This window comes from Eptatretus burgeri, chromosome 4 (genome assembly GCF_056783735.1).
Source record: "Eptatretus burgeri isolate ZD-2024b chromosome 4, Ebu_testis_v1, whole genome shotgun sequence".
Lineage (NCBI taxonomy): Eukaryota > Metazoa > Chordata > Myxini > Myxiniformes > Myxinidae > Eptatretus > Eptatretus burgeri.
In genome coordinates this window covers 43,176,431-43,320,609 of record NC_140964.1, presented here as the reverse complement: position 1 = coordinate 43,320,609, position 144,179 = coordinate 43,176,431, and the positions used below count along the sequence as shown (strand labels likewise).

The window sequence follows — 144,179 nt, the reverse complement described above, 5'->3', positions numbered from 1 at the left end:
GTGCAGCAAGGAGTACAAATGTAGCAATGTATACATGTGCAGTAGATCACCGCAAAATAAATCAGCAATTAGCACGGAGTCCGGTATACTCTCAATTCTTACCATTCAACGAGCACCAAGTGGACCGCCGCCGTAAATGACAATGCCCCAGGGACAATCCCCCCCCCGACCGCGCGGAATCTCGGCTTTATCTATCCCGTGCGTGAGCCGCGCGACATGTGATCACGCGTCACGTCCTTCAATTCATCACATTCTCCCCGTCTTTAATATGTAATTAGAGGCTCAAATAACGCACCATGATTACTTCAGCGCTATAGGAGTATACATTTCAAGCAGCGCGAACTATTTAAACTACAGAAGCATACATTCCAAGCAGTGAGGATTATTTTGAGTTGTAGGAGCATGGTAATGAGCATCGATATATGATATAATGAGCATATAGGAGCATGAGCATCGAGGATGCCGATAATCCCCTTTACAGATCGAGTCGGCGAGGGGGTTTTATCCGTCGACCTCTCCAGGAGTAAATGGCCGTTTCACTTGAGGGAGGCTTCCGATCCTCTTGGGGAGCCTCGACTCGTGCCGGGGATGACTCCTCGATCGCTCTCGGGTGGAACGCGGCAGCTCCGTCGCCACCATTCCTGGGTGGAGTTCCTGGGGGGGGAAACACCTGGGGAGGGAATGTCAGAGGGAGGAGTGCCAGATGGTGGTGTACCTGCAGGAGGAGTACCTGAGGGAGCCAAATGGCGAACCGACACAGTGGTCTCCCTGCCATCAGGAAGTCTGACATGAGCATACTCTGGATTAGCATCGATGAGTTCGACCTCCTCCACCATTGGTTCATACTTGCTTTGTCGTACCGGGCGTTTCATGAACACTGTTCCGGGATAGGTTAGCCAGTTGGGCGCCGTTTGGCCGTCAACATAACGTCGTTGGTGAGTAAACATTCATTCGTGAGGAGTAGCATTGGTGGACGTACAGAGCAAAGAGCGTATGGAATTCAGAGCGTCGAGAAGGGTAACCTCCCACCGCTCGGGCCCCAGCCCTCTCGATTTCAGCGCCAGAGTTACGGCTTTCCAAATGACTCCATTATATCGTTCCACCTGCCCATCACCCTGTGGGTTGTAACCCGTCGTTCGACTAGTTGCTATGCCGTGCTCAAATAGGAACTGTTTTAGCCCGGCCGACATGAAACACAGCCCTCTGTCTGAATGTATGTACGAAGGTTTCCCAAACAGAGCGAAGAGGTCAGACAGACATTTCACGACAGTGCCCGAGGTCATATCCGAGCAAGGAAATGCGAATGGGAACCTTGAGTATTCATCAACAACAGTGAATATGTATCTGTTGTCTGTCTCGGTCGGCAGGGGCCCTTTGAAGTCGATATTTAGTCTCTCGAAGGGTGAAGTGGCCTTGATCAACCTGCCAGATGCCGCGCCATAGAATCTGGGTTTTAGTTCAGCACAAACAGGGCATGAAGCATTCATTTGTTTAATATCTTCGATAGAATAGGGAAGGTTTTGTCTGCGCACGAAATGTGCCATTATGGTTACTCCTGGGTGGCACAGAGACTCATGGAGGTCTTGCAAAGCCCGACTGATTGTCGTCGAAAAGTAGACCCGAGAGAAGGTGTCTGCAGCAGGGTTTTCCCTCCCGGGCCGGTAAACAATGTCGTAACTATAGCAAGCTAGGTCTATCCGCCATCTCATTATTTTCTCATTCTTAATTTTCCCGTTATTTTTCCCATCAAGCATGAATGCAACGGATCGCTGGTCCATGACGAGTGTGAAGTGGTTTCCCAGTAAATAATGTCTCCATTTACACAGGGCTTTGACAATAGCGTACGCTTCCTTCTCTATTGCTGAGTGTCTCTGCTCGCTTCCAGAGAGAGTTCTCGAGAAGAACGCGACGGGTCGGCCGAACTGATTGAGCGTCGCAGCGATCGCGTGATCGGAAGCACCCGTTTCCACCACGAAGGGCACCGAGCTGTTGATCGATAATACCACGGAATTACTGATATCATCTTTGAGGCTGTGGAAAGCTTTTACAACAGCGGCATCAGGTGGGAAGTTTTTGCAATGCACTAGGGGATGTATTTTTTCAGAGTATTGGGGGATCCATCTCGCGTAGTAAGCGAACATTCCGATCACCCGCCGCATTGTCTGCAGGTCCTGAGGTGGGGGTAGCTCACAAAGTGGGCGCAATCGTTCAGGATCGGGCTTAATCGTGCCGTCGGCTATTGTGTAGCCGAGAAGATTAACTGACCTTGCCGAGAATACGCATTTCTCGTAGTTGAGAGTCAGATTATATTTTCTAGCAATGCTCAAGAATCTGTCCAGATTCATATCATGTTCCCCCCGATCTTTACCGCACACCGTGACATTGTCCACGTAAACAAAAGTGTCTTTGAGGTTTTCATCCGAGATGATGTCGTCCATAACTCGTTGGAAGCAAGCTACTCCATTGGTGACACCGAACGGAATCCTCCTGAATTGATAGAGGCGTCTACCTGCCTGGAACGCGGTGTAATGTTTGTAGTCCTCTCGGATGGGAATTTGATGATAGGCGCTTCGCAAATCGATGGTGCTGAATATTTTATAATTGGCCACGCGTTCGACCATCTCGTCTATGCGCGGCAAAGGGTAGGCATCGAGTTGGGTGAAGCGATTGACCGTTTGAGAGTAATCGACAACCATTCGTTTCTTGTGGTTCTGGCTGGAGGTCACCAACATCTGCGCGCGCCATGGCGAATCGCCTGGTTATATAATACCTTCTTCCAGTAATCGCTTGGTCTCAGAAGTGATGAAGTTCATATCGGCAGTGGTATATCGTCGCGATTTGATCGCTATCGGTTTACAGTCCGGCGACAAGTTAGCAAACAGCTGGGGGGACGATACCTCTGTGGTGGTCAGAGCATTTAGAATTAGACGAGGTTTGCTTCCTCCAAAGGGTATTTCGACGCTCGCGTGCTGCTTGAGGACATTATGACCCAGAATTACGTCTGCGCATAAATCATGAAGCACCAGTACCCTTACATCCCGATGCATGTCACCTTTTACGTCCAATTCAACATTGCAGTACCCTCGTATGCGGGACTGTAGTGATGTGGAGGCCGTGCATACCGTATTGTCTGTCGGGTGGATCTTCCATTTCCTGCCCTTCACTAGCGAGCTGTTGATGAAACTTTCAGAGCTACCGGTATCAATCAGAGCCTCAGCCATATGCCCGTTAATTCGTACGTTGATGATAACCTTGGATAGATTCCCCGGTGAAGCTGCTGTGAGTTTCTTTTGTGAGTAGAGAGCCGCAGAAGTGGGTTTATTTCTTCTAAGAGTAGATTTGCATACCCTGGCATAATGCCCTTTCTTGTCACAATTCATGCATGTGGCATCCCTGGCGGGGCATTTGTTGTGGGGGTGTCTTTTGTACCCACAAAAGAAGCATTTACCAACCGAAGTAGTGGCTGAGGAGTTTGACGAGGTCTGGGTATCCGATTCCTCGGGTTTATCTCCATCCTCAGTGTCGGAGGTGCCCTGGGGGGTTCCTTGAGTTTCCGCCATAGCAGCGTTCATTAGCAGCATCGGTGTCCCATATGACTCGGATCGCTGCTGAGCCGTATCCATTGCTCGAGCCTGGTCAGCTACCATTTCAAGAGTGTTTCGAGCCTCTTGAAATTTCATTTCAAGAGCTACCATATACTCATACATACATACACACACACACACACACACACACACACACACACACACACACACAGACACACAGACACACACACACACACACACACACACACACACACACACACACACACATACATACATACATACATACATACATACATACATACATACATACATACATATATATATATATATATATATATATATATATATATATATATATATATATATATATATATATTTATATATATCGATACCATATTTTCTGGTGTTTTCACTGCACCCCTGTTAAAAAATTTTTTTTAATCTCTTCTCTCTCGTTGCTTTGCTTGTTCTCCAGTGCCAGATGATGGACTTGTCCATGCCGAATCGCCTCCCCACTTGCCATTTCCCAAACTCTTCTGCAGTGTGGCAGATGGAGAGTTTGAAGGCTACATAAATGAATGCCTTGACATCTTGATGGGGAGAGTGGATGATATTGAAGATCGGTGGACTTGCTCTTGCTTTGAAGAGGCCCTGCACTGGTACTTACAAGAGTTGTACATTCAAAATAATGTCGTTCATCAAGTGTCGTAAAAGGGTGTTTTCCGACCTCTTTTGAAAAACGGTCGTAAAATGTCTTTCATCACGATCAAAATGGACACGCCTGTGAAGCGTCTATCACACACCCATTCAAAGAAGATTGAGAGTATCACGTTTTACAACTCTTGTAAGAACCAGTATCAGATGTGTCAGAAATTCGGACTCAACACGAGGACTTTGAGGTGAATGGTGAAGAATGAGAAAATAGTTTTCAGAGTGAGAAACGTTCGAAGAAGATAGGGAACGGAAGATGGGTCTTTTACCCGGACATGGAAAACAAACTTGTTGCAGAGTTTAAACAGATATGTACTTGAGGACTGGAAATGTATTTCGTATTTTTGTCCGAGTTACGGACCATTAAAATTGCAATGACGTAATAAAAACTGACATCGATGCAACTATTCTGAAGAACATTTACCATTATAAGCGCAAGTCATGGCTTTTTGAATACATACATAAAGTCTTATTATTTTCTACACTTGTGTATGAACCGCACCCCCGACTTTTAACTTTTTCCTGCTGATAAGAAAGCGCAATTTATACACCGGAAAATACGCCACATATTTCATATATATATATATATATATATATATATATATATATATATATATATATATATATATATATATATATATATATATATATATATAATTATATTATAATGTATATATATAATTATATTATAATGTGTATATATATATATATATATATATATATATATATATATATATATATATATATAGCCTGGTACCTTTGCGTAGTGACGTGCGCCTGTAATCCGGCTACTCGGAGGCTTGGGTTTGAGGATCGCTTGAGGACGGGGGCTCTGTGCTGGGCCGCGCTATGAGAGGGTGTAGGGCAGCCCAGAATCATGGCGAAACCCAATCCTTATCCCTGTGTCGTAAGAGGCGACCAGGGTTGCGTCAGGAAGGGCATCCGGCGTAAAACCTATGCCAAATCTGTATGCGGATCATAATGGATGATCCGCTGTGGCGACCCCTAACGGAAGCAGCCGAAAGACGAACAACAACAACATATATATAGCCTGGTATTGGCGCAGTGGTTAGGGCAGCGGCTTGGGATCCAAAAGGTCCTGAGTTCAAGCCCCGTTGAGCCACTGAATTAATACACCAGGGGTTGACTCAGCCTGTCATCCTTCCGAGGTCAGCGAAATGAGTACCAGTATACTGGGCCGGTGTATACCCCGGTTAAAATAGGTGTACCATATCCCTGTGTCGTAAGAGGCGACCAGGGTTGCGTCAGGAAGGGCTTCCGGCGTAAAACATGTGCCAAATCATGATGCGGATCATACGGATGATCCGCTGTGGCGACCTCGAACGGGAGCAGCCGAAAGAAGAAGAAGAAGAAGAAGATATATATATATATATATATATATATATATATATATATATATATATATATATATATATATATATATATATATATATATATATATATATACACACACATACTGAAACGCAAAAGAAACTTACCACTTGTTTGAAATGTAATAAAATTGTAACAGTTCAAAATAAAACAAACCAAAAATTGCTAATTGAAACATTGGCATTTTATTGATGACATGTCAAGTTTTTGACCAAGATACACCATCTCATAAGTTTGTTCTACAGTACAGAACAGCACAGGGTGCAATGTCAGTCCCCTTTCAATAGCGTGTGTGGCCACCATCGTTTTGGATACAGGTAGTGCATCGTCGGTGCATACTGCCTACCAGTCTTTGGATGGATTGCTGCTGGATTCTGTCCCACTCAGTCCTCAATGTCTGAAGCCATCTGACTTAGGACCATCTGCCTGTCCTGCCTTGCAGTGGTGACTCTTGGCCTCCCTGATCGAGGTCTGCCATCTGCAGAGTTGTGGAGGGTGTCTCTGTCCACCAGGGCCGATATCGTCTGGTGTGAACAGCCAAGGCGACGTGCCACCTCAAGGTAGCTCAATCCGACTTGCAGTATGCCCAAGGCACACTGCCGTTGATCCCTTGACAATCGTGGCATGTTGATTGAAATGCCCATTTTGCACTGGCCTTTTTAGAGCCAATATCAAGACATCACGTGCAGCTAATTAAAATCATCCCATACCCCTTGGCTAATCACTGACAGTCAAAACGGCTGTTCAACAGCTGTGCTATGAAGTGACCATTGAAGGTTCAAGTGATCATCCGTGACCGTTTTGTCTGCCAGTGAGGACACTATTGTCCACAAAAAAGTTCACACATTTACTACACGCAGTGCTATTGTTGATATTTGAAGGTTTAAAAGGTGGTAAGTTTCTTTTGCGTTTCAGTATATGTATATATATATATATATATATATATATATATATATATATATATATATATATATATATATATATATATAGATAGATATACTGTATATACATGTAATTATATTATATTTTCGAGATATATCCCTGAAAAAAAAATTCCCTAAAAATATCTGCTGTTCTTCCTTTGCTCAAATCGGTTCATCTGACCACATGCTTGTCAAAGTAGACATCTCTTTGGCTGTTATGAGAGAACCACCTCAGCACCGTCGAGTCTGGCACTTCACTCAGGCTGACTCGTGGGGACTTCAAGCAGCTATCAAACTTCTAGACTGGTCTCCCATCTCTACTTTCTCTGACATCAACTCATCCTGAGAATTGTTTCAAAGAAATTTGCTCTCTCTCATGCACAGATTTATCCCATCTCATCTTCAGTTGTCATACCCTTCCTCCTGCCCATTGTACACTGAAGCTTGAAGTGAGGCAGTTGTCCTAAAACAACTTGCCTTTGCCTCATGGACAGGAAATCCAACTTAAGGCAATCTTGGTTCCTTCCACAAAGCTCGGAACAAGTGTGTGTCTCCCATCAGGAGAGCCAGGAAACACCATCTTTCTAATCTCAAGTCTGAACTCTCAAACCTGTCTCCCTCTTCCAAATCCTGGTGGCATCAACTTAAGTCTGTTTCTGGTGTATATTCCTCCTCCATCCCCTCCCTTACCTCAAATGGCTGCACAGGTGACACGGCACGCAAAAAGGCTAAATGCCTATTTCCGTGTTTGCTTCTAAATCTTGTGTCCCAAACCCATCGCTTTCTGTACCCACCTTACACTGTTGCACACAACTGTTCCTGGACCCTGTGTCCTTTTCTCCTGATAAGGTGGAGATTTTGCTGTCAAACCTCAACTCTGATTCTGCAACCGGTCCAGATGGCATCAGCCCACGTGTCCTAAGAACCTACTCTGCTGCTCTTGCTCATCCTCTCTCGGTTGTACTCACCCTCTCTCTGTTCTATTCACCCTCTCCTTTGCTCTAGGTCATCTTCCATCTGCTTGGGAATCAGCAAACATTACCGCTCTGCTTAAAAAAGGTGCAAAAACAGATCCCTGCAACTACAGACCAATCAGTCTTCTCCCAATCATCAGAGATGTTATGGAATGCATCATTGCTTCCGACATTTAATCCTTCCTCTTCTCTAATGGCCTGATTTCCGATCGTCAATTTGGATTCAGACCAGGTCACTCTTCCCTGGACTTGCTACTGCTGCTTTCTCAACAATGGATGGAGTTCCTCAACACCAGACATGAGATCAGTCATCTTCCTAGATACGGTCACGTGCTTTCGATATGGTCTGGCACCCTGCCATGCTCACCAAACTCTCTTCCCATGGTATCCAAGGCAATCTCCACTCATGACTCGCAAACTTCTCCTGTTGCAGCGAACATGTGGCCCTTAATAAAATTCTCTCATCCCCTCTTCCTATCCAGGCTGGAGTTCTTCAAAGCAATGTTCTGGGCCCTGTGCTTTTTCTGATTTTCATCAATGATCTCTCCAACTCTTTGGAAAATCCTCTTTATCTCTTTGCTGATGACTCCACCCTCTGCTGTGCCATCTGTCATCCCTCAGATCGACAAGTCGCAGCCTTTTCAGATCTGGATAAAATCACAAGCTGGTCAAACACTTGGAACATGTCTTTCAATCCTGACAAATCTCACACTGTCACTATGTCTCTCCGAAAGGACCGTTTGGCAACCCAAAGCAGTGGTGTTGGAGCAGCTGGTGCAGGTAGTGAGTGGTGTGTGTGCAGTGGGAGCAGGCAGTGAGTGGTGTGTGTGTAGCGGGAGCAGGCAGTGAGTGTTGTGTGTGTAGCGGGAGCAGGCAGTGAGTGTTGTGTGTGTAGCGGGAGCAGGCAGTGAGTGGTGCGTGTGCAATGGGAGCAGGCAGTGAGTGGTGTGTGCAGTGGGAGCAGGTAGTGTGTGGTGTGTGCAGTGGAAGCAGACAGTGAGTGGTGTGTGTGTGCAGCAGGAGCAGGCAGTGAGTGGTGTGTGTGCAGCGGGATCAGGCAGTGAGTGGTGTGTGTGCAGCATGAGCAGGCAGTGAGTGGTGTTCAGTGGGAGCAGGCAATGGTGTGGGTGCAGTGGGAGCAGGCAATGGTGTGGGTGCAGTGGGAGCAGGCAATGGTGTGGGTGAAGCGGGAGCAGGCAGTGGTGATAGTGCATGCAGCGGTGAGGGTGCAGTGGGGGCAGGCAGTGGTGTGGGTGCAGCAGGAGTAGGAAGTTGTGGTAGTGCATGCAGTGGTGGGGGTAAAGCATGAGCAGGCAGTGGTGAGGGTGCAGCATGAGCCTGCAGTGGTGAGGGTGTAGCATGAGTAAGCAGTTGAGGGTGCAGCGCGAGCAAGCAGTTGTGAAGGTGTAGTGTGAGCAGCCATTTGTGAGGCAGTAATTTCACGCAGTGTTGAGGCAGCAGTTGCAAGTAGTGGAGAGGGTGCTAAACCGATATAGAGCATGATATCTCAAAAAGTTATGGACCGATTCAGATGAAACTTGGTGGACACGTTGGGTGTGTGACCACGACAAATTGATTTTATTTCGGTGAAGATCTGAATCCGGATCCGACTACTAGAATTTTAAAGTGCTTCTTCACCATTGAGTGATCGGGCTCATAAACGATACAGAGCATATTTCAAAAATGTATTGGGCCCGATTTGTTCTTGTGGATCAGGCATTACAGGGCAGATGTATGCACTCTACCGAGTGGCCTTCTCGTTTCGGGAAAGTTTACTTAGAGGTTTTGAAAAATATATACAGGATATTGGGTAAGCAAACTGTGGTCAGATATTACACCACCACAAGTGAATGAAAGCAAAGGGTTGTGAGGTATTTTTTTCTGGGATTCTCCCAAGATTAGGAAATGATAAAGAAATTATGAGCAGAGTGATAGATGTCAACCAATGGCTGGAAGAATGGTGTATGGAGGAAGGTTTTGCATTTAAGAAGCAGTGGGAATCATTTTGGGGGCAAAGGGAGTGTTTCCAGAATGATGGCCATATGCTAAATAGAAAGGGGGAAGCAAGATTTGCAATGGGAATTGAAGAAGGTATTTTGGCTTTTTAGGTCAGCAGAGAGTGGGGAAGCTATTAAGGAAGTGATAATGTCATTGTGAATAGTAAGGCCAGGTAAGAAAATATAATTTCAGGAAGGGAAAAGTTAAACATATTATATACCAATGCCAAGAGTTTAAATAACAAGTTTGAAGAGTTGAGGCCAAATTAAAAAGCGAGGAGTGAGACGTGGTTTAATGAAGAGAGTAACTGGAGGACAGGATTAGAAGACTACAAGGTGTATTGGTGTGATAGGAAAGTGAAAATAGGAGGACTCGCAATCTGGGTAAAGGACAGCATTGCATCAAGAGAATGGGGTGACATGAAGGAGGGAATTAATGTCGAGGATTGTGTATGTGTGGAGATTAGAGATTGCAAAAACAATAAGATACTGGTAGGCTGCTTTTATTGGGCTCTGGGTGTGAAGGAAGAGGGGAATGATAAAAAGGAATGTTAAAAAAGGACTTCACAGAGACCTCAAAAACCATCCCTGGGAATATTAATGCAAAGGAACTACAGTTTGAGGCTGTCTGAGGCTCAGTGCAACTCCTGAAAAGAGCCCTCGGAATGAAACTTTGAGAACAAGAAATCTTCACAACTTGGACCATGAATCGTGACGAAAAGGATGTAATGGATCCCTTCCTGAAACGGAGATAGATACTTTGAGAGCTGGGAGAACTCCATTCCACCTTCTGAAATCCGCATGTGGAGATAATAACCAATGACACACACACACACACACACACACACACACACACACACACACACACACACACACACACACACACACACACACACACACACACACACACACACACACACACACACACACACACACACACACGTACGGATGCTGCTCCTTTTAGTAAATATGAACCTGTATGCAGCTTGCCAAATATTCTGTTTGGAGCTCGCTGTGTCGTGAGTATCATTTGTCTTATGGCTATCAGCACTATTTGAAACCCTTCAGTCAAATCTGGACAAGATAAGCCACTGTTCAGCTCCGTGCAACATGACGTTCCACACCGGCAAGTCACACTCTCACACTGTCTCTCCACAAGGATCATAAATCAACCTTAACAATCCATTTATCTGGACAACCACTGGAAAGGGTGCAGTCTTTGGAATTCCTTGACCTCACAATCTGCCATATCCTTTTATGTGAGGATCATATCTCAAAAGTGGCATCAAAGGCTATTTGCCACTTGGGTATTTTTCTTCGAGCCAAGGCATTCATGAGCCACACCAAGCCCATCAGAATGTACAAGGCTTTCATATGGAGCTCCTGGGAGTATGCCTCCCCACTCTGGGCTGGTGTTCCTGCTTTCCACTGTGCTCCTCTTGAGGTGTTCGAAAAAAAAAAAACCCGCCGCCTGCAATATTGGTATCGAGCCAGGAGGCGGATTACCTGGGACTGTCACTTTCCTACTACCAGCATGTTGGTGGGCTCGATGTTTTATACAAGTTTACATTATGGCTTTTTCTCCCCCCCCCCTCCTGTGCACTCCTACATGTAATACCCTCCCCAAGTAACCCTAAGTCACACATGTTTTTCCAAAGTCTTCACCTTCTTTCCCATTCCAGGTCTAAACTTGCCCACCTGCATTCATTGGCCACCTTATTCTTCCATTTGTGGAATTGTCTCTTTATTCTTTTAAGGAAAATAAAAATGTGCAAGTACTGGAATGGGGTAATTGCACAGATTAAATAAACCTGGTGTTGGCTTAACGGTTAAGGTGGCTGGCTTAAGATCTGAGGGTCTTGAGTTTGAGCCTTTGTCGTGACGTTAAATAACACCAGGTGGGTTGACTCAGCCTGTCATCCTTCCGAGGTTGTGAAAATGAGTACCGTCTTACTGGAAACGGGGCACTACATCAGCGGTCAGCTACGCTTCCAGCAATGATGCAACCGGCAGTTACAGGCTGCATACGAAATAATAATAAACAGACGAGATGAGCCAAACGATCTTTACCTCTGCAGTAAGTCTGGTGTAATTAACTCTCAGGACTGAATAAATATCCATTTCGATTTGACCAATTTCTGTTTTGCAGCAATGTCAACCTCATGTCCCTGTAAACATATGACAATGTGTTGTATGCAGGTGATATCTCTCTTGTAAAAGTGGAACACATGCAAGACGAAGACGATAATGATTCATCAGCCCTACAAGCTTTCGGTTGTGTTTCTGTGAAGAACGATCCAGATGATCATGCAACAAACTGCAGTGGTCCTTGTTCAGCAACCGGTGAGCACAAACATACAAAGTATTTAATCCTTCTTGTTCAGGATAAATTGATTTTTTGAAATTTTACTATAATGGAGCAAACGTCGATGTCACCAAAACTCCAAAATTGCCATTTAACAGTTCTGGGGCCTATGTTGAGTTTCAAAACTTGATTCTACAAACTCGATTACTGCGCTTAAGTGGCCACCCAAGGCCAGCAGCCGACCATGCACTTCAGCCTTACTCCAGTGCACATACTTCAGCACATTTTCCGGCCCAAGCTCCGATAAACTTATCTGGGCATTCCCTCCTACAGGGCGGGGGGTACACACTAGATGTCCTCAATATTTTGATGTTGATGAAAATTGATTTTGATTTCATGTTCTTTATTTTTTACAGAACATTCAGGAATGAATATTTTGGTGGCGAACAAAATTGGTGCTTTGAAGAAACATTCACTCGGTCAACACTCATTACCTTTAAGTCACAAGTCCAGCTCTCGTCAACACAGCAGAAAGGTTAAGATGAAACTTTCAAAACACAAAAGGTTCTCAAAAGGCAAAAGTGTAATGTTTGCAATAAGGCTTTTCCTTCACTGAGCAGCATGAAAAGTCATATGATGACCCATACGGGAGAGCGCCCACACAAGTGTTTTGAATGTGGGAAGAGTTTTCTTTATAAATGCATCTTAGATGGACATAAGATATCCCATATGGGTGAACGTCCATACAAGTGCTCCGTTTGTGGTAAAGGTTTGTCTCGAAAAGTTAATTTAAAATTACATATGAGGGCCCACACTGGAGAGCGTCCTTACAAGTGCTCCATTTGCGATAAGAATCTTGGGTATAAAAGGACCTTGAAAACACACATGATGACCCACACTGGAAAGTATCCTTACAAGTGCTCTATCTGTGACAAGGGTTGTTCTCAAAAACGTAATTTGAAATTGCATATGATGGTCCATACAGGAGAGCGCCCACACAAGTGCTCTCTTTGTGAGAAAGATTTCCCTCGAAAGCGTAATTTAGATTTGCATATGAGGGTCCATACAGGAGAACGCCCATACAAGTGCTCTGTCTGTAGTAAAACATTCTCTCAAAAGGGAAGTCTGCAATTGCATATGAGAATACACACAGGAGAGCGCCCGTTCACTTGCATTGACTGTGGGAAGGGTTTTATTTATAAACGTATGTTCGAGACACATAAATTAACCCATACGGGAGAGCGCCCGTACGAGTGCTTTGACTGTGGGAAGGGTTTTCGTGATAAAAATGCCTTAGACACACATAAATTTACCCACACTGGAGAACGCCCGCACAAGTGCTCTGTTTGTGGTAAAGGTTTCTCTCGAAAAGTTAATTTGAATTTGCATATGAGGGTCCACACAGGCGAGCGTCCTTATGCGTGCTCTGTCTGTGATAAAAATTTCTCTGAAAAGGGAAAACTGAAATTGCATATGGCTATCCATACAGGAGAGCGTCCTTACAAGTGCTCGGTTTGTGATAAATGTTTTGCTCGAAAAACCAATTTGAAAATGCACGTGAGGATCCACACAGGAGAGCGCCCGTACAAATGCGCCGTCTGTGAAAAGAAATTCTCCGAAAAGAGAAGTCTGAAAATGCATATAACTACTCATACAGGAGAGCACCCATACAAGTGCACTCTTTGCGATAAGAGTTTCATTTATAAAAAGAGCTTGGATGCCCACCAGACCACCCACACCAGAGAGCACCTGCAAATCTGCTCTGTCTGTGGTAAAGGTTTCTCTCACATAGGTTACTTGAAATTGCATATGAGGGCCCACACAGGAGAGCGCCCATACAAGTGCTCTGTCTGTGACAAAATATTATCGAAAAAGAAAAGTCTGAAATTGCATATGACGACCCATACAGGAGAGTACCCATACAAGTGCACGCTTTGCGATAAGAACTTCATTTATAAAAAGAGCTTGAATGTCCACCAGATCACCCACACCAGAGAGCACCTGCAAATCTGCTCTGTCTGTGGTAAAGGTTTCTCTCGTATAGGTTACTTGAAATTGCATATGAGGGCCCACACAGTAGAGCACCCGTACAAGTGCTCTGTCTGTGATAAAGAATTATCTGAAAAGAGAAGTCTGCAATTGCATATGACTACCCACACAGGAGAGCACCCACACAAGTGTGCTCTTTGTGATAAGAGTTTTATTTATAAAAAGAGCTTGAATGTCCACCAGACCACCCACACCAGAGAGCGCCTGCAAATCTGCTCTGTCTGTGGTAAAGGATTCTCTCACATAGGTTACTTGAAATTGCATATGAGGGCCCACACAAAGAAGAATGTCCCAACAAATGCACTGTCCCCCTCTCCTCCCCCATCCCCTTCAAAAAAACCCAATTCTTCTGTGACCGATTCGTGTGATGTTAAAGAGCAGGTTTTGGGTCGCTGATGACTTCGCGTGATTCGAAGGTTGTAAGCACATTAATAATCGTTGGGCAATTATTTTCTTACATTTGAAACTCAAAATATGCTAAAATTAACTTTTAAGTCAAAACTTTTGCCAGTGATCGAAAAACAGATCGGAATTTACCGAAGATGCTATGACGTCACGTTCTCCGAAAACTTCATGAACATTCGGAAACTGCGTCTGAACAATGGCGAGATGCGAATCAGAGAGTGATTTCAGCGGCGATGAAATTGAGTGTTTTTTTTCCGATATTGCCGAGGACGAGTCGGAGGATGATGGGAATTTATACTATGGAGTTTCTGGCCCTGAGCCATATAAATTTGAGCCACTTGCAAGTGCTAGAAAACGGCCTATTTTGTGTACAAGTGACAGGACTGACTGCCCGGAAGTTCACACCGACATTCTCCACCAGACAGATTGGTTTGTATATTTTCATTTTCTTGTTCGATGCATAAAATAATGTAAAGTTTGATTCGTCTGTGACTTGATATAATAATTTTTAAACCTCTAGTCACTCAAGAATCAGAAATAGAATGAATCAATAATGGACCCAAATATATTATACACCGTAGCCTTGGCATTGAAGTCTTTCTGACAGCTGAGCTTGATCCCAGCGAAAGTGAACAGTTAGAACAAACCCCAACTTTCAAGAGACTGTTGTGGCATATCAATACCAAAACATGTTTAGCCTCATTGGGAAATATTCTACCAAATTAAGAAAAAAAGTGGAAAATTGATCAATTTTTTTACAATTGAAATGAAATAGCCCAATTTGCTGATGCTGTTAAAAAAGTAATTTAATCAACAATAAGTTGATTTGTTGAGAAATTTTTTCATGCTTGTGTTTTTCAGAAAGTTTATTTATGTGTTTTTCCATGTACTCTTTAAGAATACATTTCAAGGCTTTTCTCATTTAAACTCAACAATTGATTCTGTGACTGAGCAGTATCTGGAGAACTTGTCAACAAACAACTCATATTCACAGAGTGGTGATCGGATGTGTTTATGCCTTCGTAATCCTCAGCTGTAAAATGGTCACCACACATGACCAGTCTATCCAAAGGATCCTCTTTACCCGTTTTCTTTGGGGGAAAATTCGCCCGTTTTGTTTGTACAAATCTTATCCACTGCCAGCGAATGTTTGATTCCTTCGGGAATCGGTGGGAGCGATTACCCGTTTTCCAGCCATTTTCGCAAAACATGACGACACACGTACGAGGCATGATGTACAAATATCCAAATAACTTTGTTCTACAATAATTCAAAATAAAAAAGGATAATATAGACAGTTGCAAGCTCAAATAAAGCGAAAGAACGGCCCGCTGAGCTGGACACTTCTTCAATGATCGAGTGAGCGTCCGCTCTGTTTTGGAGAACGTGACGTCACCATCCATATATGGCAGGCGACTGTTTTTTTCAACAGCCTCGAGAAATAACAACTTCGGATTTAAATTTCATTAATTTTCCCAATAGTTAGGCAACCACAATAGTTTGCATCGAACTATTTAATGCACATATCATATTGATAAATTTTCAGAACATGTTTGGTGACCCACAACCTGCTCTTTAACTTCTAATAAAGAAGAGACTTGTATTTCTTGCACAAACATTGTCCATGTTTGCTGTATCTAAATTCAAAGCAGTAATTTCAGATATATGAGGATATGGGGCTATTGAGTTTGTATGATTGAGATCAGTAACAATGTCACCATAATTGTGGGACAAAATGAACATCAATAATCTTTCAAATGAGGATTGGCTGTATAAAGAAAGTATTGTTATAAAAATGAGAATTTTTGTATTTTGTTTTGATGTTTTGCTTTTATTGATTGGAATGGTTGATGTCATGATTGCTGTGATGGGGACTATATATTTTTTGTATACACGATTTTTGTTGCTTTGTCATATAATGGTTTAATATTTGTATTGTTAAGCAAAGAGTAGAGACATTTGGACGAGGTTGATAATCGCAGTAAAAAAAAAATGCCTTGTAATGAGCAACTCACCAAGTGGCATAAGCAGTCTTCAATGTCAGACATTAGCCTTACTGAGTGTCATGGCAAGCGTTTGCCCAGGCAGGTGTAGCCATACCCAAACAAGCCAAAGCTTTGGACACCAGGGCAGTCATGTCATTGGCCCTTGCTAGATTATGCATGCAGCAATCGGCCTAAAGGTTTGTGACCTGATGTGGAGATATAAAGAGGAGAGAGCGAGAGAAAGTGGTGCTGAGAAGAGGTCGACAGATGGAGGGCAGATATTGGTGGTCACTGTTTGATCTTTATCATCCACCAACTAATGCCGCAGATCGGACACCTAGTTTAACGCCATCCGAGGGATGGCACACACATTGATGAAACAACCTGTCTTGAAACACCGGCATGACAGATTGTGGCTGGGCAGAGATTTGAACTCAGGTGAGGCAGCTTCAAGCCGAGTGTGGGTACAGTATTACCCTGATTTATGGCTCCCCTTTATGCGTTGTCATGTGACTTAATACGTCGTCATCACTTCGTCACGTTATTTATACCACTATGTCGTCATTCGTCTTCACGTTAATATGTCGTTACCTGCAAAATGCAAATATTAACACGTCACATTATTAATACCGCCACTCTACTTGCGCCACCTCAACTCGCACTTCGCCTTAAAAGCCATACCTTTTCTTCTCGAGCATTTTCAGATAAAGACGCCAGAATACATCGCGAAAGTACGAAATGAAGAGATTGCAAAAGAACTACTTTACTTTGCGTCACACGTAAAGAAATGTACTGTCCTGCAGAGGCATTCTAAAAGTGCTACCTTAGAAATGAAATTAAATGTTATTCGGCGAATGTATGGGGTGAACGTGCTGTTGATGTTGCCGGTTTGTTACCTTATCTGGAATTTGAATTCCAGAGAAGGTGTTGTCATCATATCATGCAACCTCCATCCGTCTACTATTTTGACTTCTCCGGCCAAACCGCTGGGCCAATCCAGCTGAAATTTGGGAGCAACATTCCGCTCCTGACTAGTAATAGGGATTGCAAAGCTCGTTCCAGTCACGTGTCTTTACGTCGGTCAAAATGGCAGACTTACTAAATTCCTTCAAAAATCTTCTTCTCCAGACCCACCAGTCAGAATGCTGCCAAATTTGGGTTACAACATTAAGACAGGGTCGTGATGTTAAATTATGGAGGTCATGCCAATCATGTGACCGGAAGTGTGTCAAAGTGGCGGATTTAGTCATTTTTGGGGGGAAAATCGTGTAAATTCCTTCAAAAATCTTCTTCTCCAGACCCACCAGTCAGAATGCTGCCAAATTTGGGTAACAACATTAAGACAGGGTCGTGATGTTAAATTATGGAGGTCATGCCAATCACTTGACCGGAAGTGTGCCAAATGGCGGATTTAGTAATTTTGGGGGGAAAAATCGTGTAAATTCCTTCAAAAATCCTCTTTTCCAGACCCACCAGTCAGAATGCTACGAAATTTCAGTTACAACATTAAGTTAGGTACCAGGTCCAGTGGTCCTATTTTTAAGTTTGCATCTGACTGGTGCTTACAATCTCCATAAAATCTGCTGTTCATTAGAGGAAGAAGAAAAGGTTCCGCCAAGTACAACCACTTCCGGAAAAGGTTTATTTTTATTTATGATCTATCGAGTAATTGTTTTTTAATTTGTATGTGTATTTGAATATAACTGTCCTTAATCAAAAAAAGGGTAATATACTTCGATTAATTTGCAATTGGTCACTGGCTTTGACACCAATACAAATTTTTATTACGGATCCTCGATATCAGAAAGATAATATGTTGAAAAAACACTTTCAAACGGAGCACCGTGCTGCCATTAGAGCATTTAAATTGCATCTGATGTTGCAACAAATGCAAATTGTTGCTCCCAGCTTGCCAGCTCGGTGACAGAAAACGCCATTTGCATTTCTGCCGCCTCCATCCCTACTCCATTTAGAATCCGGTGCAGGCACGGGCAACTTGCGAGTAGATAAAAAGTGAAATATAATATGTGAAGTGGCAATGTTAGGAACGCATCCCCCGCTTATTCCATTACCTCTTTCGAGAAAAATTTCTTTGATTTACATCGTTTCGATCTTTGGCACACTTTTCCAATGTAAACCGGGGTCTGATAGCAAGTACCTCTAGGCCATCCTGCTACCACAACCAGCAGCCACATTCTTTATACAAAATGAATTTGAAAGGAGGCTCGGCTTCAGTGGGAACTAACGCAGATATTTGGAGCACTCTTGGGATGTACTGCCCTTACAAAGCTGGTGACCTGCTGTTGGGCCATTCAATGATGTGACCCACCAATGACCCACCACAGTAGGCAGGAGTGATTCTCCATGGTGAGATTGACATCATGAATCCAAACGGATACGCTTGCACGAATACCCGCGGTGAGTGATGCGAGATATAAACTGATACACTTTGTAAGAAAACACTAATTGAAGCACTCTTTCATAGCATCAGTGTGCTGCACAACTTTCACGTCGATAACTTTGTCGTCAACATCGCAGTTACCTTCGTGGAAAAATAATTGTGGTTACATCTACTGCTCACTGTACCATCGAGTTGGTGACTTATTCGCTCCAACATCTTCATCCATTTCATATTGCGAACCCTGGTGTCCATCCATCTGTGCGTTCGTCTGTCTCCCGTTTATAATGGCCTCTTCCTGCGCTGCATTGCATATAACCATTGAGCACTCTGCCCCACCCAGAAAGCTATCACCAGAGCATGAGCTGGCTCACTCATCCCTCATTTACCATGGAAACGCATGCCAAACGAAAATGTAAATTAGTGATCGAGCATTCTTTGTGGAAAATGTGTGCTAGTGATAGTTTAAGGAAGTTGGAATTGAGAGACATTTCTATTGACTATGTTGTCTCTCAATTCTTCTTTTGTTGGTTCCTTTCAGTTACAGAGAGCATTTATGTTTGACCTTTTCAAGATAGTGCCCTCACTCACATCTATCTTTCACTTTCACATTTCCTTATACTTTTGCATCAAATTCCTTTTTCTATTTTTCCTATCTTTATACCAATTTCCCCTTCTTACTTCTCCATCCCACTATGCCACTGAAGCAGAAAAAAAGTGCAGAAGAAAAAAGAGACCAAAAACGGCTGCAGAAGCAAGCTCAGCGTGCTAACCCTGCAAAGAGGGCAGCAGAGCAAGAACGAGAGCGAGCTCGAAAAAGGACCCGCCGCGAGGATTATGACTACAGGTCGAAAGAAAATTCTGCCTCCAGAGAAAGAATGCGACTATATCGTCAAGACCCCAATTATAGATTACAAGAGAATGCAGCCTTGAGAGAGCGTATGAAGGCACGCAGAAAGGATTCAGAATTCGTGGCACTTGAACGACTGGCAAAAACTGCGGCAAGACTTAAAAAATGTTCAAGCACAGTAACACGTGAACTTGAACAAGCACTGGACACACAATGAGTGAAACCAAGAGTGCAACGCAATTAACCTTTTTAAAGTCCATGAAATAATTTAAATTGATAGATGACCATAACAAACTTTTCCCCTCACTGGGAATGGGTACTTTTGCCTGTGCTCTCATACTTTAGACTGCTGCCATGTGTGCTCACACATTTTGGTAAACCATTATTTCTGTTTATTTGCTTAATTTAGGATAGAGTTAAAATAATCTTGGTAAATTGCTTGTTGATGAGCTCACGCTTGTAAGGGGGAAAAAAAATAATGTAAATAAAGATTTTAATTTTCCATTACCAACATGGTGGCATGAGTCCTGTTTATCTAGTATTTGGTTAAATTGCCTCTTTACTCCAACCTCTTGGAATCTGGATCACAACAGACTCCGTGATGGGTAGAGGAGTGTTTATGGGTGTGGTTGCCACCTTGGGAGTGGTCATCTGACCATGATCTGTGGCTTGGGATACTAAAGCTTGTGGCAGTATTTGAGCAAAGGGTCTTGTTGCTTTCGAAATACTTTTTCATTATCCAATATTTGTGCTGTGAAACAAAGCATCGGCAAGTACCTGAAAATGAACGATTGTTTAATTGGAATATAAAACTTCACGACATGCTTCCCAGTCATTCCAACCCTTCTCTAAAGATTCAGAAAACACACAAAGTAGCCGACATAGAAAGCAAAGGATGTTATCGCATGACCAATTTTTCTAAAACTACGATTGCAAAGCTTCGTTTCTAATTCGTAAGCATAGATAACACCATTTTCAATACTTTTTTTAATGTTTTGGAAAACAAAATCAACACCGAGGACATGTCTTACAAAAATTCAGTTTTGCAAGGAGAAGAGGAGATAAGGACCATACTCTGTGCAGAGCGTTGGTGCTGCCTAAGCAGTCTTCTTGGTGATTGGGCGTAATCCTGGACGGGTCGCTACTCCGACACAGTATACCAGCATGCTGGCACTCATTTTGCCAACCCCGGAAGGATGACAGGCCGAGTTAACCCCACCTGGTATTAATTCAACAGGTGAGTAGGATTTGAACTCAGGATCCTAGGATCCAAAGCCCACCACCCTAACCATTAAGCCACCATCAACGCTGCATATGGGAAGACAATATAATGACCATATTAGGAGGTGGGAAGGATGTACCTATCCACTATATCAGAGGGAAAGAACAGGTGAGGACCAGTGTGGGCCCATTGAGGAATAGCACCGAGAGAGTGGTTAGTGAGGAAAGTGAGATGGCAGGCTTTTAAACAGGTATTTTGCTTCAACTTTTACACAACAACAGTGAGAATTGCTAATAGCTGAGAGTATCTCTCAAGGAGGTGAGAAAGGACTTTTACAGAAGATCCTAGTTGGAGTGGAGGAAGTAAAGGAACAGCTCAGAAATCTAAGAGTAGGTAAGGCTCTGTTGCCAGATAATATTGTTATGTTTGTGGGGTAGATGGAGGAATTTCATAACAAAAGTAGGATTGTATAGGGTAGCATGGTCCGGAGACATCCTGATGTAATTTAATTAGGGAAACAGTCAGCATAAGATTGATATGTGTCACCACATGGGGAGCAGTGCTGTGTTAATTAGGTAGGGATTAAGGCTAATTTATCCCAGTATGTGATTGCCCCTATGACCTGTTCCTCTGTTTTTGCATTTACAAATCTGGAAAAAAAGAACCACGCTTTCAACAACAGGGCCGAACATTTCCCAGCAGGCAAGAAACCCCGCCTTCTCGGCTTCATGCCAACAAGCCACACCCAAGGCTTATGATTGGTCAGTGTGACGTGAGAGGAAGGGGACATGATCAGGGAGAAGATAGTTGGGTGAAGTACACGGTTGAGACGAAAGGGCCTCGCTCGCTGTCTTCTGCTCAACACGCCGAAGAAGGATGCCCGATTCTCATGTCCGTGCTGTGTGAATTTTGTGCTTGCTGGAGCAAGGCGCAAGCCATTACTGTTTGACTGAGTCACGAAGTTGTACGTTTATGAGAGAATGAGAGAGGAAGAAGAGAGCACCTCAGCCATAATTTGGCGTTATCTCGTGTGTTCGAGGAGGAAGTTGGGCCGTCATTGTGAGCAGACCTGGTGTAAGGAGCGGGGACGGCACATTCGTTTGTGAGAAGAAACTGTCCGAAGGTTTGTGGGCCATTAACGAAGGAGGACCACCCCCGTGAAAAACCACGTACGTTTCCCGCCCAGAGTGTAGCTCGGAGCCATTTTGGGTGCGGTTTCCCATGCAGGACGACACGGTTCGATCCCCAAGCCCCTCAAAGATCATCTCTGGACACCCAGCTAAGTGCCAGAATAAAGGAAGGGATTTTCTTTCATTTTTATCTTTCCCCTTGGCTGTTTTTATAACTGTGTGTGGAGGCGTCTCAACATAAGTCTTTAATTTACTTCACGCTTTACGGCATCACTCTCATTTATTTACATTATAAACATTTGATTCATATTCATTACACCTTATTTATTAAGATTGCTTGTGTGTCGATTCGTGATGGGTTCTAGTAAAACCCGTGTGCCTCTGTCTGCTACGCGTCCTTGCCGCCCTCCATCCCACGTGCGTTATAATCTCCAAGGATAAAGTGTTCCCCTCCAAGGAAAATCGTCAGCAATCCGTCCAGGTCTGTCTTAAACGGCGTAGACACGACAATATGCACCCGAGAGTATTGATGGAGGTGGCTGAGCAGCGAAGCGAGATGTTAACGGATATTGTCAACAGCTCACTGGAGTCAGGACAGGTACTGGAGGATTGGAGAGAAGCAAATGGAACACCGTGATTTAATATAGAATCGACAGAAGAAATGGGAAACTATAGACCTGTAAGTTTGACTTCAGTTGTGGGGAAGGTGTTGGAGACATTAATTTGGGAACAGATGAGGAACCATTTAAACAAATACAAACTAATTAAAGTAGTCAGCATGGGTTTACCAAAGGTAGTTCCTGTCTAACAAATCTTTTAGAGTTCTATGAAGCAGTGTCTAATTGGGTGGATGAGGGAAAGGCAGTGGACATAGTATATCTCGACTTTAAGAAGGCATTTGATAAGGTACCACATCGGAGGTTGTGAGCCAAGTGAGGGCTTGTGGAGTGGCTGGTCAGGTAGCTAATTGGATTGCAAACTGGCTTCGTGATAGGAAGCAAAGAGTGGCTGTGAGTGGGAGGATGTCTTGCTCAGAGGATGTAAGTAGTGAGGTATCTCAGGGATCAGTACTCAGACCATTACCATTTATTATTAGGTCATCTCTACCGAGATGACCTATTAAAGCCAGACAAAATGTCCGTCCCTCAACTATTTTTCTTTCCGATCTTGATGAAACTTAGTATGTGGGTAGAGGTCGATGAGTGTTGCACAACGATATAACTTTTGTCTGGGTTCAATGTCAGGGTCAAGGTCACGAGGTCACGTAAGTTATAAAAATCGCCATTTTCAAAACCTATCTAGTCTGCCATTCTACAAGATAATCGGCAACTGTTTATTGATTATGATAGTAAAAAATATTATCTTCTATCTAACCGGACAGATTTTTGAATTTCCGTCCCGTTTGGCTGCCACGTAACCTGGAAGATGGTCAAAAACACCTCCCGGTACAAAGAAAAGTTTTTACTTCCGATCTTGATGAAATTTGGTATGTGGGTAGAGGTCGATGGGTGATACCCAACGACATATATTTTCCCGGATTCGAGGTCAGGGTCAAGGTCACGAAAGTTGTGAAAGTCGCCATTTTCAAAACATATCTCGTCTGTCATTTTAGGAGATATCTGACAACGAACGTTTCATCGATTATGATAGTAAAAAAACATTATAGATATGACCGTCACCCCCACATGGGGGTAATTTTTTACATCAATGATTTGGATAGTGGGGTGAAGAGTAGGCTTTCCAAATTTGCAGATGACACAAAGCTTGGAGGTGAGGTGGACAGCAGAGGGGATGGTGATCAGATTAAGGAAACTATTGATACTTGCATAGTTTGGGAAAAAGATTGGCAGATTGAATTTAACCTGATCAAGTGGAAGGTGTTCGGGATGGGAAAGAACAATAAAAATAGAGATTACATGATGCAAGGGGTAATTTTTGAACGTGTCACACAAGAGAAGGATCTGGGGGTGGCAATAGATATGGGAGGTAAGCATGCAGCACAGTGCCAGGCAGCTATTGTTATAGCAAATCGGGTTTTAGGTTGTATTCACAGGGGGGTCATTTATAAATCAAAAGAGGTGGTGTTAACATCGTACAGGAATTTAGTGAGGCCACATCTAGAATATTGTGTGCAGAATAATGTGTGCACATCCAGAATATTGTGGTCACTGCAACTCAGGAAGGACAGACATGCCATAGAGAGGGTTCAACCCCAGCAGCACTGTAGGAAATGGGCTGCTGCATCCCGTGGCCCAGCTCGACTGTAGAGAAAAGTGCGTTGCTCTGGCTGGTTGGGGTGTGTCTGGTACGGTGGCTTGAGCGAATAATGCAGCCTCAGACGGCACGGTCCTTGGGAATCTCTTTGGTATCCGCCTGACGCACCCGCCTTCATAGCGACAAGCCCGCCACATCACCCATGACGTGCCACGCCTCTGTTATCTCACCCACAAATGGGCCGTGGACCTATGTGATGGATGGAGGACTGCCTCCTGCATCTTGTCACACAGGTGCTCCAGAGGGATGGTGTGGGTTTACGATATTCCCACCCAAACTCGTGCCGATGGCCTAGTCTTTCCCCAAAAATCACATAACTGACAGGTTACAAAGGGTAGAACATAAAATAAAGACTCACAGGGTTGGCGGTTTTTGGAGACACGTTAGGAAGTGTTGATCTCTGTCTATTACATAAAACCACGCATATCTAATATCACGACTAATTACTTTGCGCTTCTTCTATGACATTCACTGTGGAGATAAATAAACTATACTTAGCAATGTTATCCCCTCAGAGTCATTTCCACAACAGTACCTTTTTATTTCCTTCACAAGATGCCTTGCCATTCGCTGTGGGTCACTGCAGTTATTTTGTCATCGACAGCAAATATTTTGCCACTACTTTCTGAACAACCTTCATATTATTGATGTACAACAGCAACAACTACTGAATTTACAAGCGAAGTGTGGAAAAATTAAACCTTCAGAAGAGTACAAGGTCTTGTTTTCTTCATATCAGGAACCTGAAGGGCCATTAAGTAACTTCAGCTGCGAAATCCTAATAAACAATGGTTGCCATGGAAACAGCAATTTGGTAATTACAAAAATTTGACCTACGAAGTGTTTTACATGATTGAATGTTGTGAGTCACAAATTTGGTTGACACATTTTCTAATTGCGGCCCGATAGGTGTTTTACACGTTTTCGCTGGCATTGACCTTGACCTTTGACTAATTTTGCCCAGATTTTATTCACATATACTACACATGCACACAAATAATGTTTGTTTAAATTTGTATTTTGAAAAAGTCCTGAGGTTTGGCAATAATAAAATCACAAAAATCCCATTTCATTATAATGGAGTGAAATTGTTGGCGTGGACACTTTTCTCCTTGCCACGTGGGGCTTTTTCTATACCATTGGACTTTTTCTTTGCCACATGGAGAATTTAATTAAGCAATTATATTTTGCACCCTCTTAGCTTGGTCCTGAGGTGGTTGATCAATGTGGGGCCTTTTGATTATGGCTGGTAACCCTCAAGTGTTACTGCAGAAGCCCCTCAGACAGAAGGTCTTAGGGGGGGGGGTGTAAGGGTTCTAATTGGGCCTATAGGATCTACAAGGTCTTTGGATCCTAAGGGGTCTTAAAGGGTCTTTGGTTTCGAAAGGGTCTTCGTGGTCTAAAGGGTTTCAAGATCTTACATAAAGAAAGTTTAAACAAGTTTTTTTTTTTTAACTTTCTTTCTGAAAGAAGAGGATTATTTGTAATTCCATATACCACCAGATGGAGCGATTTACGATACACATTTACATTTGTAGTCAAAAGTATTGACACCCTTGCACTTTTTTCAAATAGTGCACCATTTCTTCCAGAAAATTGTTGAAATTAAAAAATATTTTGGTATCCACGTATGTATTTGTTTGGTTTGCAGTGGAACAAATCAAAAAAGCTGAAAAATTATGAAATCATAGCTTATTCCACACAGAAATCCTAAAATGGCCTCGACAATATTATTAGCACCTTTTAGAAGTTGTTATAAATATCTAGATTTAAAGCAGGTGATTCTCCTTTACTTTGGAATTGAATTCACCTATGGTGAGTTACAGGTGCCTGCAATGTAAAAATCACTCATTCAATCAGTTTGAATAGAGAAAAGGAGTCATTCTGCTGTTTTGTGTCAATGTGAAAAGGACCCCACTGCTGACATTTCCAAGCTGGCCTCCAAAGCCAGTCACTGACTGGGCATCCTCCGTCGTGCAAAGTCCTTCCTTGGCACACCTGACCTCCTGACCACATACAAAGCATTTGTCCACAGCCTGATGGAGTACTGCTCTCCCCTCGGCTGGTGCTCCCGCCTCTCACCTTTCTCGGCTTCATGCTGTGGAAACCAAAATCATGTAGGATCATTAGTATCTCCTGCGATGAGGTTGAGTCTGAGTGTCTCACTCTCTCACCGCAGACAGGTCGGTGGTCTTTCTGTCTACTATCATCTCCACCTGCCCCCCTTGCTCTGAGATATGTCCCCTCCATATTTCCACAAGGTGCTCAAGGAACCCTCTTCTGGTAAAACTACCAAAATCAAGAATCGCTGCTCACCTTAACTCTTTCATTCCTCTTTTTCCCACCTTTGGAACAAACTCCTACACTCTCTTCAATTCCACTCTTCCCTCCAGGTCTTTAAAATAGCTGTTCACCACCATCTCTTATTTTCCCCCTTCCAAAACCACAATCTTTTCTACCCCTGCTAATCCATCCCCAACCCACCTCTTTCAAATTCTCTGCTTTCATTCCTGAAAGTTCCTGGAGTGTCCATCTTGTTTTTACCCTGTGTACCGTGCCCCACCCCTCTCCCTTCCACAGATCTCCTCATGTCTCTGTTCCACACTGTGTTTTCCTTCCCACTCCCACCTCTCTTGTCTCCTGCTCCCCTTGTTATACGTTCTGTTTGTTAACTCCCATACGAGCCTCGACAGTACATACAAAAAAAAAGTGTGTACTGCAATGAGCATGGAGAAAAGAAAGAAAACCATAGAATTGTCTGAGTTGGTCAGATACAAGATTGTAGCCAAGCATGGACAATTTCAAGGCTTCAAGTCCATCTCGAGAGACCTTGATGTTCCTGTGACCACCGTACGCAATGTTATCAGGAAGTTTAAAGCCTATGACACTGTAGCGAACCTCCTTGGACGTGGCCGCAAGAGAAAACTTGATCAAAGATTGCAGCGAAGGATTGTTTGAATGGTGGAGAAAGCACCTCGGTGAAGTGCCAAACAGATTCAAGTTGACCTTCAGACACAAGGTACGACAGTTTCAACTTGCACCATCCGTCGCCAACTCAATGAAAGGGGGTTCTATGGTAGGAGACCCAGGAGGACCCCACTGCAGAGAGAGAGAGAGAGAGAGAGAGAGAGAGAGAGAGAGAGAGAGAGAGAGAGAGAGAGAGAGAGAGAGAGAGAGAGAGAGAGAGAGAGAGAGAGAGAGACAGACAGAGAGACAGACAGACAGACAGACAGACAGACAGACAGACAGACAGACAGACAGACAGACAGACAGACGGACAAAAGAAAGCCTGAGCACACAAGGCTCTCCCCAGTATCTCTCTTGGGCATCTCCTGCCTTTCCCCCACCGCATGCCTTTATAATTTTACCCCCTCACTTGGCGCCGTGAATGGCCCGATCCGAGAGTGGGGCTCGCATTGCATGACCCTGACCCTGCTGAGCCAGTGACGTCAGAATCGGTGCTCGTTGCGGCATTTTCAATCCTCATTTCCCGCCTAAACTTGTGGATGATGGCTTGCGAACCCTTTTCTATTCACAGTTAACAGCCAAATGAAGAGTAAGAACATGAAATGTAGATCAAATGGGATGTAATTTAATTTTCGACACACACTGGGTTGGGATTCATGTGTCTTGCTATCCGAAATAGCGACGCATCTACACTATAACATTTAATGACTTTCACACTTACTATAAACACTCAATATGGGAATAACTGCACTTTAATTTTTGATTGACGCATTGGAGCCATAACCACAACAGTAGGGAAAGAATACTGGTTCTGGCTCACTTTTCCCCATGTAAATGAATGGGGGATTTTCAGCCATGAAATTTTTCTTTTTTTTCCCCTGAAAAATAAATCCCCTTTTTAGCCCAAGGTATATTTATTTGTCTCCCCTTTTAACCTGGAGCCTGGTGTTGGCTTAGTGGTTAGGGTGGCGGCTTGGGATCCCAGGGTCCTGAGTTCAAATCCCGTTGGCTGCTGAATTAACACCAGGGGGTTGACTCAGCCTGCCATCCTTCCGAGGTCGGCGAAATGAGTGCCAGTGTACTGGTCCCGGTGTATGCCCCGGTTAGAATAGGTGTACCATATCCCTGTGTGTCGTAAGAGGCGACCAGGGTTGGTGTCAGGAAGGGCATCCGGCCATAAAACATTGCCTCAAGAAAAGCCAAACCCCTGCACAGCAGGGAAAAATGGCTGTAAAAACGGTCATTTTTTATTTCCCCTTTTAACCTAGGGGCTCTCTATTCAAATAACCCATACAACAAGATAAAGATTTGTTAAAGGTGATTCGAAAGAAATATCTGAAACGCCTAAGCCCCGGGACACTCTTTATCAAATAACCAATGCATATTGTTTAGCTCACTCATTGAACCTATAAACATTTGTTCATTCTCAAATTCCTTCAATAGTTTAATTTTCTTTGCACAATAATCCCCATCTAAAATATTGAAAAACAAAACATTTGAATCTTTATATTTTTAAGTCATTTTGTGTCATTACGAAATGATAAACTTCTCTTAATGATCTCATCTGACCACCTCCTGAGTTGCAAATCATTTTTGTACATAAACCATGCCAGAAAAAAGTTTTGTTTCAAATGTTTTCAGTTCATGCCGTGAAAATGAGGAAGTGTTTTTTTTGACACGGCCGTGCTGTGTGAATGAGGAAGTGGTTTTGGACTGTCATGCTGTGAAAAAATAGGAACTATTCTGTGAGACAAGGTCTCGTGTTTATATTTTATCTCAGAACACGAACTGAAAACATTTGAATCAAAACTTTTATGGCGTGGTTTATGTCCAAAAACGATTTGCAACTCGGGCGGTGGCCAGATGAGATCATTAAGAGAAGCTTGTCATTTCCTGTGCCCACACCCAATGATTAAGCAATTTCCTCATCGTTGCTTTATAAGCGGTTCGCCAGACAAAGTTTCTGCCAGACGGGATTTCATTTTTACAACTGAGGCATGGACGATATTTCTTCCGATGAAGCCAACAGCCCACTACAGAGTTGGTAAGTTTGTGTATGCTTTTCTCTTTGAACGATGAAGCAAATGATTATTAATTAAATCATGATAATTCTGATATATATATATTTTTCCCTGACAGGGCATTGGAAGAAATTGAGTTCACATATCACGACGTGGTTCATGAAATTAATACTCTTATTGAAGAGATCAATGATTTTAGAAGAGAATTGAAAGACATTTTCAATGAGTGGCATGAAGTCTTATCACGTCCTCTCATCTCGAAGGAATTAAACCAATGGTGAGACACGTGTGTGTGCCTCTCTCTCTGTCTGTCTTTCTACCTACCTCTCTCTGCTCTTATTGAAGAGGCCAATGATTTATAATGACTGGTCTCTGATCTCGAATGAATTAAACCAATGGTGAGGCACGTGTGTGTGTGTCTATGTGTGTGTCTATGTGTGTGTGTATGTGTGTGTGTGTGCGTGTGTGTGTGTGTGTTGCTTTCCCTGTCTGTCTCTTCATCTATACCCTTGACTTATTTTTTTTTTTTTTTCAGCACTATCGCACAACATCAGCTGTTGAAGCAATCTTGTACAACACATGATTTTCTGGAGGTAAATATTTCTGAATTATTATTAATATCACTCGTACAACACATGATTTTCTGGAGGTAAATATTTCTGAATTATTATTAATATCACTCTCTCTTTAGAATGTCGCCTTATGTTGGTTGCATCATTAGTTTGGACGTGGTTTTGTCAGTACACTGGAATTCATTTTATTGACCTTGAAAGGATGACAGGCTCCTGGTGTGTTAATTCAGTGGTCAACGAGGCTTATTCATATTACCATGTAATTATCTTTATAGAACCTAATTATTATCCACTTTTTGTTTCAAAACAGAATATGGTGTCTGAGTTTCGAAATCACAAGGCATCTGAAGAAGATTGCTGGGAAAGATTGTACATTCTCGCAAATGAATATTTAATATTTTCAATATTAATAAATTATATTTGTTTTGTTTACAATTACTTGATTCTGAATTACAAGAAAAGAATAAAAGAGATGTAAAGGGGGGGGGTTGGGGGGGGGGAGGGGGGTAGGTGCGCTCCCCAATGACCCATCACCCCCTCATCCCATCCCTCCCCTCCCCATGTGTGTGTGTGGGGAAGGGTGGGGGTGGGATGAGGGAGGTGGTGGGTCAAAGGTGGGGGCGCACAGGGGGATGAGGGGGGTGGGGCTTGTGTGGGCGGGGCTTCGGTGGGGGCTTGTGTGGGTGGGGTGTGTGTGGGAGGGGCTAGTGTGGGCGGGGTGAGTGTGTGTGGGTGGGGCTTGTGTGGGTGGGGCTTGTGTGGGCGGGGGCTTATGTGGGTGGAGCTTGTGTGGGAGGGGTTTATGTGTGTGGAGTTTTTGTGTGGAGCTTGTGTAGGCAGGGCTTATGTGGGAGGGGTTTATGTGGGCAGGGTTTATATGGGCAGGGGTTTATGTGGGTGGAGCTTGTGTGGGAGGGGTGAATGTGGATGAGGCTTATGTGGATGAGGCTTATGTGGATAAATGGATGGGTGGAGAGATGGGGGGATGGGTGGATGAGTGGAGCTTGTGTGGATGGGTGGATAATTTTTTAATTAAATAAACATGTTGTGTGTGTGGGGAACTAATTAACTAATCACTAATTATGTGAATATGATGAATATGGGTGGAGCTTGTGTGGGGTTTGTGTGTGTGGAGCTTGTGTGGAGTTTTTGTGTGGAGGTTGTGTGGAGCTTGTGTGGGGTTTGTGTGGGCGGGGCTTCGGTGGGAGGGGCGTGTGTGGGCGGAGTCAAAAGGGGCGGAGTCAAAAATTTCAATTTATTGGAGCTTGTGGGGGGTGTGTGGTGGGGTTTGTGTGGGATTTGTGTGGGCGGGGCTTGTGTGGGCGGGGGCTTGTGTGGGTGGAGCCAAAAAGGGGCGGAGTCAAAAAATTTCAATTTATCTTTGTCTTTTGTAATTCCTGTGAATAAAATGAACCTAAAATCTCTTCCCCTTCCAAATCATATATCTTATAAGTCCAAGGAACCGTATCTATTACATCAACAATTTTAAAAAGCTCGTTGGTCCATCTTTTCGTATAACCTTTTTCAAAATGAGATTTCCACCTATATATTCTTACGATATCACCAACTTTGAACTTAGGTTTTCTGACATTAATCTCTTTTTCATATTTTAATTTTGTAAATGTTTCTGATGGCTTCATATTTGTTGACGTGTGAATCGTGTCATTGTACTTATCCACAATATCTTGAATAAAAGATGACCATTGTTGTGAACCGAGTTGTGTGAATTTTTTATATAGTCTCTCTTTTAAGGTACGATTAAAACGTTCAACAACAACTGCCTTCCCTTCATTAAAGGTACTGTATAATGTAATACTGTTATTTTTTAGAAAATTCATAAATGTCTTGTTATAAAACTCCCTACCCTCATCAGTCCACAATTTTTTAGGTTTTCTCTTACTTTTATTAAATATCTGTTGGAAGGCTAACATAAGAGTATTACCTGTTTTGTTTTTAATGGTACAACCCACGCATATCTACTCCTCAAATCAATAACGGTTAAAGCATACTTGTACCCCTTATCATTATTGAGTTCAATCAAATCAGCAGACCAGATATAATCTACTTCCTTGGAATAAACTTTCCTTCTCTGAAACTTTGTGAATATTGGTTTATGTAATTCATCAGCTAATTGCTCTTCAGTCTTAATGGCATCATTAGAGCCTATAAGTTTTTTGAATTTCCAAGTCCAAGTTTCAATTTAGCACTGATCATCTTCGTCACAATGAACCGATCAACTTTTTCTCTCAAGGTTGGATTTTGTATCAGAGACAAATTATACAACATTTCTCTATCGGCTTCATGCTTTTCTTCCAACGTTGTGGTATTCCCATAATCAATATCGTGTCTCATGCACACTTCATCAACTCTATTGATAGGCTTACTCCAGGATTTAGGATTGTCTGCCTCATCTAATCTTTTATCCAAGTTTGTGCCTGGGCCACAGAAAGAATACCCTGGAAGATGTAATTCCCCTGGTATTCCAGTAGTTGTAAATTTACTTCCTGATAAAAACTTTTGGATATCTCCTCCTAGTTTGTGTTGGGAGATAAATTGATTTTTTTTTGAACCACACACTGAACATATACCTTTTTGTATAACCCTGTTATTTTTACTTTTAATATATGAAATATTTTTAGTATTAGTTTTCTTTTTACATTTGAGACAATAACTCATTTATTTATGAGAAAAATTCCTGCAGAGTGCAAAAACCTTTTTAGTTTCCAACATGCACATTTGAATCTTGATTTTTAAAACATAAAGAATCCTTAGAAATGCCTTCACTCTCTCCTCCATTTATTTAAGAAAAAAAAATGAAAAACTTGAATTAAAATCCATATCTTGTCGATGCCAATAGTCTTGCCGAAAGTATTGCAAATAGACTTGTCAATTCTTTCTTTTCCTCCTCGGTGGGTTGAGTTATTTTCTGTAATACCCTTAATCTTTTTTAATCTCACTGGTTTCCATATTTTGATATTTATTTTGTCTCGCTCTTTCCTCCCTCTCCTCCTTCTCTCTCTTCTCTTTTTCCTCCTTCTCTTTCTTCTCCCTCTCCTCCCTCTCCTTCTCTTTCTTCTCCCTCTCCTCCCTCTCTCTCTTCTCTCTCTCCTCCCTCTCTCTCTTCTCTCTTTCCTCCCTCTCTCTCTTCTCCCTCTCCTCCTTCTCTCTCTTCTCTTTTTCCTCCTTCTCTTTCTTCTCCCTCTTCTCCTTTTCCTCCTCTTCCCTCTCTTCTTCAACTCCTTCCTCATCCCTTACTATCCTTGAATCGCTTACACCCCATAGAATATTATACATATATTCATCAGGATTTCTTGTTATTCCTGTATCCAAAATAATTTTTTTTACAACAGGAAACCAATAAAATTTCTTTTGAATTTCTAAAAGAGCCTTACCTTTTCTTAACTTTATAATTTTTTCATTATTTAACATTCTAATTAAATCTAAAGTTGTCGGTTTATCAACATCAGCATAATGCCAATCTTTTATTGAAAATACCTCATTCTTATGTTGTAGAACATATTTATTAAAATACCGAATACCCTTTTCTTGAAGGTATGCTTGGACACAGAAATGATAATTTTCTTGAAGCCTTCTTGCTGTCATTTATGTATTAGAAATATATGTTAGAATAATATTATGGCACGAAACACCTCCCCATCTTCCCATAGTTAAATCATTTTGTATTTCCTTACTTATTATATATAATCCTGTTTTTTCTGTTTTCATGAGATAAACAAGGGCAAAACCATTATTATATTTACCCTTATTAAATTCTTTTTATTTGTTGTTTACTAATCGTAGCCCCACAAAACTCATTCTCGATACCAAGTGGATAATATTCTTCCTTACGAGACTGATTTAATTGTTCCAGGTCTTCGAGGTTAATTTTAAATGACCAATTATACCCTAAGTCATTCATATCATATCCCCATTGTTCTATTCTCATACAAACGATACGCCCTTCTTTATAAAAATTTATTTTAATTCGAACTGTGAATTCTGTATGACCTGGAGATAATATCAACACTTCTGTATCTTTGGAATACACAGCCGTTTTATTTAAGGATATATATTGTGATAAATCGCTTAATCTCACCAAGTCATTCGCGTCAGTCGGGCTTGGATAATTTTTTAATTTATAAGCATTTTTCATGTTAATATTTTTGGTTATATTATATTTATGTCGTTCAGCCTGTGCCTTTGTGTAATAATTTGATAAATCAATATCCAGTTCTTGAGATAAACCAAAGATAGAACCATCTTTACCAACATAAGTCATTTATATTAGATTAAAAATAATATCATAAAATTTTTTATTTTTGTTGAGTTGAAATAACACATATAGGCATAATTGGCCACAACACTTGGAATTTAATTCTTGGACTTGAAATGTTTGATAAACACCATTCTGTAAGAATTTTATGACTTCAACAGGTGGTGGAAGACCAAAACTATCAAAATAATATTTGTCTTGACTATTAAAAATACAAACCCAATGAGAACCGTTCCCATTATTATCTTCTAAGTTCATAATAATATTCTTTGTATGTTTCGGCACATTTGTTAATTCATCTCTCATACAAATAACCACATTATGAATTTTTAATTTCTTACAATATTTGACAAGTTGTAAATTTGATGTTGTATTCTTTCCAAATTTTTTCAACCACTCATCAATGCTCATTTATTTATTAGAAAGATATAATCCATTACCTCTTTTCGTTAATTTTACACCTGCTTGTGCTATAGAAGAAAGCATATCTCCAACTAACAATCTCGCTTTATCAGGCAGACCTTCAAGTTTTTCAGCAAAATCTACAATTACACCACTTCCACTAATTTGTTTCTCCAACTCTTTGTTATGTCTTTCCAATTCTTTTTGAGCCTGGAGTTGAGCCTTCCTTTCGTTGGCAGTTTTCACCGCTGTTGAAATACCACCCGTCAATGCTCCAACCGCACTTAAACCAGCAAATAAAGGAATTAGAAATGGGAGAAATCCTCCACTCGTCTCTCTTATTGAATATTTTTTCAACATTGGTTTTGTCATTTTAATTTTAAGTGAGCCAGTGTCATTCAAGATTTTAACCTGTTCTCTTGTGAGAAAAACATCAATTCTTACTGCTCCTTTTCTCTGAATTGTATTAACGTTAATCGTACAAGGCTTTTGATTTTGAACACAAGATGATAGTTTATGAAGATTGATTTGATTAACAAATACCCCAGTTGGTACTTTGCCACTCATTTATTTAACAAAAAATTATGTGAGACTAATCATCACACCATTATCTGTATTAATCTGCAATTCTGTTTCTTCCAAAAGCAAACAATATGTATCAACTTCTTCACTCTCTCCTCTTTCAATGTATAGGGAAGTATCCACTCGATTAGACTTTATAGTTTCCTTTTGAGCGCTCAGGTCAAACGCATAGATTGTATACAAACTTTTAAATGCTGTCATATCCAAAATAGGTTCTTTATTTCCATTACTTTCACACACCTTTTGGTAAGACTTGTATGCTTCAGCAAAATCATTTTTTTCCCAATTAATTTCCAATCTATCTCGTGGGTAAAATGTTCCATCTAGAGAAACGCGAAGTTGTTTCACCTTAGCATTATCACTCAATGCATTATTCTTATCAGTCGCAGTATCACCATCTGGCTTTTTAAAAATGATCCACAGATATCGTGGCTTTCCTTCCAGAACACCCAAATTCCACGTGTAAGTTGTTTGATTGAGTTTAACGTGTTGACATCTTCTTTTGAGGTATGATACACTGAGTGGTTTCTTTGAGTTAAGTCTTCGATTCAACATCTCTTCTGTTTTAAGATTAGGAGTATATTCACTGATATACCAACTCATTTCCTCAATTACAAATTTATTCTGATCACCAAAAGCACTACCAACACCAAAAAGCAATCGATTTTCATTATCATTCCTTTGTAGTTGAAATCTAATTTTAAGGCCATACAGAACTTTATCATGATCACAAAATCCAAATATACCTTTAAGAGGAACTGCCACAGTAAAACTATTTTCTGCTTTTGTATCATCATTATACATTCCTTTCCTTTGAGTATACCCAGGGTCTGTGTTTGTTCCCGTTGACATATCAGGAATAAAACCTTCGACAGACCCCTTTCCCATTCTATCACTGAATGTATAGAGTGTAAATTTTATCATTTCAGATACAGCAGAGACATAATCAACCGCTTCAACTTCTTGTGTTCCAATATACAAACGCACACTATCAAACATTTTCCAGAAGAAATCATTTACAAGTGTAGCGTTTGTGTTATTCCCAGCCTTAGTGAATTTAAATTTACACAACAAGAAACTTTCGGAGAGATTCAAATAGGTTTGTTGATTATTTATTTCAAAACTTTTTGTACCATTCGTATTCCAGTCTGTTCCAGTTATTGCATTTACCTTGAAGTAATCTTCTTTTTTAGTGGAGTTTGAGATAATAATAGTATCATCCAAATCATAGATACTATCAATTGCTTCCATACTTGTATTTATTTAGGAAAAAAAGATGTTAAAACTTTTGAAACCCTGATCCAAGTATTTGAATTATTTTCTGTCGTTCTTGGGGGACAACTGAGTTTTGCCTTTCTTAATTTCTTTTATTGCTTGTAATTTATGAGATTCCTTCTGAGCATCTTTTATACTCTTTACGGCACCTGCTACATTTCCCACAGCAGAAGCAGTTGAACCAATTAGATCTTTATGTTTAAGAATAGTTGAACCAATACCCATGAGAGTATCAATTATCCCATCTCCTCTAAATTGATGTCCAACACCCCTTTGTCTCTTAGGTTTATAGTATCCTCTACCAAGATACATACCTTCACCCTTGTAGTATGGGGAAAGGAACATCCCATCCCCTGTAATTATTTTATATTTTCCCAACTCGTGTTTCCTCAAAATAACCATCGTATTTATTTATTGGAAAACTTCACGTAGGTGAATTCTGATGGATATAACTTCTCCATTAAAAGAAATCACACGATTATCTTGGTCGGTTATCCTAAAATTTACTCTGTGTATGGTTTTTCCTGACACAGGTAGATAAACCAAATTTTTGGGTTCCATATTGAATTTATAACCAATTGGGGTTGAGTATGCGCTGAATGAAAATATTGTATTTGTTTTTTTCCCATCATTATAAGCACCATCAATCAAATCACAGTGAATTAACACCGAATTTATTCCTGAGGATATTTGAATGACATTATCACTGTAAAACGTCCCATTAGTTTCAATCTTTTTGAGGAGAAACCCAATAACTCTCTAAATGAATTATCAATTGTGAAATCAACCTTGTAGTTATTTTTAACTTTAATCGTTGATTTTGAAGTATGTTTTTGAATGTTTATAACAATATTTTTTGGTTCATCACCCTGTTCTTTCATAAGACGAGCAATTTCGGAAGATATTTGAGAAATCTCATATGCTCCGGGTGAGACTGTTATCGTTTTGTATCCACTTCCTGGATTATAACTAAACTTGTCATTTTTCTTGGTTATATTAAATAAGGTATTATAAGTTTCCATGGACAATAAAGATGCCTCATATTCTTTTGTTGTGTCAAGTTGTAGTGGGTATGGGAATGAAGATGTGTGGTCGCTTGTTGTGAAATTGAAACTAAGGATTGTGCTTCTCATCTTATTTAATATGAGATAAAATGTCTTTATATTGATATTTATTAATTATTTTCATGTTCATCAACTGGTCTAAAATGGCTGATGCTTCATTAAAACAATTGTTGTTTCCAGCCTTCTTACTGCCTAACAACAATAACAGTCTATTAACTAATTGCGATGGGTCATTTGGAAGAAAACTAACACCTGAACCAAGGATACTTAAAGCCTGAATAATGTGTTTCTCCTTCTCATTCTTCCTACTTTTACCAGAAAGAATAACCTTATAATTTAGAGTGTTCAGCAGATCAATATATACTCTATCATCATTATTTTCCATATCCAATGGTTTATCAATATACTTTGATTCATCCCTCACAGTTGAACCTTGTCTTCCATCTTTTGTGAGAAGAAACATTAATCTTGGAGTTAGTTTAACAGGGGGTTGAGCAGAACCCAAGAACCTTAATTCATCATTAAATATCAATACCTTTTCTTGAACAAGATGAAATATTGCTGATTGTTCTGTTGGAATGAGTCCTGCTTTGGTTTTTGAATCCGCTGAATATTCATTGTTTTGAAGAGCATTCACAATATAATCAGGGGGTCGATTAATCTCTTCCAGTTGTTGAAATAAACCTTCATCATCATATTCTAATTCTCCTAAATGCTCTAATTCTTCCTCCGTCATTTGACTGAAATCTTTTAACATTTGAAGTTTTTTAGGAGTATATTCTACCGTGGGAAATGTGGAAACATCTTTCATTTTTCCTTGGGAAGTTTTTAAAAGTGGTTTAAAAAATTTCTCTTGTTTTCTTTCAAATGCTTCTTCGCCCGTTAGTTTCTGTCTGCGTTTCTTCTTTATGTCTTCCTGCTGTTTTACAACTTTTGAAACCAACTCTTGATGTTCCCTAAATCTTCTTGCTCTTTCTTTCGCATCCATTTATTTATTGAAAAATATCATTTAATATCTCATCTTGTTTCACAACAATATATTTATATTTTTCAGTCGTGTGTTTCATGTAATCCCCAAATTCCTTTTTACTACATAATGTAGAACAATTGTCTCTCCAAAAATTGTTTATATCTATTGAATTTAACTTGAATAAAATAAAAGTATTAGCATTGTTTCTGATGGAACGACGAGGAAGCTGAAAGTACGATTGACTAAGATAAATACAATTACAAGAAGAATGTCTCCCTCTTGTGTAGTAGCTGTCCATTACCGTTTGGTTTCTCTCATTAACACAATCATCAAAGATAACGAGGTTCTTTTTGGATTTATCCAAATCTTGGGGAGACGGTATATCATCCGTATTATCACTCAGAATACAAGTTATCGGTTTTGATTTCTTTTTACATCTCTGTGTATCACAAAATAGTTGTATTATATCTTCAATGTTAAAATCATTTAGGTTTTTTTGAAGTTTAAATAAACCGATTATATCTTCTTTTTGAAGACCAGCATTAAAACCTTGTGAGAGTAGTTGATACTCTGGTTGAAAACTCGACTTTGTGAAAATTATTAAATTATCATAATCTAAAAAGTTGGGAGTGAGGAGCATCTTTAAAAGTAAGCAGGTTTTTCCACATCCACTTGAACCAACTATGAGGCATCTTAATGAATTTGGGAGATTTTTATGGTTGTCAAATTTTATCTTATTTTCCCAAATAGGTAAAAAATCATTCATTTATATATTTGGAAAACAGGTTATTTAATTTATTCTTGGCTTTTTTCGAAATTCTATATTTTATCCTAAGTTCAGGTTTAATTTCAAGATAATCCATTATTTTATTTATGCAATATCTTGTGTTGATATTTCCCTGAAAATCACATCCATGAATAAGATATAACAACAATCCTTTGAACATTTCTCTAATACGTTCAGTTTCTTCCCTTGTAAGGAAAGGTGTGTTCTCACCCTCGTTCTTTACATTCATTTCTCGAATCAATCTTGTAAAGTAATTCATTTTTGGTGTAAATCTAAAAATTATTTTCCTTTTTATATTTTTGATTATCATTAATTAGAAGATAATCACAGAATATACATTGTTTATAGGCTTTTGACTCTGTGTTTAATCCCCGTCTTTCACACGCAGGACAATTCTCAAATTTGTCATATGGAGAATCATGGAATTCAAGAGGCTCAAAATCGAGTAAACTATTCATATTTATAAAGTAAAACTTTACTTAAACTGAAATTCATCTTCGATATCATCTTCGATACTTTCAGAATCATCTATACTTTCATAACTATCATTTGAACACAAACTCTCGGTGTCATAACTATCGTTTGAATGCAAACTCTCGGTATCATAATCACTCTCATAATCTTCAAAATCTTCAGTTGAATATTGGCTCATTTAATTAGTAGAAAAAACATTACCATCGATATCGATATACATTTTTTCACTAACAGATTCAACTGCTACATTTTTTATATTAAAGGTAATTTTAAAATGATCCTTAACTACAATTGAACGAAATGTCATTTCACCTGATATATTAACATCCTTTATTTCATCAGGATTTATATCTTTAGGGTTGTTGAAAAAAATACAAATTTCTCCTTGCATATTACAGATGGTCTTATCTTTTCTTTCTAAAGCTTCATCCATAAGGTTTTTATTTTTTGATACCTTTTCTTGTTTCATTGCTTTTTCTAGTTTTGAATATATTGCCAGAAGGAGAGGAGAAACTTTTGTTAGAGATACCTTAATTGATGTTCTTCCAGGTATACTAAAAGCCCTTCCACTGAAGTAAATTGAAGAACTCATCATATCCACCATAATTGTTTTTATCCAATAGTTGTTATATTTATCTTTGTTCAATTTTACATCCTTGACATATTTCTCAGCATCTTTAACAAATGAAGAGATTGATTGAAACTTGTCTTTTGTGTCTTGAAACATTGTATTTATTAAGTGAAAAAGTTGGAGGATAAAATGGTTTTAAGCACAGATTCACCTGTAAAATAAACGAAATTTTCATCAAGAAAATTTTAGTTTAAGCACAGATTCACCTGTAAAATAAACGAAATTTTCATCAAGAAAATTTTAGTTTAAGCACAGATTCACCTGTAAAATAAACGAAATTTTCACCAAGAAAATTTTAGTTTAAGCACAGATTCACCTGTAAAATAAACGAAATTTTCATCAAGAAAATTTTAGTTTAAGCACAGATTCACCTGTAAAATAAACGAAATTTTCATCAAGAAATTTTTAGTTTAAGCAAAGTTTTATTATATAAATATGGTGAATACAACATACTGCGATGTTTGTAATCACGAATATAAACATTATAGAAAACACCTCCGAACCAACAAACACACATTTAATCTATTTCACAAAATATCCCCTCTTGAGTTGGAAAGAAAACATTGTGATACCTGCTCAAAGGATGTTTTGAAGAGTAGTTATAATAGGCATCTTCAATCACAAAAACACAAGAAAAATGAGTTTAAAGTAAAGGGAGACTATTATATTGAAAACACTGATGGGGCATTTAAAGGGCATATAAAAATAAGGATTTTTCAATTTGGAGAACCCGGTCCATCATCAATAATTGAATCAATTGAAATAGTGAAACCTGATGTTGAAAAATTTATTAAAAAACATTAAAAGAAATGAAAACTTTAAAGTTTTATATGGGAGTGAAAATGAATATGAAAAGACAAGATGAAGAACAAACTCCTTATATGAGGACAGATCTTCATTTTATAACATCATTTCAAGATTTTTTGAATAGTGGGGTTTATGAAGAACTATCAAGACAAGAGGAGGATGTTGATAATACAGTGGTAGGAAGTGGATTCAATATTAAAAAAATCATCTTTTTAGATGTACACATTCTAAAAATCAAACCCTCTTAAAGCTTCTTCTTATATTGAATTACCAAAAGAAATAAAACGAAAGAAGGCAGTTGTTAATATTAAGAATAATGATAATAAATGTTTTCTCTGGTCTGTTCTTGCTCACTTACATCCACCAAAATGTAATTCAGAAAGAGTAAAACAATATATGAAATATGAGAATACCTTGGACATTAAAGATTTTAATTTCCCAATGCCACTAACAGATATTCCTAAATTTGAGAAAAAGAATAATCTTTCTATTAATGTATATGGATTAACGGATACAAACAAAGTTCAAATATTAAAAATTTCAAACAACTATAAAAATGAAGAAACACACATTGATCTTTTATATTTTAGTGTTGGAAATAATTCACATTACACATACATCAATAATTTATCAAGATTAATCTCTTCTCAGGTATTCAGAACAGCAAACAAAATATATCCTTGTAAGCGATGTCTTAATTCATTTCATACAAAAGAACGATTAGAACAACATTCAAAATATTGTAGTAATCATAAATCAGCTGTAATTACAATGCCTAAACCTGGTGAAAAGATTTCTTTTGAAGATTATAATAAATCTATCATGCACCCATTTGTGATATACGCTGATTTTGAATGTATCCTTAAAAAGATAAATACTGCTTCTCCTAATCCAAAAGAACCATATACAAATAAATATCAAAAACATATTCCTTGTGGTTTCTGTTATTATATCAAATCATCTGTTGGAGAAAAGTATAATAAACTTGAACAGTATAGTGGAAAAAATGCTTCACAAGAGTTTGTAAAACGATTAGAAAAGGATTGTATAAGACTAAGTAAATTAATGAAAGAAACAAATGAACCGATGAAATTAACCATAGAAGAAAAATTAGAATTTAGAAAGAACAATATCTGTCATATTTGTGAGGAGGAAATTGAGGAGTCTAAAGTTAGGGATCATTGTCATCTTACTGGTAAATATAGAGGTCCCGCTCATTCCTGTTGTAATCTTAATTATAAATTACCTTCTTTTATTCCAGTCTTTCTTCACAACAGCGCCAACTATGACACACATCTATTTATAAATGAACTTTCAAAAACACCAGGGAATATTTCTGCCATAACAAACACAAGTCAAAAGTATATTTCATTTACAAAAATGATATTCACAAAACCTATAACTCGTATAAGGTTTCTTGATTCTTACAAGTTTATGGGAACGCCACTAGCCAACCTCGCATCAAATCTAAGCTCCACGGGCTCTTTTCCAAATCTTAATTCATTCTTTCCAAAAGAGGAAATTCTAACTAAAGAGGAAATTCAGATTAAAGAGATAATTCAAAGTAAAGAGGAAATTCTAATTAATGGGGAAATGAATGAAGAAATTCTTACTGAAGATGAAATTCTAATTATACACAAAATTCGAACAAAGAATGAAATTCTAACTAAAGAGGAAATTCTGATTATAGATGAAATTCTGATTAAAGAGGGAATTCTAACTAGAGAGGAAATTGAAACAAGGAATGAAATTCAAAGTAAAGAGAAAATTCTTACAAGTAAGGGAATTTATCCTTATGGTTATATGGATTCATTTATGAGATTTAAAGAAACACAACTTCCTTCAAAAGAAAGTTTCTATAATAACCTTTATGAAGAAGAGATAAGTGATAAGGAATATAAACACGCACAAGAAATTTGGAAAATATTTAAGATAAAGAACCTTGGAGAATATCATGATTTGTATCTAAAAACAGATGTTTTATTGTTAGCTGATGTGTTTGAAGCTTTTAGATCACTCTGTCATAATAAAAATTGTTATGGATTAGATCCTGCCCACTATTTCACAGCTCCTGGTTTAGCTTGGAGTGCAATGTTGAAAATGACAAAACAAGATATAGATTTAGTCAGTGATGTAGATATGCTTTTGATGATTGAGAAGTCTAAGAGAGGTGGAATATCACAAGTATGTTCAAAAAGATATGCTAAAGCAAATAATAAATATCTTCCAAATTATGAGAGTGAAAAAGATAGTAATTATTTGATGTACTTTGATGCTAATAATTTGTATGGATGGGCAATGTCTCAATCTCTGCCTTATGGTAAATTAGAGTGGGTGGAAGAAAAGGATTATGAAAAGGCTTTGATGAATATTGTTATTTCTTCTCAAGAGAAATTGAATGACAAAGAAGAAGGTTATTATTTTGAAGTTGATTTGAAGTACCCGAGTGATCTTCATAATAAGCATAAAGACCTTCCTTTTGCATGTGAGAAAGAAACCCCAAAGAAAGAATGGTTCAGTGATTATCATAAAAGTTTTAATATTAAAGGCAAATCAACAGAAAAGTTATTAACAACATTCTATGATAAAGAGGGATATGTTTTGCATCAAAGGAACTTGAGACAATATTTATCTGCTGGGTTGAGAGTAGCTAAAATTCATAGAGTTTTAAAATTTAAACAAAGTCCTTGGATGAAAAAGTATATTAAATTCAATACAGATATGAGAACAAATACAAAAGTAAAATTTGAAGGGGAATTCTATAAATTGATGAATAATGCTGTCTTTGGAAAGACAATGGAGAATGTTAGAAACAGGCAAAACATTAGATTTGCAACATCTTGGAAAGAAGCTTCTAGATTGATAAATAAACCAAGTTTTGAGAGAGAAGAGGTTTTTTCAGAGAACTTTTCTGCTATTCATATGAAAAAGGAAAGTATTGTCATGGATAAACCAATTTATATTGGAACAGCAGTTCTTGATTTATCAAAGATATTGATGTATGATTATTTGTATAATGATTTAAAGAAAGAGTATGGTGAAAATGCTTCATTGTTGTATATGGACACCGATAGTTTTATTCTAGATATAAAAACTGATGATGTTTATAAGGATATGAAGAAAAACATTGGAGTATATGATACAAGTAATTTTAGTAAGAAGAGTGAGTTATTTTCAAAAAAGAATGAAAAGGTTATTGGTAAGTTTAAGGATGAGTTGGGTGGAAAAGTAATGAGTGAGTTTATTGGATTGAGAGCAAAGGCATATGCTTATAAGTATGGTGATCAGATTGATAAAAGGTTAAAGGGAATAAAGAAATATGTAATAAAGAAATCAATAACTTTTAGAAATTATTATAATTGTTTGATGAATAACAAAGAAGAATATAGGAAAATGAATACAATAAGAAGTTATAAACATAAGATATATAGTGAAGAAGTAAATAAAAAAGGCATTAGGAGCCTTTGATGATAAGAGATTTATTTTAGATAATGGAATAGATTGTGTTCCATATGGATATTGTATGATAGAGTGTATAAAATAGATTGTGTTCCATATGGGTATTGTATGATAGAGTGAATAGAATATTGTGTTCCATATGGACACAAGTTTTAACGATGGGAAGATGGGTTAGGGTTTTTAAGGGCTTCCGCCGCGTTTTTCACAATATATAAATGGTCGAACCAAGTATTAGTCAAACTAAAGAGTGGAGAAAATCTCAGTCTTGGTATATAAATGGAAAACATAATGAATGTGAAAAATATCAAATAAGTCTTATTGAAAAAATATCTAAAACAAAGGTAAATAAAACAAATATGCGAATCAATTTAAAAACCAATAAGTTAGAGGATGTAAAGAAAATAATAAATATGTTTGAATGGACTGAAAAATTTGATGGTTATCAATTGAACAATGGAAAAATAATTTACTACAATATCAAAATGATATGCAACTCAGGAGGTGGTCAGATGAGATCATTAAGAGAAGTTTATCATTTCGTAATGGCACAAAAGGGGTATCTTAAAAAATATAAAGATTCAAATGTTTTGTTTTTCAATATTTTAGATGGGGATTATTGTGCAAAGAAAATTAAACTATTGAAGGAATTTGAGAATGAACAAATGTTTATAGGTTCAATGAGTGAGCTAAACAATATGCATTGGTTATTTGATAAAGAGTGTCCCGGGGCTTAGGCGTTTCAGATATTTCTTTCGAATCACCTTTAACAAATCTTTATCTTGTTGTATGGGTTATTTGAATAGAGAGCCCCTAGGTTAAAAGGGAAATAAAAAATGACCGTTTTTACAGCCATTTTTCCCTGCTGTGCAGGGGTTTGGCTTTTTCTTGAGGCAATGTTTTATGGCCGGATGCCCTTCCTGACACCAACCCTGGTCGCCTCTTACGACACACAGGGATATGGTACACCTATTCTAACCGGGGCATACACCGGGACCAGTACACTGGCACTCATTTCGCCGACCTCGGAAGGATGGCAGGCTGAGTCAACCCCCTGGTGTTAATTCAGCAGCCAACGGGATTTGAACTCAGGACCCTGGGATCCCAAGCCGCCACCCTAACCACTAAGCCAACACCAGGCTCCAGGTTAAAAGGGGAGACAAATAAATATACCTTGGGCTAAAAAGGGGATTTATTTTTCAGGGGAAAAAAAAGAAAAATTTCATGGCTGAAAATCCCCCATTCATTTACATGGGGAAAAGTGAGCCAGAACCAGTATTCTTTCCCTACTCACAACACTACCCCCACATTCCTCCTTCAGCCTCTCCCAAGGCAGCGTTCAAAAGGGACAAAATGCCGGGCATGACTCCATTTATCCAACAACACAACTCCCCACCCTCTTATAAAAATCCTGCATGAACATCAAAGCATTCAACAAATAAAATCAAACAGTTGAATTATTGTGCGAATGCGTCACTCCACTATGGCTACTGTAATACACGTAACTTATCTACTATACTAAAAAGATAGAATATGTTTGTGTGTGTGTGTGTTTGTTTGTGTGTTTGTTTGTTTGTTCGTCCTTTATAGGCGGCCGAACCGTTGGATGGAATGGGATGAAACTTGGCATGAGTGATCCTTGGGACATGAGAACGGACATAGGGGGGTCAAGTTCAAGGTCAAAGGTCAAGGGGTCAAGGTCACCGGGTAACTTCAATTTCTCAATTTCATCCGATCGAGACGGGACCAACGCCATTCGACAGATAATCAAAATTAAATGACACAGTTGATTGACGACATTCACTTCCGACTTCCGGTTTTCGAGTTATGACGTCATAAATTGACTTAAACGTCAATTTTTCATGTTTGTTTGTCCTTTATAGATGGCCAAACCGTTGGATAGAATGAGATGCAACTTGGCATATGTGATCCTTGGGAATGGACATAAGGGGATCAAGGTCAAGGTCAAAGGTCATGGGGTCAAGGTCACCGGATAACGTCAATTTCTCAATTTCATCCGATCGGGATGGGACCAATGCCATTCAACAGATAACTGTACCCACTCATGGGTGGGTACTTTGCTAGTGGTTACTATATCCAGATGCAATTTAATTAAAGTGTGGGTGGGAAAGGGAATAACTCAACCAAGAGGGCCTCTTCTTTCTCTTCTGAGTTGAGGAAGTCTTTTGAGTTTCTGGCCACTTTCTGCCTGGTATTAGACCCTCTTCCCCACCACTGTCTATCAGAGCCCTGGGTCCCAGCACCACAAGTGCTTCGGTGACCTCCTTTCTCCTCGAGATCCATACGAAGGTGCTCACACACGAGCGCAACACTCACTCCGTTGCTCACCTCACATGTGCACGCACTCACACCCACGCGCTCGCCTTCTCCCACACCCGTGCTGGACATGAGCTAGGCAGCTTTGGTTCAGTGGCACGGCAACGAACTGTGTGCCGAAGCACACGGCTCACAAGCCAGTTACATAAACTCCACTGCACTGGCCCACACCATGGTCTTGGGTGCGGATTTGGAAGGCACGCTCACAAAACCCGCACACACACACAGGCATGCACACCTCTCTGTGGAGAGTCCCTGACCAGCTTTTCGTTACCTGGTCCCCAATCTCCCCATTTGCTATTGCTCGCCCATTGAACAGTGCCAATTTTTCCCCCCCAGCCTGTCCACCAGCTCAGCCCAACCAGTCTCCACCTCAGCCTGTCCAGCTTTCAAGTCATGACCTAGCTTGCCCATCATAGCCATGATGGCATCTAATTGCCGACTCATGTTGAGGTGTGCTGGTGAAGCCGACCTGTTGTCTCGTGCTGGTTCAATTGGCGGCACCAAGTCAGCTGGTGGGGAACCAGAGGTCCCCACCAGTTATGGATGGTTTCGGACAAAACTTGGTGGACAGGTTGGGTGTGTGACCAGGACGAATTGATTAGATTTTGGTGAGGATCTAGATCCAGATCCTCTAATTTTTAAAGTGATTCTTCACCATTATGAGATGGGGCCAAAAATGACACCATATATCGCCGGATATCTCAAAAAGTTTTGGACGGATTTGGACGAAACTTGGTGGATGAGTTGGGTATGTGACAAGAACAAGCCCATGAGATTCTGATGGTCTGGAACCAGATCCGGCGGGCCTACCAGTGGAATATAAAACGTAAACCGTTCAGCCTGGCGGAGGGATGCACTCGTTGTTGCTTGTTTTCTGATTTGTTTATTACCCTTACCAGAGGAGAGGGTATTCCATCTGGGGCCCTCTTGTTTCTTTGTCTGTCTGTCTGTATGTACTTAGTCCGGGAGCCAACCTGTGTACGAGGCTGTTTTAGGGTTGGACCTTACAGCCTCTGCTATAAAATTTTACACCCCCAGGATGTTTAGATATATGTTTGCAGTTCATGAAAACCAATGTTGGCAATTCATAAGCTCTTGCGAAAAATTTTGGCGGCCGTTTTTGTTTGAGGAAGATTTGAAAAATTTGATAAAACAGCAATTGTCAATAAAATTTCTAAAAAAATTAAAAAATCACATTCATGAAAAATAAATGTGAACTAAATGTAAGAATTCAATCAGTGCATTGTAAAATGACAAAAAAAAATTGCCTTTGTGGAAGTAAACCTCGTAAAAGTACATAATTGTGTGAAAAATGCCTTAAAAATAACGTTTTTTGAAGATGGCCTTTAGAACTTTTCTTATCATAGGCAGATGCTGCATTAGAATACTAATTTCTCTTAATGTGATATGAACATGGTATCCATGGCTAATTAAAACAGCAAATTTGATTGAGTTCTATCAATTTTTAAAGAGAAAATTAACATTTTTGTCAACCAAAGTTACCCCTACCCCCAAAATCCTCTTACTCTATTGAACACAGTTCGGTTAAGGTTTGCTGGATCCAGGTTGGGTACTTCACAGTTCACTCTTCCAAAGGAAAATTCAATGGTGTTTGGAGTGACATGGCCCTGGAGCAGACATACAACAATGAAGGGAAGACATCTCTGTTCAAAGGCATATCTCAGGCACCAGCTGCTCGAGATAAATATGTGAAGACAGCACCATTTCTCACAGCTGTATCAGAGAACATAAAGTCTATGGCTAATCTAGGCCAAAAGGAATCTACTCATCATGGAGAAACACAGAAGCAGGCAACAGAAGAACATATGCATGTTGAGGAGATCAAGAAAGTGATATGCCAGCAGATGATAAACCCATTCCAGTGTAACAACCAAGTGGATCTGCTCAATAGAGCAACTGGTGAGAAGGATGCTTCAAAAGACTTGGTCCATGCTCAAGCTAAGGGCATGGAAGCCATTATGAAAGCAGAAGAGGTGGTCTCTATTAAGATTGAACCACTGAAGCTGGTAACTTTCTCCTCACAGAAGAAATCAAACCCATCAAGGAAACAGAGTTTAATCAGGATCTATCAAGATGAGACTGCAGCTACACGTGTGTTGTGTTTCTATCGAGATGCCGACCCAGTCACAAGACAGATTGCATTTTCCCATGAGTGGACAGACTACCCATCATCCCTGTTTGAGGTTGATCCACGCTTAGCACAGGGGGTTGTAATGCGCAAAGGCAACAAGTCTGATTTCGTGGCAGTGCTAATTGCTGAAGCTGAGCAGGATGTTGTTTTACAGCTGCCATCATTACCACAGAGTGACCTATACACAGTTTATCTGGTAGACACAATGGCATTTGTAAATAAACACCAAAAAATGGGTGTGAAAACATTTGGTGAACTTCCCCAGCTGTATCTTCGCAAGCTCCTGCAGTTGAAACCTGAAATGTGCAACTGTGTCAACATCATTGGTGATCAGTATGATTTTGATGATACCCATACTTTGAAGGGTGATGAGCAGCAGAGGAGAAACCAGACAGACCAGGCAAGACAATTCTCACCATCCAAGAGTCTAGAAATTTCGGACTGGAATTTACTCATGAAGAATCCAAGAAATAAAGGAAATCTTCAGAACTTCATTGGCACTTCCCTTTGTGAGAGTCCTGAAGCTATTCCGGATGGAGTGACCATCATTCTTGGTGGTATGATGGAAAACAAAGGTCACACTCTTTCCATCACATCAGCATCAAGTTCAGTTCTGGACTTACCTTGTGAAGAACATGAAGAGGCAGACACAAGGATTATTGCTCATCTTGCATATTGTGTGGAATATCTTGATCACCATCGAGCTGTTGTGCATGCAACAGATACAGACATAATTATGCTGTGTATATATCACTTCTGCTGCTTGAACACATTGCAAGAACTCTGGATACAACGGCAGAATCAATACCTACCTATTCATGAGCTGGTGGAAGTGTTGAGCAAGAAGTACCAGAAAATCCTCTTGATGTCGCACTACACTTCTGTGCACATATGTGTTGTGTGGATGTGACACAGTGAGCTACCCATTCAGAAGGGGAAAAGAAGAGGTCAGGTCAGGTATGGGAGCATGTGCCAGAACAGCGCGTCGCTGCGTCCACTTTCCGCCGGTACTCCAGGGGCCTCCGTCTGGCCATCCCCCAGGCAGATGCCAGGCCCATCCCCATCTCCTTGAGATGATGGTCAACCTGCTGCAACCATGAGGCACGTGGTCGGCCCACTGGCCTCCTCCACTCATGAGACTCCCTCGCTGAGAGAATCTGGTGAGCAGGATCAGCGTCAGGAAAACGAGCCACATGTCCATACAGCCGCAACTGACGCTCACGGACTATGCAGGTAACAAATCTCATCCGAGTCTCTCTCAGCAACCGCTCGTTGGACACAAAATCCGACCAGCGATAGCCAAGGATTCTTCGAAGAGACCTGGTACCAAAGGAATTAAGTCTCTGTCTCAGATCCTTGGTCAAAGTCCAAGTCTCGCACCCATAGAGCAAGACTGGAAGTACCAAGGACCTGAAGACTCGGACTTTCGTCCTCCCGCACAGGTACCGGCAGCGCCACACCCCATGATCCAGTGAATCCATGACTCCCCAGGCCCGACCCAGACGTCTATTGACCTCCGGCTCACAACCTGCGGAGACATGAATATCACTGCCAAGGTAAGTGAATCTATCCACGACCTCAACACCCTCACCACAAACAGACACAGACAGGACAGCAGCATCCAAGATGTCACCGAAAGCCTGGATCTTAGTTTTGACCCAAGAAACCCATAATCCCAACGGCTCCGACTCCTCATTCAGCACCTCGAGGGCCCCCAAGAGGATGTCTAAAGTCTCCGCAAAGATGACTGCATCATCTGCAAAATCAAGGTCCGAGATCTTGACATTGCCAAACGATGCACCACAACTTGATCTCTCCGACATCCTCCCTAAAATCCAGTCCATACAAGTGCTGAAAAGTGTGGGGGCAAGTACACATCCCTGACGAACTCCAGTAACAACTGGAAATAAGTCAGAGATGGTACCACCACACTTCACAGCACTCTCAGTACCAGAGTAGAGTTCAGACATCAGATCGATCAGTTTCGGTGGCACCCAACGAAGACCAAGAATCCTCCAGAGGACATCCCGATTCACTGAATCGAACGCTTTACAGAGATCAACATAGGCTGCAAGCAGCCCCTGCCGAAACTCTCATCTGCGTTCGGTGAGGACACGAAGGGCAAGGATACGGTCAATCGTTGACCTCTTTGGTGTAAAGCCTGACTGCTCTGGACGCTGGTGCTCAAGCAGATGGTGGCGAACCCTATCAAGAATTATCCGAGCAAAGACCTTGCCCGGCACCGAGAGCAGCGTCACCCCTCGGTAGTTGTTGCAGTCTTGGCGATCACCCTTCCCTTTCCAGAGAGGGACAACAAGGCCCCTCTTCCAGTCAGTTGGGATGATGCCTGTGTTCCTGTGAAAAGAAGAGCGGCACAGGTTTCTCTGGGACTGATAGGAAACCTTCCCCACCTTGTTGATTTTGGAAGAGATAGTGAAATGGCAGCAACAGAATGTGTCATTGATGAGGCCAGAGTATACTGGACTGCTCTGTATGGCCAAAAAGGGTTCAGCTGTTTGGATACCCTCAGGCAGCATATGTTTGTCTCTTCAAAATTAGACCTTAGGTCACTGCCAGCAACAGAAGATGCGTTTTACTTCCTTGTTTTAAGAGCATTGTATCAATTGCTTCTGTATAGACGTGCACATCTCAGTGACCGAGCACTTCCCCCAGCCACAACATTTGGCAGAACCCTTATCAATGGAAAACTGGTCCCAATTCTCATGTCTAAGCCAGCCAAGCCAAACATAGACAAAACGGTGTCTTGCATGTGCAAATTATCCAAATGTCTGAAACGATGTTCATGCAAAAAGGCTGCTGTGCCTTGCTGAGTGACATGCATATGCCTTGGTCAGAGAGGTTCATGTGGTGGAGTTGTTTCAGAGAGTGACTCTTCCTCTGAAGAGGATGTTTCATGTCACAATATTGTGTTAATCCATTTCTAATTTTATCTTCCTTAAAACCATGGCATGTAAAAGTATGTTCTTGTTCCTGACCCCATTGATAGTCAAGCATTTCTGAGTTACATAAATCTTTTGTTGTTTGACATATAACCTTGTCAATTGTAGGTAGGTTAAATCACCAATTGTGATATAGGAAATGAACTCCTCTTTAATATGAGGGGTCATTTGTGTATATAGGTTTAGTGGTTATGATTTTAGGACAATATGAATTACCCCTACCCCCATCCTACATCTTCGCTTTTGCCAACATTTTGTTATCAGAGGGGGCTCGCATAAGTGTTGACTGTGTTGTTGCGCAAGAGTTTCACCATTGCCAACATTGGTTTTCATATACTCAAAGGGTGTCTCTTTATGAAAATCAACACAAAAATTTTATAGCAGACCGGGCAATTTTTTTTTAATTTTGATCGGTTGGCTCCCGGACTAACTGTATGTCCACACAGAATGTGAGTACTTGTATGAATTACTTGAGAACCCTAAAACCCTGAAGACCCTTTACAACCCTCACACCCCTTAGACCCTTCACAACCCTAAGACCCCTTAGACCCTTTATAACCCTGAGACAATTTAAGACCCCGAATACGCTTTAGAATCCTAAGACCCTTAAGACCCCCAACACCCTTTAAGACACTTTAAACTCTTAAGACCACTCACACCTTTTTTAGAGCCCCGAAGACCCATAGACTCCTTACTACCCTTTAGACCTTCACACCTTTCAGACCTTTTAATACTCCGTAGAGCCCTTTGACCTTTAGATCCTTTTTAGACGTTTTAAAACTCTTTCCACCCTTTCAGACAATTCTGACCCTTCAGATCTTTTGTTTTTTTTACACATTTTGGACCCCTTCGACCTTTTAAAACACTAAAGAGTACAGACCATTTCGACCCAATTTAGACCTTTGGGCTTAGACCATAACCCATTTACATCTTTTCAGACCTTTTGACCTTTAGACGTTCAGACCATATTACCTTTCCAACTTTCAGAACTTTGACCTTCACACATTTACAACTACACCATTTAGACCTTTCATTTGCAATTAACGACCGTTAATTTCGTACATCCACCATTTATTTGCCACACACAACAATATTGTCCTGGCGATTAGGGTCTGTAATCTCTGATTGTTCTTTCTTCTTTTTGATTTCTGGTTTATAGTCGATTGATTTGGTTTGGCGAATGTTTTGAGTGTATTTCTGGTTTTATTCATTCCGTATTGTTGTGGCTTTTTATATTTTTTTCTGGCTTTTATTGGTGTGGATTCCATATGTTACAGCTCATGTCAAAAAATAAAAATAAATAAATAAATGAATGAATGAAGGAATAAATGAAGGAATGAGTAAATAAATATATATATATATATATATATGTATTAAAAATAAATATATATATCTATAATTCCAGCTGTGTGTCTGTGTCTGTGTCTGTTTCTGTGTCTGTGTCTGTCTGTGTCTGTGTCTGTCTGCCTCTGTGACCACTGTTTCTCGATAACCGCTGGTCCGATCTAATTGAAACTTGCCAGATATATTGCTGGGGACATGAGGATGTGCCTTTTCAAGATTTGATATTAATCGGACAAGTGGTTCCCAAGTTATGGCCATTTATTTACCAACCAATGACAGGACACGTTGCTGCGTAGGCGTGGCCAATGGAGAAGAGAATCTCAGCCGCGTTCCCCATTACGGTTACAACGTACGGACTTCCAGATAGTGATGACTTACTGTATTCTAATAATTTCTCGATTTCTTATGCGCATTTATAGATAAACACAATTTATAGATAAACACAATTATGATCGTTTTCATATTAGACGGTGCATACATTTCGGTAACATCAGAGTGAGCTGGTATGCTCTGAACCAGGAAGTAAATTTTAAGCACTTGATAACTTGTGATCGAAAATAAGCAACTAGGAGAGAAAATTTAAACAACAGGTGTTTTTTTTTGGTACCTTTTAGATGTATTTTGTTGCTGTTTTGGTACTTCCCCCCCCCCCCCCCCCCCAGAAAATGGCATCACTGCAGAGAAAGTCGTTAATTGTACATCTATCTATAATTCCAGCAGTGTGTGTGTGTGTGTGTGTGTGTGTGTGTGTGTGTGTGTGTGTGTGTGTGTGTGTGTGTGTGTGTGTCCAGTCGTCGTTTACGAAAGCGAAGGAACGGCCTGTGAGATTGTTTGAAAGTTATTTTTTTTGTGTTTTTTATTTTTATTTTTTGTGGTTTTTTTCCCCCTGTTTATTTTTTTTTCTTTGGAGGTACGTTTTTTCCCCCTCTTCTCTTCTCTTTGTGTTTTTCCTTACAATGACATTGCAAAAAGGCAAAATACGTTGGCGCTAATTGAATAACTGGCCATTAAAACTAAATTGCAAATAATCGTAACTGCGATATGCAAACTTCCAGGGCCACGCACGTACGGGCATGCGAGAGGGAAGGAACGGCCTGTGTGGTTGTTTCTGGCCCGCGGTTTGAAAGTTTTTTTTTTGCACGTTGGGCCACGCACATACGGGCACGTACTAGTCTATCTATAATTCCAGCAGTGTGTATGTGTGTGTGTGTGTGTGTGTGTGTGTGTGTGTGTGTGTGTGTGTGTCCAGTCGTCGTTTACGAAAGCGAAGGAACAGCCTGTGAGGTTGTTTGAAAGTTATTTTTTTTGTGTTTTTTATTTTTATTTTTTGTGGTTTTTTTCCCCCTGTTTATTTTTTTTTCTTTGGAGGTACGTTTTTTCCCCCTCTTCTCTTCTCTTTGTGTTTTTCCTTACAATGACATTGCAAAAAGGCAAAATACGTTGGCGCTAATTGAATAACTGGCCATTAAAACTAAATTGCAAATAATCGTAACTGCGATATGCAAACTTCCAGGGCCACGCACGTACGGGCATGCGAGAGGGAAGGAACGGCCTGTGTGTTTGTTTCTGGCCCGCGGTTTGAAAGTTTTTTTTTGCACGTTGGGCCACGCACATACGGGCACGTACTAGTCTATCTATAATTCCAGCAGTGTGTGTGTGTGTGTGTGTGTGTGTGTGTGTGTGTGTGTGTGTGTGTGTGTGTGTGTCTATTAATCGGACAGTGCTTCCCAAGTTATGGCCATTTATTTGCCAACCAATGACATGACACGTTGCTGCGTAGGCATGGCTGCGTAGGCCGGTGCGCGGCCGGCCGACGATGACGTCACGGGCCGTGCCGGTTTCATGGCAGCGAATGTCATGGCAAGCAAAGACAGGGAGGTAAACTTGATTTTAATTTGGATTTTAATTAACTCTGTGTGTGGAAGTGTGGTTGTCGCGAGAACGCTAGAGCGAAGGAACGGCCTGTGTGGTTGTTGGTTCTGGCGCACGGTTTAAATTTTTTTGGTTTTTTGTTCGCACCTCCGGGCACGCACGAGTTAGTATATATAAATTCCAAAACAAAAAACAAACAGAAAGAAACAATTCCTGATCCCGGAAGCTATAATGCGTTCCTTTAAGTTTTCTCTTTTTTTTTTCCATTTCGTTGGACAATATTGTGCTTGATTCGATTGAGCGAATGAGACTTGAGAAGCCGTGCGGAAGTTTCTTTTTTCATCGCAGATCGGAACCGGAAGTAGTTTTACCGGAGGGAAACATCCGGCCGAGGTTCTTCTTCTTCTTCGAAAAGCACGAATGAACTGGACGCGCAGTCGGCCGTTCTTTCACAGAAACCTCAGAAGGAAATCGTATGTTCGCATGTGCATTTCACACTCTCCTTTGCTTATTTAATACTGATGGGCAATGAAGATGAGTTGTATATTTGGGTGGAGTTTTGCTTTCATGAGGCGTTTTTCACTCGTTCAGCTGCTTTTAGTAACTAAATTATTTAATATATCGTCATTCGTCTCATCAATAAACTTAATTGACCGATGGTGAACCGAACTCTTCCTTTTCACCTCAATAACACCCATATATATATTATATAATTAACTCGTGGGTCACATTTGAGCCGTCACCTGTGAGGGAATCGAGTAAGAGTACCGACCCACAATGGCCTGCTTTTTTTTTTTTTCATTGTACATACGCGTCGTATTTAACTTGTTCATTTGTCATCCATTTCCAGAAGACTGTGTGTGCTCTGAAATGCACCAAGAGACCATTGGTGGTCGAATTTAACTCCAAAATGGAAATGTTTGAGCGATCCGAGACCTCAGAGGTGATTTGCTGTTCCGATTTATTTTATTTCTCCATCAGAACGAGGCTCATGGAAGAACAAGGCAGAAGTGACAGGATGATACAGCGAGGCAACATTTATTGGAACAACCAGCGACGGAATAATGTCCCGAAGCCTTCAATGGCCAGCATTTTGTGCACGTCTCCCATCGAAGTACTAACCTCGCTTTGATGTGACAGGATTGTGTGAAATGAAGTCAAATAATTGGTGTGGAAAAGGTGGAGTGGGGGAAGAAGTGGAAAGGTTGGTTCGAAGAGAAAGAGAGGTGGGAAGTGAGAGGTTTGAATCGTGTGCAAGGGTTTGTTAAATATTTGATCGCAAACCTAATTGGGGTGACTCCAAGGAGACATCTTTAATTCTGTAGCTTGGTCTTGAACTTGGCCTAACCAGGCTCTGGAATAATGGTCAGAGCGTCTGCTCAGAATCGAAGAGGTTAGCGGTTACATTCCGACTCTGGCCGAGTCATTCCAAAGACTTTATGGTATTTGCTGATTCCTTGCTTGACGCTCAGCATTTTTAGGAAAGAGCATGGAAAAACACCAGAGGGAGCAGAAAATTACTCTTTACTTGCCCTTCTGGGTGTGGAGAGAAAAGTGATGTCATTGCTCTGTTCGAGAGTACTCCTCAAACTTGCATCACTTGCTCTCATTTGAGCGACTGTGTTTCTCTGAAGTCAAGTCTGGTGTTGTTTCTTGTATTTGTATGCATGCTCCTTGTTCTAGCTCCTCCCAGAGCCTTCAACACTGTCAAAAGAAGTGCTCTGAGTAAGGCTTTGAACTTCCGCACCAATCTCTTAATGTTTTCCATGTACATGGTTGTCTCTCCCCAGGGGCTGCAACCAGCCATAGTTGAATGTCCACAGGATTTTTCCCACTCAGATGGAAATATTGAATAACTCGTTAGTCATGCAAGTTGGTAACTTATTTTATTCCCCCAGTCCCCCCCCACCCCCTTGCATGTTTTAACCCTTTTCCCCCTTCTGTGTGTCCAACTACCTCTTGAGAGAGTCTGTGTCGACAAAGATAGACTAAGTTAGACGAGACCGAGATCGTTTTATAATTTATAAGCATGCTTTATTTTCTGAATGGGACTTCTTTTTCATCACATTCATTCCTATAGTTGTTATCCCCCACGACGACGACAAGATCAGAGACGGGGGACACTAAAATGAGTTCTGTCCATCCGACTGACCGACCAACCGATCATCTGTCCATGTATTTTTGTGTACTTGATATTTCAAAAACCGTTGAACATTTGGCCTTCATATTGCAGATATTTATTCCTCTTTTGACATTATCTCAACCTGATTAGATCACAGCTGTGATTGGCTGAATCATGTTACCATGGCAACCATCTTGGTACCTTGGCTTGTGTACTCGATATTTCAAAAAAACATTCAAGATTTAGCTTTCATACAACACAGATCTATTCCTTAAACCACCCAAAAGGCGGGGGACCGAGAGTATTGGCTCCTTGTTATTGGTTCACGAAAAAAATATTTTCACGAAAAAAATAAGTGATTCGTTATTGGTGTGTGTCTGTCTGTCTGTCTGTCAGGGCGTCAGGGGTGTAAGTTCTGTCTGTTTGTCCCGAGCATAGCTCCGTGGGTTTTGATCCAATCCTGATAAAATTTTGGTGGGAGGTTTATATCATGATCTAGTTGTGTTTTCCTGAGAATGGGCATGGTGTGCCCATTATGGGCAGATCCACGCCCAAAAAACGTGTTTTTAGGGGGTAGCCGATTTCAATTTGCATCTTGTCCTCGGGGGTTTGTCGAATCTGACAGGGGTTTCGGTATTTGGTTAGCCCAATGGCACCTGCATAGCCGCACAGAGCTCAATTTTTCATTTTCATCACAATATTACGAACTTAGAAAATTGCGAATTTTGACATAAAAATCCATCTTCTCCGAGGGGATTTGTCGAATCTGGCAGGGGTTTGGGTATTTGGTTAGCCCAATGGCACCTGCATAGCCCCACGGAGCTCGATTTTTCATTTTTGTCCCAAGGTCAAGGTCACAAGGTCACAAACTTAGAAAATTGGAAATTTTGACATAAAAATCATACGACCGCCCAAACTTTGAGAGCTAGGATGACAATATTTTTTATACATAATCTTGAGGTCATTCCCTACCTAAAGTCTTAAAACCATTTTGCTCTATCTCGAACACCTTGCCCGTGGCGCCCCCTTCAAGTTTGTTTTTACGCTGATTTCATCAATGTCTGGATAATCCGAGGAGTGCGAAATGCCATATAGTCTATATGATGTTATATTGTTCTTGGAATGTTCCAGAGGAAGTTTTGCACCAAAGGTCATAATCCTTGACCTTTGACCTTTAAAGTTCACAAAGGTCAAATTTTCAAAGTTGTGGGGATCGAACCGGGTTTTCGACCTTCTTTGACGAACTAACTCCAATAAGCTATAGCACGTATCCTGTTTCCTTATTTTAATGTCCACAACATTGTTTTGTGACCTTTAAAGGTTATGCAAAGGTCAAATTTTGAAAGTTGTTGAATGAAACTGGGTTTTTGACATTTTGCAGCTAATAACCTGTCACTCGTACCACATCATGTTGATCACTTTAATAACTTAGTCAAACATTATCACATTGTTTCAGAAGTCAAGGATGAGACAATCTACATCATCAAATACCGCTCGTGAACCATCGTCGTCTTCAGACTTATTATTTTACTTGCTTCCTGACCTGGTTTATTTTATATATTTTATTAATCTTTATTATTTTCCTGTTCCTGTGTTATTGGGGATCAACCCGTAACCATTCATTCCAACTCTTTTCATCAGCTGTGACGACTTCACCTGCCATCATGCCAGCTGGCTGCTGTCAGCTTTACAACAACCCACCATGGCATTGTAGCTGAGGCCTTCTGCAGCTATGTGGGTCTGATCCAATCTGTCAACTTCCCGACCCGGATTTCTGCAGTTGGTACGTCCTCCCTCCTGGAGCTATTAATGATTGTTTCCATTGAACCTTTGCCCCATTTGCCCCCTCTGCCCATTTCCTGGTCTTAACTCGTATTTTCTGTGGCTCTAGTTAGAGATCGGGCTTTGAGGATGGCCTAGAGGTACGCGCACACGCCTCTATTCTGTCTAGTCTAGGTTCAAATCTTGACACCGCTATAAATTGTCATCCTAGTGTTTCACAGGCAGGTTGATTCGTCATTGTGTTTTCCGTGCCTCGAATTGACGTTAAACTGGGCGTCCCGTCTGCCGCCACTTGGTGGATGTTGAAGATTCATGGTGTCCTTTGTGAAGAGTCGGTGAGTTGTTGCCGGCACCATGGCCAAATTCCAAATTCCTGCCCTAACTACTTCTGGGAAGTTGATTGCACTCCCTTCCACTAGATGACGAGAAGAATGCAAAAACAGACCAAACCCACGATTGGCTATTGAGCTTGCTTCCATTTATATGGATGGGACTCTGTCATTGCTTCAGATATCAAATCTTTCCTGTTTTCAAACAGTCTGATCTTTGACCATCAGTTTGGATTGTGATGCAATCACTCAACTCTGGACATGCTTCTGCTCCGATCTCAGCAATAATTGAAGGTCCTCAATATCACACAAGAGGTTAAGCTCATCTCCGTGGACATATCTTGGGCATTTGACAGAATGGCATCCTGCTTTCCTTGCCAAGCAATCTGTCTGTGCCATGGAAGGCCGCCTTAATTCCTGGATTTTATGTAGTTAACGTGTAACCATCAATGGAACCCTCTCCCAAAGAGGCTCGAGTTCCCCAAGGCTTCGTCTTTTTCTATATCGATCTTAACACCACCTCTTGGATGCTCTAGAAAACCCCTGTTTTTCCCTTTTTGCAGATGAATCCACATTGTGCCTTGCAGTACCACCATCCCTTTTTCTCCACATCTCTCACTTTCACTTTCGCTGAATACCTTGTTGAGGCTCGTATGAGAGCTAACACACAATGCACATCAAGGGGGGCATGAGACAAGAGGGGCAGGAGTGGGAAGGACAAAACAGTGGGGAACAACAACATTAGATCTGTGGAAGGGAGAGGGATGGGGCGGGGAATGGGGAACATGGGGTATACAAGATGGACATCACAGGGACTTTCAGGAAGGAAAGCAGGGAATTTGAAGGAGGTGGGTTTGGGGTGGATTAACGGGGGTGGGGGGGGGAGAAAAGATCGAGGATTTGGATGGGGGACGATAAGAGGTGGTGGAGAACAGGTGTTATGAAGGCCTGGAGTGAAGAATGGGATTGAACAGAGTGAGGGAGTTTGTTCCAAAGGTCAGAAAAAAGAGGAATGAAAGAGTGAAGGTGAGCAGTGATTCATGATTTTGGTAGTTTTACCAGAAGGGGGTTGTTGGCGGACATTGAGCGCCCTGTGGAAATATGGTGGGAACAAATCTCAGACAGAGCAGGGTGAGGGGGGGGGGTGGGGGCGAGACTGGAGAGGAGACGGTAGAAGACAGAAAGACCACCGACCTGCCTGTGGTGAGAGAGTGAGAGGCTCAAAGACTCAGGCTCATAGCAGGAGACACAAACGATCCGAAATGCCATGGTTTCCACAGCGTTAAGCCGAGAAAGGTGAGATGCAGGAGCACCAGCCCAAAGGGGAGAACACCAGCCCAAGGAAGGACTTTGTACGACAGAGGATTCCCAGTCAGCGACTGGCTTCCGAGGCCAGGTTGGAAATGTGGCTTTCCCAGGAAAGATCATGACAAAAAGTGAGATCCAGAAGCTTTAAAGAAGGGACTTCTTCCAGAGGATTGTTGAGAAAGTGGATTGGGGGGGGGGGTGGTCCAAACAGTCCTTTCGGAGAGACATAGTGAGAGTGTGGGATTTGTCAGGATTGAAATACATGTTCCACGTGTTGGACCAGTTTGTGATTTTACCCAGATCTGCAGAGAGCGAAGAAGCTGCTGCTTGCCAGTCTGAGGGATGACAGATGGTGTGGCAGAGGGTGGAGTAATCAGCAAAGAGATAAAGAGGATTTTCCAGAGATTCGGAGAGATCATTGATGAAAACCAGAAAAAGAACAGGGCACAGAACGCTGCTTGAGGAACTCCAGCCTGGACAGTAAGATGGGATGAAAGAACTCAATTTAGGGCCACACGTTGACTGTGACAGGAGAGGAAGTCTGTGAGCCATGATTCGAGATGGCCTTGGATACCATAGAAAGAGAGTTTGGTGAGCAGGGCAGGGTGCCAGACCGTGACAAAAGCGGCAATATGTCTAGGGATATGGCTCTGATTTCATGTCCAGCATTGAGGACCTCCATCCATTGTTGGGAGAGCGGAAGCAGCATATCCAGGGTAGAGTGACCTGGATCCAAATTGATGATCGGAAATCAGGCCATTGATGAAGAGGAAGGAATTAATGTCAGAAGCGATTATGGATTCCATAACCTTGCTGATGATTGGGAGAAGGCTGATTGGTCTGTAGTTGCAGGGATCTGTTTTTGCACCTTTTTTGTGCATGGCAGTAATGTTTGCTGATTTCCAAGTGGATGGTCGGTGACCTTGATCAAATGAGAGGGTGAATAGGACAGAGAGAAGGTGAGCAAGAGCAGAGGAGCAGGTTTTTAGGACATGTGGGCTGATGCCGTCTGGACCGGTTGCAGAATCTGAGTTGAGGTTTGACAGCAAACTCTCCAATTTGTCAGAGGAAAAGGACACAGAGTCCAGGGACAGCTGGATGCGACTGGTTAAGGTTTGTACAGAAAGCGATGAGTTTCGGACACAAGATTTCCATGCAAACACCGAGTTTAGGCATTCAGCCTTTTCACGTGCGGTATCAGCAGTGCGGCCATTTGAGGTAATGGGAGGGGATGGAGGGGGAACATACACCAGAAACAGATTTGATTAAATGCCACCAGGATTTGGAGGAGGGAGAGAGGTTTGAGAGTTCAGACTTGAGCTGAGAAAGATGTTGTTTTCTGGCTCTCCTGAGGGTAGATACACACTTGTTCCGAGCTTTATGGAAGAAACTGAGATTACCTTCATTTGGGTTTGCTTTCCATGAGGCAAAGGCAAGTTGTTTCAGGACAACTGCCTCGCCACAAGCTTCAGTGAACCATGGGCGGGAGGAAGGGAAGGACAACTGAAGACGAGAGGGATAAATCTGTGCATGAGGGTGAGCAAGTTTCTTTGAAAGAATTCCCAAGATGAGTTGATGTTGGAGAAAGTAGCGATGGGAGACCAGTCTAGAAGTTTGATGGCTGCTTGGAGACCTTGCCAGCCAGCCTGAGTGAAGTGCCAGACTCGACGGCGCTGACGTGGTTCTCTGATAACAGCCAGAGAGATGTCCACTTTGATAAGCACGTGGTCAGAAGAACCGATTGGAGCAGAGGAAGAACAGCAGATATTTCCAGGGAAATTTGTCAAAATCAGATCCATAAGAGATAGAGTACCATTGGTTGAGATCCGGGTCGGGATATTGACCAATTGAGTCAGTCCCAATGAGTCTCAGCTTTTGCTGAAGTGCCATGACAGGTGAGAGAGGTACCCACACTTAGCCAACTGGCATGATGACAATTGAAGTCACCACATATGAGGAAGAGAGAGTTTGGATGAGAAGATAGAAGTTGGTCCATGTGTTCGGATAGTGAGGTGTAAATGGAGTCATCACTGTTTGGTGGACGGTACAGTACACATATAAACATGAGGTGGGAGTGGAAGCCGTAGCCTGAGGTATTCCTGGGGGTGTGGGGAAGTGAGGGCAGTGCATGGAGAGTGAGGAATAGAGTCTTTCATGAAGAGAGCAACTCCTCCACGAGGACGAGGCTCAGGTCTGTCATACCGGAGGAGGGAGTAACCAGGGAGAGATACTTGGGAGTCAGACACATCTTGGGGAGGAAAGTTTCTGTTTGGCAGATTATGTCTGGTTTGTCAGTGGTAACCTGTATGGAAGGATCTGTAAGGTTTGAGCGAAGGCCCTGGATATTTGAGGTCCACACTGTTAAAGAAGAGGGAGGGAGGAGGCTTTGGGTGCAGGGGATGGGAGGGGAGTGGGAGGGTAAGAGGAGGGGGAGAGGTAAGGAGAGTTGTTGAAGGAGTGTGGGGGAATGAAGAATAGCTTGGGGAGGGGGCCGGATGAGGAGGATTAAAGGCACTATTGTGCTGGGGGATAGGCGGGGGGCAAGAGAGGGGTAGAAGGAAGTTGAGGATTTGAGGATGTGGAACGATGAGATGGAGGTGAGAGGCTAGGGGAAGGAAGCAGCTTTGTGGATGTGGGGGGGGACTTTTAGAAGGGTGAGTGAGAGGGGAGGGTTGAGGGAGAAAGGTGAGGGTGAGTTTTTGAAAAAGGTGAGAGGGAAGCTTGGAGGAAGAAGAGTGTGATGGTTGCTTTGAGGGGGGCATGGGGGTGAGAGGGGTGAGTTGGCACTGTAGTTGGAAAAAAAGAATGGTTGATGGAAAGCGAACACTCTTAGCAAACTGGTGTTTTTATTTTTCGGTCAGCAATGTGATTTAGGACATTTATTGATGGATGCAATAAAGGTGAATTAAGAGAATGGAGAGAAGAAACATGAACCATTGGATTTTTTTAGGCAAGGTATGAGGGAAAGGTTGAATTGAGAGCCTGTTGAGATAGAAAAAGAGTAGTGCATTATGATACAGTAATGAGAACCACACCTGTGAAAGAGGAAGATGAAGCATGACAAGAGACCTTTTTTATCCCCCGCCGCGTGGCGGAAAGGGGATATTGTTGTCACCCAGGTCGTCCGGCTGTCCGTCCGTCCGTCCGAGCGTCAACATTTATAGCTGTGAGTGCGATAACTCATAAACTGTTCGCCATGTGGGGGTCATGAGGTGGGGGTAGCTCACGGAGTGGGCGCAATCGTTCAGGATCGGGCTTAATCGTGCCGTCGGCTATTGTGTAGCCGAGAAGATCAATTGACTTTGCCGAGAATACGCATTTGTCGTAGTTGAGAGTGAGATTATATTTTCTAGCAATGCTCAAGAATCTGTCCAGATTCGTATCATGTCCCCCCCGATCCTTACCGCACACCGTGACATTGTCCACGTAAACAAAAGTGTCTTTGAGGTTTTCATCCGAGATGATGTCGTCCATAACTCGTTGGAAGCAAGCTACTCCATTAGTGATACCGAACGGGATCTTCTTAAATTGATAGAGGCGTCTACCTGCCTCGAACGCGGTATAATATTTGTCTTCCTCTCGAATGGGAATTTGATGATAGGCGCTTCGCAAATCGATGGTGCTGAATATTTTGTAGTTGGCCACGCGTTCGACCATCTCTTCTATGCGCGGCAAAGGGTAGGCATCGAGGTGGGTGAAGCGATTGACCGTTTGAGAGTAATCGACAACCATTCATTTCTTATGGTTCTGGTTGGTGGTCACCAATACCTGCGTGCGCCATGGCAAATCGCTCGGTTCTATAATACCTTCTTCCAGTTATCGCTTGGTCTCAGAAGTGATGAAGTTCATATCGGCGGTGGTATATCGTTGCGATTTGATCGCTATCGGTTTACAGTCCGGCGACAAGTTAGCAAACAGCAGGGGGGACGATACCTCTGCGGTGGTCAGAGCATTTAGAATTAGACGAGGTTTGTTTCCTCCAAAGGGTATTTCGACGCTCGTGTGCTGCTTGAGGACATTATGACCCAAAATTACATCTGCGCATAAATCACGAAGCACCAGTACCCTTACATCCCGATACGTGTAGCCTTTTACGTCCAGCTCAACATTGCACTACCCTCGTACGCTGGACTGTAGTGATGTGGAGGCCATGCATACCGTATTGTCTGTCGGGTGGATCTTCCATTTCCTGCCTTTCGCTAGTGAGCTGTTGACGAAACTTTCAGAGATACCGGTATCGATCAGCGCCTCGGCCATATGCCCGTTAATTCGTACGTTGATGATAACTTTGGATAGATTCCCCGGTGAAGCTGCTGTTACTTTCTTTTGTGAGTGGAGAGCCGCAGAAGTGGGTTTATTTCTTCTTAGAGTAGATTTGCATACCCTGGCATAATGCCCTTTCTTGTCACAGTTCATGCATGTGGCATCCCTGGCGGGGCATTTGTTACGGAGGTGTCTTTTATACCCACAAAAGAAACATTTACCAACCGAAGTAGTTGCCGAGGAGTTTGACGAGGTCTGGGTATCCGATTCCTCGGGTTTATCTCCATCCTCAGTGTCGGAGGTATCCCGGGGAGTTCTTTGAGTTTCCGCCATAGCTGCGTTCATTAGCAACACCGGTGTCCCATATGATTCAGATTGCTGCTGTGCCGCGTCCATAGCTCGGGTCTGGTCAGCTACCATTTCAAGATTGGGTTGTGCTTTTTCCAGTAAGCGTTGCCGAATGGGGGCTGACCTGAGCCCCTGGATGAAAGCCTCTCGGGTCGCTTCATCTCGATGTTCCTCGGCGGTTACAGCCCGGAAATTGCAGTCTTTGCCCAACTGCCTCAGAGCTTGCAGGAACTGATCGATTGTCTCACCGGCTTCTTGCCTGCATGTGTTGAGAAGATGTCTTGTGTATACCTCGTTATTGTGCTTCAAGTAGAGCACCCGCAGCACGTCGATCGCTGCGTCATAGGTGTCACACTCCGAGAATAGCCTGAATACACTTGGCGAGACATGGTTTACAAGTGTGGCCAGTTTGTCGGCTCCCTCTTCAATGATGGTCAGATAGTGTGAGAAGGAGCGGTACCAATGGGACCACTTCATTTCCGAGTCAGTAGCGTTGGGGTCTGCATCGAACCTCTCCAGCTTGTAGATCGTGTCCATAGTCGGTTGAGGCAGCCGAAGGGATCAAGTGAAATAAATTGAAGTGAATGCGAGAGAAAAACCTTCGGAGTATAAGGCTTTATTTCACTTGATTGAAGCCGTCTCTACAGACACAAAAGGAATACATGTGCAGTCGATCACCGCAAAATATATCAGCAATTAGCCAGCATAAGCACGTAGTCCGGTATACTCTCAATTCTCAACATTCAACAAACACCAAGTGAACCACCGCCGTAAATGACAATGCCCCAGGGACAATCCCACCGACCGCGCGGCATCTCGGTTTTATCTGTCCCGTGTGCGAGCTGCGCGACACATGATCGCGCGTCACTTCATCCTTTATTTCATCACAGTGGCCGGATCCAAGATGGCTGACTGGTGCGGCCATCTTGAAAAAAAATGTTTTTTTGTAAAAATGGAAAACTGCTTATCTGATTTCAATAATTTTTCAATGGCGGTTGATTTTGGGCGTGGCCGGATCCAAGATGGCCGATAATCTTGAAAACAAGATGGCCGACAGGCGGCCATCTTGAAAAAAATGTTTTTTGTAATAAATGGAAAATCGCTTATCTGATTTCAATTATTTTTCAATGGCGGTTGATTTTGGCATGGCCGGATCCAAGATGGCTGACTGCGGCGGCCATCTTGAAAACAAGATGGCCGACGGGCGGTCATCTTGAATAAAATGTTTTTTGTAATAAATGGAAAATCGCTTATCTGATTTCAATTATTTTTCAATGGCGGGGGATTCCCCATCTCTGATGGTATATTTTTCTATATATCAATACTGATCTATATATTAATACTGAAGGACTAATTTTGTGCTCCTCCTAGTGGTCCCGTCACGTTTTTCTCGGTATGTGACCTGGACTGAAAGAAACTTCGTACCTGTAAGAGTGCATCGCACATAGTGGCAATCGTCAACCTTCAACTCTGAAGCAGAATAAACACTTTTTGTACAATAAATCCTTATCATTGGCGGAAACAAACACAGACAGCGAGTTCTGATTCCACGGCTGAAACTGGCACCATCGGACGAAGTATTGCCCTTCACACTAAAGAGAACACAATTCCCTGTCTGGCTTGCATACTGCATGACCATTAACAAGGCGCAAGGACAAACATTTCATAGAGTGGGAATATACAGGTAGTCGTCGACTTACGACCATGATTGGTTCTGGCCGATCGGTTGTAAGTCGATTTGGTCGTAAGTCGGGCAACCTTTATTTACTTATTTATTTATTTGGTTATTTATTTGTTCTTTATATTATATTGTATAATGATACAATAGTCATACTGTATTTTATTAACATTTTCTTTGTTCAAGTCAAACACTGCACGACAGTACAATTGGTTTAATACGGTACTGTATTTGCAAAAACATTCAAAAATACAAAAAATGCAAAACATGTTATTGGTCACTCATGCTTGGCTGTGGATCGTCAATGTTATCTGCTAGGGCAGCGCTCGAGGCATCCGGAGTTGCTTTTTTCGTAAACATGGCGAGCTTTGTTTGAATGGTTTGTTTCTTTTTCTCCTCGTAAATTTCATGATACGGGCGAAAAACATCGTGTGCCATCCGTTCAATCCTTGCAAAGCGTTCAATATTTGGGTCCATTTTCTCAAAATGTGAAAGAACTTTATTTAATAAAGATAAACCTCTGATAATTTCTTTGTGGTGAATTTCCTTTCTGGCTCCTCCTCCTCCTCTTCTTTTTCCGCTTCTACTCTCATTTCTTCTTCCGCCACTCTTTCTTCTTCCAATCGATTAGCTCTTCATTTGTAAGTTCTCCGGATTCTTGGTCAAGCAACTCCTCGACATCTTCCACTTCACACTCCAAAGAAAGGTCTATTGCCAGTTTTAGTATTTTTTCCCGAACCTTTTCGAGTTCATGTTCATACAAAACAAAAAAAATACAAAAAACGGATCGTTTCAATGCCGGCTTCCCATCATGCAATCGCCTGCGCTTGGGCGGTTTGCAAAACACGGAACGGATCTCGCAAGCAGCATCCCACGGAGCGATCGTTTCAACTCTGACTTCCCATCATGCAATCGCCCGCACTTGGGCGGTTTGCAAAACACGGAACGGATCACGCACGCAGCGTCCCGCGGGGCTGGCGCGGTTCCCGAAATAATTTCGTCTGTCTCATTTGGCTCATTAATGAAATAGACTTCTAGCCTTCGTCTGCACAGTAAAAAGGTTTAAAGGTGTCCGTTTTTGGATCTGATCTTCCATCCAAACATGCAGCAATTTCTCCATTTCGTGGATGGGCCCGGTCCGTTGCGTCATTATAACTGGTCGATCGCATGGGTGCAGAACCTTTCACAGCTTCACGAATCCTTTCTTTATCTTTCAAAATCGTCGACGCAGGCGAGTGTGATAACTTAAGATCACGTGCGATCGCATTCACTTCCTTTCCTCCTTCATACTCATACTGTTTGATCACCTGCATTTTCGTGGCGAGATCAATAGCCTTTCTATCCTTGTTGGCAGTTTGAGGAGTAGAGAAAGATAATTTCCTCTTGCTGGACAGCTTGGGGATGGTATCTTGAGACATCTTGAGAGCACGCTAACACGCTAGCAATGGCGGGCGCTGGGGTGGAAACTGAGTAGTCTGAGTGGGCGGAGGCGTGGAGTATTCTGGTCGTAAAGTCGTAAAGTTTGTCGTGGTCGTAAAGTCGAACAGTCGTAAGTCACATAGGTCGTAAGTCGACGACTACCTGTACTTACCATCTCCAGTTTTTTTTGCATGGACAACTGTACGTCGCGTTCTCGAGAGCCAGAAGTTTTGACACGGTGTACGTCAAAGTAGACACGTGCACAAATCAGGGGACTTCTTCACAAGGAGTAGTGTACACCAAAAATGTCATGTACAAGGACGTTTTGTAGGCCTAATTAGGTAAGGCCATGGAGTACATCGACTGGGATCCGGTTCTTACAAGAGCTGCCACTGGTTGTCATATTGGGCTCATGGAATGGAATCCGTCTGTGACGGGGTTTCGGCTAGTTATTATTATTATTTTTTTTTTTGAGAGAGAGCTTTCATCAGATTTGATAATGGGAAGGTTGTAGAAAAAATTGTGAGGTGAATGGTGAATTTAGATCGGTAAACGCAGAGGGTGGAAACGGATCGCGTGGTTACGGGAGAAGCACATGGTTTTGGGAGGTGTATCGTCAAGAGTGAATTTATTTATTTATTTTAAATAAGGATTGTGTAACATTCGGAAAAAGGAAGGTTGAAGTAAAATTGTGGAGGTGTATGGTGAATTTGGAACGGTAAACGTAGATTGAAGCTGTTGGGTCGATAAAAAGTATCGACCCAACAGCGCAGTCCAGATATGGTTGAGATCTACAACAATCTCCAGTCCTCATACTTAGAGAATGGCAAGCCGCTTGAAGACGAAAAAGACATAGGAGAGCTCACACAGTTTCTCATGCAGTACCTCGCAGGTAGAGAGCCTTCTGCATCTTATCGGTGCATGTCGCTCGGGTGACTGGGAAGGTTATTTGGCTGCACTAGAGAACGTCATCAAGTATTTCTTTGCACACGATCATCTGAATTATGCGTGCTTCATGCCAGTCCATCTTGCTCAAATAAACGCTCTGGAACAGGATGACCCTGCCTGTGGGCCTGCACTTTGGACTTCTCTGTCAAGAGCCCACCACTCTCAACGATAACTGCAGTACACCGAGAGACGGGCTTGGAGGAACGTAATGTGCGAATTCCCCTGTAAGCAGGATGAGAATCACTTGCCCACAGGTGATGCTCTACTCCCTCACAGATTCCTTGAACATCGGCCTCTTTGTCCACCATCATTGCACGTACAGTTTTACGCCTCAACTCCCTGACCAGCTCAGCTCCGCCATTTAGCCTGGCCCTGCGACTAGTTAATGGTATCCAGTGTCACTTGAGACAAAATTCTTCCTCGCCTGATGGTGAGTTCTAGGACATTTACCGGCAACATCAAGGATGGTGGTCTTGAAGGCACTCCATAACTCTTCAGGATTCCTCAAAGCACCGAGACCCCCCCCCCCCAAAATCCTCATTCAGCCTGTTCTCAAACTCCTTAGCCACCCACTCATCCTTGAGTTTACCAGCATCCAGCCTAGGCTGAGAAGGTACCATTCTCCTGGATTTAAGTTGCAACTTCAGAGTTGCAACCACAAGCCTGTGGTTGATAATGAGGAACTGATCACTCTCGAAGACCCTGCAGTTCTGGATCATCCTCCAGTGAATATCAACGAGCACATGGTCAACCTCCTTTGCCCCACCACCACAATTGGAATACCAAGTCCACCGATGAGCCTGAGGGCACTGAAACTGTGAGCCAGCCACCCTAAGTCCATGACTTATTGCAAAATCAAAGAAATTAGTGCTATTCTGGTTCACAGTTCCAGACCCATGGGGACCAACACATGTCTCATAACCATCCCTATCAGCTCCAGCCGATGCATTGAAATTCCCCAAGACGAGGAGAGTATATCGCATGAGGCACTGATCAACCACAGACTGAGCGTGGCAACCACAGACCAGGGAAGCGACACCCAAAGAGTGACGAATCCTTCGTTTCATAATACGCTCGTTAACCTGTTACCTCAATTATGTTTGGAGTCAGCTTATTGGACACAGCAACAGCAACTCCTTGAGCATGATAATCATCAGAGCAGCCAGACCAATAGTACATGTAATCACCTGTCATGATCTCGCCGCAATTCGGTCTCCGAACCTCAGAGAGTGCTGCAATAACAATGTCCAAATGCTTGAGCTCAGATGCTAACAGAGACAGGTGATCATCCTCTCTTAGGGATAGGACATTCCAGGCACCCACCCAAAGGGACCACCTCAAGTTAACCCAAGGAGACTGCCATCTGGTGGATGACACCTCAGCACCACACCGACTCGCACTACCGCAATCTAACCCAGGATGGTTACCTCGTGGTTTTCCCCCTGTCATCAAAGATTGGGGATCCCGAAGGCTTTGCCCCATTCCCGTCATCAGGTGAGCTGCCCTGTGAAGGGCAGCTGCACAGGAGGTACTCCCACGGAGTGAGTTTTCAATTTTCTTTGGGTTTTTCTTATGTCTTGTGGAGTGAAGGGTTCTACGGTGGCTGGAGTCAAAATCTTGCCACCATACTAAAAAAAATGACCCAACTGCAGGAGGACGTCCTCAGACACAGTTGGGCACTCAATTATGGATGGCCTTTGGCTCACAAGGAGCTCCTCTGCCCTTTGACAGGTTTTGTTTTTAATCCTGCTGGGTGTCCATATCCAAACACCCTCCTCACCAGAAAATCTGGTGGGGGAGTTGGTTTATGCCTAAATCACATTTGGCACGGCGGCCGTAGGGTCTACAAAATCTATGGCCACTAGCAATTATAGGGCGGCCGCAGTATTTCCACGGTCACACAATGTAGCAGTCACATACAGTATGTTGTTTGTTTTTTTCGGGGAGCCGCACGGCATATTTATAAATTGTGGAGACCGAAAACGTGGGGGTGCCGTACGGTCTTTGATTTGATGTCGCACGGTGACCTTAGGGTGTCCCTGCAGCGGCCATATTATTTTCAAGGCAGACGCAAGGTGACCGCAGGGGGGCCCTTAGGCGAACGTGTGGCCAGACGGATGGTAACGAGCGGGCTCTTTTTTTTTTCTTCTTCTTTTTTTACCAGTTCTTTTTTTTCGGCTTGTCGAATTGCTACGGCCAATGTAGAAATGAAAAAAGTTATAACTCCGTGCTATAATTCCACGGCGACCCCTACGGCCTGTAAAATATAGCCATACGGCGTAGGGCCACCCTGAGGCCACCTCAGAAACTCTGCGGCCGCCGCACGTTTCTGTCAATTCAGGGGGGGTACGGCCGCCGTATCCGAGCCGTAGAGCAAATGTGACTTAGGCCTTAGTCACTAACAACCCGACCATGAAACATGTTAGTACAGGTTTACAGGGTACTTGTTGCAAGTCACAGATCTTATCTGGCCTGACCTGACAATAGCGATGGATCTCGTAGTCATGGGGAATATGTATTTTAAATTTCAACTTGATCGGACGAATAGTCTGGCAGCCAGAATTATTTAGTATTTTGAATCTGGGTTCAGGGATTGAAATCGTAGTTGGTGCATGTATGTTTAACCTCCGCCATCGAAGATCGGAGGTTACTGTTTTCACCCGTTTGTTTGTTTGTTTGTGAACAGTATTATGGAAAAACTCCGCGACTGATTGACAAAACTTGGTGGGGGGGATTAGGTATGGTCCAAGGATCATGCCATTAGATTTTGGACTTGGTCCAAAATCCAATATGGCCGCTATGGCGGCCATTTTGAAAAAATATTTGAATTTTTTTTTTTTTTGCATTTCTACATGTTTTAAGTGATTTCCAACCCCCCCACCCCCTCCCCCCAAAAAAAAATTGTTAGAGAAAAAAAAAAATTTGCAACTTTTTTTCAACAAAATTTCGATATATATATATATATTTTTGCATTTCTACATATTATAAGTGATTTCCAACAAAAAACATGCCAAAATTATAATTGTGGCTGATTTTGGAACTTCAGGTGGATATACCCACATAAAATCAATTTCTGTCTCAAGGAATCTAGTTATGACGAATTAATTGAGTATGTAAAAGTTAAAAGTAAAAGGGAAAGTTGCAAACTATAACTCTGAGCACTGTTGAAGTCAAATTGAATGAATAGGATATCAGGTTCACTTGAGTGACCTAGCAGTATTGGCGGCGGAGGTTTTGCTCTCTACCGAGTGCTCCCCCTCTAGTTAATGATGTAATAATTTGGACGGAGGCATATCTGGAAATATGGCAACGTCAAAGAGTGCCCTTCTCCTTTTAAAAGAATTAACATCACAAATTTCTTTCTCTGTTGCGGGGTATCAGTACAACGAATTTGGGTTTGGAGCATGATGATCATAATCAAAATCAACTTTGCTTGGTGGAAATCTTTTTTAACAATGGACCTATTCCAATAAATAATTCATTAAATTCATCCACTCTTTCTTGTGTATTATTTGTCATGACCCCATTATAATTCATTCTAATGTTCGTCATCTTTCCTTTTCTTATTTGTCAGAGTATTTATTATAGACGAGGTTGTATTTATATTTGATTTATCTTGAAATCATTTTTTCATGATATTTCAGTTTTACTTTACGTGTTAATGCATTGACTTTGTTTCTAAAGTTTTAATATATTTAAATTCGTTAAATCTCGGCTAATGCAAAAATACTTTATAAAGTCTATTTTATACCTTACTAGCAAATACAACTCGTCACTTCGCTGGCGGGAATGTGAATTGGGAGGGGAGGGATAGAGGAGGGAGGGAGAGAGAGGGGAGCTAGGAGGGGTGGAAGAGCTAGGAGGGGTGAGGAAGGGGAGATGGGGAGAGCGATGCCGCACCAAATGGTGCTATACACTCTGGGGGGGGGGGTGGAACAAAGAGAATGGGGAGAGAGGAGGAGGCGGAGTAGGTTTGGGAGGAGGTAAGTATGAGGGGAGGTGTTCTCTATTTGCGTTAGGTAGTGGGACTTGTGGAGGAAGGGGGGGATGGTGGCGCGTGTAGTACAGGATTGAACGAAATGGCGTTTATCAAAACAACATGGAGACTGCTGGGAGATGTCCAAAATGAGAATGGGAGTAGAGGGGAGGGGGTAAGCATGAGGGGAGTTGAAGGGAAGGCAGCATGATGGGAAAGGAAGGCAGCTTGAGGTGAAGTGAGAGCAAGGGAAGGCAGCGTGAGGGCAAGGGAAGGCAGCATGAGGTGAAGGGAAGGCAGCGTGATGGGAAGGGAAAGGCAGCATGAGGAGAAGGGAAGGCAGTGTGATGGGAAGGGAAGGCAGAGTGAGGGCAAGGGAAGGCATGGTGGGGGCAAGAGAAGGCAGCGTGAGAGCAAGGGAAGGCAGGGTGAGGATGAGGGCAAGGGAAGGCAGGATGAGGATGAGGGCAGAGTGAGGGAGAGGAAAGCCAGCGTAAGGGCAAAGGAATGCAGCATAAGGGAAAGGGAAGGCACCCTGAAGGGAAGAGAATCTAAGGCAGTGTGCGGGTGGTCAGAGAACTCCCCAATGCCCATTCAAAGAATGTCCCAATGTACTGTTGCGAATTCGCGCCCGCCGGCGTGTGGACGGCCACGTAACTCGAATCGTGGCACGTCGCCCACCGGACGGACAATTCTGTCGTGTCCCTCTCGGACCAACGCCGGGAGCTAGTCATGGGTGAGCCTTTCAACCTCACCACAATCGTGCCAATCGGCCACCCGCGTAGGATAGGGTTGTTCGCCAAATTCGACCTACCTAAGTACCCACGTGGATGGTAAACCGGGCGATCGTACCTCGCCGCAGGTCGACTCCGGACACAAGCCGCTTGGGCAGCCCGTTCCGTACTATTGGGATAACCGAGTGGTGTTATCGTCGACCTGGACGGTTCAGATTAATTACCGGGATGTTGCACCCACTACGAACCCTTTACGTGAACCAAGATGGAGGGTCAATAAAGAAAAGACGAAGCGAAACGGGCACAGTTCAACAAGCAAGCATTTTATTTCCCGGCACACGGAAAGCACGTATATACAGCCATACAGAATCAAAATGCACAAAAAGCAATCAAAACAAAAGTAACAATGCAGCGCCACAACCGAATACGCGTACACAGCAATGCCAACCCTCCCGATTTCATCGGGAGGCTTCCGAAAATTCACCCAAACTCCCGCCCTTACGATCACTATCCTTATCCTCCCGAAATTTTGATATTTTTGCACTGTTCACTAATCAGAATGTACTAGTATGAGAATTGAATGAAAAGCATCGTCTGCTACGTATAGCATGTGGTAACTCCATAACGTTCGCTGCTTCCAAATTGTACGTAAAAAATTGCAAATTCAAATGAGGAGCAGCGAAACATTGGGTCTGGATCTCGCTTATGCGATCATGCACTGAGATTTAGTGCATGCGGTTTGTGTGCAATACAGTGCATGCGGTATGTGTGCAATACAGTGCATGCGGTATGTGTGCAATACAGTGCATGCGGTATGTGTGCAATACAGTGCATGCGGTATGTGTGCAATACAGTGCATGCGGTATGTGTGCAATACAGTGCATGCGGTATGTGTGCAATACAGTGCATGCGGTATGTGTGCAATACAGTGCATGCGGTATGTGTGCAATACAGTGCATGCGGTATGTATGCACAGTGTATATGCATGCGGTATGTGTGCAATACAGTGCATGCGGTATGTATGCACAGTGTATATGCATGCGATACGCTCACTGTATGCAGCTGGGCCCCGTACCAGCCGGGCGGTCGGGACCACCGTGCGGTGTTTAATTTAACAGCCGCTAGAGTTCTACGAGTCGCGCTGCAGCTGTGGAACATCGACTTCGAAGTTACCGATGCTTCAAGCCCTCGATGTTGATTACGAAATGGCAGAAAAGAAGCTTACGAAGACCAAGAAATGGTCTCAGAAGTACAAGACCGAATACATTCTCCAATACCCGTGTATTTGAAAGACTGAAAGAGGAATTCATCATGCGTATTGTACAGTATGCAGCGTTGATATTTCAGTTGAGCACGGAGGTCGCGATGATATTCGGAAGCACGTTGGAAGCAAACGGCACACAGACATTGCAAAGGAGAGATCTTCGAGCACGAGTACCGGTACACTTCTGAATTATTTCACCAAACAAGGGACAAGCGAGGAAGAGGATGTTACCCGAGCGGAACTTCTCTTTAGTGGATTTATTGTGGAACATAACTTGCCCATATCAGTCTCAGATCATGCTGGACCTCTATTTCAAAAGATGTTTCCAGATTCAAAAGTTGCTTCAAAGTATGGATGTGCAAGAACAAAAACTTGCAAGATGTGCAAGATGTGCAAGAACAAAAAAAATAAAAAAATAAAAAAAAAAAAAACAAGAACAAAAAGCAAGAAAAAAAAAAAAGAAAAAAAAAAAAAGAACAAGAACAAAGAAGAAAAAAAGAACACTGGTCAACAATTTTTTACTTTCTGAATGTTGTCTAGATTTCTACAAGTGAATTAGGGTATTCGGGCACTGCTGAATCAGGAAATGGCATCCGTTTCTCTCCATCAGGTCAGGTTTTTGTGCTAAGTTGATTTGAAAAAATCAGATCTTGTGACAAAATCAATTACATTTTTGTGGCATTATCAGCTGATTTTTGTCAACACATATCATCCTAAACATGTTTTTAAGAAAAAAAAATGTTTTGCCAACAACATTTATTGATTACATGATAGAAACATCGATTACTGTCATCTGAATGGTGGGCATTGATAAAGGTAAGTACAAGTAAATTGCATGTTGCGTCACCACTGTTCAAACTTCAGGGCTTGAACTTCCGTTTCTTCGAACTCCTGGAATGTTCAGCGGCAGGGAGGTCTCTCTTCAGATTCCAACAGTAGTCAGCCATCATGACTGCGTCCCAGCGACCCTGATACCTGGTCTCCATCTCCTTCATGTCCTGATGGAATCTCTCCCCCTGCTCGTCACTCATTGAACCCAGGTTCTCAGGAAACCGGTTCATATGTGAAAATAGGTAGTGCATCTTGATGCTCATGTTGCAGCCCAGGTTTCTGAAAGCAGTCAGCATGTTGTTGACAAGTTCTGCGTAGTTTCTGGCCTTATTGTTACCAAGAAAGTTCTTCACTACCAAAACAAATGTCTTCCACGCTTCCAGTTCCACTTCGTTCATTGAGTTTTTGAACTCTGGATCTCTGATGAGCTGACGGATCTGAGAACCATCAAAGATGCCAGCTTTCAACTTCTCCATGGTCAATCCTGGAAAAGCCTGGCACAAGTAAGTGAAGCAGTCACCATCTTTGTCCAGAGCCTTGGTGAACTGCTTGATTAAGCCGAGCTTGATGTGCAGCGGTGGGAAGAGTATTCTGTCTCTGTCCACCAGAGGGTCGTTGATGACGTTTCTTTCTTTGCATGGCACCAATTCCTCCCGCACAGGCCAGTCCTTCTTCGTGTAATGCTGAGCACGGTCCCTACTATCCCACATGCACAGAAAACATGGGTACTTGGTGAAGCCAGACTGTTGTCCCAACAAAAAGTTCACCATCTTCAGGTCAACACAAATAAACCACTTATGCTGATCATAACCAATTTTCTCCAGCACGTACTTCACCGCTTCATACTTCTCCTTCAGTGTAGTCGAGTGAGCGATGGGTACAGAGGGAAACTGGTTGCCGTTGTGTAGCAGAACACATTTCAGTGATCGCTTGCTGCTGTCAATGAACAGTCTCCAATCTTTGGGTTCGTACTGTGGCACTCCAAGCTTGAGCAGAAGCGCATGTCATAAATTGGCGCATGTAGGTATTGTACATTCTTCAGAGTTCGTTATTTCAAGAAATACAACTTTTTTGTATCACATTATTACAAAATCTGCCCCATTAACTTTAGTTTTGATCCACGAACTTTATGCTTTGCCTCACCAATTTTTGGAAGATTTTGAGGTTTTATGACTTCAAACTGATCCCTTTTCGACATAATCACCCAGAACTATCGTACCTGAATACTTCTTGTCATATTATTTCCAATCAAAACAATTAATTGACATGACATTTTACCCCCACCAACTTCTTCTAAAATGCTCCACACATGCGTACATGTGAACAAAAATGTAAAAAACGACATGTGGCCATATCTCAAAAACTTGACCTGATTGAACAAAACTAATGTGAGTTTTGGATTCAGCGCATCAGATTCGTCCTAAATCAGCTTAAAAATGCAGACAACAAATTTGTTGTTGACCAGTGTAATTGGTGAGTTGTCAAATGTTACTGCTTCATCTATTGCCGATATTGCTAGACTAGCTCCATTTAGCCTAGCTACAGACGGTAGCAATGACAGTGGTGAGGCCCAGCTATATCCTGTCCTGATTTCGTACTATGACAACAGTGCTGGGATTGTGAAGCAAGGTTTGCTAAGTTTGCCTGCATGCAAACAAGATTCCATTGGAGAAAACATTTCCAAACTGCTTGATCATGAGTTCAGTGACAGGAAAATTCCGTGGGGAAATTGTGTTTCCTTTTGTGCTGATAATGCCTCTGTCATGGTGGGCAAGCACAAAGGAGTCGCTGCTTATATCCACAAACAAAATCCAGAGTGCTACATCATGGGATGCCCTTGCCATATGATGCACAATACGGCCAAGAAGGCGGCTCAGGCCTTACCCATTGAATTAGATGACTTTCTCATCGATATTTACTACTACTTGGACAAAAGTAGTAAACGCGTCAAAGGAGTGAAAGCACTGCAAGAACTCTGTGATGCCCCGACACACAAGATTCTGAAGCATGTCGCAACAAGGTGGCTGTCCCTTGGTCAGTGCCTAGACAGGCTGATTGAACAGTGGGAGCCACTTCGCCTCTTCTTCAAAGAAGAAGTACGAAGAAAAATGCAACCAACTGTAGCCAAGACTCTAACAACGAGCAAGAAGGACGGCACTGTATCTACTGCCAGTACTGGCACTGCAGGATCAAGCACTAGTGGAGCAGCATTCACCACTACCACTGCAGTATCTGCTGCGAAGAAGACAGCAGGGACAGCACCAAAACCAATGCTGAGAGCAGGTAGCATCACCGGCCCTTCATCACGTTCATCTACAAAGCAGATCCCTTCAGAGTCGAGAAAGACTGTGATAGTCCCATCTACAGGCAAAGAAGGACCCAAATTAAGTTCTGCTTTTGCCAAATCACTTGATAGAAGCTCAGCAAAACCTTCGAATCAGAGGTCTTCTTCCTTGGCTGCACCTACCTCAAGCTCTCTCCTCAAACGTAAAATTGGATCTGGTACTACGAGTCTGACCTCTTCTGCTGGCAGTAAACGCAAGTGTGATCGCCCTGCGGCTAAGTGTACTACGAGTTCTACAACTAAAAGCGCATCTTCCTCAAACACTGTGCAGGAATCTAGAGAAAAACGTGTCAACAGGATGTTCTTGTCTCCACAAACAAAACTCTATTGTTTCTTCCTTCGATATGCTAACAAGCTTTTTGAGAAGGGGAATCTTCTGCTCCAAAGAGACGAACCCTGTATTCATCTCCTGCACGGAGAATTGAATGATCTTCTGAAAGATATCTTCATACGGTTTTTGAAACCATCGGTGTCATCGGTTGCTCTGGTAAATGTAGCCTTCTCTGACAGAAATCATCAGAAGAATGATGAGGACCTCATGATTGGGAACGATGCCAAACTGTATATAAGGGAACAAAGGAGTCTCAAGAAATCCACCTTCACTCTGAGTGAGTCAGACATCCAAGGTTTCTTCAGTGCAGTTCGCTCATATTATGTGAAAGCCTGCAATTATATCTTCAAAACCTGGCCGCTAGATGATGAATTAGCCAAGCATGCTCAGGTGCTGGATGTTAAGCTACACCAAGAAGTGGGGTTTGACTGTGTGGAGTTTTTCATCAAGAAATTCCCCTGTCTGTTTAGTGGCGGTGATAGTGACATCGACAGTCTTGAGAGTGAATTCGCTCACTACCAGGCAGACGCCTCCATAGCTACAATTGCTACTGAGACAGTGAGAGTGGATGAGCAGTGGCATCGGATTTCACAGCTCACAGATCCCTGCACTGGTGCCAAGAAGTATCCTAATTTGAGCAAAGTGATGAAGGGAATCTTGGTCATTGCTCATTCGAACGCATCATGTGAGCGGGCACTCAGTCTTGTACGGAAGAATCATACTGAATTTCGTCCCAATTTGAGTGTCAAAACCCTGGAAGCTCTCTTAATTGAAAAACTAGCTCATAGCACCCCTTGCTACCAGAGAGAATACAGCAAAGACATAATCAGAAGGGCTAAAAGAGCCACACAGCTGTCACTCAGCAAAGCTGCCATGGAAAAAGCAAGCAGCAGTAGTACCAGCCAGTAAGGTAAGAAAAATATTGCTTCTTTTGTGCTTTTTGTTAATCTTTGATTGTCCCCTAACTTACTAATATTAACATACATGTAACATTAAAAAGTGCACAATTTTCCCTTTTTTTTGTTCAAAAAGTGGGAATTCTTAACATGTTAAATGCTCCAAAATAGGGCTCAGAGGGCACGAGAGAGCGTCTAGAACCCCAGAGCTTCCAGGGCCCTAAGGCGGGCCCTGGACCCCGCCGCAAGGGTCGAGCACTCCGCGCTCGAGATGTGCGCTTTGCGCACATTATTTGGTGTCGGTTGAAAATCCTCCCTAATTCTGATTTCCAAAAGTTGGCATCTCTGCGTACACACGGCAACACTTAAACAGTTCTACTTTACGAGACACGGCGCCACAAGATCCATACAAAAACCCCGAAAAGAAAATGGTGACTTCCCTTTGGGCCGTCGAGTCCCTCTCCCACGTCCATCGGCGTGGTCGCGCCTGGCCGCGACTCCGATCCCTGGCGTGCTAGGCGAGTCCTCTCCGGCGTGCCTCGCGCCGGCACGTGTTGGCCGCTCGACGCCACGGACGGGGTTTCCGGCGCTATCTCAGTGCGGATAGAAGAGGGGGGGGGGGGGGAAACGTTGTTGCTCGAGGTCGTGGTGTGGGGAATGGCAGACGCTCCGTCCCGCCAGCGGGGTCCGTCTCGGGACTGCACCACAAAGACCAGGCCAGCCGCCACCACGAAGAGGAAGAGCAAGCCGGAAGAGAGAGAGGAGAAGACGAAGTTAGCAAGAGCACCAAAAGCGCTCCGCCCGTGTCCGACTTTAATAGCCCGGGACTCCGCCCTTCACTCCGCCCTTCACTCCGCCCCTGTTTTCGGCTCCACCCTCCTTCGAGAGGATTCTCGAAGAGGGGCGTTCCCTCTCCCCGACCTCCTCACGCTGGTCATCCACCAATCGGCAGCGAGCTGCCCTCCCCTCTTCCTTCACACCAAGCGCGGGGAAAAATGGCGGGAAAAACAGGCGGGAAAACCCGCGCGTCCTCGCAGCTCCTTCCTTGGCGCCCTTGTTTGCCGTTCGGAAGCGGACGTAGTGGCGAAGATGTAGTAGCGTAGATGGTGGAGGTGGCGTGGTTGCAGTGTGGTTGGCGCTGTGATGGGGATGGCGTGGTTGTTGAAATGTTGTGTGTTTGAAATAAAAGATAGAAAAAGAAAAACGCCTAACTCAAAGCGTAGCAGCCCGGATGGATCACATAAATTCCCTCTATACAACGGGTTTGGGCTAACTACACATGTACCTCTGAAGATATCTCACCTGAGGGTACTTTATGGTGTAATGCGAATTTCCACAGCCGTAACAGTACATTTAGATTTTAGACCAAGGTGGTAATGCTTGTGATGTTGAAAAACATTGGGAAGGAAGAGATGTGTAGGCTTCCTTTTTGTGAGTGGTGTTCTGTCTCTCCAACAGGTCATGACTTAAACAAAGACTTTGTCACAGTGGCTGCAGTCACAACACCTGAGACCAGAAATGGCCCAAACCAAAATCATGGAGCTGGCTCTTGAGAGAAGTAAGTTGCTTCGAGGCTGCACCCAGTCACTTTCATTGACAGCTGAGCTGAACTCCTCTCCCGAGGTAAACAAAAGTTCTCTTTTGTAATGTACGCAGAGTTCCACTGATTTTGTGGAGTCTTGTTTGAAGCCAGGAGTTATCCAACCTGCAGGCTCCTCTTTGGCACACATTTTCTGTTCAATGTTTGAGCACGTACATCAAAGTCTTTCTTTTGGTGCCCAGAATCAGAATTTGTTGAAATCTTCATCCATTCATTGTGGTGTTAGAAATGCTCAGTTGCCCAGCACAAATAGTGTATTGGATCAGGATAGATGATGACAATAGCCTCCAGCCTAATGATGACACAGTGAACCTGAACTCTGGTATGTGATGTAACTTTTTCTATCCAATGTTTGCCTTCCAATGTTTTTTTTTGTTTTTTCTTTTTATTTCTTAAAAAAAGATTCAGCTCAATCCTGTGCAATAATCATGGTTGGTAGTCCAACATCATAATTGTTGTGAAACTTACCTCGGTGCCCCAATGTTTTCCTTCACTGGAAACACCCATTCCATAAGGGAGAGGCACACGACAGCAACTTTAAGTTGGGGGTGGCCATCCCATCTTAGTAGAACCATGCACACCCTGAGGACAACCACCAATTTTCAATGAATCATTCAATCCGATTTTCTGACCTGTTGATTACATTCTCTCTTTGCTGCTGAATAATTTAATGTATTGCATTTGTGATCGTAGCACTATATTCATCCAAAGAACATGGTTTTACTGAGTAAACAACAGTTTTATATAGCTCCATAAAATGTTCAATGGGGGCAGGTCAGGCAAACGAGGTAGCCAAGCATTTGGTCCACGGCTACCGATTCACTTGTCTGGGAAGACGTCAATAAAGAACTGTCTCACATTTGCAGCATCGTGGCAGGGAGCCGAGTATTGCTGGTACAATGTGATATGTGAAAGATTAATCACTGTCATACAGAGGCAAAGAATTTCTGTGACATTGTGAAGTAACATTCACCATTGACTGTTGCTTCTACCACAAAAGAAAGGACAAATGATGCATGACTCCTGAAAGAACACTAGATATTGATTTTTTTGTGAGTCTTTTTAATGTTGCCAAACTTTCTGAGTTTTTTCCGTCCTCCAAGTGCAATAATTGTGGTGGTTGACATCACCACTGATGCACACAGTAGCATCAGAAAATATAAACTCGTCAAGAAACTGAGGGGAATTGTGGATTTAACAACAGCAATAACAACACCATTATAATCATGAACAAAACTTTATGGATTATGCTTTTAATATGCGATTTACCATTTGTTTCTATCATCTCCACATCAAAAGTTATAAAAGTTTAAAGTTGCACAAGGACTTTATGGACACCCTGTACGAAGTATGATTGCTGCTACCGAGTCTTGTTCGGGAGATGATTATTTACCTTCCCTCAAGAAACGAGGAAATCCAACACAGGTGGAGGCCATTCAGCCCACCATGCCTGAGCGAGCACCACACTAATCCATCTACACAAGATCCAAGGAAGAAAATGAAAAAAAGTCTAATTAATGAAATTTTTTTTTTGCTTTGTTTCTTTGTTTTATTTGTTTGCTTGTTTTTTGTAGTTTTTTTATTTACTTATTTATTTTATTTTATTTTACTTTCTTCCCCTCAGGGGAGGGGGCATGGACTTGGTTAAAAACACACATCAACCACACAACCCCCCTTGACAAGACCCCACCAACAGCACTCCATACACATGCACACAATCACCCATCAATGCTCAAACTACCCCAAATTCCTATCAACATCCCTATACCCCTCCATCTCCATAACTTCAAGGTATCTATCTAATTCTAATTTAAACTTATCTACTTTTTCTGCTGCCACTACCTTTCCAGGGAGACAATTCCATGCATTAACTACTCTGAGTAAAAGTCCCCTGCCTTGCTACTGTCTTAACTCTCCTCTTCTTAACTCTCAGGCTATGGCCCCTGGTTATATCACTGTCTACTCTGTTGAATAATTTAATTCATCTGCACTTGTTTTATTGATACCTTTCATTATCGTAAACATCTCCATCACATCTCCTCAACCGCCTCCTTTCTCGTGTATAAAACTCTGTCTCCTTCAGTCGCTCCTCATAGCTGAGTCAAGCTAGGCCCGAAATCAATCTAGTAGCCCTGCGCTGAACCCTCTCTGTGGCATCTATGTCCTTCCAGAACTGTGGTGACCAGAACTGCACACAATATTTTAAATGTGGCCTCACTAAATTCCTGCACAATGTTAAAACCACCTTATGATTTATAAATGATCCCTCTCCAAATACATCCTAAAACCCTATTTGCTTTCCCTATAGCTGTCTGGCACTGTGCTGTCTGCTTACCTCCCGTATCTATTACCACCCCAGATCCTTCTCCTGTGTGGCACACTCCAAAATTACCCGTTGCATCATGTAATCTCTATTTTCATTGTACTTTCCCATCCCCAACACCTTACACTTGCTCAGGACAAATTACATCTGCCAATCTTTTGCCAATCTATGCAAATATCAATACTTTCCTGAATCTGATCACCCCCCTCTGCTATCCACCTTACCTCCAAGCTTTGTGTCATCTGCAAATTTGGAAAGCTTACTCTTTATTCCATTGTCCAATCGTTGATGTAAATAATGAATCGTGATGGTCCGAGAACTGATCCCTGAGGCACCCCGCTACTTACATCCTCCCAGCAAGACATCCTCCCACTCACAGCCACTCTGATTCCTACCACGAACTCTGTTTGCAATCCAATTAGCGACCTGACCAGCCACTCCACAAGCCCTCACTTTGGTTAACAATCTCTGATGTGGAACCTTATCAAATGTGTTCTTAAAATCTAGATAGACTATGTCCACTGCCATTCCCTCATCCACCCAATTAGACACTGCTTCATAGAACTCTAAAAGATTTGTTAAACAGGAACTACCTTTGGTAAACCCATGCTCACTACCTTTAATTAGTTTGTATTTGTTGAAATGGTTCCTCATCCGGTCTTTAATTAATGTCTCCAACACCTTCCCCACAACTGAAGTCAAACAAACAGGTCTATAGTTTCCCAATTCTTCTCTGGATCCTTTCTTAAATAATGGTGTTACATTTGCTACTCCCCAATCCTCCGGTACCTATCCTGACTCCAGGGAACTATTGAAACCATCCGTTAACATCTCACTTACCTGCTCAGCCACTTCCCTCAATACTCTCCGGTGCTTTTTTCTGGACCCGGAGCCTTATCTACTCTTAGATTACCGAGCTGTTCCTTTACTTCCTCCACTCCAACCTGGATCTTCTGTAAAAGCCCTTCCTCACCTCCTTGATAGATACTCTCAGCTATTGGCAATTCTCCTGACTGTTCTTGTGTTAAAGTTGAAGAAAAATACCTGTTTAATAAGCCTGCCGTCTCACTTTCATCACTAACCACTCTCCTGGCACCATTCCTCAATGGGCCCACACTGGTCCTAACCTGTTCTTTTTTCCCCTGATATATACTTGAAGAAAGCCTTGCTGTTATGTTTAATATTCTTAGCTATGTCCTTCTCACACTCTCTTTTAGCTTGCCGAGTTATTTTCTTAACTTGCTTCTGTTTACTTCGATCGTGATATAAATCTAACTCCAGTCCTGATATTTTATACCAAATCAATGCCTTTTGCTTCTTCTTAATAGCGTTCCTTATCTCATTACTCAACCACCATGGTCTCTTTCTCCTTCTAGTTTTACACCTCATTGGAATGTACTTACGCTGCACTCAACACATTTGGTCCTTGAAGGTTTCCCATTTCTCTGATGCTGATTGTCCTGGTGTTAGAGTCTTCCAATCTACATCACCCAATTCTCTCCTCACACCCTCAAAGTTTGCCTTCCTGAAATCTAATAGCCTTACTCTACTATCTTGAACTCTAATCCAAAACAGAATCTTTGCACACACAATGTTATGGTCACTTGCTCCTAAATGCTCCCCGACCTCCACCCCCTCCACCATATTGGGATCGTTACTGAAAAGGAGGTCTTACACAGCACTTCCCCTAGTGGGCTTATCAACAAACTGGGTTAAAAATCAATCTTCGACTAAATCTCGGAAATCCTCATCTGCTCTGCCCTTTCCCTGTTCCTGGACCCAATCTATCCCTGGCATGTTAAAATCCCCCATAATCAACACTCTTCCCTTACCACATGCCCTTTTGAATTGTTCATGTACTCCTCCTTCCTCCTCTTCCTTCACACCCTGATCCCTATAAAAGCATCCTACCAGTATCTTACTGTTTTTACAATCTCTCATCTCTACCCATACAGAATCCTCAACATTTATTCCTTCCTTAATGTCACCCCTTTCTAACATCTGTCCTTTACCCAGATTGCTACTCCTCTTCCTATCACACCAACACACCCTGTAGCCTTCTAATGCAATGGGGGCGGGAGAATCGTTTCCTAATCTTGGGAGAATCCCAGAATACATGACCTCACAACCCTTTACTTTCAGCCGCTTACACAATATCCTGTATCTATTTTTCAAAATCTCTGAGTAAACTTTCCCAACATCATTCGCACCTCGGTGTACCACAACCAACTTCCTGCTATGACCCGATACAATATCGTTTACCCTTCCTTCAATGTCCCAAACTCCTGCTCCTTCAAAACTACACAGAATTCTATGTCGACAATCCATCCTATATAATTAAGAATCTACATATTTAATTGTCTAATCACCCACAAAAACTGTCTCCCATACCTCATGTCTAATAATTTATATTTCTGCACCTCCACCACTGCCCGCACCCGCTGCACCTCCACCGCTGCCCGCACCCGCTGCACCTCCACCGCTGCCTGCACCCTCTGCACCTCCACCGCTGCCCGCACCCTCTGCACCTCCACCGCTGCCCGCACCCTCTGCACCTCCACCGCTGCCCGCACCCTCTGCACCTCCACCGCTGCCCGCACCCTCTGCACCTCCACCGCTGCCCGCACCCTCTGCACCTCCACCGCTGCCCGCACCCTCTGCACCGTCGCCACTGCCCGCCCCGTTGCACCGTCGCCACTGCCCGCCCCGTTGCACCGTCGCCACTGCCCGCCCCGTTGCACCGTCGCCACTGCCCGCCCCGTTGCACCGTCGCCACTGCCCGCCCCGTTGCACCGTCGCCACTGCCCGCCCCGTTGCACCGTCGCCACTGCCCGCCCCGTTGCACCGTCGCCACTGCCCGCCCCGTTGCACCGTCGCCACTGCCCGCCCCGTTGCACCGTCGCCACTGCCCGCCCCCGTTGCACCGTCGCCACTGCCCGCCCCCGTTGCACCGTCGCCACTGCCCGCCCCCGTTGCACCGTCGCCACTGCCCGCCCCCGTTGCACCGTCGCCACTGCCCGCCCCCGTTGCACCGTCGCCCCTGCCCGCCCCGTTGCACCGTCGCCACTGCCCGCCCCGTTGCACCGTCGCCACTGCCCGCCCCGTTGCACCGTCGCCACTGCCCGCCCCGTTGCACCGTCGCCACTGCCCGCCCCGTTGCACCGTCGCCACTGCCCGCCCCGTTGCACCGTCGCCGCTGCCCGCCCCCGTTGCACCGTCGCCGCTGCCCGCCCCGTTTGCACCGTCGCCGCTGCCCGCCCCCGTTGCACCGCCGCCGCTGCCCGCCCCCGTTGCACCGCCGCCGCTGCCCGCCCCCGTTGCACCGCCGCCGCTGCCCGCCCCCGTTGCACCGCCGCCGCTGCCCGCCCCCGTTGCACCGCCGCCGCTGCCCGCCCCCGTTGCACCGCCGCCGCTGCCCGCCCCCGTTGCACCGCCGCCGCTGCCCGCCCCCGTTGCACCGCCGCCGCTGCCCGGCCCCGTTGCACCGCCGCCGCTGCCCGGCCCCGTTGCACCGCCGCCGCTGCCCGCCCCCGTTGCACCGCCGCCGCTGCCCGCCCCCGTTGCACCGCCGCCGCTGCCCGCCCCCGCCGCCCCGCCGCCGCTGCCCGCCCCCGCTGCACCGCCGCCGCTGCCCGCCCGTGCACCGCCGCCGCTGCCCGCCCCGTTGCACCGCCGCCGCTGCCGCCCCGTTGCACCGCCGCCGCTGCCCGCCCGTTGCACCGCCGCCGCTGCCCGGCCCCGTTGCACCGCCGCCGCTGCCGGCCCGTTGCACCGCCGCCGCTGCCGCCCGTTGCACCGCCGCCGCTGCCCGGCCCCGTTGCACCGCCGCCGCTGCCCGGCCCCGTTGCACCGCCGCCGCTGCCCGGCCCCGTTGCACCGCCGCCGCTGCCCGGCCCCGTTGCACCGCCGCCGCTGCCCGGCCCCGTTGCACCGCCGCCGCTGCCCGGCCCCGTTGCACCGCCGCCGCTGCCCGCCCCCGTTGCACCGCCGCCGCTGCCCGCCCCCGTTGCACCGCCGCCGCTGCCCGCCCCCGTTGCACCGCCGCCGCTGCCCGCCCCCGTTGCACCGCCGCCACTGCCCGCCCCCGTTGCCCCGCCGCCACTGCCCGGCCCCGTTGCACCGCCGCCACTGCCCGGCCCGTTGCACCGCCGCCACTGCCCGCCCCCGTTGCACCGCCGCCACTGCCCGGCCCCGTTGCACCGCCGCCACTGCCCGGCCCCGTTGCACCGCCGCCACTGCCCGGCCCCGTTGCACCGCCGCCACTGCCCGGCCCCGTTGCACCCCCGCCACTGCCCGGCCCCGTTGCACCGCGTCGCCACTGCCGCCCCCGTTGCACCGTCGCCACTGCCCGCCCCGTTGCACCGTCGCCACTGCCCGCCCCGTTGCACCGTCGCCACTGCCCGCCCCGTTGCACCGTCGCCACTGCCCGCCCCGTTGCACCGTCGCCACTGCCCGCCCCGTTGCACCGTCGCCACTGCCCGCCCCCGTTGCACCGTCGCCACTGCCCGCCCCCGTTGCACCGTCGCCACTGCCCGCCCCCGTTGCACCGTCGCCACTGCCCGCCCCCGTTGCACCGTCGCCACTGCCCGGCCCCGTTGCACCGCCGCCACTGCCCGGCCCCGTTGCACCGCCGCCACTGCCCGGCCCCGTTGCACCGCCGCCACTGCCCGGCCCCGTTGCACCGCCGCCACTGCCCGGCCCCGTTGCACCGCCGCCACTGCCCGGCCCCGTTGCACCGCCGCCACTGCCCGGCCCCGTTGCACCGCCGCCACTGCCCGGCCCCGTTGCACCGCCGCCACTGCCCGGCCCCGTTGCACCGCCGCCACTGCCCGGCCCCGTTGCACCGCCGCCACTGCCCGGCCCGTTGCACCGCCGCCACTGCCCGGCCCCGTTGCACCGCCGCCACTGCCCGGCCCCGTTGCACCGCCGCCACTGCCCGGCCCCGTTGCACCGCCGCCACTGCCCGGCCCCGTTGCACCGCCGCCACTGCCCGGCCCCGTTGCACCGCCGCCACTGCCCGGCCCCGTTGCACCGCCGCCACTGCCCGGCCCCGTTGCACCGCCGCCACTGCCCGGCCCCGTTGCACCGCCGCCACTGCCCGGCCCCCGTTGCACCGCCGCCACTGCCCGGCCCCCGTTGCACCGCCGCCACTGCCCGGCCCCCGTTGCACCGCCGCCACTGCCCGGCCCCCGTTGCACCGTCGCCACTGCCCGGCCCCCGTTGCACCGTCGCCACTGCCCGGCCCCCGTTGCACCGTCGCCACTGCCCGGCCCCCGTTGCACCGTCGCCACTGCCCGGCCCCCGTTGCACCGTCGCCACTGCCCGGCCCCCGTTGCACCGTCGCCACTGCCCGGCCCCGTTGCACCGTCGCCACTGCCCGGCCCCGTTGCACCGTCGCCACTGCCCGGCCCCCGTTGCACCGTCGCCACTGCCCGGCCCCCGTTGCACCTTCGCCACTGCCCGGCCCCCGTTGCACCGTCGCCACTGCCCGGCCCCCGTTGCACCGTCGCCACTGCCCGGCCCCCGTTGCACCGTCGCCACTGCCCGGCCCCCGTTGCACCGTCGCCACTGCCCGGCCCCGTTGCACCGTCGCCACTGCCCGGCCCCCGTTGCACCGTCGCCACTGCCCGGCCCCCGTTGCACCGTCGCCACTGCCCGGCCCCCGTTGCACCGTCGCCACTGCCCGGCCCCCGTTGCACCGTCGCCACTGCCCGGCCCCCGTTGCACCGTCGCCACTGCCCGGCCCCCGTTGCACCGTCGCCACTGCCCGGCCCCCGTTGCACCGTCGCCACTGCCCGGCCCCCGTTGCACCGTCGCCACTGCCCGGCCCCGTTGCACCGTCGCCACTGCCCGGCCCCGTTGCACCGTCGCCACTGCCCGGCCCCGTTGCACCGTCGCCACTGCCCGGCCCCGTTGCACCGTCGCCACTGCCCGGCCCCGTTGCACCGTCGCCACTGCCCGGCCCCGTTGCACCGTCGCCACTGCCCGGCCCCGTTGCACCGTCGCCACTGCCCGGCCCCGTTGCACCGCCGCCACTGCCCGGCCCCGTTGCACCGTCGCCACTGCCCGGCCCCGTTGCACCGTCGCCACTGCCCGGCCCCGTTGCACCGTCGCCACTGCCCGGCCCCGTTGCACCGTCGCCACTGCCCGGCCCCGTTGCACCGTCGCCACTGCCCGGCCCCGTTGCACCGTCGCCACTGCCCGGCCCCGTTGCACCGTCGCCACTGCCCGGCCCCGTTGCACCGTCGCCACTGCCCGGCCCCGTTGCACCGTCGCCACTGCCCGGCCCCGTTGCACCGTCTCCACTTCCAATATCCTCAGCAACCTCACTCTACAAACGTAACCAACTATTATCTACAAATTTCTCACATTCTGCTACTTGCTGCAAATTATCGATGCGTTCCTTCAACCCATTAATAACCTTCCTCAAGTGGACGATTTCATCACACTTCCTACAACAATAAGAACCCTCTGCTTCCCCCGTTGTTGACGTGGCCCTCATTGAGCAATTGTTACATTTTACTTTCTCCTCTTCCTTTCTCCTTCAGTCTTTATTTATAACCTTCTTCATCCCCATGCTCCCAAGGCCCCAACTGATTTCACGCTAAACTTATTACGAGGCCTCCTCCTGCTTCTTTCAATAAACTATCTCAACTACCTGCTAAAACTGTTATGAACACTAAAAAAATAAGTACAGTTCCACAGCCCCAGACACAAATCTCGACAACAAAATACACAAAACACTTTAGGACTGGAAACTTAGCTTTGGAAGGACTGGAAGGAGAGCTCGCCACCCAGTCGTCCTCGTGTGCCGATCCCTGAACCGGATACTCTGCTTGTGGTGTATAAGAATATCGGTGGATTTTTTTTTTTTTTAATTCAAAAAAATATTGTCATAAGTTTTACCAGCTGCAATTTACTGAACCTTGAAGTTTGGTGAAGTACAAAGCAAAAAAAAACCATCCTGTTCCTACCTATTGGTGGAAGAATTGCACAATACATTGAAATTATTATGACTAATAACTTTGAGTGTTCTTTTATTTTATATTGGTAAGGTTATTTTTTATTTAGAAATGCATTCTTTTAAAGTTGACTTATTGGATGAGTTTTTATGCGCAGAACTTCTTGATTCTGTGTGGATTTTAACATTTACATGTTTTAATGTGAAACTGTGTGTAGGTGAAGATGATCCGGAACAGGCAACTGATATTGCTCAAAACACTCGGAAATCTTCCATTCTTATGAAAGCGTTAGAAGTTGCATCAACAAAGGAATCCAGCATTGCTTCATGTATTGATCCAGGTTTGTGTGATTGTCAAATTGTCGCATCACAGCAAAACATGAAACTTTGTTCACTTTTAGTGAATTGCATCCTTTATATTGGAATTATCGGTATGTGTATAATGTGAGAAAAGAAGACATGCTTTTTCTGACTCCAATTTTAAAAGGCTGATCCTTTGTCTGATGAAATTTGGATTGCATTCCAGTAATTTCCTGATTTAGTGACACTGCTCGCATTTGTTGGTGGAGATTAAAGATCCCACTGTGTCTTTTGTGAGGAGTTAGGGGAGTTGTTGGCGTAAAATTGAACAAATTCCAAATTCCTGTGAAAGTGGTCTTCAGTTGAATGTCAGGCCTGGCCATGCATTCAGTTGATGAAATACTTGGGCCAAACTTTCTTCACTGCTGAACCCATCGGAAGGTGGGCATAATTCGGGTGTGAACAGCGTATTTGTCGTGTGAACCAGTTAACGAACACAAAATCACCTACAGATGCTCTTTTGGAGATTATCCTCTCACAGTCAACTCATCTTGAGCCACTGCATTACTTCAAGCGCCAGAAATCCAATGTTATTGCTGATCCATTGCCACAAAGAGAGTCAAAGCTTCCCCAAATACAAGCAAGAACATCATATGGTTAATGCAACAGCAAAATTAAATGTGATTGAGGGAAGACGTTGCACTTGCTGGTATACAACAAGTCATTGTTAATAATCCTTACTATAATTCGCAGACTGTTGTTTCTGTGTTTGTGTGTTTGTTTGTCATGCAACTCCTACAGTTCTGGGCTGATTGCATCCATACTCGCTACGTCGGATCAGCTTGACCCCAAATAATGTATAGGGGTGTTTTATCTTATTGTAAGGTCCGCGAATTATTGTAAGGATTTGTTGATCTTACTGGATATTTGACAGTTCACCTTCATCATACAATTCATCCAGCTGTTTCTCCTCAACATCCCTTGCTGATGAATCTGTCAGACTGACATCTGGAAAGGATCCTTGGGGTACATCAGCTCCTGCAAGTTCATCCAATGAAAATTGCTGAGCATCATCTAAATCATTAGAATCCTCCACATTAATCCCAAGTGGGGGCATTTTCTCTTCACGACCCGCACTAGACTCACCCTGGTTTGATTAAAGATGAGCCTCCCACTCAACCAACAAGAAGCCACAGCTGTTGCAACTCTCCTCAACACATTATTCTTGGGACTTCTCCAATCCTGACTTGACAAAACAAACTTCAAGATCTGCCTTCCTGTAAGTGCCAAGTTCAGGAAGCGATGCCTGAGGAAGATCACTTTCCTCACCCAGTACCTTCACAATTTCAATGTAATCTTCCTTCACAGTATCCAATGTGTCACCTCCTACTCTGACTGTATAATCATCAACAAGCTTTTCTGTCGATTTCTTTTCAATGACAGCTGCACCATCTGCATCACTTCCACACGATTCATAAACAGTGAGTAATTGGCCTTCACAACTATCATCCAAATCTGATTTCTAAGATTGGTTCTGCAAATTCATTTCAAAAACATCACTCTCCCACTTGTCCATTTGACAAGCATCCTGCTCTTTCTCTTGAGGTCCATCTGTGTCTGTTAAACTGCCTTGCACTTTTTCAAATTGGGCAATTCTCTCTCCAGAGTTTACATCAGCAAGCTCACCTTCGATTGTTTAAAAATCAGCCACTTGCTCGGTACTTGGCATGTCAAAGTCACTGTCGCTGTCCTCTACTACATGTTCTGCAATTGGTTCAACCATTGGCTCTGCCAAATCTGCTCTCCCCTTTTCAGTAACATCCCCAATGTCAAAGTGCAGCAAGTCCAGTTTAACTTCACCATTGGCTTCATACGAGTCAGTCAGCCCAAGCATGGGCCCGACAGAACCATCAATGTCATCAATGAGAAGAACAGAAACTTTTGGTTCTATCACCTCTCCCTTGGTGGTATTGTCCCAAGTGTTTAGCTGCTCCTGGAATATCTCATCCAGCCTTTCCCCATTCAATTGTGGCTCCCACAAGCCTTTATCAGCTAACACCTGCTCTTGTTCTGTTATATGAGTTTCCAACGTTTGGACCTCCTTAGTCAAACCACCACCCTGGCACTTCCCAATTCCTCTACCTGCTGTTGCATTCTAGGATCCACCCAGGCAGAATAGCCCTCCAGGTTCTCAATTACTTCAATTATTTTATTTGTTGACCCAATTTCTTCTTCCAATTTTTCCTCCATTTAATTCCTTTGTTCATCAATTTCATCGTCCAGTCGTTCATTCATTTCCCCGACTCCATCAATTAGTGTCCCCAGTTCCTGTGTTATTCCCTTCTTAATTTTGTTCATTTGTTCACTCATTCCCTTCATGTTATTCTCCATTCCATTAATTTATCCCTTTGATTCCTTCCCTTGTTCCTTCATTTTATTTGTTTGTTCTTCAATTTTGTTTGTCATTTTTTTAATGTCCCACAAATTCATTCTTTTGTTCTTTATTCCCTTCATTCATTTTAATTAACATCTCACACAATACCCAGATAGTCATCACACCCGCTCCCTGCATCTCATTTCCCACCACTGTGGGGGTGGGGGGACTGACGCTTGGGACAGGGAAGGCCCCTACTCCATCGTTATCACTCAACTCCACCCCCGGCTCGCTTCCTTCATGGTCACAATCTAGCATGATCATCGCCATCTTGTGCACATCCGCCATTTCCCGCGCGCGTTCAATTTCCTCAAAAAAATTAATATATTCCCTTCAATTTCCAAGCGTTATTTTCTCCCAACACCAATTAACTTTACAATTTGTACCTTGATTACTACAACCCCTTAGTAGTGAGGTGATCGTTTAAAATCGATGGACAGACAGATAGGCAGAGCTGATTCCACGTCTCCCTGTTTTATTTTGTTTTTTTTTCGGGTTTTTTTCAAAAAGTGTGGGGAAAGTGATAACAGTAGCATAAGTATGTTTAATAAATTATGGAACAAGAAACAAATTCTGACAGAAACCTCAACTCAGCACAAACAATAAAACATACAGTTGTCACTTTAATATAAAAGGGAAACATAGCACGTCACTGGTGCTAGCAAGGATAGCCGTTGGTGGACTACACAATGTGTGTCCCAAGCTGGAATGATTATCTCACTCACAACCCATATTTTGGACTCTTGGTTCCGTTCATGTTTGGGCTACCTCTGCATGACTCCAGAGCTGACGAACCCCAACATATGAGCTTGACTCTCAGACAACTCAGGACTTTCCTTTTTGATTCCAATGACTCCACACCTAAGGAACTGACTCCAGACTGAGACTCACACTCATGGTATCCATGTCCTACTTCAACTCCAACAAAAGCACGCCTCCCCGGCACTTGCATTCGGCGCAAGTGCTGGAAGGAGGTTGTACCACATACATGATAGGCCAAATGTTCTTTCCTGTGTCGTAAATACGATATAATTAATGAGTAATTATACAGGAGTGAATAAATATCCAAATGACCTGCTTTCTCTTTAACAGCATTCTAAACTTGTATTGCAAAAGATTGACACTGAGTTGTGTGCAGGTGATATCTATTCTGTAAAAGTGGAATGCTTACAAGACAAAGATTCATCTGCCTCAGAAGCTTTGAGATGTGCTTCTGTCAAGGAAGATATAGATGATATTCATATGAGAAACGGCAGTGTTACCTGTTCGGCAACTGGTGAGCAGAAACGGTGTTGAGGATGTCTAACATTCTTTAGTGTTCTTGATTCAGTTTTGGCCTAGCTTTATGAGTTTGTATTCAGCTTACCAAATAGTCTGTCTTGAATGAGCTGTTTAATGAGCACTTTGTATTATGACTATTAGAACTATTTGAAACCCTTTCATCAAATATTGACTCAGCCATTGGGCAGCAACGTGTAACATGACGTTCAACACCAGCAATTCTCACGCTCTCTCACTGTCTCTCCACAAGGATCATAAATCAACCTAACCAATCCAGTTATCTGGGCAGCCACTGGAAGGGGTGCAATTCTTGGAACTCCTTGACCTCGCTCCATGCCATAACCTTTTGTTGGAGGATCCTATCTCCAAAATGGAACGAAAGGCTATTTGCCACCTGAATCCAAGGCTTTCCTGTGCCACACCTCACTCATCATGGTGTCCAAGACTTTTATACGGAATTCAGTGGTGTATGTCTTCCCACTCCTCGTTGGTGTTCCTGCTTCCCACTTTGCTCCTTTCAAGGTGGCTAAAGAAAGGCCTTCCACACAACCCAAGTTATTATATTTTGTTTTATTGAAGTATTTGTATAATTATTTGACCACCTGCGTAGTTTTCTTCGAGCTAAGGAATTCCTGCGCTGCACCCTCATCACAGTGTACGAGGCTTTCCTACGAAGCTCCGTGGAGTATGACTTATCACTGTGGGTGGGTTTTCTTGATTTCCACTTTGCCCCTCTTGAGGTTGAAACGGCCTTCCTTCACTTTGGTATCTCAAGGCAGGAGATGGATTACCTGGGACTGTCACTCTGCCACCGGTAGCAACTTTGTGTGCTCTATATTTGAGATAAGTTGACATTTTTATCTCCATCTACCTTCGCCCTCGACAAGTTGCACCAGGTATCCACGTCTACCTCCACCTTCCACATGTTGCACTTGTGTTTTTAAGTAAATAAAAATAATAGATAACAAGGAGCTAATACTCTAGGTTCCCTCCCTTTTTGGTGGTATGAAGAATTGATCTGTGTAATATGAAAGCTAAATCTTGAAAGGTTTTTGAAATATCGTGTACACAAAAGTACATGAACGGATGATCGGTCAATCGAATGGAGCTCATTTTAATGTACCCCGGCTCAGACCTTGTCAGAGGGTCAGGGGACAAAAATGTGCATGTGCTGGGATGAGGTAGTTGCACAGACTCAATTAGCCAAGTGGCTTTTACCTGCCTGTGCAGTAATTGTGGTGTAGTTAACTTTCAGGTTTGAATAAATATACATTTTTATTTTGCAGCATTGGAAACCTCATGTCCCTGTAAACATTTGACACTGTGATGTGTGCAGGTGATATCTCTCTTGTAAAAGTGGAATATGTACAACACGATAATGATTCTTTAGCCCAACAAGCTTTGGGTTGTGTTTCTGTAAAGGAAGATCCAGATGATCATGCAACAAACTGCAGTGCTCATTGTTCTGCAACTGGTGAGCACAAATGTACAAAATATGTAATCCTCCTTGTTCAGGATCAATGAATTTTTGTTGTAATTGTGCCAAATATTTTATGTTCACAAAAATTGATGTTGACTTTCTGTTTTTACAGAACTATCAGGAAATAATATGGGACAGGTAAAGTCCAGCCACTGTTGGGCAGTGAACAAGATTGGTGTTTTGAAGAAACAATCACAAGAGCAAGACTCATCACCTTTACAACACCAATCCAGCTCTCATCAACACAATGCAAAGGTTAAGATAAAACTTTCATTGCACAAAAGGTTCTCAAAAGGCAAAAGTGTAATGTTTGCAATAAGGATTTTGCTTCACTGAGCAGCATGAAAAGACACATGAGCATCCATACAGGAGACCGCCCACACAAGTGCTTTGAATGTGGGAAGGGTTTTCTTTATAAATGCATCTTAGAGGCACATAAGTTATCTCATATGGGTGAACGTCCGTACAAGTGCTCAATTTGTGGTAAAGGTTTGTCTCGAAAAGTTAATTTGAAATTACATATGAGGGCCCACACTGGAGAGCGTCCTTACAAGTGCTCCATTTGCGATAAGAATCTTGGGTATAAACACACCTTGAAAACACACATGATAACCCACACTGGAAAGTATCCTTACAAGTGCTCTATCTGTGGTAAGGGTTGTTCTCAGAAACGTAATTTGAAATTGCATATGAGGGTCCATACAGGGGAGCGCCCATACAAGTGCATTGACTGTGGGAAGGGTTTTATTTATAAGCATACCTTCGACGTACATAAATTAACCCATACAGGAGAGCGCCCACACAAGTGCTCTGTTTGTGGTAAAGGTTTCTCTCGAAAAGTTAACTTGAATTTGCATATGAGGGTCCACACAGGTGAGCGTCCTTACAAGTGCTCTGTCTGTTGTAAAAATTCTCTGAAAAAGGAAAACTGAAATTACATATGAATATCCACACAGGAGAGCGTCCTTACAAGTGCTCTGTTTGTGATAAATGTTTCTCTCGAAAAGCTAAGTTGAAATTGCATATGAAGGTCCATACGGGAGAGCGCCCATACAAGTGCTCCGTCTGTGATAAAAAATTCTCCGAAAAGAGAAGTCTGAAATTGCACATGAATATCCACACAGGAGAGCACCCATACAAGTGCACTCTTTGTGATAAGAGTTTTATTTATAAAAAGAGCTTGAATGTCCACCAGACCACCCACACCAGAGAGCGCCTGCAAATCTGCTCTGTCTGTGGTAAAGGATTCTCTCACATAGGTTACTTGAAATTGCATATGAGGGCCCACACAAAGAAGAGTGTCCTTACAAGTGCTTGATCTGTGCTGTGGGTTTTTCATTCTTCACCGTCAGGACACTAACAAACATCAGATGTCACACAGAGTATTTCTTTTGAAGTGTTTTTTTTTTTTTCGTTTTTTTAATGTCTGACCAATCTTTAAGTCTGGATTCTGCTGCATTCCTCTGATTGTATTTATTTTATCACTATCTTGTTATCATCATGTATACAAATTGTTTTAAGGAGTTGTAATGCAGTCAAAAATAGAGATCTCTGAGCATGCCCCTCTTCTTAATTTCTCATTACTATATTGGCTGGCGATCTTTTGTTGTGGCTGCTCTTTTGTTTCTATAATTAGAAAATTTCTTTTCCAAAATGGTCCTAATTTACTGCCAAACATTCTTTATCCTTGACCTTTGTGCTACCCTGGATAATCCTCCAGCAAGACAGCCCCAATGATTGCAAAGAAGACAAAAGAAAAGTATAAAATGAAATATCAACAAATATGCATCAACAATACTTGACTTTCAAAATGATGTAATCCAGCCCAGAATGATCGGGGAGCATGCTCGGAAACCCCCTAGCAATGGGGGTCATCTGGGCAGCTGAACTTGTATCGTGTGTGAGATAAGGATTGTTACCTAAAATTAGAGCCTGACCGAAAGTTTAACCGATTTATCGGCAGATATTCGGCTTTTTTAAAACATTTGAAGTGACATTTATGCCACCAATGTTCCACAATGTTTTATGCAAATACAGTATAATGAAACCAAAAAATAGATTCTTGTTCCTATAGATGTATGTTTGGCAGTTGGTATTGGTATTGGCTGAAGGATCTGGTAGAGGGAGCTGTAATACAAGTGTGGGGTCGAGCAGCTGAGGTGTGCACTTCAGTTGCTTGCATGTTTGGGTCATACAATGCGAGCAGTGCATGATCCATCATTACCTCACCATCTCTTCTCCACAGCATAAGTCTCTGCACTTAGCCTGTTTAATTTTGCTACAACAAAGGTATTTATTAATGTGCACTTCGACATGCATCAAGCATTTTGCTCAACAATCGTTTGATGAACATGTGTGTGTTTATAATTAAATGAGTTTATTCAACCACTGCAGCTGTGTTTGTTTATCAATCCTTATCAAGCCAGCCAGCTACCTAGCTAACTCTTATACTGTATGTAGAAATAATGCGCATGTGAAAGCACAAGTTCAAAAAGCACGACTAACTCACCCTCCACAGTAATGTAGCCAACTCGCTAGCAAATGTAGCTTGCTACAACAGGCTACCAGTACTTACATTTACTTGGTAAAAACTGAGGCTGTATCAATAACGCAATATGGCAAGTGTGTCATTGTGTCCATTAGTATTTTATCATTATAAGCCTTGTAAAACGAGGCTAGTTAGCTCGTAAAGACCCAAAAAATCAATCTAATAGACCATTTGAAGCCATGTTATGTTGCTTTTTCATGAGATGACATGAGAGAGGGATGGGGGTTCATCGGGTTTGCTTTTGGAAAAGCGGATCAACTTAGCATGTGATATCAACCTGCGGGAGAGCACCATTGCATTTCATCATCGACTTCTCAGGGACAGGGATAAACCAAAGAATGGTCTTTACTTACAATCTGTCGGATCAACCTCACATTCCATTTTCATTTACAGTGTGCAAACACTTGATTCACTCTTTCGCTAGCTTGTTAGTCATCGAAATTAAGTATTCAGGAAAAAAGAAGAAAATATAATTCATTTAATGACAATGTATAATGAGAAATGATAATAATAATAATAATTATTATTATTATTATTATATTCATAAAATACTTAAATCTTTGAAACTGGAAAAATGAAATAATAATAAAAAAAGTTAAGCTGATGTTTATAGTCATTTTTTTTATCATTGGCATTTTTTTAAATAGATGGCTGAAAAACAAAGGAAGAAGGAAGAAGAGCAAGGTGTGGAGTTATTTCACATCACTGGAAGATGGCACAGCAGTTCAATGCAACATCTGTACAGTGAAGGTGAGCCAGGGTGCAAGAAAAGCTTCCCAAAGAAAACACCAGCATTTTGTGGGAGCACACCATAAAGAAACCTATGAAGAGGCACATGAAGAAAGAGTGATGCAGCAGAGCACCAAGATGACCACATCAAGTCAGCCGACTTTGAAACAAGTGTTCAATAGACAAGCCAAATTGTCAGCAGCTGAGACACATTCAAAAACCTTTGATAGGCTTATCTTGGAAATGATTGCCACTGACATCCAGCCTTTTGAAATGGTATCCAATGTTGGGTTCCAGAGGTTGATGTCTGCAGCAGAGCTCAGGTACTTTAATAAGTGAAAAACTATACTGCACTGAAATGCTAAATCAAGTTCACCAAAACGTTGTGGAGAAAATAAAGGGTCTCATTTCAAAGGAAAATGCAGGTGACAGCTTTTCCTTCACCGCTGATTGTTGGTCAGGCTCTACTGAGTCCCTGATGAGCTTGACTGCTCACTTCATTGACAGCAACTGGAAGAGAGGACAAGTGGTCCTCAGTGTCATGGAGAAGTCAGATTCTCGCACTGGAGATTACACTTTCACATGTTTGTGGAAATTTTGGTGCACTGCGGTATTGACAAAGAGGGTGTGCTCCTGGTACTGTGAGATGGTGGGGCCAACATAATTAGAGGCAGGAGACAGGTGGATATGCCTGATCTGAGCTGCAGTGTTCAGACTCTGCAGCTGATCATTAATGATGGCTTTGTAGCTCAAATAATTGCTGGTGACATTCTGACAAAGTTTAAGCAGTGTGTCATGCACTTCAACCATTCAGTCCTTGGCAAGCAAATGCTTCATGCAATTCAAGAGGAAGTTGGTTTCCTGCATATACCATACTGCAAGCAGTGCCAACCCAATGGAATTCATCCCTCCACATGCTCCAGAAGATGTTGGAGCAAAAATGTGCGCTCATTGTCTATTCAAGTGAGCATGGGCATTTCGTATGTCCAAGTGCTGAAGAGTGGGACATTGTCTCAAACCTGGTTGAGATTTTGACCCCTTTTGAAGAGATAACCTTGAAAATGAACAAAGCAGAGGCCTCTGCTTCATCCATCATTCCAAGTGTAGCAGTGCTCAAGTGGCTGCTTCAGTCACAGGGTCCCAACACCAGGGGCATTCAGACCCTAAGAAGCACCATGTTGCTGAGCCTGACAGGTTTGCAAAAGTTGAGGATACGAAAGCAGTGGTGTTGGCATGCTTACTTGATCCTCGCTTCAAAGTGTGTCCATTCTTATCTGACATGGTATTGAGCAAAGCCAAAGAATGGCTCAGGGAGGAGTCCAACATTGAGAGCCAAAGGACCAGCACACTGGAGACCACCTACAGAGGCAGAAGACCCGAAAAGGCCAAGGGTGGTGGAAGAGTCTCGCTGTCTTCTGGATGACATTTATGCTTGTGTGCTGTGTTCCCAAATTGAACAACCAGTAGCCGAGGGGATAAGTGAGGAGGTGGAATGCTATCTCAGAGAGCCCGTCATCACCCGGAGAAGTGGCATTCCACTTACGTGGTGGAAGCAGAACAGTGCTCGGTACAAAGCACTCTCTCCAATGGCCATAAGATATCTATGTGCACCGCCCTTATCAGTTCCCTGTGAGAGGGTGTTCAGTGTACGACAATAAAAGGAGCTCCCTCCGTGGTAAGAATGCAGAGAAGCTGTGTTTTCCTCGCTTCAATCTGCCATTGCTTGGGTGGCAGTACTAAAGAACTGAACTCTGATATCTGAGTACTGCCAGACTGCTAAAATAGCTTAAGTTCAATTTACCAGTATTTTTTTTACTTTTTTATGTTTAATTCATTAAAAAGTTCTTGATATGTGTATTTTTATTTCTTTGGTTGCTCGTTCATAGTATAATTTACATTAAATGTTCTCAAATCTTTAAAGTTTAATAAATACAAGTTGTTTTTTTTTAATTTATTTGAAAATTTTTGCATTATTTGGTCGGTGGATTCGGACTCTCCAAAATCAGTATCGGCATTGGACCCAAAAATCTGGCATCGGTCGGGCTTTAGTTAAAAGTGCTTTGCGAGCACAACCGAGTTACTGAAAACGCACACACATCGCATGCGCAAAAAGACCTTGTTAGCATTCAAAGGTCATTTTGAAAGTCTGATATTGGGAGAATGATACAGAAGCAGGAAAAAATAAGACTCATTGGAATGGATAAGATGAGCTTAACTGGGATGCAGAATGAGTCATAATAAAAGCCCATCATCAAGGACACTATATCAATGGCTTTAAGAAAATGCAGGATTGAGTCAATCGGATAAGTGTAGGTTCTGCAAGGTCGAAACAGAAGGCACGATTTGTTTTTTTTTCGGATGGAAAAACTAATGTCTGAATTCGCTGTACACAAAGGCACAACAAAGTATGTAGAGTAATCCACTGGCACATATGCAAAAATTTAAATATCCTAGTCTCAGGAAAATCATGGAAGCACAAACCAAAGATGATCGTTGAAAACTAAGACATAGTGTGAACATGCAGTGGCCTGCAAAAGTATTCACCCCCTCAAAAGTTTTCACATTTTGATGCCACCTGAGCTTATTTCATGATGCTTTCAAGTCAAACTTACGATATAGAATCCGCACAAACTACTCCAACGTAATATTGTTGCGGAAATGGGCCCTAATTGTGTTATTAAATATCGGATTAGCCCAGATCCCCCTGAAATGCATGTTTAGCCAGGTTGTTTGGTAATTGGACGTAACATGTGTCGGGAGATGTTGCAGGCTGTCCAATGTTCATACAGTGGTGGTGTACCGAGAGGTGGCTCCTTCTTCTTCCTGCCCCCCCCCCCTCCTTAGCAAGCCCTGACCCGGCGCCCTTAGTGTCGGTCGCCGAGACGTGTCGGCAACCCATTGGTGGAGAGTGGCTGGGGACTGGAGGCATGGACCAATCACGTATCCCCGGAGGCGTTCCAGAAGAGCGAGCACCGGGAAGGCAAGGAAGAAATGGCTAGTGTCGAGTCTGCGATCTGCTTTGAGAGGAACTGGTTTGGTCGGTCGGGGATCTGCTTCGTGAGAAAGACCCGCCCCGAAAGGCAAGAGGGAACTGGCTGCTGTGTCAGTCGGCGATCGGCTTTGTGAAGAGTGGTTTGGCCGGCTGTTCCTCCTCGGCCATGGATCCAGCCTGCAGGACCTCCACAGGTTCATCCTGAGTCCAGTCACGGAGCATCTGACTGTCGTGACTCCATGCACGGCTCGACACGTCTTGTGATCCCATCGATCCACTTGAGAGTCCAACACCCTGATTGGCCTAGTCTGGTGAACAGGCCAGGCCTGGATTTGTATACTGGACCTTGTGATAAACCAGCTGGAACACACCATAGATCTTTCGCTCCTGTGCCGTCGATCTCATGGGGGCTGAAGGCGCCGAGGCTGCGTGCGCAAGCGGTGCCAAGAATAGGAGTACGAGCGCCATTTTGCAACGCGGCGTGCTCGAGCTTGGGAGCTCGAATCCGTTGACATCTACTTCTCAAGAGCCGCATTCGTGCCTTCGATACTTTTCCTCTCGTCCATGAGGCACTATCAAGTACTCCGTGTCTTGTCTGCATGTTGTCTGCATGTTGTCTAAGGTTTATCTCGCTCGGGCTCCCTTCGAAACCCGTATCCACAGCTTCCTAGTTAAGAGCAGGTTATAGATTAATTATAACATTGTCGTGAATGCTTTGCTTGTGTTGTGTTCCCCGATGTGTCCCAAATAAATCTGGCTGATTCGTATGAAAGTTGCCGCCTTGAGTGTATTCGTGCCATGCTGAGGAACAATCCGCTCAATTTGTATATAAAACCAAACGGGCTACGGACTGGCAGACTTCGCTCGGTCTCTGACAAACCCAGTCTGTAGCCGGGGTTCATTTCCCCAACTGGTCAGGCCCAGGTGTACCTTGGTATCGCAATCCGAGGTGCGTGACCCGAGAGCTGTGCCGAACTAGCCGGCGTTATAACCCCAGAGACGGCGGTGCTGTTAAGTGACACCGAATCTTCAACATTTGGCTGTCAAGAGTCGGATGCGAATCGCGCCACCGTCGAATCAATAACAATATAGCCAAAAAATGCAGATAAAATGTGAATAAGTCAGATTAACAGAGAAAATCAAATGATTCTCAATTGCATAAGTATTCAACCCCTTTCCCTAATTTACCCTAAATCACTTCAGGAGCAAATTATTTTTTGAAAGGTTACAAAATAAGTGTTACAGGTTTCACCTGTATGTAATCAGTGGTTTCACTTAAAAATTAAGCTCCCCCACTTATTTAAGGAGTTTTAAGGTGAAACTCACTTGGTTAACCAACAATGCAAAAATGAAGACAAAGGAGCTTTTCCAAAGACGTCGGACATAATCCCTTTGAGTACGGTGACATCCATCATTAATAAGTGGAAGACGTATCATAGTACCCAGACTCTACCCACATCAGGTCGCCTATCCAAACTCAGCAGCTGGGCAAGCAGGAAACTGGTTCGGGACATCACTGTAAATCCAACAGTGAGTTTGAAAGATCTGCAAGGCTCTATGGCCAAGATGGGGGTCACTTTACGAATCAACAATATTCCGTTCCCTTCACAAAACTGGCTTCTATGTACAGGTGGCAATAAACAAGCCAATAGTGAAAAAGACGCATCTATAATCTCACATGGAGTTGACAAAAACGCATCTTAATGATGCTGCAGGCATATGGAGAAAAGTTTTGTAGTCGTACAACACAAGAATTGAACGTTTTTGGTGTAAATTCAAAGTGCTACGTATGGCACAAGCCTAACATTGCACATCTCCCAGTCAACACCATCCCTACTGTCAAGCATGGAAGTGGCAGCATCATGTTACAGGGCTGTTTTTCATCACCAGGGACTGGCAAGCTTGTCTGGATAGAACGGACAAAGGATGGTGCAAAGTATAGGAGAATCCTTGATGAAATCCTTCCTTCCTTCCTTTTAAGTGCTGCTTCATCAGGGTAAAGATTATCACATTGTGGTTGTGTGCAGGCGTAGAACAGCGCTGATACAATCAAATTGTGCAAATATATTGTCGCGGCGCTGGCAGCCAAGGTTCATCCCCCTGACCCAAATTGTGGTGACAGGCGGTTTACACCGTCAGCCCCGGACGATTGAACTTCTTCCTTGGAGGCCTACAGCTGAAAGTCTTGGAGATTAATGTGCGTGCGTGGGAAAAGGGCGCAATGGTGGAGGGACAGGGGCACGGAGAGCACAGCACGGGGGCGGGGGGGGTTATACTCAAAATACAGTTATACCCCACGACAAATACACAGATACAGTAACTTAAATGAACACATTTAATGAAAATAGACGAATATTTACAGAGGACAATAATAAATGTAATAATTATAAATGTAATAATTATAAATACGTGGGGTAAATTAAACTCTCAGTCGAGGCGCCTCTACACACAGACTTAAATACAAAGGGGAAAACGAAAGAAAAGAAAATCCCTCCTTTTATTCTTGCACTTAGCTTGGCCCAGAGTTGGTCTTTGTGGAACTTGGAATCGAGGCGCTTATATTTACACGTATAGACACGCGCAAAATGGCGCAAAGTCACTTCTCTCGTAGTGGGACAACGTACACCAGGCAATTCACGAGCGGCACTCAACACCAAGGCTCAGAGACCCAGTGCAGCCGCTTTGTGCATCGATCGTCCTCACCGACCCGCTATTTTACATACACGAGGCTCGGGGTCCATTTCTCACGACCCAACCAAGAGCCAAAGGCCAGCGTCTTGCTTCACCATGCGAGTCAATTCGCCTCAGCACGAATACAAGATGCATGCCATCTTCTTCACGCATCAAAGGAAAGCTAGTCGTAAAGCCCTGTGGAGGCCATCTCCTTGCTACGTTCTTTCTCGACCGCATGCGTCCTTCACTCTGCACTTGTCCGTTCCTACTCCGAACTCTACTCTCACTGGATGACGTCATCCTGAATCACCGTTTCCTCCGGGGCGTGGCTTGCTCGCACGAAACCCTGGAAGGCGGGGCTTCTGCCTGCTCGGCACACCTGGCTAGCTTCTGACGTCACACCCATCAATCAGCCTCGGGGGCATGACTTCACCCGCTGTCACCCTTGAAAGCAGGGCTTCTGCCTGCTCAGCACGTTTGCTTGTTTCTTCTCATGGTTTTGGTTATAAAAACAAAGGGAAAAGTCACAGGGGGCAATTCCATACTTGGGGAACTTATTCTTACTCCCTAGCTAATTAACACAGCACCACCCCCCGTGTGGTGTCACGTAACACTTAAGCTCAGTTTCCTTACTTAATTTCATCGAGATGTCTCCTTCACGTCCACGGACCAAACAACTCTATTCAATCCTAAATTCCCGATTTAATCCCTCCATCTACCCCCAAAAACCGAAACAATATACATGTGCAAGTAAAAATAAAGACCAGATATAATCTTTAATCTCGCTAACCCCAGCAATGCGGTTTTGAAGGAGGAAGAAGTGTCAGGGTCCTTCTCCAGGTGATTCCAATCCCTGCATATGCGGGGAGAGAAGGATGAGGCATTTTTCTGAGTTCTACAGCATGGGATCCATGTCCTCTGGTACGTGAGGATGCTTCATTGAAGTATGCACTGCACCTGATGCCCACCAGGTCGTAGTGAATGCAGTACATCATGGAAAATCCTACTTGAGTCAGCCGTGAATCTGACACTGGGTAGAAGATTCACATTTCAGTGGGGCATTGATCTGAAGTACAAAGCAAAATCCGCACTGCAGTTGCTGAATAAGAAGAAAATAGATGTTCTTGAGTGGCCCAGTCAAAGTGCTGACTTGAACCCAATTGAACATGAATGGCGAGACTTGAAGATTGCAGTCCATCGACGATCCACATCAAACTTGGCAGACGAGAGCAATTTTCACATGAAGAATGGGAAAAGAGTTCACCATCTTACTGCACAAAACTGGTGGAGACCTTCCAAAAAGACTCGAAGCAATTATTGCTGCAAAAGGTGCTTCCATCAAGTACTGACCGAAGGGGCTCAATACTTTTACAACCAGTGAGTTTTGATGTGTACATGTTTATTACAGGTATTACTGACATGTAACCTCCTTCAACGATAACAGTGCTTAGTTTAATCCCTTAAGTTCTGAATAAAAAGGTTAATTTGGAAAAATTGTTTCTGCATAATTTGTAATTCGTTTAAATGGGGGCGTTACTTGGAGGGTAAATACTTTTGCATGCCACTGTATGACGTGACCATCCCATCAAGTATGAACATACAAAACAATGCATTGTGACCAGACATAGTACTCAGTCTACAAAAAGAAAAATATGTCATTGCTAATCAAGTTGTCAGTTCCCAGCAACTGTTGTCTAAATAATGCTGAAATTACAAAGTTGATGAAGTACCAATATCTCAAAAATTAATTCAAAAGAACTTCAAAGCAGACGAGCACCGACATTATATAAATGATGGTTGGATTAACCAGTAATGCCAGCCAGTGATGGTTGGATTAACCAGAGTAATAAAGAAGAACGTAACAGAGATCTTATAAACCATCCCTGGGAATATTACTAAAAACAAACTACAGTTGGAAGTTGGCTGGGGCTGAGTGACAATCCTGAGAAGATCCCTCGGAACAATAAAACTTCACAATTTGGTCCCTGAAACGTGATCTTTCACTAAAATGGAGGTTGATTGTCTGTTTTCGAGGAGGATTTCGTTCCACCTCCTAAAAGCCGCAAATGGAGATTATTAGAAGACCCACCCATTGGGTGAGTCGAGTTTGTACGTTACTTGTTGAAATAAAGTCCAGTATAGTTTGTGTCTCGTTAGAAGACCATAGATGTTTGCATGTTGTGTGCCTAAAAGGTTCTGGATGGTCTTAAAGGTTGAAAGGGTATGTTCCAATAGTAGTTAGGGTCTATTAAAGGGCTTAAAAAGGGTGTAGTCTCTCAAGCATGTAAAAAGGTCCAAGTTATCTCAAGCACTAAATGGTTAAGGGTCCAAGCTGTCTAACATGTCTGAAAACTATTAGGGGTCTACATAGTGTTATGGTCTGAGGGGTCTAAAGGGAATCAAGTGACTTAAAGGGTGTAAAGGTCTGTGAGGTCTGAAGGTTCTATGGGTCTAAAGGGTATAAAAGGTCTGAAGGGTGAAGTGGTGTTAAGGTGTTGAAAGGGTCTTAGGGGGCTATAGGTGTCTTCAGGGTTCTTAAATGTATTAGGGGGTCTTGGGGTCTGAAGGATCTTGGGAGTCTATAGAGTCATGGGGGGTGGTCTTAAGGGTCTTCTCAGGGGTTTGGTTGTGTTCAGGGTCTTAGTAGGTCTTGAGGGGTTTTAAAGGTCTTGGGATCTTGAGGGTGTTGAGGTACTCGGGGTCTTTTGGGCTTTGGGGCATCTTAAGGTTCTTGTGGGTCTAAAAGGGGTTCTAAATGGTCTTAGGGTCTTAATAAGGGTGTCGAGGGGTCTGGAACATGCACGCACGTCTCCTTTTGTATCTTACCAACCAACGAGCCTTATCGACTTCCCTATCCGAAGCCAATTCGGACGTCCTGAGTCCATAGTTGAAGTATGAAGACCCCTCGGGGTCGTGACACATATATTGTGTCTACACTTTCCCATAATCCACATTTATCTGAGAGTGTAGGTGAGAAATAGTTTGCTGAAGCTTCCCACGGAACCACAAAATAGAGATTTGCTAATCAGCGGGATCACTGTTGTGTCATCCAATTCGGGACGGTTTATCGGTCTTCATACAGAATTTATTAGTGCAGATACGACCAGAGATTATTACTGATCCATGAAGCTCTAGAAGGTTCCTTGAAGATATATATATATATATATATATATATATATATATATATATCTCTATATCTTTCTATATCTCTCTATATCTCTCTATATCTCTCTATATCTCTCTATCTCTCTCTCTCTCTCTCTCTCTCTCTCTCTCTCTCTCTCTCTCTCTCTCTCTCTCTCTCTCTCTCTCTCTCTCTCTCTCTCTCTCTCTCTCTCTCTCTCTCTCTCTCTCTCTCTCTCTCTCTCTCTCTCTCTCTCTCTCTCTCTCTCTCTCTCTCTCTCTCTCTCTCTCTCTCTCTCTCTCTCTCTCTCTCTCTCTCTCTCTCTCTCTCTCTCTCTCTCTCCTTCGAAGGAATGAGAAGCCAGGAGTGTTCCATCACTAATCAGCTTGTGAAGCGCTCGCCAAGCAGCTTAGGCACTCAAGCAAACACTCCAAGGAAACGGTTGGCTTGGCAGACAAGAGCAAGCTGATTGGTGATGTATCATGGAACACACCTGGGGTCTGTCGATACACGTTTCCACAAAAGATTGGAAACGGTTATAAAGACAAATTTCCGCGTGAGCTGCTCCTTCTCCTTCTCCTTCTCCTTCTCCTTCTCCTTCTCCTTCTCCTTCTCCTTCTCCTTCTCCTTCTCCTGCTCCTTCTCCTTCTCCACCTCCACCTCCACCTCCACCTCCACCTCCACCTCCACCTCCACCTCCACCTCCACCTCCACCTCCACCTCCACCTCCACCTCCACCTCCACCTCCACCTCCACCTCCACCTCCACCTCCTCCTCCACCTCCTCCTCCTCCTCCTCCTCCTCCTCCTCCTCCTCCTCCTCCTCCTCCAGGATTAAGCCGGAGGTCCATCGGGACCTCGTGCTTGCGCTGTCATTTCTGAAGGAAAGAAAATGTTTGACGGTTCGTTAATTTTGGTTTCTCGATTGCTTATTTAATATTGCGCAAACGTTGATTCGAAGTTAAAAGTAACACGTTGTTTGCTGCTGTTCACGAGCAATGAAGATAAGTTGTATATTTGGGTGGAGTTTTGCTTTAATGAGGCGTTTTTCACTCGTTAAGCTGCTTTAAGTAACTAAATTATTTAATATATCGTCTCATCAATAAACTTAATTGACCGATGGTGAACTGAACTCTTCCTTTTCACCTCAATAACACCCATGTATATTATATAATTAACTCGTGGGTCACATTTGAACCGTCACCTGTGAGGGAAGAGAGTAAGGGTACCGACCCACAATGACCTGCTCTTTTCGATTCTAATGTAGGATATTCAATGTCCACAACCCAAACGCAGACAGGACAACAGGGGGGTCCTTGCTCTGAAATGCAGCACCCCTTGTAAACGCTCCCCTAAACCAGTTTTGCTCGAATTGGCCTCCATAAGGAAATATTTCCAGGATCCGAGAGCTCAGAGGGGAGGAGGGTGCCGTCAACAAGAGCGAGGCTCATGGAAGAGCAGGTTGAAGTGACATTCTGACAGCGAGACAACAGTTGTGCACAACCGTCAACAGAGTAACGTCCCTAAGCCTACAATAACCTTCTAATCGTTATCTGAATGTCTCCCAACTATAGCCTGGTGTTGGCGCAGTGGTTAGGGCAGCGGCTTGGGATCCAAAAGGTCCTGCGTTCAAGCCCCGTTGGGCCACTGAATTAATACACCAGGGGGTTGACTCAGCCTGTCATCCTTCCGAGGTCGGCGAAATGAGTACTGGGCGAAACCAGTGTACTGGGCCGGTGTATACCCCGGTTAAAATAGGTGTACCATATCCCTGTGTCGTAAGAGGTGACCAGGGTTGCGTCAGGAAGGGCATCCGGCGTAAAACATGTGCCAAATCACTATGCGGATCATACGGATGATCCGCTGTGGCGACCCCTAACGGGAACAGCCGAAAGAAGAAGAAGATCTGAATGTCTCCCAACTCTCCCATCCAAGCACTTCACCGAGGTTGAGATCTGACGTGGGATTGCGTGACATGAATATGTTTTTTTTTGTTTTTTGTTTTTTAATCCTGTGGAATGGAGATTCATTAATCCATCTGCACGTTCCAAGTGCAGGAAAAGCAAATTTAAAACAGAAAAGGGAGAGTGTGGGGGGGGGGGGGGTGGGGGGTGGGAAAGGAGGTTGGGTGGAAGGGAAGTGAGAGCTTTGAATGACGTGGTGGGGTTGGGGGGTGTGGGATTGTATATTTGACTCCAAACCCAATAATTTTGACCCCAAAGTAGCATCTTTGATTTTGTAACCCTAAATTGTCTTCCCAGATGTTATAAACCAGACTGGAATAATGGTCAGAGCATTTGCTATAGATCGAGGATGTCTGTGCTTTGATGGCGATTTGTACCATGAAGATTAAAAACAGGACTTGCTCTTTCCTTGCTTGACGCTCAGCATTTTCAGGAAAGAGCAGAGAAAAAGCAAAAAGAACATTTTCACTGATATGCAATGAATGGATTCACGAACACTTTTCACTTTAAGCCACATATTTTCACTGATATGCAATGAATGGATTAACGAACACTTTTCACTTTAAGCCACATATTTTCACTGATATGCAATGAATGGATTAACCAACACTTTTCACTATAAGCCACATATTTTCACTGATATGCAATGAATGGATTAACGAACACTTTTCACTGATATGCAATGAATGGATTAACGAACACTTTTCACTATAAGCCACATATTTTCACTGATATGCAATGAATGAATTAACGAACACTTTTCACTATAAGCCACATATTTTCACTGATATGCAATGAATGGATTAACGAACACTTTTCACTATAAGCCACATATTTTCACTGATATGCAATGAATGGATTAACGAACACTTTTCACTATAAGCCACATATTTTCACTGATATGCAATGAATGGATTAACGAACACTTTTCACTGATATGCAATGAATGAATTAACAAACACTTTTCACTGATAAGCCACATATTTTCACTCATATGCAATGAATGGATTAACGAACACTTTTCACTGATTAGCCACATATTTTCACTGATATGCAATGAATGGATTAATGAACACTTTTCACTGATAAGCCACATATTTTCACTGATATGCAATGAATGGATTAACGAACACTTTTCACTGATAAGCCACATATTTTCACTGATATGCAATGAATGGATTCACGAACACTTTTCACTTTAAGCCACATATTTTCACTGATATGCAATGAATGGATTAACGAACACTTTTCACTTTAAGCCACATATTTTCACTGATATGCAATGAATGGATTAACCAACACTTTTCACTATAAGCCACATATTTTCACTGATATGCAATGAATGGATTAACGAACACTTTTCACTATAAGCCACATATTTTCACTGATATGCAATGAATGGATTAACGAACACTTTTCACTATAAGCCACATATTTTCACTGATATGCAATGAATGGATTAACGAACACTTTTCACTTTAAGCCACATATTTTCACTGATATGCAATGAATGGATTAACGAACACTTTTCACTATAAGCCACATATTTTCACTGATATGCAATGAATGGATTAACGAACACTTTTCACTGATATGCAATGAATGAATTAACGAACACTTTTCACTGATAAGCCACATATTTTCACTCATATGCAATGAATGGATTAACGAACACTTTTCACTGATTAGCCACATATTTTCACTGATATGCAATGAATGGATTAATGAACACTTTTCACTGATAAGCCACATATTTTCACTGATATGCAATGAATGGATTAACGAACACTTTTCACTGATAAGCCACATATTTTCACTGATATGCAATGAATGGATTCACGAACACTTTTCACTTTAAGCCACATATTTTCACTGATATGCAATGAATGGATTAACGAACACTTTTCACTTTAAGCCACATATTTTCACTGATATGCAATGAATGGATTAACCAACACTTTTCACTATAAGCCACATATTTTCACTGATATGCAATGAATGGATTAACGAACACTTTTCACTATAAGCCACATATTTTCACTGATATGCAATGAATGGATTAACGAACACTTTTCACTATAAGCCACATATTTTCACTGATATGCAATGAATGGATTAACGAACACTTTTCACTATAAGCCACATATTTTCACTGATATGCAATGAATGGATTAACGAACACTTTTCACTATAAGCCACATATTTTCACTGATATGCAATGAATGGATTAACGAACACTTTTCACTGATATGCAATGAATGAATTAACGAACACTTTTCACTGATAAGCCACATATTTTCACTCATATGCAATGAATGGATTAACGAACACTTTTCACTGATTAGCCACATATTTTCACTGATATGCAATGAATGGATTAATGAACACTTTTCACTGATAAGCCACATATTTTCACTGATATGCAATGAATGGATTAACGAACACTTTTCACTGATAAGCCACATATTTTCACTGATATGCAATGAATGGATTAACGAACACTTTTCACTGATAAGCCACATATTTTCACTGATATGCAATGAATGGATTAACGAACACTTTTCACTATAAGCCACATATTTTCACTGATATGCAATGAATGGATTAACGAACACTTTTCACTGATATGCAATGAATGAATTAACAAACACTTTTCACTGATAAGCCACATATTTTCACTCATATGCAATGAATGGATTAACGAACACTTTTCACTGATTAGCCACATATTTTCACTGATATGCAATGAATGGATTAATGAACACTTTTCACTGATAAGCCACATATTTTCACTGATATGCAATGAATGGATTAACGAACACTTTTCACTGATAAGCCACATATTTTCACTGATATGCAATGAATGGATTCACGAACACTTTTCACTTTAAGCCACATATTTTCACTGATATGCAATGAATGGATTAACGAACACTTTTCACTTTAAGCCACATATTTTCACTGATATGCAATGAATGGATTAACCAACACTTTTCACTATAAGCCACATATTTTCACTGATATGCAATGAATGGATTAACGAACACTTTTCACTATAAGCCACATATTTTCACTGATATGCAATGAATGGATTAACGAACACTTTTCACTATAAGCCACATATTTTCACTGATATGCAATGAATGGATTAACGAACACTTTTCACTTTAAGCCACATATTTTCACTGATATGCAATGAATGGATTAACGAACACTTTTCACTATAAGCCACATATTTTCACTGATATGCAATGAATGGATTAACGAACACTTTTCACTGATATGCAATGAATGAATTAACGAACACTTTTCACTGATAAGCCACATATTTTCACTCATATGCAATGAATGGATTAACGAACACTTTTCACTGATTAGCCACATATTTTCACTGATATGCAATGAATGGATTAATGAACACTTTTCACTGATAAGCCACATATTTTCACTGATATGCAATGAATGGATTAACGAACACTTTTCACTGATAAGCCACATATTTTCACTGATATGCAATGAATGGATTCACGAACACTTTTCACTTTAAGCCACATATTTTCACTGATATGCAATGAATGGATTAACGAACACTTTTCACTTTAAGCCACATATTTTCACTGATATGCAATGAATGGATTAACCAACACTTTTCACTATAAGCCACATATTTTCACTGATATGCAATGAATGGATTAACGAACACTTTTCACTATAAGCCACATATTTTCACTGATATGCAATGAATGGATTAACGAACACTTTTCACTATAAGCCACATATTTTCACTGATATGCAATGAATGGATTAACGAACACTTTTCACTATAAGCCACATATTTTCACTGATATGCAATGAATGGATTAACGAACACTTTTCACTATAAGCCACATATTTTCACTGATATGCAATGAATGGATTAACGAACACTTTTCACTGATATGCAATGAATGAATTAACGAACACTTTTCACTGATAAGCCACATATTTTCACTCATATGCAATGAATGGATTAACGAACACTTTTCACTGATTAGCCACATATTTTCACTGATATGCAATGAATGGATTAATGAACACTTTTCACTGATAAGCCACATATTTTCACTGATATGCAATGAATGGATTAACGAACACTTTTCACTGATAAGCCACATATTTTCACTGATATGCAATGAATGGATTAACGAACACTTTTCACTGATAAGCCACATATTTTCACTGATATGCAATGAATGGATTAATGAACACTTTTCACTATAAGCCACATATTTTCACTGATATGCAATGAATGAATTAACGAACACTTTTCACTATAAGCCACATATTTTCACTGATATGCAATGAATGGATTAACGAACACTTTTCACTATAAGCCACATATTTTCACTGATATGCAATGAATGGATTAACGAACACTTTTCACTGATAAGCCACATCTTTTCACTGATATGCAATGAATGGATTAACGAACACTTTTCACTGATTAGCCACATATTTTCACTGATATGCAACAAATGGATTAATGAACACTTTTCACTGATATGCAATGAATGGATTAACGAACACTTTTCACTGATAAGCCACATATTTTCAATGATATGTAATGAATGGATTAACGAACACTTTTCACTGATAAGCCACATATTTTCACTGATATGCAATGAATGGATTAACGAACACTTTTCACTATAAGCCACATATTTTCACTGATATACAATGAATGGATTAACGAACACTTTTCACTATAAGCCACATATTTTCACTGATATGCAATGAATGGATTAACGAACACTTTTCACTATAAGCTACATATTTTCGCTGATCCGCATTCTTTTTGTCGTCTGAAGGGGTAGCGTATGTGCAGTGCGGCTGTGAGAAGGAAGTGGAATCATCTGTACTCTCGAGGATGATGGAAGGTCGTTATTCCATTGTAAAGGGTAAGGGTATCAATATATAAATATATAATACAGTACTATTTGATTGGAAATTGACATCCATTTAAATCGGTCGTGTGTGCCATTTAACGTTTGTTTGTTTTTTAATATTTTATCTGCAGGTGTTGTACTGTACTTTGGACTGCACTATAATTGAGTGGTATAAGGTGCAGTAACTTTCGTTGTGAGTACTTTTGGAAGAAAAAAAAATACATTCTCTCAACCCTACAGTATGAGTGGAAAACGACCTGTATCTACTCCATCAAGCACTCGTGGTAAGAGGTCTCGCCAATCTATTACTTTAGCTGTGAAATTAGATGTGGTGAAAAGGTATGAGCATGGCGAGCGTTCGGTGGATATTTGTCGTGCGCAAGGCCTAGCTCCATCGACTGTACGAACCATTCTCAAGAATGCAGATAAAATCAAGGCGAGTGCAGAAAGTGTGACCCATTTAAGTGCGACTAAAATTAGTCGAGGAAGAGATTCGGTGATGGAAAATATGGAGAGACTCTTAAATGTTTGGATAGAGGACCAAACTCAATGCCACGTGGCGTTGAGTTTGACCATAATTCAAGCGAAAGCACAGTCGCTGTGGCGGGACTTAAAAGAACGAGAGGGAGGTGAGGGAACATCTCGTGCTCAAGAAACTTTCAAGGCGAGCCACGGTTGGTTTCAACGATTCAAGCGGCATATGAATCTCCATAATATTCATGTGAGTGGTGAGGGAGCGAGTGTGGACACCGAGGCAGCAGGCAGCTTCCCAGAGGATTTGAAGAAAATTATCAGTGAAGGTGGCTACTCTCCCAAGCAGGTTTTTAATGTGGACGAGACTGGGCTTTACTGGAAAAAAATGCCATCACGTACATATATTTCAACGGAGGAAAAAGTTGCTTCAGGAATCAAAGCGGCGAAGGATCGCCTCACCCTGCTGCTAGGAGGCAACGCCGAGGGTGACGCTAAGCTCAAGCCTCTTTTGGTGTACCACTCAGAAAATCCGAGAGCCCTGAAGGGATATTCAAAGGTCAATCTCCCTGTGATATGGCGATCCAATCCCAAAGCCTGGATGACTGGGCTGCTTTTTCAAGATTGGATTACCTCATACTTCTCCTCCTTTGTTACAGGATATTGTGCGAAAAACAACCTGGACGACAAAGCCTTGTTGATTGTTGACAACGCCCCTGGTCATCCACCCAACACCCAAGAATTGACTGACAACGTACGTGTCATATTTTTGCCACCGAATACACCATCGTTGTTGCAACCCATGGATCAGGGTGTGATAGCAATGTTGAAGACGTACTATCTTCGACGAACGATGGCGCATTTAGTCAGTGAGACGGACAGGAAGGACAAGCCAACGTTAAGGGAGTTATGGAAAGGCTACACAATCAAGAAGGCTGTGGACAACATCGCCGCCTCCTGGGATGAAGTGACTCAGGCCAATATGAATGGCGTGTGGAGGAAGCTGTGGCCTGAGTGTGTCCATGATTTCCGTGGCTTTGTCAACGTGCCTGAGATTCATCCAGAGATTATGGGGCTGGCAAAGGAGGCAGGTTTTGATGAAGTAGATCTTGATGATGTGGTGGAGCTGCTGGAGTCTCATGGGGAGGACTTGAGTAACCAGGATTGCTTCAGACATGAAATCCTTCCTCTTCTCCAATGGCTTGATTTCCAATCATCAATTTGGTTTCAGACCAGGTCACTCTACCCTGGATATGCTGCTACTGCTCTCCCATCAATGGATGGAGGTCCTCAATGCCAGACAGGAAATCCGAGCCGTATCCCTGGACATATCACGTGCTTTTGACACAGTCTGGCACCCTGCCCTACTCACCAAACTCTCTTCCCATGGTATTCAAGGCCATCTCCACTCATGGCTCGCAGACTTCCTCTCCTGTCGCAGTCAACGTGTGGCCCTAAATGGAGTTCTTTCATCCCCTCTTCCTGTGCAGGCTGGAGTTCCTCAAGGTAGCGTTCTGGGCCCTGTTCTTTTTCTGGTTTTCATCAATGATCTCTCGGACTCTCTGGAAAATCCTCTATTTCTCTTTGCCGATGACTCCACCCTCTGCCGTACCATCTGTCATCCCTCAGACCGGCAAGCAGCAGCTTCTTCGCTCACTGCAGATCTGGATAAAATCACAAACTGGTCCAACACGTGGAACATGTCTTTCAATCCACACAAATCTCACACTCTCACTATGTCTCTTCGAAAGGACCGTTTACAAAACCCCCCATCCACTTTCTCAACAATCCTCTGGAAGAAGTCTTTTCTTTCAAGCTTCTGGGTCTCACTATCTGCCATGACCTTTCCTGGGAAAGTCACATTTCCAACCTTGCCTCAAAAGCCAGTCGCCGACTGGGAATCCTCCGTCGTGCTAAGTCCTTCCTCGGCCCTCTTGAGCTCCTGACTACTTACAAAGCTTTTGTCCGTAGCCTGATGGAGTACTGCTCTCCCCTCTGGGCTGGTGCTCCTGCCTCCCACCTTTCTCGACTTCACGCTGTCGAAACCAGGGCTTTTAAGATCATTGGCATCTCCCGCAATGAAGCTGAGTCTTTGGGCCTCTCACTCAATCACCGCAGGTTGGTCGGTGGTCTTTCTGTCTTCTACCGACTCCTCTCCAGCCTTGCCCCCCTGCTCTCTCTGCGATTTGTCCCAACCACATTTCCACAGGGCGCTCAAGGTCCGCCAACAACCCCCTTCTGGTAAAACTACCAAAATCACGAATCACTGCTCATCTTCACTCTTTCATTCCTCTTTTTCCCGCCTTTGGAATAAACTTCCTCACTCTATTCTTTCCCATTCTTCCCTCCAGGCTTTCAAAACAGCTGTTCACCACCACCTCTTATCTTCCCCCATCCAAATCCTCGATCTTTTCTACCCCCGATAATCCACCCAAGCCCACTTCCTTCAATTCTCCTGCTTTCCTTCCTGAAAGTCCCTGTAATGTCCATCTTCTCCTCGCCATGTTCCCCGTCCCATCCCCATCCCTCTCCCTTCCACAATTCACCTGTGTCTGTTCCCCAATGTTTTGTCCCTTCCACTCCCACCCCTCTTGTCTCATGCCTCCTTGCTGTGAGTTGTGTGTTAGCTCTCATACGAGCCTCGACCAAGGTATACAAAAAAAAAAAAAAAAAAAAAAAAAAAAAAGGATCTAATACAACTGGAACAACAAAGGGCAAGAGAGCAACAAGAAGAGGCGGAAATTTCCACACCATCCTCTAAGCACTTTACGACCAAAAGACTGGCAGAAATGTTCTGCTATATTGATCACGCAAAAGAAATCATGATGGAAGATGACCCGAACATGGAGCGCAGCCTGCATGCTGGCCGTGCATTGGATGATGCAGTGCATTGCTACAAAGAATTGTACGAGAGGAAGAAGAAGGAAGCTATCCAAACTTCTCCGTGCATCTACTTTAAACCTCATTCTTTATCCAGATCCTCCCACGAAACTCCATCAACTAAAGGACACACTCCAGAAACAAAGTCACCAACCCCAATGGCAGCACGTGAAACTCCAACAACCCCAACAAGCCTGCCACCAACAAAGCAGATATCGCAGGTATATTGAAAAATACATTCTTATACAGTATTCTGCTACCGGATATACTCTTAATAATTCATTTCCAACTCTTTTCCTCAGCTGTAGTTACTTAAAATGCCATCATACCATATGGCTGGTGTCAGCTTTTGAAAAGCCAGCCATGGCTTTGCAGTTAAGACCTTCTGAGGGTCTTACTCAATCTGTAAACTTCCCAAACCAGGTTTCTGCAGCTGCATGTCCTCTCTCCTGGACCTAGTAATGGCTAACTTTCCATCCAACCTCTCCTGTTCCTTCTCTGCCCCACTTGGCTCCTCTGCCCATTTTCTGATCAAAGCTCATATTTATTGGCCAGTTGTTGGAGAGCAACCCAATGCCAAAGAATCTGACTTTTCACACAGGCTAACTGGCAGTGATTACAATCTGCCCTCTGTCAAAAATCTGGTTACCAAGTCCAAACCATCGCATTCTGTCACCATTTTACCCCAACATACCCACTGCCTACTCAACTCTGTCGAGAAAGTTCTGTCCAACCTTAACCCTGCTTCGGCGACATCCCAGATGGCATCAATGCCCATGCTCTCAAATCCTGGTCTGACATTCTTGCTAACCCTTTATCTGCAATATTCAGGTTGTCCTTTATTGACTGCCTCCCCTCTCCCTGTAAGTCAGCAAACATCACTTCCTTCCACAAGAAGAGTTCAAAAAGACCCAACCAAATGTAGGTCAATGAACTTGCTTCCATTTGCCACCAAAGTCATGGAATCCATCATGTTGTTTCCAATGTCAAATCTTTCTTGTTTTCAAACAATCAGATATCTGATTATCAGTATGGATTCCCTCCCAATCAATCAATTGCTCTCCCCATAACGTTTCACTTCTCTGGTCTCTGGTGCCCCAGCATCACTGTCTCTCCTGGATTCTGGAGAACATAAAGCTCTCAAAAGTATTGGAATATCCCGTGATGAGGTTGAAGCACAAGGTCTGTTGCTCTTGCATCACAGGCAGGTCGTGTGATCTTTCTGTTTTCTTCCGTCTATTCTCCAATATCTCTCTTTCTCTCTCTTTCTCCTTTCTTCCTTCTTCCTTTTTAGACCCTCCCCTGCAACTTCAGGATGCACAAGTTCTTTCCGTAAACCCTGACTGCTTAAACTTACAAAATACAAGCTGACTGTGCACTTCAACTATTTTAATCCTCACTTCTGTCTATGAAACCAGCTTCCAGTGGCTGTTCTGCCTTACCCTTTCTTCCAGGACTTCAAGCAAGCAGGACTCTGCCGTCTCTTGTCATCCCCTTTTCTGACCCATGATCTTTATTACCCCATTAACCTTTCCCATCTCAACCATTTTACTTGCAAGTTTCAATGTTTCATCATTTCCTCCCTCTCCTCTTTTCCTGCTTGTTCATTGACTTGATGTTTGTCCCACTGTCCGTTCTTGCTCTTCCATGAACCTCGCTCCCGTAAAGAAAGGAGAAATATGAAAAAAAACATTTGTTCCTACCTGTACACATAGCTCACCCACACCCACCCTGTGCATATGCATTGAATTTGACAAATGGCAGGATAAAACAACAAAACATTGGAGTCCAAATTTTTAAGAAATGTCACAAAGAAGTTTTCTGACATTTAATGTGCACTCTCTGATTTAACCCTTGGGGGTGAGGGGTTGGGAGGGGAGTTATACTTGAAATTATTTGTGCAAAGATGAAAGAGGGAGTTCATCAGAGTTATGGGAGAATTAACTCTTCATGTTGGACACCAAAGCACAATGCGAGATGTGTCCAAGCAATAGTCCAAGACATGCCAATGAATGTACTGTATTTCACTTTACATGAAGGCCTACCTATAATTGTAAGCAAATGTATAAATGTATTTTTGTACCTACAGGGTGAGTCGCAAGTCTCAGGACACCGTTTTAGCTGCTTATACAAGATTTGTTTATACCATCTCCCAGGGTCAGCCATAATCCCCATGAGTAATAACATATTACAGTAATAACAGAAATACATAATAACAGGAGTAACAATAAAATATTACAGGAATACAACACTTCCAATACCTCCTTAGACATCAAGTGCATCTGTATGACATATGCCATTGTCACGGAACAAGATAATTTTTCTCCACATGTAGTGTGAAAACCGACGCAAAATACCATGTGATGTGTTATGGTGCCAAATGCTTCCTGAATGCGTTGTTTCAGTTCATCAACAGATGTCATACGATGGTCTGCGACCTTAGCTTTGACGCATCCCACAGAGCATTGTCACAAGTGGTCAGGTCAGGACTGCGCCGTGGCCGCATAAGTTTTGGCGAGGACCTGCCAATCCAACGGTTGGGAAAATTTGATTGAGGTAATTTCATACCACACATACACGTTGGAAATAAATCTCCTTGGCTAGTCCACGTCGTTTCACGTGTGTATTCGTGTATAAGCAGCTAAAAACTGTGTCCTGGGACTTGTGTTGTGGCTCACCATCTCGAATCTAGATGTACATATTGTGGGGTGTTTTGTTTGATTTTGCTTGTATTGGATTATTGTGAGAACCATATCTCCCATTGGTTGTTATGTCCATTTGGGTTTCCGGAGGTGGGAGGAAGTTCTCCCAGAACTCAAAATCTCACCTTCTATTTTTTGGTAAAGGATCATGATTCATGAACCAAACTGTGAAACTTCAATCTCTTGGCCTCGTTCCAACGGCTCCTTTTAAAATCTTCACTGAACCTCTCACAGGCTCCACTTGTAGCTGGTTTGTGGTGATATTCCCCAGAATTATTTTTAAGTACTCAGTAAGGGTTTTCTTTATCATTCCTGTCACTCCAACTATCCTGTCATTCCAACTATCACTGGTATAATTTCAGCTTTCTTAAATTTCCAAGTCATCTTGACCTCATTTTCCAGATCCTGGTATTTGGTCATTTTCCTGATTTTTGTAGCATTTAGTCCAAAGTCATTGGAAACTGAAACCTCAGTCAACAATTCCTACTTTTCCTTTTTGTGTTTAAGCACAATGTCTGGACGCAATGCTTTGTTAGCAATGTCCACACTTGATGGGATCATATTGTCATGTGCGAGCATTATATGTTCATTTTCAAGGATCGGCTCTGGTTTGTGTTTCCATGATTGTTTTGGGACTGGGATGTTGAAATGTTTGCTGATGTGCCAGTGGATTACTCTTCAGATGCTGTCATGTCTTTCTGTGTACAGCTGTTCCAACATGAGTTTTTTTTACATTGTGAAAGGAGATGACTGGTACTTTCTGTTTATACCCCATATATGCCTGGTGTCGGCTATGCCTGGTGTTGGCTTAATGGTTCGGGTGGTGGTCTTTGGATCCTCAGGTCCTGTGTTCAAATCCCACTCAGCTGTTGAATTAACACCAGGTGGGGTTAACTCGGCCTGTCATCCTTCCGAGGTCGGAAAAATGAGTACCAGCTTGCTGGTATCCTGTATCGGAGTGGTGACCCGTCCAGGATTGTGCCCAATATCCAAGGAGACTGCTAAAGTAGCACCAACGCTCTGCACAGAGTGTGGTCCCAATCTCCTCCTCCTCCTCCTCCTCCCACAAAACTGCATTTGTGTGATTGGCTCAATCCCACCATTTTCTTAAAGGAATTAGTGTAATGTCCTTGGTCTTGAGTATTTATGATGATTTGTTCTCTATCCCAATTAATTTAACCTCTTCTTTGTCATTCCAATGAGCCTTTCTTGTCAATCCCTGTCTTGTCAAGCTCTTTAAAAAAAAATTCTGCTCTTTTGTCATTCTCCCATTTGTCAGAGTATATCTGCTGTTTATTTTTGTAGTTTTCCTTTTCTTTTTTTGCAATCATTAGGGCTGTTTTTGTTTCTGATTTGTTTTCCTGTTAGTGTGGCAACTTAGCTAAATATAGCATAACAATTGTGCATTTTGTGAGGAAAGCACCAAATTTGGCACACTAGTAGCCTAACATATTATGAACAGATTTGGATATTGGGCCATCTCAAATTCAGCTGCTGATGGCTGTGGCAGCCATTTTCCACTGCCATCACAAAATTTGAGATGGCCCAATATCCAAATCTGTTCATAATATGTTAGGCTACGAGTGTGCCAAATTTGGTGCTTTCCTCACAAAATGCACAATTGTCATGCTAAGTTGTCCCACTATGTGTGGTATCCATCATTTGCACCTGTTTTTGGAAGTTTGTTGCAAAATGGATAAAGGATCCCTTTTCTGGTTTGTTGTTTTCTTCCTTGTGTACAAATCTCATCCGATAGTCTGTTGAGCTTTTCACATACTCCTGCACACGATGTTCTGTGCACTTGGTTGAGCTCCATCAGACCACCTCCGACTTCTCGTCTCAGTAAGTACAACCTCGGTATGCATTGGTTTGTGTGGAATATCTTATTAATAGTTATATTAGAAGCTTCCTTGTTTTGGTGTCTAAATTGTTGATCTCCAATTGTGGCCAGTTTATAATTGTACAGCTATATTGGAATACCAGCACTGCAAGTTGGTTTATAGCTTTGGTTTTGTTTCTTGAAGAGAGGGATGACTTCAGAATTGGTCATCTTCTGCGTAGGTACTCTTTGATGATTATTTTATGCATTTTTTGTATTGTACCTGGGGGCCTTCTTCTATACTGAGATATTTATCGGATGCGTCATTTTCTAGTTCCTGTATGTACTTTGATCGATTGAGATCTTGTCTGTTCTTTTTGTTTTTCTTTGTACAAATGTGCATTTGGCACATTTGTCAAGATCAAACTCCATTCAGATGTCCTCCAAGTACTGCTTAACTAGTTTCAGTTGATCTGCCAATTTCTTATCATTTGGTGTGAAGAGTTTTAGATCATCCATGTGCAGTAGATGTGTTACCTTCCTTGTTTATTTGGTCATTTTTCTGTTGCATGTCAGATTGTATCCGTGTTCTTGTTGATTGATGAGGTTACTCGGTGGGTCCAGAGCGAGACAAAACAGGAGGGGGCAAAGGCTGTCACCTTGTAAGATACCACATCATATCTTTACTCCTCGGATTTCAATCTTTCCCTCCAAGTAAAGTGGTATCAGCATTGTATTCCAGAGTTTCATTGCTTTTTCAATTAGTGAGACTATTTGGGGGTAAATTTTGTACACTTGTATGCATTTTATAATCCATGAATGTGGGACACTATCAAAGGCTTTTTTTGTAATCTATCCAGGCTGTGGTTTGTCAAGGATAACTTGGTTTGTCAGATATTGCAGTTTTTGAGTATGGTTTTGTTTAACAATAAATGGTCTATTGCTCCATAGCATCCTCTCTTACATCCTTTCTGCTCTGCCTCTAAAGCTCCTTGATGAATGAAGTGGTCGTAAATTGCATCGGTGATTATACCTGTTAAAAGTTTGTTTGTTGTTGGGAGGCATGTTATTGGTCTGTATTTATTGGGTGGATGGGTTTCTCCAGATGTCAGAATTAAAAGTGTTGCCTTCTGTGAACCATTCATCCATTGGCTGTTCCCCTTGGATGAGTTTGTTAAATGCTCAAACATAGTGAGGTTGGAGAGCATGTAGTTGCTTCAGCCAGGAGTTTGGAATCCCATCCAGGCCTGGGCATTTGAAGTTTGGTGCTTTTGCGAGATGTTTTCTCATTTTTCTTCAATAATTATCATTGGGTGCATTTGCTGTAGATGTTGCCTTTTCTTTTTCAAGTGTCATATCCAATCTGCTTCCTTGTGTTCTTTTTGGTGTTCAAGTATACCTTTCCAAAATTTTTCTCGGCCCTCCTTTTTAGCTCACCTGGAACGTTGTTCCGGGAAGCTGATGGAATGGAATGTCGTCCGTCAGTCCATAAATACTTTCAACTTCTTCTCTGAAACTACACATTCAATTTCGATGAAACTTGACACAATGTTCTTCACTGTGTTTGTAGTAAAGTTTGTTCATGGCATTAAAAGAAAATCAGGCCCGAAGGGAGTCTACAAGGTTGCCCCCCCCCCCCCCCAAAAATAAGTACTTGCTTTCATCTCAGAAAGTACATGTGCAATTCTGAGGAAACTTGACCACAACCTTTATCACCTATGATGTTCCAAAGTTTTTTCAGGGCATTAAAAAAAATCGGGGTCTGAGAGGGTCTACAGAGGGAGTTTATGAGGGGGTTGCCCCACCAGCCCAAAGAGGTGTTTGATTTCTTCTCAGAAACGACACCTGCAATTCCGATGAAACTTATCCACCACCTTCATCACCAATGATGTACCAACTTTTGTTCATGACATAAAAAAAAAATTCGAGGTTTATGGGGGTCGATGGGGGGGGGTTTCCTCCCAAAAGAGGTATTTGCTTTCTTCTCCAAAACTACGCACACAATTTCAATGAAGCTTGACCACAACCTTCATCATCCATGATGTACGAAAGATTGTTCACACCATGAAAATAAATTGCGGTCTATGTGTGTCAATGGGGTTGGGAGGGGTGGGGTTGCCCCCTAAAAGAGGTATTTGCTTTCTTCTCAGAACGTGACCGTGATGACGTTCTTTCTAAATGACACAAAACGTGACCACCGCTTTCATCACCCGTGATGCACTAAAGTTTGTTCACGACATTAAAACAATTTGAGTCGAAGGGATTCTACTTAGGGGTTGTCCCCAAAATATGTATTTGCTTTCTTCTCTGAAACCACACACACAGTTTGATGAAACTAGTCCACAACACTTATTATCCGTGATGTACCAAAGTTTGTTCATCGTATGAAAAAAAAAATCCATAGGTATTTACTTTCTTGTCCATTACATATTTTGTGGGTCATCCATGTCTACCAGCGTTGTTCCCTGGTTATTTTATCCAGCCGTGACCAGGTGAGTGCCCAGGGGTATTGCGCCTATGTTTTAAGTGATTCTTCACCATTGAGAGATTGGGCTATAGCAATATATATCACAATATCTCAAAAAGCTGTGGACGGATTCGGAGAAAACTTGGGCAGGCTGAGTTTGTGACAAGGAAGAATTGATTCGATTTTGGTGAAGATCCGGATACCATCATTTTTGCTTTGTAAAGTGATTCTTCACCAATGAGAGATGGGGCCAAAAACGATATCCAGCATGATATTTCAAAAAATTCCTTGGCCTCGATATGTTCAACTGGATCAGCTATTGAGTGGTGGAGGTATGTGCTCTACCAAGTGTCCAAGTTCATTCTGCTCTTCATTATTCTCCTCATTTTGATCTATCCTTGTTGCTCTTTTGTGTTGTTTGCAAAGGTGCCATTTGATCTGAATTAGTCACTTCGAGTTGATCTTTCTCGAGGGGTGCTGCTGCACCATTTGCTTTTGTCATTCTCTGGTCCTGTTGTGGAGTTTTCAGTTTTGTTTTTTTACTCAATTCTCCAATCTGTTGCCCTTTTTCTGTTTCTGTTATTACTCTCGCCGAAGGAGAGGGTATTGCATTTGGGTCCGTTTGTTACTTGCAAAATCGAAGATTTTTCAAGTATATTGGTCAGTCGATTTTGTTATTCTGTCTGCCTGTCTGTTTATCGCCTACAGGTCACAATTCCAAACCGATCTTCATGAAATTTTACCACGTGGTAGAGTTTCTCAAAAGCAAGAAGCCCATTGCTTGTGAGGTCAAAAGGTGTAACCATAGGCCAAAGGTCAACAAACTTTTCAAATTTCTAAAATCCTCAATTTTCATCCAGTTGACTAGAAATGTGAAAAGGATTTTCATATCAGCTTAGTAAATTCAACCACCAATTATTTTTGAAGTCAACATCAGCCAAAAGGTCAACTCGGGTGATATTTCTAAAATCCTCAATTTTCATCCGATTGACTTGAAATTTGAAGAGGATTTATATTTCAGGTCATTGAATTCAAACAGACAATTTTTTCAGGTCAACATGGACCAAAAGGTCAACATAGGCCAAAGGACAACAACTTAGGTGAGATTTCTAAAATCCTCAATTTTCATCCCATTGACTTGAAATTTGAAGAGGATTTGCATATCAGGTCACTGAAGTCAACCACCAATTATTTTTGAGGTCAAATTTATTTTCTGGTTTTTGCAAGTATCATGCTCTGCACAACGTTTTTTCATTGTTTGTTTGTCCACACAGAACTTTCATGGGTTTTCTCCGCAACCGCTTGTCGGATTGAGACGAATTTCATCATTGGTACGACTTTTCATGTAGAATGTTTTAATGATAATCATGATGTTGGTCACGTGGTGTGGCAGCCTTGTTGGAAAACGGAAAACTTTGGACTTCTATCTCTGAAATTGGCACCAAGGAAAAAATTGAAACTTGGCACATAGTAAGTACTCCTCATGAGGAATGAGTGTTTTTTTATGACGTCACAGGTGCCTTCGTTATGATGTCATAATTGCATATGTAGAATACTACATCCGATCAGTATGAAAATTTGAGGGTCATCAGGATAAAATGGTCCACAATTTTTTTGATGATGTCATCGGTCACGTGATTCGGCAGCCATTTTGTTTTGTTTTTGTTATCTTTAAAAATCGTCTTTGCAATGGCTGAAGCTGTCATCACTGCCAGCAATTATAACGTGGCACTTCTAATTATGTCTCATTAATTACGTTACACCAGTACACAAACGCCACACAAAATACACCACACAAAACTACACAAACACCACAGAAAACGAGTCCTGGCGAAGGTCTGCAATCTCTGATTTTCTTGTTGTGATTAAATTTGAAATCTCATCTGTTTCTGTTTTCCTCTCTTGTTGTATTTTCTGTGTAGTACCAATAGTTCTGTTGTCTATTCCTTTTCTTTGGTAGTTTGAACTCTGAGAATCTCATCCCAAACGTGTCTCGTCATTCCATTGTGGCATTGGTGTTAGGTCGCCATTTATTGGTGACCAGTCATTTCTTATTGCCTCATCAATTTGTTCATCTCTTATTCTTAGTTTCTCCTCTGTGAATATTTTCTGTTTGAGGATATTATTTTTCGTTGTTTTGTGTTGCCTTATTAAAATGACCTTTATCAGGGCATAGTCTTTGGATTATCTGTTCCCAGGTGTTTGCACTTTCTTTCCTCATGCCTTTTCATCTGGCATATTCCATTGCCAATCATAACAACCATTTTTCCTTATTTGCCCAGATTTTCTTTTTTATACTGACTCGCTCTTCTTGATTCATCCATTTCATGTCTTCGATTGCTTTCTCAGGTATTTCCTTTATTCTTTCCTGGATCAAGTGTCTTTGCAGTGAATTTTTTTTGTGGAACTCTTTTGACCTTGGCTACCATCTTTGTTCATCTCAATTGGTTCATGAATCTTTCTCCTTCACCACTAATCTCCCATGCTTCATGTACAGAATACACTTTGCAGTGGAGAATGATTTCCTTCTCCTCTAAGATCCAGCTCTGTTCATTTAATCTTCTGTGATTCATCTGGAACCTCGTAGCTGTTGGTTGTAGAACAGGCAACACCTTTTTGGCTTTTAGCTTTGGTGTGGAGCGCTGTCCTGTCGGTGAGGCAGGGAAACCCTTCCTCACTGGAAAGGTGCAGTCGTTATCCTTTTCAGCTCACATTCCAGCTGCACGGTATGGCCGCACAGACTTATGTATCTGCGTAGGAGGGGTCTGTCCCCTATCTCCTTCACAGAATTCCCCATGTACATTTAGACCTGGGTGGTGATAATTGTGATGTTGAAGAACATTGGGCAATAAGACGTATGGAACCTTTGTTTTGTGAGTGTGGTTCTGTTTCTCCCACAGGTCATGACTGACCTCGAAACTTTCTCACAGTGTCTGCAGTCACGGGGCCTGAGACCAAAAACTGCCCAAGCCAAAGTCATGGAGCTTGGTATTAAAAGTAAGTTTCTTTGAGCCTGTACTACGTCACTTTCACTGAGAGCTGAGCTCCTCTCTCATGAGAAATAAAAGTTTTATTTTGCAATGTATGCAAAGTTCTACCATTTTTGGAATATTGTGTGTTTTTGGTACATTGAAGAGTTATCCAACCTGCAGGCTGTTATTTAGTACACATTTTCTGCTCCATGCTTGAGCATGGAGGTGAATAGATTTCCAGCTGTGCCCAGAAACTGCACTTGTTGAAATCTTCATCCACACATTGTGGTGTTCAAAATGCTCAGCTGCTCGGCTTGAATAGTGTATGGGATCAGGATAGATGATGACCAGAGCCTCCTGTCTAACGATGACAAGGTAAACCCTAACTCTGGTATTGATGCAGCTTTTTCTATCCAATGTTTGCCTTCCAAAATTTTTACTTTATTTTGTACACCGTCCCTCCTGATTCCATCTCCAGGGGCTGCATGATGCCATCGCCATGCACCGAAGGACAATGACGCGCACTGGAATGGCGTCCTCGGTTTTCACTCCGTTTTCTTTCTCTTTCTCGTTGTACACCGTCTTATTCCATCTCCAGGCACTGCACAACATCATCGCCAGGCACTGAAGGTGCCCGCAATGACGTATGCTGAAAGGGTGTACTTAGTTGTCACTCCGTTTGCTTGTTTGTTTTCTTGTTTGTCCGGTCGATATCTCAGCCATCCTTTGAGCTCGGAAGCTGAAATCTGGGCACCATAGTGAACAAGTGCTTTGGCAAAAACTATTTTTTTCAAGTTTTGCTAATCAATTAATTGATTTACTTAATTAATATCTATTTATTAATTGATTATTTATTTTCTTTTTCATCTGGGCAATAGCTCAGGCACCTTTTGATATCAGAAGCTGATATTTGGATACGACAGTGAGTGATCAAGTGATTTGGCTATAAAGAGTATTTTTGATTGATTTATTAATCAATTAATTATTCATTTTTCAATTAAATTACATAATTTTCAATAAGTTACAAATTCTGATGAAGCAGTGGTGGTTTAGCTTTGCTCTTGGCCAATTCATAAAGAAATTAATGATGTTACGATTACTATTTATTTATTTTAATTACGCAATGAATGAAAGTCCCTGCAGTGTCCATCTTGTTTACCCTGTGTTCCCCACCCCATCCCTCTTCCTTCCACAGATCTCCTAATGTCTCTGTTCCCCACTGTTTTGTGCTTCCCTCTCCTGCCCCTCTTGTCTCCTGCTCCCCTTGTTATACGTTCTGTGTGTTAGCTCTTAGACGAGCCTCGACATTGTTTATTACAAAAACATTTTTTAAAGCAATTATTACACACCGCTCCCTTCAATTTCCATCCCCATGTGCTGCACGGCGGCATCGCTAGGCATCGGAAGCACCCCGGCAATGTCTCGTGCTGGAGGATATTTTATTTATTTATTTGGCATGGGGATGGTGTACTTTGTATCTGTACTTGTTCTTTTTATTTCTAAAAAATATTTTAGTTAAATCTTGTGTGGTGTCCATTGTTAGAACTTTTGTGAAACTTACCTCGGTGCCCCAGTGTGTTTTCGTTTATTGCTGTCACAGAGTTCAGAAATTTATTTATTTATTTATTTATTTATTTACCTTACCGGAAGTACATCAGTGGATATGTTTTTGCTTCAAAATGATAATGTTGTGATACAAGTTTCACCACCTTCAATTTCCTGAAACCTGTATTGTAAAGTCCAAAGCAAACACCATCCGATTGGTGGAAGAATTGCACAGAACATGGAAATTGTTTATGACTAATAACTTTGAGTTTTCCTTTTTTACAATGACAAGATTTGATTTATTGTTTGAGTTGATTCATTGTTTGATTCTGTGTGGATTTTAACATGCACATGTCTTTATGTGGAATTGTGTGTAGGTGAGGATGATCCAGAAGAGGAAACTGATATCAGTCGAAACACCCGGAAATCCTCCATTCCTATTGAAGAGTTAGAAGTGGCATCAACACAGAAGTCCAGCATTGCTTCATGTGTTGATCAAAGTTCGTGAGACTTTCAAACAAATAGCTACATCACACTAAAACATGCAGCTTTTAAAACTTTTAGTGAATTGCCTCCTTTACGTTGGTATTATACAGGCTGTCCATAAAGTCCTTCTGCATCTTTGAACTTTCATAACATTTGATGTACACATGACAGGAACAAACTATAAATGGTGCATGGGAGCATAATTCATAATGTTTTACTCGTTCCAGTTCAAATGTTCCACATTTTTTCCCCCAACTTGTTGAAAATATTTTCCAGTTGCTGCTGAGTAATCTCATGAATTGCAATTGTGATTCGAGCACTAAATTCATACAAAGAATGTGGTTTCAGTGAGTAAACAACAGTTTTACAAAGCCACTTAAAATGGCGTTTGATGGAGACACATCAGGAAAATGAGGTGGCCAAGCAATTGGTCCATGGCTACCAATCCACTTGGCTGGGAAGGCATCATTCAAGAACCATCTCACATTCGAAGAAGAGTGGCAGGGAGCCTAGTTTTGCTGATGCAAAATGATATGTGAAAGATTTAATTATTGTAGTTGGGGGACCAAATGCGGAAATCGTGGTTATTGACTTTACCACTGATGTAGGAGTTGCCTCATCAGAAAATTCGTCAAGAAACGCAGAGTAATTGTGGATTTAAAAACAGCAACAGCTTGAGGGAAGTCGATGGCACGCCATCGCAACTCCCCATGCTTCCCACTTAAAGGGGAACCCAAATGCTCAGGACCGCCTCGACGCTAATCTATGACTTGAAACTCTACAAAATAGGTCATTTTCCAATTTCTGGTGAAAAAAAAAGTCGATCATTTTGCGACTTTTTCTTCTTCTTCTTCATGCTAAGCCGTGATGTCTCTGGGTAACATCGCTTCCCCCCTCCACCATCCCCCCCTCCACCATCCCCCCCTCCACCATCCCCCCCTCCACCATCCCCCTCCACCATCCCCCTCCAACATCCCCCTCCCCTCCAACATCCCCTCCCCTCCATCCACCTCTCCCCCTCATCCTCCCTCCATCCTCATCCCCTTCCCCTCATCTTCCTCATTCCCCCCTCATCCCCTCCTCCCCTCCTCCACTAACCCCCTAATCCCTCCCCCTAATCCCCGCCGACATCTCCCCTCCCTCCCGAATCCGCCCCTCCCGTCCCTCATCCCAAAATCCCCCCTCCCTCTCACCCACCCACCCTTCCACCCTCCCCACCCCTCCCTCCTCCCACCCCTCCACCCCCTCCCTCCCTCCATCCCCCTCCCACCCCTCTCCCCTCCCTCCCACCCATCCCCCTCCCTCCCCTCCCAACCATCCCCCTCCCTCCCCTCCCACCCCTCCCTCCCACCCATCCCCCACCCATCCCGCCTCTCTCCCCCACCCATCCCCTCACTCCCCCACCCATCCCCCACCCTCCCCATCCCCTCCCTCCCTCCCCCCACCCATCCCCTCTCCCACCCACCTCCCTTCCTCCCTTCCACCCTCCCACCCACCTCCCTTCCACCCTCCCTTCCTCCCAACCCAACCTCCCTTCCTCCCTTCTCCCCCTACCCACCCGCCCTTCCTCCCTTCCCCCCTACCCACCCACCTCCCCACCTCCCTTCCCCCTACCCACCCACCTTCCCACCTCCCTTCCTCCCTTCCCCCCTACCCACCCACCTCCCTTCCACCCTCCCACCCACCTCCCTTCCTCCCTTCCCCCTATCCACCCTCCCTTCTCCCGACTCACCCACCTCCCCACCTCCCATCCACCCACCTCCCTTCCCCCAAACCACTCACCTCCGTTCCTCCCTTCCCCCTACCCACCCACCTCCCTTCCACCCTTCCACCCACCCTCCCTCCCTCCCTTCGTCCCTACCCACCCACCTCCCTTCCTCCCTTCCCCCGACCCACCCACCTCCCTCCCCCTACCCACCTCCCTCCCTCCCTTCCCCCTACCCACCTCCCTCCCTCCCTTTTCCCCCAACCCACCCACCTCCCCACCTCCTTCCACCCTCCCACCCACCTCTGTTCCTCCCTTCCCCCGACCCACCCACCTCCCTTCCACACTTACACCCTCCCTTCCTCCCTTCCCCCTACCCACCTCCCTCCCTTCCTCCCTTCCCCCTCCCACCCACCTCCTCCCTTCCCCATGACCCACCCACCTCCCCACCTCCCTTCCCCCTACCCACCCACCTCCCCACCTCCCATCCACCCTCCCACCCACCTCCCTTCCTCCCGACCCACCCACCTCCCCACCTCCCACCCACCTCCCTTCCTCCCTACCCACCCACCTCCCCACCTCCCATCCACCCTCCCACCCACCTCCCTTCCTCCCTACCCACCTCCCTTCCTCCCTTCCCCTCGACCCACCCACCTCCCTTCCTCCCTTCCCCGACCCACCCACCTCCCTTCCACCCTCCCACCCACCTCCCTTCCCCCGACCCACCCACCTCCCTCCCTCCCTCCCTCCCACCAATCCCCCTCCCTCCCCTCCCTTCCCCCTACCCACCCACCTCCCTTCCTCCCTTCCCCCACCCATCCACCCATCCCCCTCCCTCCCCCTCCCTACCCGCCCTCCCTTCCTCCCTTCCCCCGACCCACCTCCCTTCCGCCCTACCCACCCACCTCCCTTCCCCCCTCTCTTCCCCCGACCCACCTCCCTCCCCCTACCCACCTAACTCCTACCCCTACCCACCCACCTCCCTTCCTCCCTCCCCCTACCCACCCACCTCCCCACCTCCCTTCCACCCTCCCTTCCCCCCTACCCACCCACCTCCCCACCTCCCATCCACCCTCCCTACCCACCTCCCTTCCACCCTCCCTTCCCCCTACCCACCCACCTCCCCACCTCCCATCCACCCTCCCTACCCACCTCCCTTCCTCCCTTCTCCCCTACCCACCCACCTCCCTTCCTCCCTTCCCCCTACCCACCCACCTCCCTTCCTCCCTTCCCCCTCCCCACCCACCTCCCTCACTCCCTACCCACCCACCTCCCTCCCTTCCCCCGACCCACCCACTTCCCTTCCTCCCTTCCCACCCACCTCCCTCCCTCCCTTCCCACCCACCTCCCTCCCTCCCTCCCTCCCTACCCACCTCCCTCCCTCCCTTCCCCTACCCACCTCCCTCCCTCCCTTCCCCCTACCCACCTCCCTCCCTCCCTTCCCTACCCACCTCCTCCTCCCTCCCTTCCCCCTACCCACCTCCCTCCCCACCTCCCTTCTCACCTCCCACTCACCTCCGTTCCTCCCTTCCCCCTACCCACCCACCTCCCTTCCACCCACCCTCCCACCTCCCTTCCACCCACCCTCCCTCCCTTCCTCTCGACCCACCCACCTCCCCACCTCCCTTCCTCCCTTCCCCCTACCCACCTCCCTCCCCACCTCCCTTCTCGCCTCCCACTCACCTCCGTTCCTCCCTTCCCCCTACCCACCCACCTCCCTTCCACCCACCCTCCCTCCCTTCCTCTCGACCCACCCACCTCCCCACCTCCCTTCCTCCCTTCCCCCTGACCCACCCACCTCCTTCCCCTGACCCACCCACCTCCCTTCCCCCCCAACCCACCCACCTCCCTTCCTCCCTACCCACCTCCCTTCCTCCCTTCTCCCCTACCCACCCACCTCCCTCCCTTCCCCCTACTCACCCACCTCCCTTCCCCCCTACTCACCCACCTCCCTTCCTCCCTTCCCACCCACCTCCCTCCCTTCCCCCTCCCACCCACCTCCCTTCCCCTACCCACCCACCTCCCTTCCACCCTCCCTTCCCCCTACCCACCCACTTCCCCACCTCCCATCCACCCTGCTCACCCACCTCCCTTCCTCCCTTCCCCCTACTCACCCACCTCCCTTCCTCCCTTCCCCCCTACCCACCCACCTCCTTCCTCCCTTCCCCCGACCCACCCACCTCCCTCCCTCCCCCTACCCACCCAGCTCCCTTCCCTCCCTTCCCACCCACCTCCCTCCCTCCCTTCCCACCCACCTCCCTCCCTCCTTCCCTTCCCCCACCCCTCCTCCCTCCCCACCTCCCTCCCCACCTCCTTCTCGCCTCCCACCCACCTCCCTTCCTCCCTTCCCACCCACCTCCCTCCCTCCCTTCCCCCTACCCACCTCCCTACCCACCTCCCTCCCCACCTCCCTTCTCGCTCCCACTCACCCCCTCCGTTCCTCTCTTCCCCTACCCACCCACCTCCCTTCCCCCGACCCACCCACCTCACTTCCCCCCTACCCACCCACCTCCCTTCCTCCCTTCCCACCCACCTCCCTCCCTCCCTTCCCCTCTACCCACCTCCCTTCCCCTGACCCACCCACCTCCCTTCCCCCGACCCACCCACCTCCCTTCCCCCGACCCACCCACCTCCCTTCCCCCAACCCACCCACCTCCCTTCCCCCCTACCCACCTCCCTACCCACCTCCCTCCCCACCTCCCTTTCTCCCCTACCCACCCACCTCCCTCCCTTCCCCCTACTCACCCACCTCCCTTCCCCCTACTCACCCACCTCCCTTCCTCCCTTCCCACCCACCTCCCTCCCTTCCCCCTCCCACCCACCTCCCTTCCCCCTACCCACCCACCTCCCTTCCACCCTCCCTTCCCCTACCCACCCACTTCCCCACCTCCCATCCACCCTGCCTACCCACCTCCCTTCCTCCCTTCCCCCTACTCACCCACCTCCCTTCCCCCTGACCCACCCACCTCCCTTCCCCCCGACCCACCCACCTCCCTTCCCCCGACCCACCCACCTCCCTTCCCCCCAACCCACCCACCTCCCTTCCCCCAACCCACCCACCTCCTTCCTCCCTACCAACCTCCCTTCCTCCCTACCCACCCACCTCCCTTCCTCCCTTCCCCCTACCCACCCACCTCCCTTCCTCCCTTCCCCTACCCACCCACCTCCCTCCCTCCCTTCCCCTACCCACCTCCCTCCCTCCCTTCCCCTCGATCCACCCACCTCCCTCCCTTCCCCTCGATCCACCCACCTCCCTCCCTTCCCCGACCCACCCACCTCCCTTCCCCCTCCCCACCTCCCTTCTTGCCTCCCACTCACCTCCGTTCCTCCCTTCCCCCCTACCCACCCACCTCCCTTCCACCCTGACACCCACCTCCCTTCCACCCTGACACCCACCTCCCTTCCACCCTGACACCCACCTCCCTCCCTTCCTCCCTTCCCCCAACCCACCCACCTCCCTTCCCCCGACCCACCCACCTCCCTTCCCCCAACCCACCCACCTCCCTTCCTCCCTACCAACCTCCCTTCCTCCCTACCCACCCACCTCCCTTCCTCCCTTCCCCCTACCCACCCACCTCCCTTCCTCCCTTCCCCTCTATCCACCCACCTCCCTCCCTTCCCCCGACCCACCCACCTCCCTCCCTTCCCCTCTATCCACCCACCTCCCTCCCTTCCCCCCGACCCACCCACCTCCCTTCCCCCTACCCACCTCCCTCCCCACCTCCCTTCTTGCCTCCCACTCACCTCCGTTCCTCCCTTCCCCCCTACCCACCCACCTCCCTTCCACCCTGACACCCACCTCCTCCCTTCCTCCCTTCCCCCGACCCACCCACCTCCTCTTCCCCCCTACCCACCCACCTCCTTCCCCCTACCCACCTGCCTCTCCTTCCCTTCCCCCCTACCCACCCACCTCCTCCCACTTCCCCCTACCCATCTCCCTTCCCCTCCCCACCTCCCTCCCTTCCTCCCTTCCCCCTACCCACCCATCTCCCTTCCTCCCTCCCTCCCCCACCCATCCCCTCCCTCCCCCACCCTCCCACCCTTCCCCCTACCCACCCTTCCTCCCTTCCCCCTACCCACCCATCTCCCTTCCTCCCTCCCTCCCCCACCCATCCCCTCCCACCCTTCCCCTCCCCACCCTTCCTCCCTTCCCCCTACGCACCCACCTCCCTTCCTCCCTTCCACCCTCCCACCCACCTCCCTTCCTCCCTACCCACCCACCTCCCTTCCTCCCTACCCACCCACCCCCTTCCCCGACCCACCCACCTCCCTTCCTCCCTTCCCCCTACCCACCCACCTCCCTTTCTCCCTTCCCCCCTACCCACCCACCTCCCTTTCTCCCTTCCCCCTACCCACCCACCTCCCCACCTCCCTTCCAACCTCCCTTCCCCCTACCCACCTCCCTCCCTCCCTTCCTCCCAACCCACCCACCTCCCCACCTCCCTTCCACCCTCACACCCACCCATCCTCCCTTCCCCCTACCCACCCTCCCTCCCTTCCCCCTACCCACCCACCTCCCCACCTCCCTTCCTCCCTTCCCCCTACCCACCCACCTCCCTTCCTCCCTTCCCCCCTACCCACCCACCTCCCTTTCTCCCTCCCCCTAGCCACCCACCTCCCCACCTCCCTTCCACCCTCCCACCCATCTCCCTTCCTCCCTTCCCCCTACCCACCCACCTCCCTTTCTCCCTCCCCCCTAGCCACCCACCTCCCCACCTCCCTTCCACCCTCCCACCCACCTCCCTTCCTCCCTTCCCCCTACCCACCCACCTCCCTTCCTCCCTTCCCCCTACCTACCCACCTCCCCACCTCCCTTCCACCCTCCCTTCCCTCCTACCCACCTCCCTCCCTCCCTTCCTCCCAACCCACCCACCTCCCCACCTCCCTTCCACCCTCCCTTCCCCCCTTCCCACCTCCCTCCCTCCATGCACATTATAGGCCATACACATGAATTAGCGCCCGCCGGCGTGCGAGCGGCCACGTAACTCGAATCGCGGCACGTCGCCCACCGGACGGACAATTCCGTCGTGACCCTCTCCGACTAACGCCAGGAACTAGTCACGGGTGGGCCTTTCGGCCTCACCACGATCGTGCCAACCGGCCCCCCGCGTGGGATAGTGTTGTTCGCCAAATTTGACCTACCTAAGTACCCACACGGAGGGTAGACCGGGCGATCGCACCTCGCCGCAGGTCGACTTCGGACACGGGCCACTTTAAGCGACCCGTTCCGTACTATCGGGATAACCGAGCGGTGTTATCGTCAACCTCGACGGTTCCGATTAATTATCGGGCGTATTTAGCCCACTACCAACCCTTTACGTGAAGTAAGATGGAGATTCAATTAAAGAAAAGACGAAGCGAAACGGGAAAAACAGTTCAACATAAGGCACATTTATTCCGCGGCAAACGGAAAGCACACATATACAATTACAACAATTATGCACCAAAAGCAAATGTAACAAAAGGAACACAACAATGCAGATCTACTACCGACTACGCGAGCACACGGCAACACTTACACAGTTTTACTTTACAGACGGCGCCGACAACACATTTACTCAAAAGCAAAAGAAAAGGGCCACCCTCAACGACAAGGGGGCAGACGGGCCTGTGGGCTGAGACCGCGTGGAGCCTACCCGTCTTGTGATGAGCCGCAAAATGTCGCGGCGGTGCCCCGACTCCGCGCTCCTCCGCGGGTTTCGTTGGCACTGCTTGGAATGGGGTGGGAACGGGGCCCCCCTTTTCGCACTATCTCAGCGCGGGGGGAAACAGGGGGGAATTGTTGATGCTCTGGGGAAAGAGGATAGCTGGCTTGCTTGGGTCCCGCGACGAGCGACTCCACTGCGCCCTCGACCGCGTTCCCGGCTTCCCCTCTCTGCAGCTCCCCGACAGACTCCGAACCCCGACAGACCGACTCTCCTCCAGACCCGTCTTGACTGCTGCTGCCACACTTCGCCGCCGCCACACCTCTCCAACTCGCCCGAGCCCGAAACAGAAACTGACTGAATTCGCCCCGCGCTCGGCGCTTTATAGTGCGGCAGGAGAAGCCATATGCAAATTTCTGGATCAGGATGGGCTCGGGGGCGGAGCCACGCTCGCCCATTGGACGGAGGAAAAGTGGGCGTGAACCTCCCCTGATCCTCGAATTTGCATATATCGATTCTACTCCGACGCGCCTGGAGGCGGGGCCAAATCGCCCCGCTCTTAATGATTGGAGGGATCGGAAGTGGGCGTGTATCATTCCTGATCCGACTTTTCCTCGGAAAGGCCGCTTTTTGCACCCGCTGCTCGGCGCGCGCCCTGTACGAGTCCAGGATCGGTGCCCACAAGCGTTGCGGGAATGGTGGCAGAAGGAGGAGAGGTGAAGGTGGTGGAGGGTTTATTGTGGTGGTTTATGGCCATGGCGACGCTTGGAATGGCGGTGATGCGATGGTTGCGAGAGCGAGTTGTGAAGGTAAAGGCCGTGGCTGTTGGCGTTGTTGTTGTTGTGAAGCAGCGTTGCGGTTGGTGGTTGTTGTGTGATGGCGGTTGAGACATGGTTGGTTCAAAATAAAGATAGAACAGAAAAACGGCTATCTTAAAGGGTCGCAGCCCGAATGAATCGCATTTATTCCCTCTAAACAACGGGTTTGGGCTAACTACACATGTACTTACAGAGATATCTCACCTACAGGACCTGAATGGTGGTTTGCGAATTTCCTCAACCACAACAATATACATACATATATATATTTTTTATATATATATATATATATATATATATATATATATATATATATATATATATATATATATATATATATATATCTGCCTGGTGTTGGCGCAGTGGTTTGGGCAGCAGTTTGGGATCCAAAAGGTCCTGAGTTCAAGCCCCGTTCGGCCACTGAATTAATATACCAGGGGGTTGACTCAGCCTGTCATCCTTCCGAGGTCCGCAAAGTGAGTACCAGTGCACTGGGCCAGTGTATACCCCGGTTAAAATAGGTGTACCATATCCCTGTGTCGGAAGAGGCGACCAGGGTTGCGTCAGGAAGGGCATCGGCGTAAAACATGTGCCAAATCACTATGCGGATCATATGGATGATCCGCTGTGGCGACCCCAAACGGGAGCAGCCGAAGGAAGAAGAAGAGAAATATATATGTATATATATATATATATATATATATATATATATATATATATATATATATATGTATATATATATGTATATATATGTATATATATATATATATATATATATATATATATATATATATATATATATATATATATATATATATATATATACACACACATTATATATATACACATTATGTATATATATATATAAACACATTATATATATACACATGTATATATATATATATATATATATATATATATATATATATATATATATATATATATATATATATATACACATTATATATATACACATTATATATATACACATTATATATATACACATGTGTATATATATATATATATATATATATATATATATATATATATATATATATATATATATATATATATATATACATACACATACACATACACATTAGTAGGGTGAATATACTGGTTCTGGCTCACTTTTCCCCATGTAAATGAATGGGGGATTTTCAGCGATTCATATTTTTTTTTCCCCTAAAAATAAACCCCCTTTTTATCCCAAGGTATATTTATTTGTCTCCCCTTTTAACCTGGGGACACTTTTTTTTCTTCAAATAATCCATGCAATAAGATAAAGATTTGTTCAAGTACTAAAGTGGTAATGTGATTTGTTAAAGGTGATTCGAAAGAAATATTTGAAACGTCTAAGCCTCGGGACACTCTTTATCAAATAACCGATGCATATTGTTTAGCTCACTCATTGAACCTATAAACATTTGTTCATTCTCAAATTCCTTCAATAGTTTAATTTTCTTTGCACAATAATCCCCATCTAAAATATTGAAAAACAAAACATTTGAATCTTTATATTTTTTAAGATACCCCTTTTGTGCCATTATGAAATGATAAACTTCTCTTAATGCTCTTGTTTGACCTCCTCCTGAGCCACATATCATTTTGAGATTATAGTAAATTGTTTTTTCATTGTTCAATTGATAACCATCAAAGTTTTCAGTCCATTCAAGGATATTCATTTTTTTTCTTTACATCCTCTAACTTACCACTTTTTAAATTGATTCGCTTATTTGTTTTATTTACCTTTGTTTTAGTTATTTTTTCAATAAGGCTTATTTGATATTTTTCACATTCATTATGTTTTCCATTTATATACCAAGTCTGAGATTTTCTCCACTCTTTAGTTTGATTAATACTTGGTTTGACCATTTATATATTGCAAAAAAATGCGGCGGTAGTCCTTAAAAAACCCTAACCCATCTTCCCATTGTTAAAACACAATCTATTCTATTCACTCTATCATACAATATCCATATGGAACACAATCTATTCCATTATCTAAAATAAATCTCTTATCATCAAAGGCTCCTAATGCCTTTTTATTTACTTCTTCACTATATATGTTATGTTTATAACTTCTTATTGTATTCATTTTCCTATATTCTTCTTTCTTATTCATTAAACAAATATAATAATTTCTAAAAGTTATTGATTTCTTTATTACATATTTCTTTATTCCCTTTAACCTCTTATCAATCTGATCACCATACTTATAAGCATATGCCTTTGCTCTCAATCAAATAAACTCACTGATTACTTTTCCACCCAACTCATACTTAAACTTACCAATAACCTTTTCATTCTTTTTGGAAAATAACTCACTCTTCTTGCTGAAATTACTTGTATCATATACTCCAATATTTTTCTTCATATCTTTATAAACATCATCAGTTTTTATATCTAGGATAAAACTATCAGTGTCCATATACAACAATGAAACATTTTCACCATACTCTTTCTTTAAGTCATTATACAAATATATAATCATACATCAATATCTTTGATAAATCAAGAACTGCTGTTCCAATATAAATTGGTTTATCCATTACAATACTTTCCTTTTTCATATGAATTGCAGAAAAGTTCTCTGAAAAAACCTCTTCTCTCTCAAAACTTGGTTTATTTATCAATCTCGAAGCTTCTTTCCAAGATGTTGCGAATCTAATGTTTTGCCTGTTTCTAACATTTTCCATAGTCTTTCCAAATACAGCATTATTCATTAATTTATAAAAGTCCCCTTCAAATTTTACTTTTGTATTTGCTCTCATATCTGTATTGAATTGAATATACTTTTTCACCCAAGGACTTTGTTTAAATTTTAAAACTCTATGAATTTTAGCTACTCTCAATCCTTCTCTCAAAAACTATTTTAAGCTTCTCTGATGCAAAACATATCCCTCTTTATCATAGAATGTTGTTAATAACTTTTCTGTTGATTTGCCTTTAATATTAAAACTTTTATGATAATCACTGAACCATTCCTTCTTTGGGGTTTCTTTCTCACATGCAAAAGGAAGGTCTTTATGCTTATTATGAAGATCACTCGGGTACCTCAAATCAACTTCAAAATAATAACCTTCTTCTTCGTCATTCAATTCCTCTTGAGAAGAAATAACAATATTCATCAAAGCCTTTTCATAATCCTTTTCTTCCACCCACTCTAATTTACCATAAGGCAGAGATTGAGACATTGCCCATCCATACAAATTATTAGCATCAAAATACATCAAATAATTACGATCTTTTTCACTATCATAATTTGGAAGATATTTATTATTTGCTTTAGCATATCTTTTTGAACATACTTGTGATATTCCACCTCTCTTGGACTTCTCAATCATCAAAAGCATATCAACATCACTGATTAAATCTATATCTTGTTTTGTCATTTTCAACATTGCACTCCAAGCTAAACCAGGAGCTGTGAAATAGTGGGCAGGATCTAATCCATAACAATTTTTATTATGATAGAGTGATCTAAAAGCTTCAAACATATCAAATAACAATAAAACATCTGTTTTTAGATATAAATCATGATATTCTCCAAGGTTCTTTATCTTAAATATTTTCCATATTTCTTGTGCGTGTTAATATTCCTTATCACTTATCTCTTCTTCATAAAGGTTATTATAGAAACTTTCTTTTGAAGGAAGTTGTGTTTCTTTAAATCTCATAAATGAATCCATATAATCATAAGGATAAATTCCCTTACTTGTCAGAATTTTCTCTTTACTTTGAATTTCATTCCTTGTTTGAATTTCCTCTCTCGTGAGAATTCCTTCTTTAATCAGAATTTCATCTTTAATCAGAATTTCCTCTTTAGTTAGAATTTCATTCATTGTTCGAATTTTCTTTATAATTAGAATTTCATCTTCAGTTAGAATTTCTTCATTAATTTCCTCATTAATTAGAGTTTCCTCTTTACTTTGAATTCTCTCTTTAATCTGAATTTCCTCTTTAGTGAGAATTTCCTCTTTTGGAAAGAATGAATTAAGATTTGGAAAAGAGTCCGTGGAGCTTAGATTTGATGCGAGGTAGGCTAGTGGTGTTCCCATAAACTTGTAAGAATCTAGAAACCTAATACGAGTTAAAGGTTTTGTGAATATCATTTTTGTAAATGAAATATACTTTTGACTTGTGTTTGTTATGGCAGAAATATTCCCTGGTGTTTTTGAAAGTTCATTTATAAATAGATGTGTATCATAGTTGGCGCTGTTGTGAAGAAAGACTGGAATAAAAGAAGGTAATTTATAATTAAGATTACAACAGGAATGAGCGGGACCTCTATATTTACCAGTAAGATGACAATGATCCCTAACTTTAGACTCCTTAATTTCCCCCTCACAAATATGATAGATATTGTTCTTTCTAAATTCTAATTTTTCTTCTTTAGTTAATTTCATCGGTTCATTTGTTTCTTTCATTAATTTAATGAGTCTTATACAATCCTTTTCTAATCGTTTTACAAACTCTTGTGAAGCTTTTTTTCCACTATAATGTTCAAGTTTGTTATACTTTTCTCCAACAGATGATTTGATATAATAACAGAAACCACAAGGAATATCTTTTTGATATTTATTTGTATATGATTCTTTTGGATTAGGAGAAGCAGTATTTATCTTTTTAAGGATACATTCAAAATCAGCGTATATCACAAATGGGTGCATGATAGATTTATTATAATCTTCAAATGAAATCTTTTCACCAGGTTCAGGCATTGTAATTACAGCTGATTTATGATTACTACAATATTTTGAATGTTGTTCTAATCGTTCTTTTGTATGAAATGAATTAAGACATCGCTTACAAGGATATATTTTGTTTGCTGTTCTGAATACCTGAGAAGAGATTAATCTTGATAAATTATTGATGTATGTGTAATGTGAATTATTTCCAACACTAAAATATAAAAGATCAATGTGTGTTTCTTCATTTTTATAATTGTTTGAAATTTATAATATTTGAACTTTGTTTGTATCTGTTAATCCATATACATTAATAGAAAGATTATTATTCTTCTCAAATTTAGGAATATCTGTTAGTGGCATTGGGAATTTAAAATCTTTAATGTCCAAGGTATTCTCATATTTCATATATTGTTTTACTCTTTCTGAATTACATTTTAGTGGATGAAAGTGAGCAAGAACAGACCAGAGAAAACATTTATTATCATTGTTCTTAATATTAACAACTGCCTTCTTTAGTTGTATTTCTTTTGGTAATTCAATATAAGAAGAAGCTTTAAGAGGGTTTGATTTTTAGAATGTGTATATCTAAAAAGATGATTTTTTTAATATTGAATCCACTTCCTACCACTGTATTATCAACATCCTCCTCTTGTTTTGATAGTTCTTCATAAACCCCACTATTCAAAAAATCTTGAAATGATGTTATAAAATGAAGATCTGTTCTCATATAAGGAGTTTGTTCTTCATCTTGTCTTTTCATATTCATTTTCACTCCCATAAACAACTTTAAAGTTTTCATTTCTTTTAATGTCTTCTTAATAAATTTTTCAACATCAGGTTTCACTATTTCAATTGATTCAGCTATTGATGATGGACTGGGTTCTCCAAATTGAAAAATCCTTATTTTTATATGCCCTTTAAATGCCCCATCAGTGTTTTCAATATAATAGTCTCCCTTTA

At 43.6% G+C, this 144,179-nt stretch overlaps 2 protein-coding genes and 1 long non-coding RNA gene across 11 annotated transcripts in view; all 3 read left to right on the top strand.

Annotated features, from left to right (window-relative positions):
• The window catches only part of LOC147027915 (uncharacterized), a 98,977-nt gene extending 78,932 nt beyond the window's left edge, over positions 1–20,045 (top strand). Inside the window, exons 6-8 of one of the 3 annotated variants that reach the window (XM_085877751.1) lie at positions 11,742–11,885; positions 12,264–12,382; positions 19,395–20,045. In XM_085877751.1, the coding sequence (XP_085733877.1) occupies positions 11,742–11,885; positions 12,264–12,382; positions 19,395–19,751 (620 nt within the window). In that variant the 3' untranslated portion in view covers positions 19,752–20,045. Of the gene's footprint in view, positions 1–4,020; positions 4,205–11,741; positions 11,886–12,263; positions 12,383–19,391 lie in introns of those variants that run through there. The other 2 variants (XM_085877750.1, XM_085877752.1) reach the window with 2 other exon arrangements.
• Positions 20,046–28,746: 8,701 nt separating this feature from the next.
• On the top strand, positions 28,747–30,207 carry LOC147027914 (uncharacterized). The gene is made up of 3 exons (XR_015056904.1): positions 28,747–29,425; positions 29,684–29,741; positions 30,031–30,207. It is a non-coding gene; the product is annotated as an uncharacterized LOC147027914 (long non-coding RNA).
• A 25,233-nt stretch (positions 30,208–55,440) lies between these two features.
• Positions 55,441–131,160, top strand: LOC147027913 (uncharacterized). Of its 7 annotated transcripts, XM_085877721.1 has the most exons (13): positions 55,441–55,582; positions 58,873–59,014; positions 81,141–81,240; positions 90,785–90,907; positions 94,439–94,576; positions 95,918–96,055; positions 96,174–96,316; positions 99,257–99,359; positions 114,938–115,027; positions 115,147–115,299; positions 128,255–128,351; positions 128,805–128,956; positions 130,249–131,160. In XM_085877721.1, exons 3-10 carry the CDS (start codon positions 81,201–81,203, stop codon positions 115,179–115,181), a joined length of 810 nt encoding a protein of 269 aa, XP_085733847.1. In that variant the 5' UTR covers positions 55,441–55,582; positions 58,873–59,014; positions 81,141–81,200; the 3' UTR covers positions 115,182–115,299; positions 128,255–128,351; positions 128,805–128,956; positions 130,249–131,160. The 7 variants fall into 7 exon arrangements, with proteins under 7 accessions (XP_085733847.1, XP_085733850.1, XP_085733848.1 ...); XM_085877724.1 differs by lacking the exon at positions 115,147–115,299 and having other exon boundaries at positions 130,249–131,159; XM_085877722.1 differs by lacking the exon at positions 128,805–128,956 and having other exon boundaries at positions 130,249–131,159.
• Positions 131,161–144,179: the final 13,019 nt, after the last annotated feature.

Excerpts from the sequence above, each read along its gene's own strand:
- LOC147027913 (XM_085877720.1), top strand. The coding sequence starts at position 81,201 with ATGGCCCAAACCAAAATCATGGAGCTGGCTCTTGAGAGAA. Across the intron at positions 94,577-95,917 it reads TGTTACCTGTTCGGCAACTG|GTGATATCTCTCTTGTAAAA; the intron begins GTGAGCAGAAAC and ends TGATGTGTGCAG. Across the intron at positions 99,360-102,182 it reads GCAACATCTGTACAGTGAAG|CAAGCCCTGACCCGGCGCCC; the intron begins GTGAGCCAGGGT and ends CCCCCTCCTTAG.